Source organism: Suncus etruscus, chromosome 5, assembly GCF_024139225.1.
Source record: "Suncus etruscus isolate mSunEtr1 chromosome 5, mSunEtr1.pri.cur, whole genome shotgun sequence".
NCBI lineage: Eukaryota > Metazoa > Chordata > Mammalia > Eulipotyphla > Soricidae > Suncus > Suncus etruscus.
The window spans coordinates 143073960-143218138 of record NC_064852.1 but is presented as its reverse complement, the minus strand read 5'-3'; the positions used below and the strand labels follow the sequence as shown (position 1 = coordinate 143218138).

At 39.7% G+C, this 144179-nt stretch overlaps 3 protein-coding genes and 1 non-coding gene across 7 annotated transcripts in view; 3 read left to right on the top strand and 1 right to left on the bottom strand.

Moving 5' to 3' along the window:
- Positions 1–1058, top strand: part of PKHD1L1 (PKHD1 like 1) — a 187918-nt gene extending 186860 nt beyond the window's left edge. The window contains exon 77 of the mRNA XM_049772942.1: positions 760–1058. Coding sequence (XP_049628899.1) covers positions 760–1058 — 299 coding nt within the window. The remainder of the gene's footprint in view (positions 1–759) is intronic.
- A 15105-nt stretch (positions 1059–16163) lies between these two features.
- Positions 16164–37982, top strand: EBAG9 (estrogen receptor binding site associated antigen 9). The gene is made up of 7 exons (XM_049773933.1): positions 16164–16184; positions 23888–23985; positions 26304–26382; positions 28164–28322; positions 29848–29955; positions 31794–31885; positions 37455–37982. The coding sequence occupies exons 2-7, from the start codon at positions 23903–23905 to the stop codon at positions 37573–37575; spliced, it is 642 nt and encodes a 213-aa protein (XP_049629890.1). The 5' UTR covers positions 16164–16184; positions 23888–23902; the 3' UTR covers positions 37576–37982.
- A 14113-nt stretch (positions 37983–52095) lies between these two features.
- SYBU (syntabulin) lies at positions 52096–141778 on the bottom strand. Of its 4 annotated transcripts, none has more exons than XM_049773878.1 (8): positions 141634–141778; positions 136824–136943; positions 134725–134926; positions 106392–106589; positions 65100–65202; positions 56492–56695; positions 55000–55149; positions 52096–53946 (listed from the first exon to the last, which is right to left on the bottom strand). In XM_049773878.1, the coding sequence occupies exons 2-8, from the start codon at positions 136845–136847 to the stop codon at positions 52842–52844; spliced, it is 1986 nt and encodes a 661-aa protein (XP_049629835.1). In that variant the 5' UTR covers positions 136848–136943; positions 141634–141778; the 3' UTR covers positions 52096–52841. The 4 variants fall into 4 exon arrangements, with proteins under 4 accessions (XP_049629835.1, XP_049629832.1, XP_049629833.1 ...); XM_049773875.1 differs by lacking the exon at positions 141634–141778 and adding an exon at positions 137385–137501; XM_049773876.1 differs by lacking the exon at positions 141634–141778 and adding an exon at positions 137385–137501 and having other exon boundaries at positions 134725–134923.
- LOC126010178 (small nucleolar RNA SNORA51) lies at positions 112229–112360 on the top strand. The gene has a single exon (XR_007496306.1). It is a non-coding gene; the product is annotated as a small nucleolar RNA SNORA51 (small nucleolar RNA).
- Positions 141779–144179: the final 2401 nt, after the last annotated feature.

Genomic DNA, 144179 nt, shown 5'->3' with positions numbered 1-144179 from the left:
GTCCCACACACAAGGTGATCCCTAAACACAGAGCCAGGAATAAGTAAGCCCTGGGCAACTCTGGGTATGAGAAAGTTAAAGTGAAAGGAAAGGAAAGGAAAGGAAAGGAAAGGAAAGGAAAGGAAAGGAAAGGAAAGGAAAGGAAAGGAAAGGAAAGGAAAGGAAAGGAAAGGAAAGGAAAGGAAAGGAAAGGAAAGGAAAGGAAAGGAAAGGAAAGGAAAGGAAAGGAAAGGAAAGGAAAGGAAAAATGAAAGGAAAGGAAAGGAAAGGAAAGGAAAGGAAAGGAAAGGAAAGGAAAGAGGAAAGGAAAGGAAAGAGGAAAGGAAAGGAAAGGAAAGGAAAGAGGAAATGAAAGGAAAGGAAAGGAAAGAGGAAAGGAAAGGAAAGGAAAGAGGAAAGGAAAGGAAAGGAAAGGATAAAGGAAAGGAAAGGGGAAAGGAAAGGGGAAAAGAAAGGAAAGGAAAGGAAAGGAGGAAAGGGGAAAGGAAAGGAGGAAAGGGGAAAGGAAAGGGAAAAGGAAAGGAAAGGAAAGAAGGAAGGAAGGAATAAGAAAGTATGGAAGGAATGAAGAGAAGAAAATAAGGAAAAAAGAAAGGTAGAAAAGGAGGAGAGAGGGAAGAAGGAAGGAGGGAAGGAGAGAGGGAAGCGGAAGGGAGGAAGAATGGATGGAAGGAAAGAAGAATGGTTGGAAACAGGTGGATCTGAAGAGAAGCAAACTAAAATAAAGTTGAACACTGGGATTTTTTTTTTCTTCCCTAGGATCAAATTTGAAGATTGAATTCATACTGGAGAATGTTGCTCAAGCAGAGTCCAAGGCCTTCAGCCTTCCCACGCAGTCTGTCTCCATGGGTGGTGGCAGCGGCATTGGTGGTGGTAGTGGTGGCAGTAGTGGCAGCAGCAGTAGCAAAGCATCAACTGTGGGCCCAGCTTCCCAGATGATAATGCTGGTAATGAGCTGTCTTCTAGGAAGAGCATTGCTCCTAGAAATAATTATGGCGGCAGTCATGATCTTGAACATAATTCTAGGTAAGCACAGTTCATTTGTTGAATACCATTAGTTTAATATCACGTCTCTCTCCACTAAACTCATGAGGGTGATGAATATTGTATAATATTCCTGGTAAATACTTATGGAGTAAAACCTGAGCACACAATTATTATGCATGACACCACAGGGACACAAAGACAGTTTTAGCTTTTGCAGAAAGAACCTCAAGTTCATAGATAAGAAAAGCCATTTTTTTGAGGCAAAATCATTCACATTCCGTGGTGACATGAGAATGGGATGAGGAAGGAAGGAACCCAAGGATGACTACATGGCAAAAGATGACAACTATGGGGCCCGGAGAGATAGCACAGCGGTGTTTGCCTTGCAAGCAGCCGATCCAGGACCAAAGGTGGTTGGTTCGAATCCCGGTGTCCCATATGGTCCCCCGTGCCTGCCAGGAGCTATTTCTGAGCAGACAGCCAGGAATAACCTCTGAGCATCGCCAGGTGTGGCCCAAACACCAAAAAAAAAAAAAAAAAAAAGAAAAGATGACAACTATGCAAGCACGGGCTGTGAGTTCAATCCTCAGCACCCCCCATGCTCACTCAACACAGGTGCTCTGTGCTGTAACCAAGTGTGAAAATCATGCACACAGTCAGGTAGGTGCAGGGCCAGGAGAGACAGCTGTAGAAGTCACATGTGTGAGTACCAGGGTGACCTCCAGCCAGTCCAGCAGTCACAAATTTGGCGAGTGTAAACTCAGCAAGTTAATGTGCAAAATACGACATTGTCAGACTGTCATACCTAGGAGTCAGAGAGATAGTACCATGGGTAGGACCTTTGCTTTGCATGCAGCTGTCTCATGTTGGAATTATGCCACCTAGTTTGGTCCCCTGAGTCCACCAGCATGATCCTTGAAGACAGTGCCCTGAGTAAGCCCTGAACACTGGCATGTGTGGCCAAAAATTAGTACCATACCCAGCAAACCCCAAGGAGTGTGTAAGGAACCAACTATATGTGTGAACCCCAGCGAATATCACAACTGATCACGTGTAACCACCAGTAATCACAATAGAAACAAAGGGAAGGGGAGAGATAGCGTGGAGGTAAGGCATTTGCCTTGCACGTAGAAGGACGGTGGTTTGAATCCTGGCATCTCATATGGTCCCCGAGCCTGCCAGGAGTGATTTCTGAGCGTAGAGCCAGGAGTAACCCCTGAGCACTGCTGGGTGTGACCCAAAGATCAAAAAAAAAAGAAAGAAAGAAAGAAAGAAAGAAAGAAAGAAAGAAAGAAAGAAAGAAAGAAAGAAAGAAAGAAAGAAAGAAAGAAAGAAAGAAAGAAAGAAAGAAAGAAAGAAAGAAAGAAAGAAAGAAAGAAAGAAAGAAAGAAAGAAAGAAAGAAAGAAAGAAAGAAAAAAGGGAAAAAGGAATGAAGAAAAAAAAAAGAATATGGGCAGTGAGAAGCTCAGGGAAGATCAGGATTCTTTGGACAACACAGGCTGAAACTCTCGCATGCGTAGGTGTGCAGTTGCTGAAAATAAAAATCAAACCACTTTTTCCACACTTGGAAAGGAGTCCAAGAGCTATGGCTCTAGCCTCTTCTGGGCCACATGCCATGGCCAGAACCAATCACCATGAAACAGAGCCACTATCTTTGAATTCTTCTGCACTGGGTCACCTGGAGTAGGGTTCTGAGAAAGAGGAGAATCAAGTGCCTAGGGGCAGTACTGACAGATGGTCTGAAAGACAGTGAGTGACTATTAGGGAGATTAATAAGAAAACTTTTTTTCTAGGAAGATGGCAGTTGCTGTCAGACCATCAGCAGCCTTTTACAGATGGGGCCATAAAAAATGAATAACCTATGGGAATGGGGGACATGGGGCCAGTATAGGGAGAAGAGGTTCTGAACAAAAGAAAGGGAGAGGGGAGCAAAGTCTTTGTCCATGCCACATGCTTAGTGAGGAATTCATCTTCCTGTGCCAATTGTGCTTCTCTGCCTGATCCCGACCCCCCCTCCTACCCTCTCAGTTTGTGCCAGTGTCTTTTTTCTAATACCTCAGGCTGGTCCCTACTTCAAGCTATCCATCCCTTGAGTTGCCCTGATGCACCAGTGTCTATCCATGATGCCTCATGTCTGCCCTTCTTCTAAAGTCCAGCCACTCCTTGCTCTCACTTGTAACTTGACTTGACCATTTACCGTCACCTCTTGCAATTTCTGCTCTTAAAAGTTTCTTTCTGGTTCCTTTTCAACCAGCCCTCCCTATTTTTGACCTTTATTTTTCCAGAAGATCATGGAGTGCCATGGTCCTCTCAAACCCTAGGGGACACCTTGCTACATGCAATTTATTATTGACCCCACAGTCTTGAATACTAAGTCTTATCAAATCTTAAAAGATTTTGCTATAAATAGCAAAGATTCTTCTTATTTTCTTTTGTTTCCTCCTCAAGGTAACTTATTCTACTCCATAAATCTATGTTTTGATTCCAGATCCTGCCCCCAAATGAAGTCACTTCCACCATGCTTCCCTTCTTCCTTCCCACTTTGCTACATTTTATTCTCCTTGGGTTCAATTGTACTTTGCTTATACTATTCTTACAGCAATCCCCATTGCGTATTTGTGTTAAACTTAGACACATACTCATCTGTATCTTCCTCCTTAAAATGTGGGCACTTAATCTAGTAATAAAGATATTACAATGATCCTTTCCTCTGACTTAAAGCATATTACTGGCTATGATTTAATAATTCCTATTGGTGAATTTTGAGTTTCCTTGTGAAATACATTGTAAGTTTCTATTTACTTTTATACAGCTTAGTGCTGATAACTGGAAGGCTTTCAAGATGCAGATTTTTTATAGTTTTTTATCTATTTTTATATAATTTTATAGTTTATTTTTTAAGTTTTGGGGGTCATAATCATCTATGCTTAGAGGTTACTCCTGACTCTTTGCACAGGGGTCATTCCTAGACGTGCTCAGATGATGATACATAGTACCAATGATTAAACTGGGGTCAGCCATTTAAAAAGCAAACACTTTAACTCCTGTACAATCTTTAAAAATCTTTTTCAAGTCATTGATAAAGTACATCATTCCCAATAAAATTTAGGATTTTTCTAAATTAAAAAATAATAATAGTTTCTCTTTTTTCTGTCATTCTTCAAGTAGGATCAGATATAATATAAGCATCATTGTTTTATTTGGGGGACACACCAGCAGTGCTCAGGGCCTACTCCAGGATCTGTGCTCAGAAATCATTGCTCGTAGGAGTTGGGAGACCATATGGGGTATTGAGGAACAAACCCAGGTTGGCTATGTTCAATGCAAGCACTATTTATACTGCACTTTATCTCTGGCCCAGTATATTTTTTTCTCATAATTTTCTTTTACTTTATTTGTGGGAACATGGTTATGATAATGTTAGTGTTCATCCTTTCCATGTAAAATTTTACTGCTCTTCCACATTCACCCAAGGGTCAAAGACCCTCATCACTGCCCTTCTACTTCTTCTATTCTTTCATTAAATTGTTTACAATAGGGGCAGAGTGGTGGCACAGAGCAGTAAGGCATCTGCATTGCCGGCACTAGCCTAGGACAGACACGGTACGATCCTCCAGCATCCCATATGGTCCCCCAAGCCAGAAGCAATTTCTGAACGCATAGCCAGGAGTATCCCCTGAGAGTCACCGGATGTGGCCACTCCCCCAATAAACAAAAAATATTGTTTACAATAGTATTAATATTGAAATTGTTTTTCATACTTGCAGTGTAGCTACACAACAGTGTTAAGATCACTCCATCACTATCCCAAGGTCGCCCAACCCCAAAAGGCAAAATTTAAATTAAATAATACCATGTATAATTATCAATATTCTTTCTCCATAGCTTCAAAAATGAATGCTTTTTAATACCAAAATTGGCACACTTTTTTGTTTATCCAGCATGCTCAGATGTTGGTTATACCTGGATTTGCACTTAGAAACTCTGCTTGGCAGATTTGAAGGACCATATGGGAAGCCAGAGATCAATCCCTGTCAGCCACGTGTAAGGCAGGAACCCTACCTGCTGTGCTATCACTCTGGCCCCAAAATTGGTAACTCTAAAATACTACTTTTTAATATTTTTGAAATACTACTTTTGCTTTTTATCTAGACCATGAGCTATTAAAAATTAAAATTAATAAAGTTTAACCTAAGTAATGTGATATAAAAATTTGATTTTACTATTACATAACATATATATATATATTTGCATTGTTTTCACTTTTCAGGAAGAAACTACCTAGAATTGCTCCAAAGACCAGGCTAAAACAACAACTAATAGATTACTATACAAGAAATGTACATTACCTATTTTGTTGCACAAGAAAAGGATCTCTAGCATTTTCAAAAAGGATACCAAGTATATTTTATAGCGGGTAAAATGGACTCAGTAATCATTTTTAAGTACAAGAGATCAATTTTATTCAGAATAAAGTTAACTGATTCTTTACATATTTGTGTGTCCTTACTTCACTGAATTCAACAATACTTTCAGAACATTCATTTGAATATCAACATAACATCTCCAAGTTGCTATACCAACAAATCCTATCATCCTTTTAAGAATAAAAGAGTTTTTCGAAGTTTGACTTTAACCTCTTTGTTTCTGGTGGGGTGGAAGGGTTAATAGACAATGCTGCAGGCTTACTCCTGGCTCTATACTCAAAGAATCACTCTTAGTAGTGCTCAACTGACTATGTGATGCCAGGAATACAACCCAGGCCGAACACATGCAAGACAGGCACGTTACTCATTTACTGATCTTCCAGTACCTTAATCTCTCTAGATCAGACTGGAAAGCATTTTGATTTCTTTAATTAATTGAGGGACATAATTTTCTCAATTCAGTTATGAAGCTTTGATTTCCAATTATCTGAATCATTTTTGCTTTTAAGGTTTTTGAAGAAAGGGCATTGTAATAGACATTTTTGTTTTCAGACATTGCTGTTTTTCAGATCTGTAGTAATCTTGGAACCTTAAATTTTTGCCCCTGAGAAACTCTCCTAAGAAATCTCTCTGGAACAGACTTTTTGCACAAGTCCCAACTCCTTTTACCTGTCCTTTCTTCCCAGTCAAAACATTACTATCCTGAGACCTCCTAGCAAAACTTAATCTTCAAAGAACTGCCACTCAAAAAATCCTTCTGTTGGGGCCAGAGTGATAGTAAAGTGGGTAGAGCATTTGCCTTGCACTATCTGTCCTGGGTTCAATCCCTGGCATCTCATATGGTCACCAGAGCCTGCCAGGAGTGATTCCTGAGCACAGATCCAGGAGTAACCCCTGAGCACTGCTGGGTTGTAGACCCAAAACAAACAAACAAAAATGTCCTTCTCTAACCTTTTTCTGGTACTTCCACTGATATTATGTCCTTGCCAATATTTCCAGTATCTGGTTAAAAACCATATCCTTACAACATACAGAAGCAATCTCTATCTAGAAGAAGCTTTGCAGCAGCAGAGAAGGTGCTGCCCCATATCACATTCTTCAACCAATAAAGTATGAAGAAGCATCTACTAGCATGCTGGTCATCTGGCTAGATGCCAGACGAAAAAGCCAAGCGAATACCTGCTTTCAAGAAACTTGCTATCAGGTGGTGTTTCTTCATTAGGCCACCATGCCTCCTCAGGAGTGGTCATCTCAGATAATCCTGCATTTTATTTATTTCTCAGTGCTCTTCTTATTTGGAAGGTGCCTCTCATCTATTTCCTTCCTCATAGAATCATAGAATGGCCATCTAGTATCAATGATGTGTGTTCTCTCTTTCATTCACTCTCTCTTACTCTCTCTCTCATGCCATACTGTATCAAAGTCACCTTTTTTCTTCTTTTATCTCTTTTCTTACTAATATTTTCCCCCAGCTTTTCTCCTTCTCCTTCTCCTCCTCCTCCTCCTCCTCCTCCTCCTCCTCCTCCTCCTCCTCCTCCTCCTCCTCCTCCTTCTTCTTCTTCTTCTTCTTCTTCTTCTTCTTCTTCTTCTTCTTCTTCTTCTTCTTCTTCTTCTTCTTCTTCTTTCTTCTTTATCTTCTTCTTTTCTTCTATTTCCTGAGATTTTCTTTCTACTATTATCTTCCCAGGTAAACTCTTGAAGGAAAAATAGCATCTTTCCCCAGAGTCTTCTCATTAGAGTCTGGTAAATGAAAGGCTCAAGGGTTTTCTTTACTGTAAGGAAATCCAAATTTATGCAAAAATACTTAGATTTACTACTGATAAATGTTAATCACTTTTCTGGCTAGTAAGATTAACAGTGCCCTAGGGTGATTATAGCAAGAGATGGAATGCAGAACTATGTAAGGCTTCTCTGAATTCTCTTAGCTGTTCCAAATGCTTCCTAAATATCACTTGCTGGCAGGCTAACTTTTCTGAGGACCAACTATGTACTATGAATATGGTTACACTGTCTTTGGGAAGCAAGACCTCCATATTAAGCATTTAATTTGGAAATTTTTCTGAGTGAAAAATAAAACTTTTTGTAGAATGAGAGGTTTTGGTTAATTTTGGTTGACTCTGTTGGGATTTTGCATTCCCCAATTTTACTATCTTGAAATAACTAAATCTTCTAATGTTGTGAAAGATACTTAAATGTACTAGCTCTTATTGCCACATCAAGGGAAACACTTAAATTAGGCCCCAGGGAATAGTAAATTTGTGTCCCTATGGTTTTTAACATACAAAATCATGCTGACATATCTAATTAGAGAACAAGTGGTTGAGACAGACTGTGGCAAAAGGGAAGGGCTGTTGGTTAGCTTGTACAAGTGTGCCACTTTATCTGGAGTGCACGTGTATGTGTGCAAAACAGAAATCTTCTTGTATTATTATAACATAGATTTATTTTTGTTTTGTTTTTATTATATCCCACCATTCTCTTCTTGACTTTAGAATTTTATTTGAAATTTTGCTATGTATCTTATGGGAGATAAGATCTTTCTTTGGTATTTATGCTTTTAGTGTTTTTATTTTATTTTATTTTACTTTTTTTTTTCTTTTTGGACCACACCCGGTGATGTTCAGGGGTTACTCTTGGCTATGTGCTCAGAAATCTCTCCTGGCTTCGGGGTGGGAGGCCATATGGGACATGGGGGAATGGAACCGTGATCCATCCTAGGTTAGTACTGCAAGGCAAACGCCCTACCACTTGTGCCACCGCTCTGGCCCCTTTTAGTGTTTGGCTTTTTCTAGTCTGATTACAAAGTGCCTTGATTTTTCAATTTGGGTTGTATGGTCCAGGTCACTTTGCATTTCTTAAATCTGGGAGCATTCATTCCTCAACTCTGAGACATTTTCAGTCATAATTTTATTTACTAGTCATTATTCTTTGATCTTATCTTCTTATTAGATACTATGATGATTTGTGTAATGCTTCTCTCAAACTTATCCTGTAAACCTCTGCTGTGCTATTTATTTTCAGACATTTTCCATTATCTGTTAATTTCTAGATATTTTGTTCATTTTATCTTGTATTTTACTGATTTTCCCCTCAGCTGCTGTTACTCTGCTATTGAGGTCTTCTGCTGAATTATTTCACCACCACACTTTAGTTCTGTTCCTTCTTTATGGTAGTTTCTCATTTCTGCTATGATATATTCTTGTGTTTTATTGAATATAATTTCCTAGACCTCGTTAAACATCTTCATAGTATCACCATAGACATTTTTCGGAGGTAACAACTGATTGGAATGAGTAGAGCCTTCTGGATTATGTTCATCAAGAGAGCTTGAGGTTCTACACAACTTCCCCATTGTGTCTGCTGTGCTCTAAGGGTGAATCTTTGTGACTTGGCCTCATGGTAACTATCTGAGGGATTCAATTGATTGTTGCCCTTTGACTTCTCTTCAGTCTTCTTCCAGTGAGTCTTCTCTACTCTGGTTTGATTTTGTTGTTCAGTGTGGAATAAAATGATATTTTCTAAGCCACCTTGATGACTTCAGTTTATGAGCCTATTTCTTACTACCACTTCTACCTTTGTGATTTTCTTCAGGAAAGGCTAACAGAAGGCAGTACTAATAACACACAGTCCCTTGGGTAGACAGGGCTGTGCACTACAGTCTGTGGGCTCACAGCAGGGGTAATAAGTGTGTGCAATGTGATGTGTAAGGAATAGAGATGTTTCATGACAGCAGAGATAGCCACACATTATTTTTTTTTTATTTTAGGGCACAACCAGTGGTGGGTGCAGTTTTGTGTGAGATTTGGGCCCTGAGACATAATGGGTGTTGATGGGGAGGGAACTGGGTAGAATCTCTGACTTGGTCCAATGGAGACCCCCACTGGGTCAGTTAGAAGCAGAAACCCAGTGTGTCTTTATTTTTAAGTTTCAACTCATGTGCAAGTTAAGTCAATAATAAATTATATTATGTTATTGATCATATAAATCTTAATATAAATCATAAAAATATCAATACTAATCCTTAGACATAATGGCATTTGTGTGCCAGAACTGATTAAGTCTACTTAACTCATAATATAACTAGATAATATATAGCTCTAGTAATCCTGTGAACATTAACCAAAAGAGAGTATTAATACTTGCTGGATTAATAATTGATTATTGTAATAAAAGTATTAATAATTGCTGGAACTTACCTCTGCAGCAGAACAACAAAGTTCACATATTCCTTTTATTGGAATATATTTCTAGTGAAAGATGTAGTTATATTTCTTCCTTCCTTCCTAGGTCTCTTCTGGAGACATGTAGTTAATCCTAAATTGTTAATAAGCTTATGCCTTCCTGCATCAGTAATAATAATCCTATCTATTTAAGATATGCTATTAAGGGCTCGGAGAGATAGCATAGCGGCGTTTGCCTTGGAAGCAGCCAATCCAGGACCAAAGGTGGTTGGTTCGGATCCCGAACCATATGGTCCCCCGTGCCTGCCAGGAGCTATTTCTGAGCAGACAGCCAGGAGTAACCCCTGACACCGCCGGGTGTGGCCCAAAAACCAGAAAAAAAAAAGATATGCTATTAAATTATTATGGAAAATATTTAAATGCTTCGTGGAATGTTAATTTTCTTTTTTGATAAAATTAAGTTAAAGGGCTGCCCTGGACATTTTTTCTTTAACAATTGAATAAACTATTCAATGCTGATTGTGGATGATCTTCCAGAATATTAAAATGTATTCTTTTGAAAGCATGTAAAATTATCACAAATAGAAGGTCAGTAAAACAATCACTGAAATTATAATCAAATAATACTTTCTTTTCAAATGTATCTCTTTCTCACCCATAAGTTTATCTTTGCTTTGCTTAATCAAAAAATGTTACCTCATGATCAGTATTCAACCAGAACAGCTGCTCATTAATAAAAAGCCATTAAAGTCCAAGTCAGAATAGCAGATGCTCGAAGCAAAAAACATCCTTTTAGTGAAGTCAGGGAATTGGGTTGGGGGAATCTGAAAGGACTAGTCTGTGTTTATAAAGCTGGGTCTATCTCCTGGTTAGAGATGATTGGTTGGTTGACAATATTTAGATCTGTCTGGAAAACTCAGAACAATAAAAAACATACAACTTTGAACTGAAAGTTAATGTGAATATTGAAAATTAACAAGATGAATAATTAAGCTAGAAAATTGGGAATTGGCAAAGGCACAGCTCAAAAACTTCAATGTGAGCAGAATTTAAAATCACACTTTCTCTGGGGTAGACTCCACTTACAGTGTTCATCACCATATCACTTATTAGTCTAGACTTGAAAATTATTATTGTTTTAAGAATGCTTCATGCACAATCTAACCCTGAAGCCTTTCTTCAGCAAAGTTTACCCTCACCAACGATGATTTACCTAGGAACTGGAAAACCTTTCTCCTCATTTGTTGGCCTCATGCTCTTTAAGCACTGAGACCCATTCCCATTGGGTCAGTTGGTCAACTAAAACCTATAGATCAATCTTCAATGTTTGTCTACATGTGTGTGTGTGTGTGTGTGTGTGTGTATGGTGAGTATGTATGTCGGGACACCTCTATGTCTGTCTAGTCTGTTTTGTATGTAATGCCTATCTGTTTATATATGATCCCTGTTACATATAACCTAACCCTTCCTTATCTTCCTCCCCTGCTTAACACTTTATAAATCCTTTTCTATCTGTTATTTCTCACCCTGATCTGTTATTTCTCCCTATTTAACCCTCTTTGTCTTCAGTTCTTAACTCCCCAGGAAGTAGAAAATTCCCCCTCACCCCCACCTGCCGTTCCAATTTGTTGCCAGCTGGCTCCCAAAGCAAAAGGACACCCTCCCAACCCACCTTATCCTCAGCCTGGTAAGAAGTTGCTGCCTCTGCTGTTGCTGATTCACTCTCTGCAGCCCCTTTTCTCCCACCTGCTTTCACTGTGGACTGTTGCTCGCTACCAGATTTGGCTCTTGAGAGACCCTCAGCTTGAGGACATTACCTGATTCCTGACTTCTATGAACCATTTTTCAGACTCCATAAGACCATGGCGCAGGTTGAAACTATGCTCTGGATTTTATTAACTCCCCCAAATATTTCAAAAAACTTAAAGGGGATATATATACTTACTTTGTATATATTTTTTAGATTTATTTCCTTAATAGGTTTACTTCTCAGTGTGTATTTTCTTATGTAGAGGTAGCTTTCTCCATCTCTTTCTTGGTTTTAATTAATTGAGGGACCTAATTTTCTCTATTCAATTATGAAGCTTTGATTTCCAATTCTTTTTTTTTTTTTCTTGGACTTGCTTAGTAGAAAATTCTAGTAGATAAGTTTCTCTTGGGTTCTGAGTTCACATTAGGTTATAGGGATTGTTTAGTTTATTATTTTTACCCCTATGTGCACCCAGTAGTATCATGAGGCATTGTTTCTTTTTGCATAGGCACATTAAAATGGGAAAATCTTACGTATAGAAAAAAAGGGATTAGGAACTCATAAATGTTATAGTATAGGGGCACCTTTCTCCCCTTCACTGAACATTTGTCATAGTGACTTGACTTAGGCCTTAGTCCAGGGGTGGCAAACAAGTTTGACACAAAGAGCCAAAATTTGAAACTGTGAGAGTCAGAGAGCCACACCATGCAGCGACCTGCCAAAACAGACAAACACTCACACAAAAGCATCTAATTTTAACGATCATATATTAAACACATATTGCATTTTGCCATTTTGAGTGAGGGTCAAAATCCTGCAGTGATGGTGAGGGTGTGCTGCGTCCTCCACACTCAGAACTAACGGCCAGATGTGACCCAACATGTGACACACGGGTCCCCTGCTCGCTGGCCCGTGCAGTTGTTTCTGAGGGATGGGAGACGGGACTCCGCGCTCGGAGATCTCTCCTCAGAGGTCCCTCCTCAGAAGCAGCAGAACAAAATCCAAACTTGGCAAAGAGCCACAGGATACAAAATAATGATAAGAGGCAAAGAGCCGCATTCATTTTGGCCGGGAGCCGCATGCGGCTTGAAAGCCGCGTGTTCGCCATCCGTGCCTTAGTTTATCGAACATCAACCAATCGCCCAACCCCAAACCTTGGATCCCATTCTTGGAAACATCACATTTTTCTGCATTAGCACCATAAATCAAACCTCCACTTGGGGAGGCCCTAAGGCCACCTTGTTGTAGGATGAGCCCAGACAACTAGGAAACAGCAGCAACTTGCTATCAGGGCAGGTTTCCTGCCTCACCACCTAACAGTGAGATGAAATCAGAAAATACTCTGTGACACCTCGGCTTCAACATAGAATCTGTGCAAAAACTAAGATCTCTACAGAAGCCTGACTGTGACAACTGTGATTGGGTACAACTTTTCCTGGAACCACATAGAAAGATTTGGGGGTTAGACAATTAGCATGCCTGGAGCTTGTCATTGTTCTTATGACAGGATGTGTCACGGTTAGGGACACCCTGTTTTATAGGTCAAGAGTTTATCTTTTTAATTTCTAGAATGTTTGCTGCTCCTATGGGAGGAAGGAAAGGAAGGAAGGAAGGAAGGAAGGAAGGAAGGAAGGAAGGAAGGAAGGAAGGAAGGAAGGAAGGAAGGAAGGAAGGAAGGAAGGAAAAGAAAGAAAAAGAAAGAAGAAAGAGAAAGAAAAGAAAGAAACTGCTATCCCCCTTTATTAAATTTTATTTTTATCTTCTATAGGGGCTCCTGTTTTTGCCATCAAACCTTGGGGCATGAATTACTTGTTTTTACCTCATATTTCTGCTTTTTTTTTTTTATAAAAATGAGAAGAAGAAAAGAAAATTGGGGGCCAGGGGTCAAGTGGTCTCAGATGGAAATAAAAAAAAAAAAAAGGACAAATGGGGCCAGAGTGGTGGCTCAAGTGGTAGGGTGTTTGCCTTGTGCTATCCTAGAACAGACCTCGGTTTCATTCCCTGGCATCCCATTTGGTCCCCCAAGCCAGGAGCGGTTTCTGAGCACATAGCCAGGAGTCATCCCTGAGGCCCCCAAAGGAAACAAAACAAACAAAATAAAACAAAACAACAACAAAAAAGGGGGCATAATTAAATACCCAAGCCAAAGTCAACAACAATAGAATCAAGATACCCAAACTATTACAATCTAAACTTAAAATGGCAGGCCTAGGGGCTAGGGTGGTGGTACAGGATGCATGTTGGGACGTTTGGTGGAGGGAAGTCTATACTGGTGGTAGAAATGACCCTAATTCACTGTCACTGTATGCCTGAAATCCAAATACGAAGGGCTTTGTAAATCAAAATGGTTTCAATAAAAAGTTTTAAAAACCCATAGTTTCTCAAGCAAGATCCCAATTACTATCAGCTGTGATTACCCATATAAGTTACTACTTAATAACAAAGATGATTTTAAAATATTATTTGAAAGTCATTTAAACTAAATCCTTCATTTTCACTTGAAGTAGGAGAGGCAATGTGAAAACTGCACTGAGGAAAATAAAGGAGATTCTAGAAACCTTGAGATGCCCAGATCAAACAGGGGGTAGAAAAGAACAAAGAATTCCCCAATATTCAGTCCTTCTCTTTCAGAGCTCCCAAGAAACTTTCCAATCCAAGTTGAGGAAGTTTGGCAAAACACCAAAAAAACAATGAGTTTTGCACAGAAACCTGCAAGCACTCCTTAATGGAGTGTCCCTCGTTCCTTTCCTCTGGGTGTGCAACATCTTTCCCTGGTGTGCTTCATTCTGGCCTTGCCTGGGCTCTCTTTCAAGGAGGCAAATGCTCATTTGGGGACTTTCTGTTCCCCACATCCATCCCCATCTGTGCCTGCCTCTTTGTCACATTCTTTTTTAGCACCCCCTTTCTCAGTCAAAACCACCGTCTTCTGAAATTATGTTCAGCAGAGTAAAAACAAGATTCTGAAGTGGATGAAGATGGGCAGGGATGTCTTCTTCCAGAATATAATGTTTTCAAAGATCTCTGAAAGTGGGAGTGGTAAGAACAAGCTCCCAGCAATTGTCCTTTTGGTCCAGTTTTGTGTGTGGGTCGGGGGAGGGAACAGTAAATACTAATAAGTATTTACTCATTAGCTGCTTCTACTAAAGAGCAATTTTGCTTGGGGTATGAAAAGCTTAAGAAGGCAATAATAATTAAAAAAGACAATATCATACGGTGATAATGTGATGTAAAGAAAGCTATATGCCTCTCAGGAAAAGCCTTTGAAAACTATCAGAAGAATGAAGGCCATTTTGCGTAACTGGCTTTTTGGCACCGCAAAGCCTTTGGAAACATCAAATTAATATAATTTAGGCACTGGAATAGAGGAAGACGTTTAAAAGACACTGGAGAATTTAGCAGATTTAGGACAGTGCAGTTGTTGGAGGTTTATCAGTAAAGTAACAGTAGCAGTGGAGGGAAGGATGCTTGCCATATCAGCCCTGAGAACTTTCTTGATTTTTATACATTCTATGACTAATGCAGTATGATTACCATCATACTAATGACAAGGAAGCTGAGGTAGCTGTAGATTTTTCTAAAAGGGAGATAGATGGAGTGGAAGGAGGTAGAAAATGAAAAAAAAACACAGTCTGGGGAACAATTCGCATGAATTTTTTTCAGCCTTGGTTTAACCAATCACGTCAATGTTCCTCTGCATCAGGCACTTTATAAAGGGCAATGGGCAAGCAGGTCTTTTGAGGGTGCTCCTCGTCCAAAAGAGCACATATTTAAGAAAAAAAAAATTAAAGTGCCAAACATTAAAAAAAAAAAACAGATTTCACAGATTTCGTAGGTTAAAAGAACACCTTAACTTGGGAGAAGGGTTAGTCATGGCAACATCCAAGCAGCAATGCAAGGGCACGATTAAGAACCACGTTTCAACTTCTCCTTTAAAGAAAATTCTATCAAGAATAACTTGGAAGAGGCTGTTGGGAATTAAATCCAGCATTGAGCAGCTCTAAAATATTAGAATGACTAGATTCTAAGGAGATGGGGGAGACTGATGGAGGGAAGGTTGCAATCGTGAAGGGATTGCAACTACAAACACCTTTGTAATCATGGTGCTTAAAGATAAAATAGAAAAAATGAATAAATACATAAAAATCAATGAGGTGTATTTTTATTTTATTCCCAGTGCAGACACTCAGTTCCTCCAGTCTCATCTGCTAGGGAGGATTTCGAGGGTGCAAAGGAAAGGGCCACGGTTGGAGCAAGCGGGTCTGTGCCAGGAGCGCAGGAACCCGAAACCTGCCCAAACACTCGCTAGGGACCCAACAGAGAGCACATTGCCAGCACTAGTCACAAAATAGCCCCAACCAGTCATAGTCACAAAATAGCCCCAACCAGTCAGTCACTTTCAACCAGCGAAGCCTGACGCTCGAGGCTCCGCCCCTCGTCTCTGATTGGTCCTTCAGCCCCACCACGTGGCGCGAAGCCTCTCTCCAATTCGTCCACTCGACATCCAAAGGGCGGGGGGCGGAAGTGAGGGCCCGGAGACAGCGGAGAGCCGCCTTCGGGGCGTGAGTGAGTGAGTGAGTGAGTGACTAGGGCGGGGCCGGGGGCGGGGCTTCCCGAGGAGCGCGTGGGCGGGCCAGAGCGGCTGCGCGGCGGCCTCGGCGGCGGCGGCGGCGGCGGCGGCGCGCGCGCCCCGCTCGGAATGAACGAGACTGGGACTGAGCTGGGCGCGTGCGCGTGCGCGAGGTCGAGGACGCGTCCGGCAGCGCGCGTGCGCGTGCGCGTGCGCGCGGCTCGCGGCAGCTCGGAGCCTCCGCCGGGCGGGCGGGGCGGGGGAGGGGCAGGTGAGTGTTGGGCTCGCGCGCGCCCGCCCGCGAGGGGGGCTTCTTCCTCTACCTCCTTCCCGACTCCCCGGCCTGGGGTTGGGGGGCGCCGTGGGGGGCGGCTCCCGTTCGCGGCCCGTCTTCAGCCCTTCTCTGCGCCCCGCGCTTCCCGCTCTCCCACCTTCCTTTTTTTTTTTTTCTTTCCTGTCCAGCCCCTCCCCCTGCTTCCATCTGCACTCCGCGACCTCTCGACTAACTGCTTCCGGGTCAAGGTGCCCCCGCGGGGGCGGGGCGGGGCGGGGCGGCGCCGGGAGGGAGCGGGCCCGGGACGTGCAACCTGCGCCGTACGGTGTCCACGCGTGCAATTGACGCCCGGCTGGAAGCGGGCGCGGGGACTTCTCCATTCCCCTGTCCCTACTTGCACCCTTCCAGCCCACATCACCCTGGAAGTTGGCCCAGTCTGCATTCCCCGCCTGCCTCCCCCAAATCTCCAATCCCACCCCGCCCAACCTCGAACCCTGGGCCAGCCTGAAATGTCTGAATCGCTTTGCAATGAATTGCTTTGCACCCCTCGTCGCCCTGTTCTCTCTGCGCGTGGCTTCGGGTTGTGTAATCAGAAAATGCACTTACTGGGGAGGTGGTGGTTGCTCTATCTGTAGAGTGGGTATGTTTTCTTTTTTCTTTTTTAATTTTACACCCTCCCTTCTCCCCAGCAATTACAGCTTTTATTTATTTATTTATTTTTTTAATTTTGTTATCCATTCTTTGCTTGCTTGCTTTTAAGTTAGGAAACTTTGCTTTGGAGTCCCACCAAACTCTTAAGGAAGACGGCTCGGTATTGGCCCCGTGTTTTGACAGCCGAATATGGGAGATGAATGAGGCTTTGCATTCTGGTTCCCAGGTGCCAACTTCTGTTTTCGCCTTTTATTCTTCTTCCAAATTTTCTCTCCTCTTGAACTTTTTGCCATTTCAGATTTCTAGTGATGTCAGGTCAGTTAGTTGCCTTCTTCTGGACTCTTGTATTTCTTTCGTCTTAATTCACAGATGCACACATTTGGGGGGATACTATGCATGATGCTCAATCATAAGTTTTTTTTTCCAATCTTGGTATTAAAAATTCTCAGAAATAACTATTTGACAAGTACCCTACCTGGTAACTTGAAAACTGTCTTGTGTGTATACCAACCTAGATCTTGACTTGTTTGAAGGAATTGTGCGTGCTCTAGTGACATTTCTAAAAGGAGCTCACCAGCAGTCTTCATGGAAGCACAAGGAGGAAAGATACTTTTAATCTTTCCTTTACCTGTCGTGTTCTTCATAGAAACTATAATTCCCGGGCCAGCGAGGTGGCGCTTGAGGTAAGGTGTCTGCCTTGCAAGCGCTAGCCAAGGAAGGACTGAGGTTCGATCCGCCGGCGTCCCATATGGTCCCCCCAAGCCAGGGGCAATTTCTGAGCGCTTAGCCAGGAGTAACCCCTGAGTATCAAACGGGTGTGGCCCAAAAAACCAAAACCAAAACCAAAAAAAAAGAAACTATAATTCCCTTTCACATGAAACAGCTGAGCTGTCTTTTCTATTGCTTTTCTAAAACCCTTAAAGTTAGGTTTCTTTGTGGTTTTGAGTCTTGTTCTGTATCCCAGGTTACCTTTTTGGGGGGGTGTTTGGGTTACACCTGGGGATGCTCAGGGGTTACTCCTGGCTCTGTGCTCTGAAATCGTCCCTGGCAGGCACGGGGGGACCATATGGGATGCCAGGATTCGAACAGCTATCTGTCCTGTGTTGTTTGTCTGCAAGGCAAATGCACGCTGTGCTATCGCTTCTGTTAGAAATTAGATTATACTAGTATATCTTGATTTGAGAAAGCATTTTGGGGCACCTATGTTACAAATTAGCCTAAAATGAATACTTATTGATAAGAGAGTTGATTTAGAAGACTTAAAAAAATCTCACTAAAGTGACCATGTATAAAATGAGTTTCTTCAGTGATCGGTAGTATTCTGCCTTTGGGATCAATCTCATTAAACTCAATGAATATGGTTTTTTTTTCACCTATAGCTTTTTTATGCAATGGGAGTAGTAAAATTCACCTGTGTCCTCTGGATAGAACTTATTGTCCAAAACTGTTTCGAACACAATGAATATTCAGTAATGCTGATTTTCCTTCCTTCAACTAATAGTTGCCTACCTTGTACTTTTGTTGCCTAAGGCCTAACTGATGGGGATGTACACTGGTGTACTGGTGGGAATTTACCTCCTTTCATTTTGCATAGCTTCTATACCAGCCTGTGATAAATGACCAATGAAGGGTTTTCTAAATCTTGGTAAAGTTGTTCCTTGGTAACATCTACAAATCAGGTGTTAAAAAAAAAAAGAAAGAAAGAAAATGTGTGAGTATTTATTATTGAATTTGAACTTTAAGACAGATCAGGGCCAGAGAGATAGCACAATGATAGGATATTTGCCTTGCATTCAGCCAATCCAGGACAGATGGTGGTTCAAATCCTGGCATCCCGTATGGTCCCCGTGCCTGCCAGGAGCAATTTCTGAGCACAGAGCCTTGTGTCGCCTTGTGTGATCCAAAAACCAAAACAAACAAAAAGATATCAAATATATATATCCCTGCTTGAAAATCACTGAAATCACTGTAACTGATGAAATCAAAGGTGTTGCTTGGTAGTTAATTGGATTGCCTTGTATTTCAGTGCAACAGGTTAGAAGCTTTATTTTGGCTGTTAAAAATATCATCAGTAGTAAGGAGTGTTTGGGACTATAGAGAAAGTATAATGCCTTAGTCCTTTGTTTTGTACATACCCTGGTTTCCATCTCCAGTACCCCATAGATTCCTCTAAGCCCTGCCAGGAGTGATCCCTGAGAGCAGAGAGTCCCAAGTAAACCATGAACACCCCTAGATGTGACCCAAAACAAACCAAAAAATAGTTACTAGCAATGTTTACTGTTAGTGTCGATTCTAGGCTTGTGAATTTAATAGATCTACGTTTGAATCCAAGTCGTTGCATGTGGAAGTTGGGAAACATGTTTAATATGAACCTCGGTATTGTAATGAGAATAATAGTATTCATAAGATTCTATGGGCATACTTCTTCCCAAAATATCAATTCCGAAAATATTTATATAATGCTATATTATTTACGTAATGCTTTGCACATAGTGCTATACCATGTGAAAATATAGTCACTTTATTAATCACAAAAGCGAATCGTTCACAGAATGAACATGTTCATAATTACTAGGGAAAGAATTTTATTCTGTAAATCATTGTTTTTCTTTGAGGAAAAAACGTTGCACTTGATTTTGGTTTGAAACTATTAGATTTGACAGATTCGGTGACATTCCATGATATACAATAATATGGGACGTGACAGGTGATGACCATTCTTATCAAGGCTGCATATTTGACTTATTCTCAGTTATTTATGCAAATATAGCCTAAAGTGTACCCAACTCTTCTTAGCCTTCAGTGTTAAATGTCTTACTTCCAAAATAACTCGATGGTCTGCCGTTGCACTTCTGTGTTTTCTCTGCCTGAGTGCTACTACGTGTCTTAAGTCCCAGCCTTTTCTTTTTATTTGTTTTTAATGGTAATTTGAGCTAAATTCTCACATGGTGACGTTTGCTTCTTTTTGACAAATATGCATTAAATGAAAGATAAAATGAAGGAGTTAACCATCGTAATTCTGGTCTTCCCAAAATGAAGTCACCAGAACCTTGCCCTGTGATCCTCATCACTTTTGAGCTGGGAGAGGTGGTGAACTCCTGTAAAATAGCCAAGAAGAAGGGATGCGGAAGAAGAAAATTAGTGGAAAAGCCCTTTTCTGATCACATGAATCTCAGTGGATAAGTTAGCTGTAAATTATATTGTTTTAAATCTGGAAATAATCACTAACTGCTGATGTCAGAAATATTTTTTTGAACAGTGAAGTTCTTGATGCTTTCCTGGCTCGCTCGCTCGCTCTCTCTCTCTCTCTCTCTCTCTCTCTCTCTCTCTCTCTCTTGCTCTCTCTCTCTCTCTCTCGCTCTCGCTCTTGCTCGCTCTCTCTCTCTCTCTCTCTCTCTCTCTCTCTCTCTCTCTCTCTCTCTCTCTCTCTCTCTCGCTCTCGCTCTCCTCAGTAGAGTCTTTATATGTTCCATCCTCAGTTAGTAGGCTTTCTACAAGCATTCCTCAGATGAACAAAAGTACCCCAGGGTTGCTCAGGCAGCCCTTTGGACTCTATTGTTGTACCATAAATGTTCACTTGCCCTTTCTACTCCAAGAAAGAGAAAGGCTGACTGTTTTCCCCTCTGTAAGAGACTGACTGGATAGAACATTTAGGTATCACAGTACTCTATTATCTTACTAGGGTTTTTGCTTTTATTTGTTTATTATTATTGTTTTGGGGAGAATTATTGAACCCTGTCAATATTCAGGGGCTCTTCCCACCATCGTGCTCAACAGAATCATCCTGTGCTGGCAATCAAACCTAGGCCCACTCGTGTTCAGTTCCTAGCACCACAAAAGGGCTTCCAAATCTGCGAGGCGTCACGTGATCCCTGAAAACAGAGTCAGGAGTCAACCCTTTGCACTGCCCCCAAAACCAGTATATAAGAAAATAACGTTGTCTTTAAGCTCTCAAAGTTTCAATTTCTTTCTGCAATTGTTGTTGTAGTGGGGGCCACAGCTGTTGGTTCTGGTTGCTCAAACCACTCCTCTTTGTTTGTTCTCTGGGATCCATGCTGTTCTGAAAAACAAAAGTTTCAGAAGTGGAGGGTGTCCTTTTCTTGAGCTACATCCCTGGGCCCACAGTAATATTTGTTACAATTTTCAATACATAATAATTTTGTTTTGTTTTTGTTTTTTGGGGCCACACTCGGTGATGCTCAGGTGTTATTCCTGGCTATGCACTCAGTAAAAGCTCCTGGCTTGGGGGGCCATATGGGACGCCCGGGGATCGGGATCGAACCGTGGTCAGTCCTAGGTCAGCCGTGTGCAAGGCAAATACCCTACCACTGCGCAACCGCTCCAGCCCCAGTACATAATAATTTTGTTTTGTTTTGTTTTGTTTTGTTTTTTGGGTCACATAGGCAGCGCTCGGGTTACTCCTGGCTCCACGCTCAAAAATATCTCCTGGCAGGTTCAGGGGACCATATGGGATGCCGGGATTTGAAGCACTGACCTTCTGCATGCAAGGCAAATATGCCTTATCTCCATGCTTTCTCTCTGGCCCAGTACATAATAATTTGATCCGATATTTTTCTTAAGAAATTTTGGGCTGGAGCAATATAGAACTTGCAGAGGGGCAGGATGTGTGCTTGCAAGCAGTCAATTGGGACAGACCGAAGTTTGGTTCCCAGCATTCCTCCCATATGGGCCCACGAGCCTGCCAGGAGTGATTTCTGAGCACAGAGCCAGGAGTAAACTGTGGCAGCTGCCAGGTATGGCCCCCAAACAAAAACAAAACAAACAAAATTTGTGATTTAATTTTTTTAGTTTCTTTTTTCTTTCTTTTTTTTTTTTTTACTATTGCAAAATCAGTTATTTGTAAATTCCAGTAAGTTTTCTGCACTGCTGCATGTCGTTTTACTTCCTTTTTGTACTTATTTGCACTACCCACAATCTTCTCTGCAATGTTAGGTGAAGTGTGTAAAGCAGATATAACTCGTATGTACCGTAATCGTAAGGCGGAAATACGCAGTTTGAAACTGTAAATCTTATGGTACTGTAGGGTGTTCATAGATACCCTTGGTCAGTTTGAGAAAATTTCCCTTTTTTAAATTTTCTTTTAAATCAGGAATCTGTTTGGGGCTTCCCCCCACCCCCCCCCCCCAGTAATATGCGTTTTCTCTCTTCTGAAAAGAAAGGGATTTTCTTTTGTTAATATGGTATATTGCACTTGATTGGCAAGTGTAGAACTAATTAATCCCAGCATTTTTGGTATTATAGCTGCTGTTGATCGATTATAACCTGCTGTTGATTTCCATTTACTCATTTTATTGAGGAGTTTTATATCTATGTTGGTAAGATACTGTTTCAGAATTTTGTTTTGTTTTTTCTTTTTGGGTTAGATTTGTATTATTGTAATTCTGAAGTCTTGGATTAAAGATGGGAAACAGTCTGTTCTCTTCAGTTTTCTGGTAGTTTGTGGCAAATTGCTATTAACTTCTTTGTATGACAGAATTCATCAGCAAAATCATTTGGATACAGAAATTTTTAGGTTTTCTTTTTTATTTAATATGATTCAGTCTTTTTTAAAATTCTTTTCATTTGTCAAATACAAGAATAAAAAATATTTTCCCAATGTAAATATTTGCAGACTGTTATGTTATTTTTATTACGATAATATCATAAATCTGTTATTAGGGACATAATATGCTTTAGGTTATATACTTTTTTTTGGGAGGCACACCCAGCAGTGCTCAGGGGTTACTCCTGGTTCTGCGCTCAGAAATCACTCCTGGCAGGCTGAGGGACTATATGGAATGCTGGGGATAACACCTGGGTCGGCCACATGCATGGCAAATGCCCTACCTGCTGTGCTAACAATCTGGCCCCAGATTATATACTTTTCAAGAATACTCCTTAAGATAATTCACAACTAATATTATGTAAGTTTAAATCTAGCATTTATATTAGACTTTTTTTTTAATCTTTTCCCATCCCTATTTGTTCTTATTTACCTTTTGTTTTTCACCTCCTTCACCAAACAGAGGTTGCCTTAACCCTTGATAGCACCAGGCACTAAGCTCAGGAATTAAGTTTCTGCCACATCTTTTGGGCCTTCTCTCAGTGGGGATCCTGAACACCAAGCTAGTCAGGATTGGCTCAGTTCTTGCTGGTGTCAGGGTGATTTTCAGCTCATTGTCTTGTACTTCTTAGAAGACCTGGAACCATGAAGCCATCTTTTAACTTCCTCACCATTAATTACTCCTATTTTTTTTCTGCTGCTATTTCTATTTTTTTTCTTTCTCACTTGACTTCTGAGCTTTACCTGAATCTTGCCCTTCAGAGAACATGATTTCATTGATTTACAGAAAATAGGCCCAAGTGTCATATTTTTTCTTTAAGGGATCTCTAGATTTGTGAACCACTGAACTAGATCATCTCTGTGGTTATTTCCAAGTTATTTGTTACATGACTTGGGCAAGTTATTTGCTTTCTCGACTCCATTTCCATGCCTATAAAATGAGCCTAATAAAATGCACATGAAAGTTTAAAAATCCTTTAATACTTTTATTATGTTTTTATGGCTCAAATTTTAAGAAGTATAAAAGAATTAGTATAATTTTCCTTTTGGTAGCCTGGTAGGTTAACTCAGGGTGGATTCCCAAGACCACATCTGACCCTTACGCACCACTAACAGTGATCCCTTAACCCAGAGCTGGGAATAACCCCTGAACACTAGCATTGCCAGATTTACCCCTCCCTCCAGAAAGCTGTAATATATTGTAAATTATAAATGGGCTATAAGAAAATGTTGAATTACACTTGCACTTAGAAACTACTCAGAATACTTGAAAGGGGTTTTTCCTTTATTAGAAACTCTTATCAGAGCCACATGTCTTCGATTATAAATGTGATTTTAATCTTCCAATGTACTGTGACATTTGTTTCTAAGGAAAATAAATATCAGATTATTTATAGCAAATACCAGTACTTTAGATTTATTTTATAGTTTGGAGTCTGGCTATACAATCAACGTAACACATTTGTTTTTTGTGCATTTTCCATAGGTTTTCATTCCTACCATGGCTATCTCACAGTTTCGGTTATTTAAAGTTTGTACCTGCCTAGCAACAGTGTTCTCATTCCTAAGGAGGTTAATATGCAGGTAAATACATTTTATATTGAAACTGAACTTTATTTTCTTACTGATTTTGGATTTTTTTCATAATCGGGTGTGGGGGGAAAACCAGGACAGAATACCTGAGCTGCAGTATTCATTAATCTATAATATTTTATGTTGTTTTTCTATGCCAGATCTAGGAGTAGGAGTGCATTTATTTTTAGTGTTTATGTCTTCCACTAAAGCAGTAATCATAATACTACTTCAGGTGTAAGCATACCAAGTTTTATTTTTGTGATCATCAGAACTTTTAAGTATGTCATTGTTTCATTGTACATCCTACACTATGTAGAAGATTAAAAGAAAAAAACTTTTTTTTTTTTTTTTGTCTTTGGGTGATATAGTACTCAGGGCTTACTTCCGGCTCAGGTATCACTCCTGGAAGGTTTGGAGGAACAAACCTGGCTTAGTTGTGTGCCTGGCGAGTGCCCTACCGGATGTACTATCATTCTGGCCCATGAATGTTATTTTTAGTAAATGCTTTAATAGACCATTCAGCTAATACATGTTTCCCCCCTCTCCCCTTAAATATTGTTTCAGAATGTGCAGGTAGTACAGGGCAGGTAAGTCATTCTTCTTTTATAGCTTATGCCGTCACTTGAATCCTCTGGTACCACCACCCCAAACCATAGCTCCTGAACTATGTGTTTAAGCTTCTCACAGCTTCAAGTGAAATGTTTGTGGGTGCTATAAGACATTTAAAAATTTTCACAGTGACCGTGTTCATCATCTGTTGAACAAATATATTGCACAAACTGCTTGCTTAGAATAGTCAGATTTTTAGTATCAAATTCTGCGGGATTACTTTTGAGGATGTTCTCTCTGTTAAGATATCTGTACATTTGGTGACTCAGCTTTGCAAAACTAGCATTTGAGGTTATAGTCAAAAACAAGTACTGCAGCCTATTGCTGTGGAACAGAAAATAAAGGTTATGGTATCTGCTCTGGTTCTCTGAGAAGCCCAGCAAAGTCCAACAGACATGCTTATTTCCATTAGGAAAGTAATTAATTGTGTGTCTGTTCAGTAATGAAACTAAAACTCTTTGTCTTGACTTTTTCCCCCCATTTTTTAAAAATATAAGGTGGCCCCAGTGATGCACAGGGACCTCAGGACTGAATCAGGGCCTGGAGTGTATGTACAGCTCCACTTGAGCTTTCTCCTCAGCTCCCACATATGATTTTTTTTGTTAGATAGCTGCTATCAGCAGTTCAATCATGTATAAATTTTAAATTATTCAGATCTAACTATGTAATGAGTGGGTCTATTAGGTATTTCTTTTGCTTAAGGGTACTATGAAAAGGAACTGATACACTCAAAAAAGAAAGGTAGTGGAAAGGAGGACATGGAAGGCAGGCAGTTCTGTATTGAAGTGGACATGATTTTAAGTTGTGCATGATTCTGCTCACTGCCTACTGGCCAGGTTTTGTCATATGACCACTTAATTACAAGGGACGGTAGGAAATGTAGGATCTCTATGGCGAGTTTATAGATATCAAAAGGGTGAGGATTAAATGGTATTGAATATGCATATTTTTAAGTTGAATAGTTTAGGGAGATAGCTCAAAGGTGTGAAGTTCATGCTTTACATGAATGAGGCCTTGAGTTTGGTGCCCCACACTCTATTGACCCTGGAACTACTTCAGTTGAATTATCCCTGCTGGCCTCTGAACACTGCTGGAGAGTCATTACCCCCACCCCACAAAGGACCAGGGTGATGAAGTGGTAGTGAGATGAAATAGTGAACTAGAGATCATCACTGGACAAAGACATGCATGTGTGATAGCACTGTAACCCTAAAACACATAAGCATTGATACTTTTGTAAATCAGTTTGGACTCAATAAAAAAATTTCAATGAAAGGAATAGGAAATTTAAGTTATTGTTAAAACCTCCCCAGAGCAGGAAAGGATTTGTGAAGTAGGTAAAATAGTGAACTGAATACTTTACTCATCAGAGCATGAGGAGGAATGACTAGAAATTATTTAGGGCAAGGCAGGTAAAAATGGAGACTATTGTCCACAAAAGAATTGGCGTTAACACCATGATAATTTGTGGTGTTTCCTCTTTGCATCTGGAATTTATGGACCTTCTGTTAAACTTAGATAACTTTTAGAATAAGAAATTATATTTGATTCATAAAAGTTGGGGAGGGCCCTCTCACAAAAAGTTGTGGTGTGAAGGGTTGGGAGAACCTCTCAGCCTGGCAGTGTGGTACTACTGAACACAGTGCTGCTGGGCCATCACCACTCTGATGATGCCTTGGTTTTTGTTATAGAAATAAGTGATTTGATTTTTGTTTTAGATCTGGGAGAGGACGAAAATTAAGTGGCGATCAAATAACTTTACCAACTACAGTTGATTATTCATCAGTTCCTAAACAGGTAATTTGGGGGAAAGGAAAGGAGTTTGGGTCATGCCTGGTGGAGCTCAGGGCTTGCTGGCTATACTTGGGGATCACTCCTGGTGGTGATTGGAGACCATATGCTGTGCTGGCTATTAAATTGGGTTCAGCCATGCATGCAAGGCATTAACCTTAACCCCTGTATTATCTCTAGTTCCATTAAACAAGTATCTAAATATATATATATATATATATATATACATATATTTACATATATATTAAATTAAATCACTATGGGATACAGATTTTAAAAGTTGTTAAAAAGAGTTAAAAAGTGCTAATAGTTGAGTTTCAGCCCTACAGTGTTTCAACACCTATCCTGACTGAAAAAAACTATTATTATGATGCCTTGAGACAATAAAATTGTTACGTTTTATTGTTATTATTATCATTGTATTTTGATGCTAATTTTTTAACTGGTTCTTCATTTTTTTTATTGTATCTTGTTTTTTCCCCCCATTGGTCTCAAAAATATGTAGTTTTTATTAGGATATTTTAATAAATAATAAAATAATAAATAAATTTTTAAAATTTCACATAATTCCAACATCCGTATCATCTTTTTTTTTTTGGTTTTTGGGCCACACCCAGTGGTGCTCAGGGGTTCCTCCTGGCTCTATGCTCAGAATTCACTCCGGGCAGGCACGGGGGACCGTATGGGACCCCAGGGGCTGTCTGTCCTATGCTAGCACTTGCAAGGCAGACACCTTACCTCTAGCGCCACCTTCCCGGCCCCGTACATCTGTATCATCTTGCAGTTGAAGTGTTTACTTTGTTTTTGTTTTGGAGTCTCATCTAATGATGCTCACTGGTAGTGCTGAGGAGACTTATGGGGGTTTCCGGGGATCAAACCCAGGTTCGATCCTTATCTGCTGTAATCTGCTGTACTATTGCTCTGGCACATGTATGCTTACTTTTACTAGCTCATTTCATAGGAGTTATAAATTCTTTTTTTTTTTTTTTTTTGGTTATGGGCCACACCCAGCAGCGCTCAGGGGTTCCTCCTGACTCTATGCTCAGAATTCACTCCTGGCAGGCATGGAGGACCATATGGGACACCGGGATTTGAACCACCGACCTTCTACCTGTGAGGCAAATGCCCTGCCTCTGTGCTATCTCCCCGGCCCCAGGAGTTATAAATTCTTTATTTTCTCCTTCTTGTTGTTTCTTTTTTCCTTGCTCTTATTTATTTGTTTGTTTTGGAGACATACCTGGTTTTGCTCAATTCTTATTTATGGCTCTGTTCAGGGAATCACTCCTGATGGAGCTCAGTGAACTATAAGGGGTTCCAAATGGAAACTCAGTCCGTTCTGCAAGCAAGCACCCTACCTGCTGTACTATAATTTCTGACGGGATTGTTTATTCTTTGATGAATAATTTTGGGTTGCTTAATGAGAATTATGTTTTAAAACTATTATTTAAATCTGATGAATAATATTGTTTGTTTTATAAGGCATTTATCCCTGGTTCGTCTTAGGTATCCCAAGTTTTAGTCTTTTTGTGGACTGTTACCTGTCAGTTAAATTTTCAGTATTTTCTTATCTTGATTTTTGTTTTTTGGTAGATAGAATATACTATCAGTCTGAAGATAAAGGTAATTTTTATCACTGATTTTTGATCTATGATAAAAAATGGTTCTTATTGATCAAAAGTTGGAAAACCAGTGCCTTAATAGAGAAACATAAAATTATAATAACAGATTAATAAGATGTAAATTAGGTTGCCCCTTTGTGGTTGACAGTTATTGGCTCATTAAATTAGACAGATGTGGAAGAATGGACTTCCTGGGATGAGGAAGCGCCCACAAGCGTGAAGATTGAAGGAGGGAATGGGAACGTGGCAGGCCAGCAGAATGCTTTGGAACAACTGGAACCTGACTACTTTAAAGACATGACTCCAACGATAAGGAAAACTCAGAAAGTACGTTAAAGATATGTGCTTTTGAGATGTGGGAGGAAGAGGTTGGGACCCTATGACAGTGGTGTAGGGAAGTAGACCCTTGAATGGAGCACTGTGTGATGAAACCCTATTATTAGCGGGTTTGTAAATCCCAGTGCTTCAGTTTTAAAACACCAAAAAGGTTTGTGCTTTGAAGATTAAACTGTTCAATGGCTTTTCAGATTTTATATTTCTAGTTTGACAATATAGTTACTCTTTGTTAGAAAACCTATTTCAGTTGGTTTCCGCTTTCAAATGGAATATTGATGATCACTTAAAAATGCAGGGAAATAATGAAAAAAGAAGACAGTATCTTTTTGTCAAAACAGTGTGTAGATATTATACAATTTTTGTCGTCTTTAAAATCAGAGACTACAGAGAGCTTAAAAGGGTAAGCAACTGACTGGTTTCTGCTCCAATCAGTTAAGCTTCTCATAATTACCCACTCACAATTTTTCCATTTGGGCTTCCTCTAATGTTTTTCATTAGATCTCTATGTAAGTATGCCTTTATCAATGTGTTGACTAGTCATAGACATTGTCCATAAATTTCATATTACTTAAATGAGGATTTAATTTTGTTTCATTTTTATCTTTCTCCCTACTCCAAATTTTATACGTTACTGTTTCCAAAAAAGAAAAAGAAAAGCAAACCTACTTAAAATTCCATTTCTTGTTCAATCAAGCATAATCTCATAAATGTACTTTATTAAATGCGAACATTATTAACTCATGTTTCTTTGATAGGATTTTCTATCGCTCAATCAATTCTGGTATATATATAAAAATTATTATAGCTAAAGTAATGTGTTTATGGTAGCATTGACATTTCTATGTTTATTTGATAGTTTGAGGGTCATTAACATTTACATTTCATAATCATAATTGTGGGGGTTAAGTTATGTAGATATCTCTTGAAAAGCAATAAGACTTACATTATGCAAAGAGCTTACAAATGAGTTAGTAGTAAGTTTTTAGTTCTTTTCTAATTCTTCTGTGAAAGTATATTGTTTCTCTCAATGGGAACCCTTAATTTGAATGAAAGCTATAAAATGGGGGATGTGACTCAGTGGTAGAGAACATATCTTTAGAGACCTTGGGATTGATTCACAGCACAGGGTAGGGGCAAAAGTCTATAATAGTGCTAACCTGAAAGGTTGATGCATTCATAGTTAGCCACCATCTACATGCTTGAGAACCGGTTATGCTTTTGGCAGAATATAATATATCTTAATATGATGACTAAAACTACCTAATTATATTTTAGGGAGGAGAGGAAATAAGAGAATAATGTAAGAGAAATGCAAGTTTTCTCAATATGGAACTGATTTGTGTGACAGTTGCCTCAGAGTTTACTTTTATAGATTATTTTAGTTTCTAGATTATTCATTTTAAGAGGATAAAGGTAGAATATATTAAGTTATTTCATAATACTTTGATTAGTCAATTATATTGCATTTTTATAGTGATAGGTAAAATAGTCCTCTTAATTCTATTTCATCTTTCAGATCATTATTAAGAAGAGAGAGCCATTAAATTTTGGTATCCCGGATGGTAGCACAGGTTTCTCTAGTAGATTAGCAGCTACACAAGATATGCCTTTTCTTCATCAGTCTGTAAGTATGCTGATAATTTCTAGGGAGGGGTTTATTTCTCTTCCATTAAAGAAAAAAAAATTTAAATAAATGTTTCCAAAGTCAGAAATTTAGTACTTGTATTTCTGTTGGCCTTCCAAGCATTTTGTTATTTGAGCTTATAATACTTGTAGTTTGCCAGTCCTCTTTGCTAGTGAAGTATGTCAGGTGGATTAAAATCCACCTAAAATCAGATTATCATTGCAGAAATAAAATTTAGATGAGAATATTACTTCAAAATAAGATCTCTGGGGTCAGGAGAGATATTATAGTGGGTAGCAAACTTCCTTGCACAAGGACAACCTAGGTTTAATCCCCAGCATTCAACATGGCCCCCCAAATCTACCAGGCGTGTTCTCAGAGTACAGAACCAAGAGTAAACCTAGAGCACCCTTCATAATGACCCCAAAACAAAAGCAAGCAAACAGAAAGCTTTGATTAGCTTTTTCATTAAAACGGTAACTTTAACCTTAAAGGAGGCTTTTTTAAAAATAAAAGAGTGAGTTATGTTGTTTCCCTCTTAAATTGTATTCACATGAAATTGTAATTTGAACTTTTCTTGGAGCTAGTACTGGGGTTAGGGCATTTAAGTCTTGTGCCTGACCTGGTTCAATCTCTAGAACCAGATGATCCTCAAGGCATTAGTGGGTGTAGCCATGGGGACCCCTGAGCAATAGCAGTATAAACAACTCTGATGGTCCTAGACCAGGGGTCTCAAACTCAATTTACCTGCAGGCTACAGGAGGCAAAGTCGGGGTGATCCTTGAGTGCAAAGTCAGTAGTAAGCCTTGAACATTGGGGGGTGTGACCCAAACAACTAAAACAAAACAAAACAAAAAAAGATTCCTCTAGGGCAGGGCCACAAAATGCTGTAAAGAGGGCCGTTTGCAGCCTCGAGTTTGAAACCCCTGTTAGACCCTGTAGTTCCCAATAGGACTTATATTTGGTTGGCCAGGAATTGTTAGGAGTAGCCCTTGAGCCTTTTGCGCAGTGGGGGGGCCTTCCCTCCAAAAATATCATACAGTGTGATTTGATTTAAAAATTGATTTAAATCTAATACTTTTAAGGACAGAAATAGTAAGTTTAAGTGTTGAATGATATACTGATATGGCATATCATTTATGTATCATGATGTATATCAGTAATACTTTATTTGCTATTTTTGTCCTTAAAATAGACATTATATTTGAATCAAATTATATCACAATATGATGATGTACTTTGGGTTTTTACCCTATCTAAATCATTTCTCATACCTGAAGAGTAAGAATATATGATTAATTAACTATAATAGTGATCTGTTACTCAGTAACAACCCAACACTTGAGTTCTTTATAATGTAACTGCTGACTTTCCCAGAACAAGCATTCCTTGAGAGAATAGGAGGGGGAGGGAGAGGGAACGTATGCAGGTTTGAAACGACAAGTGTATTTAGAACTTGGTCTCATTAATGACAGTGACATCAGCCCACAGGCAAAGCAAATGGAGTTAAATATAATTCCTTTGGAAGGAAATAGTGTCAGAGAACTTCCGGCCCTTTTTAACCACCGCATCTGCTTGTCTTACTTGTTTAAAATGCACAGGTGCTTCTGAGAAATAGAAAAGGAATATCTTTTACAACATAAAGTAGAATGAAAGCTGGACTTGCCCAGCACCTGTAGAACCCTCAGTTCCAGATAAACCTGGTGCCAAGTCATTTGGGCCTTAGATACAATGACACAAGGCAAAGAAGACAGAGGGACACATTTTTGAAGCTATTCTTCTTGACAGTTAAGTAATGCTCTTTACTTTTGTAATTTTGATTTTTGCTTTTGTTATAGCCTGAATTAGGTGACTTAGATACCTGGCAGGAAAATACCAATGCATGGGAAGAAGAAGAAGATGCAGCCTGGCAAGCAGAAGAAGTTTTGAGGTATTTGCCTGATATTTGCTTTGCAACTTTAGTAGCAGAATAAAACTTGCTCACTTTGCCTTTACGTTAATAAAGCTTATTCTGCCAAATATTTTTTCTCTTCATTTTATTTTTAAATTTTTGTATTTTGGGGTGGGGGGTTGGGTCACACCTGGCAGCGCTCAGAGTTTACTTCTGACTCTGTGCTCAGAAATCGCTCCTAACAGGCTTGGGGGAACCATATGGAATGCAGGGAATCGAACCGGGGTCTGTCCAGGCTTGGCTTTGTGCAAGGCATATACCCTGCCGCTGTTCTATTGCTCTGACTCCATCTCTTCATTTTTAACTCCTTTGAGGTTGAATGAAATCTTGCACTATTATGCGTAATTTATTTGACTAAAACTCTTGCAGGATTTTTTTTAAGTTGGGGAAATTATTTTTTATTTGTAATACTATAATAGCTTACAGGCATAAATCTTTTTTGTATCTATGATGATTCAAACATATTTTAGTATAAAATGTAAAGTTATATATCAAAACTGCTGTCGCCATGCAAATGATGAAATCTTGTTATTTTGAGAGCTTGATGTAGACATTTTTTGTCTAGTTCTGAGTACCTTTGAAAGATGTTCACTGAAGTCAGAGTGATTAATAACATAGTAGAATTTTAGGTGTACAACTTTCTAATTGAATGCCTATGATCATCACAAATATCTAATTTCCATTCACTTCTTCTTTTACTGGTCTTGTCTAATCCCCAACTCACATCATCTAGTATCCTTTAGAATATTTCCTGATTTTGTTTTCTTTTGTTTTGCTTATTTGGCTTCTTTATCTTATATACATCATACATTATATGATATATTTTATATACTATTATATGTTTTATATAATACATATTTATGTAATATATATGTTATATAAATGTTCATATACAAGGAAAATCATAGAATATTTCTTTCTCTTATTTCTCTGACTTACGTCCTCACATGATACCCCCTGTTAACTTCCATGTTGTTGTAAATGTCCGTTTTCCATCATTTTCCCTGTAGCTGAGTAGCATTAAACCACCTCATATTTATTTGCTCACTGAGAGTTACTAAATTGTTTCAGCAACTTTACTGTCTGTCTCTTTACTCACATAGTACTATTGATTATTTTGGGTGGGGGACCCATACCCGGTGATGTTCAGGGGTTACTCCTGGCTATGTTCTCAGAAATTGCTCCTGGCTAGGGGAACCATATGGGACACCTGGGATCGAACCAAGGTTTGTCCTGAGTCAACTGCGTTGCAAGGCAAACTCCCTATTACTGTGCTATCGCTCTGGCCTCTACTCACAGTACTGTTGAAAATACAGCTACAGTGAACCTGGGGTGCATTTATCTGTTTGTGATAATGTTTACATATTACTCAACTAGTTTGTACTCAACTAATATGACTACTATTAGCATAGCTGGATAATATGGAATTTCTATTTTAAATACTTTGCGTTATGCCCTTGCTGTTTTCCATTAATAACTGTGCTAAAGTGTATTTCAACTCAGAATATAGGAGGTTTTTTTGTTTTTGTTTTTGTTTTTTTTTTGGTTTTTGGGCCACACCCGGCAGTGCTCAGGGATTACTCCTGGCTGTCTGCTCAGAAATAGCTCCTGGCAGACACGGGGGACCATATGGGACACCGGGATTCGAACCAACCACCTTTGGTCCTGGATCGGCTGCTTGCAAGGCAAACGCCGCTGTGCTGTCTCTCTGGGCCCGAGGGTTTTTTTTTGTTTGTTTGTTTGTTTTTATCCACGTCCTTATCAACATGTATTGCCTATCTGGTTGGGGTGACAGTGAGGGAATCAAACCCTGAGAACCTCAGTTATAAAGTGTAAAGTGCCCTAGGCCGACTTCTTGTTTTTAATAATGGTTATTCTACAATGTGAGAAATCTCACTAAATTCAAATCCAAGAATTTTAAGCATTACAGCATCAAAAAATAATAGTTCCGTTATTGACAACCAAGCTTCACCATATTGCATTGTAAGCAATATTTTTATACTTCATTCCTTATGATATACTTATCTATATAAAAATATACATAATACATAATAAGGCATCATTACATATGCCTCTAAGTGAGAAATTATACCTGTGGACTGGAGATATGGTCTAGGCATTATGGCACTTACATTGCACATAGCCACTTTGCCAATCCTTGTCTGAGCCCCACACCACGCATGGTCCCTCAAGTACTGCCAGGAGTGGTTCCTTAGAACAGACCCTAAAACCCTAAATAACTAAGTCTAAATCCTGAGCATCATCTGCTAGACATGACCCAAAAACAAACAAAATTTTTGTTTTCTATGATAATGCGTCTGCGATAGCACCCAGTACTGTACTGTCTCTGTCTTTCTCTGTCTCTGTCTCTCTCTCTGTCTCTCTGTCTCTGTCTCTGTCTGTCTCTCTCTCTCTCTCTCCCTCTCTCCTCCTCTCCCCCCCCTTTGTTTTTGCCAACTACATCTTACCAAGAAATAAATTTTATTTTAGGACAGTCTGACTTATCATTGATTTAAAACGCATTTATTAAAATTACTTTTGCTTTTAAATATAGCAAAACCTGGCAGCGTTGTTGTTGTTTTGACTTTTGAGCCATAGCCAGCTTAGTGCGCAGGAGTTGCCTCCAGTGGCTCCTAGAGACCCAAGTAGTACTAACCTATGGTTTCTAAAGCAAAACATTTTCACTAACCCCTAGAAGAAAATTAATACTCTCTAATGACAATCTTCATGAAAAAACGAATAATGGGGTTTGCGCTTTCCTTTCCCCTTTTTATCAAAAATTTACAATGCCCTAAATAGCCAGCAGAGGGTGCAGTTAAATAAGTGTCAGTAGCAGTTGACCTTTGGTCTTGTTTCCAGCATTTTTAAAACCAGGAAGAAATCACATTTTAAAATTTGAGAGTCAAGATGTCAGGAAATTTGTGAGTTTTGAGCAGCTTGTTTTATTTTATCATTACTCAGTTGAAGTAATTTTTGTCTCTGGTCAAACCCACATTTTTACACAGGTAAAAATTTACTTCAAAGCTAGCCACATCCTTGACCCTTAAATATTTTAAAATTTGTAACTGGAAACTTTTGTTGCATAAGAATTAAAAAAGGTAAGTCATCGTGGGGCCGGGCGGTGGCGCTAAAGGTAAGATGCCTGCCTTGCCTGCACTAGCCTTGGACGGACCGCGGTTCGATCCCCGGTTTCCCATATGGTCCCCCAAGCCAGGAGCAACTTCTGAGCACATAGCCAGGAGTAACCCCTGAGCATTACCGGGTGTGGCCCAAAAACCAAAAAAAAAAAATAAAAATAAAAAAAATAAAAAAAAAAGAATTAAAAAAGGTAAGTCATCGTGTCATTGTGTTTTTCTCTAGTTTAAATTTTAGGTGGAGAATTCTGGTTGTTTTAAAACCTTTGGGGAATTCTAGAGATTATTTTTGTCACCAATCAATTACATTCATAAAGGGAAGGGGTTGCTCATGTTAAATCTGCTAAATTATGAGCCACCATACAATAGGTGATATATATATATATATATATATATATGTGTGTGTGTGTGAATATATATATATTCATAAATATCCTAACATTGGTTGTACAAAAATACTTTTGTGGCTTTTTTCACTCTGGAGAAGCCTGTATTCTCTGTTGCTCACTATCCTCTTACCCTTAGCTAAACAAAGACCAAAAAAATAATGATAATAATAATAATAACAACAATAAGCCCCAAACTGCATGTTTCACACAACAGCTTAGGAGAGAGCCCAATTGGTAACAGATGTATTTTGTGCTACAGTTTTCACTAATAGCTAAAGAGAACTAAAGTCTTCTTCATTTGATATTAGTGCTCCCAGAATACTAACAATGTTTCAGTCTGTCCACACTATTCCAGCCTACTTTCCAGTGCCTCTGTAAGAGACTGATTAGTATTATTAAGGAAAAGGTTCTGGTTCAGTAGTGCTTTCAGGAAGGTATCTAGACAGGGAAAATAGAATTTGTCTGCAGAATTTGTCTTTGTTTGTTTTAGTTTTGTTTTGTTCTTTTGGCGGGGCCACACCCATTTGACTCTCAGGGGTTACTCCTGGCTCTGCACTCAGAAATCACTCCTGGCTTGGGGGACCATTTAGGACACCGGGGGATCAAACCACCGTCTGTCCTAGGCTAGTGCTTGCAAGGCAGACGCCATACCTCTAGTGCCACCACTTTGGCCCCTGTCTGCAGCCATTTCTTCATTGCCTTTTGTGAAAGGAACATTCATTGTTGAAATACCTTCCTCAATTCTTTAACATTCTTTTCCTCTCTTTTGCTTCTGGCATCTTGACTCCATTTTTCTTTGTACAGAAATAGCACTTTTACTTGAAAGGGAGAGAGTTACTATAGTCAATTTCTATAATTCTGCCTTCAAACTTTTGTTAAAGGGTAAAGGTCGAAATACTTCTTAAAGTCTCATCATGAAACAAAAAAAGTTGGTTGTTCATAATTCCACCTACACCCATTTATAAGTATGAGTAAGAATTTTCTCTAATCTGCGTGTTTGTATAATCCATACTGGATTGTTTTGTATGATTTGCATAATTTAGTGTTGCCAACCCCACACACCTGTGAGCCTCTGCTTTCTTCCTCTGCCCTGTGTACTACCTGACTTACTCTCCACATCCCAAGCCTTGAGCTCTAGGACTAACTTCTGTTTCCTTCACTTATCCTCTTTCATACCACTCCTCACAAAATTACCACAATAAAGGGAGAAGCATTTAATGATTCTAGGTCAGAGAAGTTAAGAAAGGCAGGATATGTAAGAGGTCCTATATGTAAGTAGGAAATACCATTCTTTTCCTTCACCTCATACAACTGGTCAGATGTCAATCCATTGAATTGTTTTTAGCTTCTACTTGGAATAGGTTTCCCCTTTTTGCGGGGGAGGATGGAGAAGAAGGAATTATGTTCCGTGCAAATCTAATATCCACATCCTCTAAATGGTTTTTTCAGTTGTTATAATGACAGGAGATTTTGCATCTTTAGTAGCAGGCTTTTGTGAACCATAGGAAAAAAGGTACGGTCCAAGAGAAGTATTGCTCTAGTGAAAAATAGTGTGGAAAAAAAAATCAGGAAATTTAGGTTCATTCCTACACTTACTATGCCTTCTGAATTTGACAAATTACTTAGCCTTTATACTTTGCTTTGCATTTTTCCTTTGCCTTTTTTTTGTTTTTGTTTTTGGTTACTTCAAGCTCTGCATTCAGGGATCACTCCAGGTGGGGTTCCAGGGACCTTGTGGGATGACTGGGATCAAACCCAGGTCTGCTTTGTGCAAGGCAAGCACCCTTCCCACTGTATTATGACTCCAACTCTGTTTTTCTTTCTTTTTTTGTTTTTAAAGGTAAAAGCTTGTTTGTTTTGCAAGTGATACATTGAAATACTGCTTTTTGAAAATCCGTGACATATTCAAAGCATTGAGATGAATAATGGAGGCTTTTCAGTAGATAATAAAGACACTGCTGTTTCTGCATTTATTTTCTTTCTTGGATATTTTCTAATAGTATGTGTATGAATGTTTCTCTTTAGGCAACAGAAGATGGCAGACCGAGAAAAGAGAGCAGCAGAACAACAAAGGAAGAAAATGGAAAAGGAAGCACAGCGGCTAATGAAGAAAGAACAAAACAAAATTGGGGTGAAACTTTCATAACAAATGTTCTTCAAATGTCATAGTGCCAGTAGGAGAAATATGAGCTCCAGCCCCAAGAAATATTTGTATGGATTTCAGAGTATTTTCAGAATACAAACATCCTGCTTGGTTTTAATGCACTTCATCAGGCCATCAGACCCTCTGATTCTCTCAAAATACCTTGAACTCAGTGATTGAGACTTGATAGTACAAAAAAAGACAGTCGAGACAATATTTTCTTTAATGTGTTTCAACCTTAAGACATTGTTAGCTATAGAGAAATTATTACAGATGTAATATGCCAGTACCTCATCCAGCTAGTGTTTCTAGCCAAATGGGTGTAAATAATTTATGTTGGGAAAGAACTCTGCTGTCTATAATGCTTTCCTCCAATGTGCATAATGAGAAAATAAACAATTTTAAATATTTATTTGTTTTCATGATTAACTGACTTGACTCAAACTGCAGGACTTTAATTTCTTTAGTCTTTGTCAGAAACCAGTGTTGGCCTATAGTTCCTCAAATTTGAACTGGTGTTTATGTTAGTTATAGCATTGGGGAGCTTGATAATTTTGGTGTCAAGAAAGGCATTAAAGGCAATAATTTTATTTATCAGACATTTTATACATCACTATTTTCTTTTAGCTGTTATAATACCTATTTATTTGTAATATATTGTATGTATAAACATTGGAAATCAACTGAAATGACAATGAAAAATTTTTACATTTATAATTTGTGTTTTAAAAGATCTATTTTTTCCTTTTGTTGTATATTTTTAAATATTATGGTATCAATAAGTACCTCAGTTCTTCTTAGTTCCAAAACTGCCATTAATTTATGAAAGAATGGCTTTAGTTCTACATCTCAAATCTTATACAGGATTTCTTTTTTTCTTTATTTTGAGGGGGGGGGTCACACCTGGTGTCGCTCAGGGGTTACTCCTAGGTATTCACTGAGAAATAGCTCCTGGATCGGGGGACCATATGGGACACCTGGGATTGAACCCAGGCCCGTCCTGGGTCAGCCACGTGCAAAGCAAATGCCCTACTGCTGTGCTATTGCTCTAGCCCTAAATCTTATACATGATTTCTATATGAATATATGTTGGGCATAATTCAGGTTACCTCTTTGGTTAAGACATTAAATATAATTTAAGTGTCATTAAACTATATAAAGCAAGATAGAAGTACTGGTAATGATTTTATTTTTGAGTGTTGTCTAGCTCCAAGATGATTTTCAGGATATATATATATATATATATATATATATATATTATAGGGGGAAATGTAGACGTGGTCACTTAAAATCCAACCAATATTTTCCACTTTTAAAATACATAGAATCAGATTTTCTATGGGCTTTAGAATTTAAAATGTGTTACTTTCTTAAAAAATTGTTGCCCAAAATGAACATTTTGTGGGTTTTTTACATGTCATTCTCTACAGATAAATTATTATAAATTATTACTCAGACATTTGAATTAGAGCTATTTTACAGTGGAATCCCAGGCTAATTAGTAAGAGTTCTTTTAGTCCTAAATAGAAGTTTCCTAACTAAATATGACTATAGAGTCAGTTGAAATTTAATTTTGGTAAAAAGCTTATTTTTATATCTGTAAGTCACACTTTCAGATATCATATTTTAGAAAGTTTTGTCAATAAACTTCCAATTGAGTAGTAGATTCATTTTTAATTACTGTACTGTTTATTTTTACTGCTATTTTAGTACTGTTTAGTTATGGAAATGCTAGCTGATCTCTCTAAATTTGGGGTTTATAAAGGATACTCTACTTAGTACAATAAATTTTATTGCTTTTCTCCGATAGTTGACAATTCCTGATGTCTGCTTTGGTCATAATATTTATGTGTGAAATTTTGGATTTTTTTTCTCTTCTTTAGCAATAAAGACTGGTTAGACATTACAATTTGTATAATTAATTAAGAAGAAAGATTTTTCTTGTGGAGAAAATATATAATCCTATGTGTTACATTTTTTAAAAATGTGATATATTGGGGCTAGGGCAATAGTATAGCAGGTACTATTTGGCACTGATCTACCAGGACCCAGGTTCAATCCCTAGCACCCTATATGGTCCCATGAGCCTACCAGGAGTGTTTTTTGAGTGTAGAGCCAGGAATAAGTTCAGGAATAATTAGCACTAACTGGTGTAGTCCCCCAAAACCCAATAACAACAACTTCCATATATATTAAATTGGGTATAATTGGTATATTGTGTCCAAAGAAGTAATATATTTCAATACAGCCTGGTAAAGAAATTGATCCTTTAGCTATGGGATGAAAGTTTTATTTTGGGAGGGGGCCCACACCTGGTGATGCTCAGGGGTTACTCCTGGCTATGTGCTTAGAAATCGCTCCTGGCTTGGGAGGGGACAATATGGGATGCCAGGGTATCAAACTGCGGTCCATCCTAGGTTAGCACATGCAAGACAAACGCCTTACTGTTTGCGCCATCGCTCCAGCCCTGAAAGTTTTATTAATTTTAACGAATAGTTTTAAGTGCAGAGAGCACTGTGGACTGGAGCCTATGTACATTTTTCATGCCAGATCCTCAAGCACCAAGCCAGAAGTAGCCCCTGATCTCTACCAGGTATGAAGACTAAAGTAAGACATACTTATTTGCCATATTTGCCGGCGTATAAGACGACCCTTCAACCCATGAAAAACTTCCTAAAAGTGTTAAAAGTAAGTTACTTCTTAAAAGTAAGAGGGGTGCGGATCACTCATCCCTGAAGCTGGAACAAGTTTCAGCACGCCATATACTAGCATATAATATGACTCCCGACTTTTAGGAAGATTTTCATGGGTTGAAGGGTCGTCTTATACGCCAGCTAATATGGTAATAATTTAAAAAAATGATCAGATTACAAATATGAGGTTACCAGAAGAGAAGGTGGGGGAAGAAATTTCCTGGGGTGAAGGGGTCCATTGGACTGGTAGAACAATAGTCCAATATTAGAAGGGTGGGTATCTTTTATGTACTACACTACACATGGAGGAGAGGTGTGAAATTGCCATCCTAAAGTGTGTAGTCAGGAAAAGCAATGTTATTAAAGTGCAAAAGATGAAAATATTTTCAATAGAAAATACCTAGCATAGTAAGTCTTCTAACACTATCATCAATAAGTTCTTAGAAATTCACGTTGAGGAAAAGACATTAAGAAAACCCATTTTACCAAAGGGCGTTGACTGATAAAAGATAAACTAACTTAATTTCCCCACATCCCATGACATATTTCTGGTCAAAAAAACACGATCAGGTTTCTAATTTTTTTTTTTTTTTTTTTTTTTGCTTTTTGGGCCACACCTGGTGACGCTTAAAGGTTACTCCTGGCTATGGCTATGCTCTCAGAAATTACTTCCTGGCTTGGGAGACCATATGGCATGCTGGGGGATCAAACTGCCTTCTGTGCTAGGTCAGCTGCGTGCAAAGCAAACACCCTACCATTTGTGCCACCGCTCCAGCCCAAATGATCAGATTTCTAAATAAAGATCTCAAACGCTTCCAGTATACCACTAGTCCATTCATTTTCCATTCACATTTCAGGGCTTTGGGTAGTCAGAGCCTATGCTAAAACTTATAGTAACTCAGCATAGAGGATGCCCTTCCACAGCTCGGTTCTTTACATAATTCCCCCATTTCACTGACTAGGACACTGAGATTAATGAGGCTGACCTGGAGCCTTTTGGGGTGGAGGAAACAGGAATACTTGGAGAAAACCCATGTACATAGACATGAAGACATGTAAACTCCTTACAGAGAATGGTCCAAGTCAGGAATCCCTATTTATTCCTCACCAGCACCATAATGAAATGACATTGAATGAGAAGGTGTCCCTTGAGGAATTTTATACATCAGAGACATTAAAGTGAATTTTTTACTTAAATTATAGAACAAAAAAGTGAAGTTTTTGGAATGGTGGTAAGAGTGGGGTCAGGTCCAGATCTGTCATTTGGAACCTATTCTTTCCCTGTGGTGATTCCAACATCAATTGTGAGTCACTGTACTCTGTCATACCAGTGAAAACTGGTCCTTTGTGTACTATCTTCTATATGCTAACTCCTAGCTCATTGTATTAATACTTTGGGAAATCCAAAAAAAAAAAACAAAAACAAAACTCTGCTAACCTAAACAAATGGGAGTTTATTGGGGTGAATTTCAAACCCTTCCTCACATAAGTTGGCTGTGCTTTTGCCTAAACTATACAAAGGTTCTCTCATTCCAGGTTGGTGTCTGGAACTCTGGAGAGATAAGGGATATTATAAACTCCTGTTAGGTAGGCCTCTCCTGTGAATGTGACAAAAGGCAAAAATTCAGAGCTTTGCCTCTTAGAGGTGCCACTTTTTATCTGACCCCCACCTCTACTTCCGGGGATAATTTCACTCTCATTTCATCTTCCCTGAAAATGTCATTTCTGGTCAACGCAAATTTGAATGGCTTTGAAAATTAACTTTCTGCTATACCAGACCTATAATGGACTGGAAGATGAAAGCTATTATCAACTACAGTATAGCTTTAATTTGCTGCTGCTGTAAGGCCCTTCTTCCCCTTTCTTGCAATGAAAATAGCTCAGTGTTCCCGACAGTTTGCCAGGCTCTTTCTCCAGTAAACAATAGGTGCTGGCATTTTAAATTGACCTTTCCTTTCTCTGAACCAGCACATTTGTTCTGGCTTGTTGCTTGCTGAGAGAAAATGAAAATCTTAGCCAGACTCAAGAATTTTTTCTATCTCTCATCAAAGGCAGTGCCCGAAAGAGTTTTAAAAGTGATTGCCTCCATGCTATCTTATGCCAGCAAGGGATAACAAACACTGTGTACTTGAAACTTAAATAAAGCAACTCAAATATTTATTTTAATATACTTTGGGAAGAGGTGTAAGGGGAAAATTTAGGAATGGGGTGCTCAGAGATCACTCCAGGTTATGCATCTGGGACCATGTGCTGCTGGAAATCAATACTGGCCCTGCAACATGCAAAGTGTGTATGCCATCTCTTTGTCTTTTGTTTTATTTGTGAGAATTTAAATTGTAGTAGTAGGTTTATAAGAATAAATATTCTTATGTACATTCTGTTTTACTAGCCACTGTAAAAGTTTTTTAAAAAGTCAATTTCAGACACTGGGCTGAAGCAATGGTATAGTGGGTTAATAGTGAAGCAGTAGTGAAGCCTGACACATGGCCAACTTTGGTTTGAACCCCAGCAGCACATATGGTCCCCCCAAAAAACACTCTATGAGTGATCTCTGAGCACAAAGCCAGGAGAAAACCCTGAGCATTGTTGTTTGTGGCCTCAAAGCCACAATATATATATATACAACTGATATTATTTAGGAAATCAACAAGTTTGGCTGTTGCTTTATATGTTAAGAGTTTTAAAAATACTAATATTTAAGCTGTATATGTAGGCTAAATGCAGAAATGGATACGGCAACATAATGAGTCAAAATGGACCTAAAAATTAGAACTACAGTGCTTTAGGTCTACTTGCCACCAACTCAAGTATATTCCTTGAATTTCCTGTTCATGGAGCTGATTTTTTTCCTGTGCCAGTTTGGCAGAGTTTGCAACAGGAAGCTTTCTGGGTACAGCTCTACTCTGCCTGTGCATGAAAATTGTGGCCCTTGACTTCAGCAGATTAATGTGCCATCAAGAAAATTGGCCTTATTTTTCAAATGTGTTAATATAAATATAAACATTTCATTTTTTATTAAAGTATTTAAGCACAATGATTACAAATATGTTTATAGTTGGGTTTATCATAAAAAAGTACATCCCCCTTCACCAGTGCAACCTTCCCACCATTGATGCCCCCATTCACCCTTCTTCCTCATTTCCCTGCCTGTCTTCAAGACAGGCATTCTATTTCTCTCACTCACTACCATTGTCATGATAGTTGTCAGTGTAGTTATTTCTCTAACTGCACTCACCACTATGGAAAGCTTCATATCATGGGTTGGTTCTTCCAGCTTTCATCTCTATTGTCTCTGGGTATTATTACCATACTGTCTTTTATTTTTCTTAAATTCCACAGAGAATGAACCTATTCTGTTCTATCTCTCCCTCTGACTGATTTCATTCAGCATAATAGTTTCCATGTTCATCCATGTGTAGGAAAATTTCATGACTTCATTTTTCCTGATGTCTGCATAGTATTCCATTGTGTATAAGTACCTCAGTTTCTTTAGCCACTCATCTGTTGTTGGGCATCTGGGTTGTTTCCAGATTCTGGCTATTGTAAATAGAGCTTCTATGAATATTAATGTGCAGAGGTCATTCTTGTATTGTGATAAACATTTCATTTTATTTAGATTAAATATCTGATTCAAGTAAGCTGAAAATTCATCACTAGTGTCCACAATTTCCCACCCTCCACCCTAGTCTGCTTCCATGCAAGCACAGATTTACTTTATATCGTTTGTTGCAATAGGAAGGCAAATGGAATTATTAAAATAGATCAATAAGAGTTAATTAGAGATAATGTATTTCCATGGTATTACTAAATCAGTGTAAATGAACTTATAGGGCTATGGTTGGTGTTAGTTGATCCTTCTGTTTTACTGTTTAGACTCATTGACTGGTAAATTACTAGGTGACTTTCTCATCAAGTTTTCTGTGACCCTACACAGATGATATTAATATAAAAATCTGGGGTATCATGTGACCTCTTACAGCCCCAAGGTCCATGATTTATAGATTTGAAACAAATATGGGGGCTTGGAAGTCTGATAAGAATAAGTTGCAGAGAGAGATGGGCCATTTCTTTTTTTTTTATTATTTAAGTTATTTTCTTTATTTAAGCACCATGATTGTAGTTGGGTTTCAATCATAAAAAGAACAACCCCCCCTTAACTAGTGCAACCTTCCCACCACCAATGCCCCCAAAGCCCTCCCCCACCCCCCACCTGTATTCAAGACAGGCATTCTACTTCTCTCATGATAGTTCGTGTAGTCATCTCTCTAACTAAAATCACCACTCTGTGGTGAGCTTCATATTGAGAGCCAGTCCTTCCAGCCCTCATCTCTGTTCTGTACGAGGGTGGAGGATATGACATTGAGCTGTTGTGGTTCATGTAGAAAGGAGAATCTGCTCCCACCATTCTCAGAATTCCACAGAAGTATCAGCTCAAACCAGACTACCTGGGAAGTATTGATGTCCATTATTTTCTTTTGGAGGTTTTGTAATTATAACCATCATGTAATTATAACCATCAGGAAAACAGGCTTAGCACTCTTCATGCAAAATGCTAATCACTGACAGTAATTGTCCACAGTTCATGTGGAAATTCTCCAAATACAGAGAAGAGCAAAGTCTATAACTCAATGAAATAAACGAGTAAGCATAAAACCAAAAACCTCAATGAGTTTAAGGTACAAGGAAGGAGTTTAGAAGCCATGAAGATCTGGGAGCAAGAAATCTAGATGTTGTTCTTCATAACTTCTTTAATATCATCTTGATGGATGGACTCATTGTTGGCTTGATTCACTTGCATTTGTCTGGGTCCCAATGGTATCAGTTCTGAATTGTGGAAAAAAGTGGGGACAGAATTGCACAACAAATCACCTGTTCCTAGCACATTGGTACTGGTAAGGGGAATGGGGCTGAGCTCAGTAAAGAGTTCATCAGTTTCCAAGAAAAGTGTGTCTTTCATTAAGTTCAGGCAAAAGATGTGCTGTAAATGCCAAGTCCAAGGCGCCCTAGTTCCAAGAAATCTTTTTAACATTGTGATTGTGGGAGTTAGTCATACCATAGCTGGTCTTCCAGTGATTTAAAAATAATTACCTGCTATAAAACCTGTCTTACAATATTTGGATCTTTCTTCTTTTTGTTCCCTTCTCCCCTTCACTCCCTCGCTCCTTCCCTCCATTCATTCTTTCCCCCTTTCCTCTCAGATTGAGAATTGCTTGACAATCAAAGCATATTACTTTGAATTATCATTATTTTCCTCGGCCACAGATTCATTGTGAAAAGTTAGCCTGGTAAGAATAGGAACTATGGCATTTTGTAAAATTGCTCCCTGAGCCAAATTGGAAGTCAGAAACTTCCTCCAAGTCCCAAAGCGAAAATTTTGAAAAACATTCAACACACTCAACCATTACTTGAGGTGGAATGATGAAAAATCCTAATCACGGACTTCCTTTTTCTCCTGCCACAAATGTCAGAACCACTAGGCATCTGAGAGTGTAGCATTTTTTTCAACATTTTTCTAACCTATCTGAACAATTCAACTTGGAAAGGTCAGTATAACCCTTCAGGAATAATCATTTCTTATATATTGAATTTCTGCATACATAACTGTAAGACATGTTTAATATTTGCTTGCATGGAGTGCAATTGAAAATGGAATGGTTGTTCTTTTTCCATTTTGCTGCCTACTTTTTCACCACAGGCACACAAAGTACTAAGAGCTACTGCCAGCATTTTTACATATGGGATCACATGTCCTGTCCACAAAATTAGCCAATTCCTTGGGCTTCCAATAGGCAAGTAAGGCTCCATCTTTTATATACTGTAAGGGACTCATTTGTGAGACTTTGTTATGAGTAAAAGCAATAATTTTCCATGGGCTGTACATACTCAAACCCTCAAAGAATGAGAGGAGAGAGTGTCAAGCTAAAGACGGAGAATGGAAATAAAAAGAAAACAATGGCTTCAAGACTGCCTGTTTGTTTCTGAGAAGATGAGATATGCAAAGTCCAATATCAAATCAATTAAATTTTCTAGAATCTTTTACTTATAAAGAAAAAAGAATAAAGAGCATCAATACAATGAAGTAGTCTACCCATAATTAGCTGCCTCTAAGTATATATGTGGTTCCTGGAGATCCTTTCTCACCAGAGCCCATGCATTCCATACATCTTGAACTGATAATAAACAAAAACAAAAGCAAAAACCAGTGTGTGGTTATATTTGCTTCTGTAGCAACAAGTGGATCTCCAAAATGAGCTACTATGTTTTTTCTTAAAGTGAAAATGCTGTGGTTTATCAACAACTAAAATAAACACACAGATGAATCAAAGGAAAATAAAAAGCATTGAGCTATTGGTCTGTTTTATACTACAGGAAGGGGTCTGAGTCAACTCATTATTTTGAGGATACTTCTAATTATTCTCCAGAAATAGTTTGCTTTTCATTTTGGTCATAGCTCTCTTGGGGCCTTGTGTACTGCGTCAGAGTTCATGTGTATGGAAAAAATGATCTTTGAGATCACCTTTTTCCACACATGTATCATGCTACACATCCAACCCCTTCTCTTTACAAGGGCTTTCCTCATCCAAATAACCCTTTCTCTGAGTTTATTCACTAAAAGCACACTCACACTCCCTATCTACTGTCAACAATGAAAATTAAAACATTCAATTTCAGATCCCTTTGTAACTAATACACTATCCCATTCACAGTAACATTTACAAGTAATTGCTCACATGCATTTTTCTTTTTTTTGTTACATTTTTAGTATACTTTTTATTTATTTAAACATCTTGATTACAAATATGATTGTGATTAGGTTTCAGTCATGTAAAGAACACCCCCCTTCACCAGTGCAACATTCCCACCACCAATGTCCCAAATCTTCTCCTCCCCACCCCACCCCACCCCCACCTGTACTCCAGACAGGCTTTCCAGTTCCCTCATTCATTCACAGGATTATGATAGTTCTCTGTGTAGTTATTTCTATAACTGCACTCACCACTCTTTGTGGTGAGCTTCATGAAGTGAGCTGGAAGTTCCAGCCCTCCCCTCATTGTCTCTGAGGATTATTGCAATGATGACTTTTATTTTTCTTAAAACCCATAGATGAGTGAGACTATTCTGCGTCTCTCTCTCTACCTCAGACTTATTTCATTCATCATAATAGACACCATGTACATCATGTGTAGGAAAATTTCATGACTTCATCTCTCCTGACGGCTGCATAATATTCCATTGTGTATATGTACCACTGTTTCTTTAGCCATTCGTCTGTTGAAGGGCATCTTGATTGTTTCCAGAGCCTGGCTATTGTGAATAGTGCTGCAATAAACATAGGTGTGAGGAAGGGGTTTTTGTATTGTATTCTTATGTTCCTAGGGTATATTCCTAGGAGTGGTATAGCTGGATCGTATGGGAGCTCAATTTCCAGTTTTTGGAGGAATCTCCATATTGCTTTCCATAGAGGTTGGACTAGACAGCATTCCCACCAACAGTGGATAAGAGTTCCGTTCTCTCCACATCCCCGCAAACACTGATTCTTCTCATTCTTTGTGATGTGTGCCAGTCTGTGTGGTGTGAGATGGTATCTCATCATTGTTTTGATTTTCATCTCCCTGATGATCAGTGATGAGAAGCATTTTTTCATGTGCCTTTTGGCCATTTCTATTTCTTTTTTATCAAAGTGTGTGTTCATTTCTTCTCCCCATTTTTTGATGGGATTAGATTTTTTTTTTGTAAAGTTCTGTCAGTGCCCTGTATATCTTGGATATTAGCCCTTTATCTGATGGGTATTGGGTGAATAGTTTCTCCCACATGGTAGGTGGCTCTTGTATCCTGGGCACTATTTCTTTTGAGGTGCAGAAGCTTCTCAACTTAATGTATTCCCATTTGTTGATCTCTGCTTCCACTTGTTTGGAAAGTGCAGTTTCCTCCTTGAAGATGGCTTTAGTCTCAATGTCATGGAGTGTTTTACCTACGTGATGTTCTATATACCTTATGGTATCAGATCTGATATCAAGGTCTTTAATCCATTTGGATTTTACCTTCGTACATGATGTTAACTGGGGGTCTATGTTCACTTTTTTTTGCAAATGGCTAACCAGTTTTACCAGCACCACTTGTTGAAGAGGTTTTCCCTGCTCCACTTAGGATTTCTTGCTCCCTTGTCAAAAATTAGGTGATTGTATGTCTGGAGAACATTGTCTGAGAACTCAAGCCTATTCCACTGATCTGAGGGTCTGTCTTTATTCCAATACCATGCTGTTTTGATAACTATTGCTTTGTAGTACAGTTTAAAGTTGGGAAAAGTAATGCCTCCCATACACCTTTTCCTTAGGAGTGCTTTAGCTATTCGAGGGTGTTTATTGTTCTAGATGAACTTCATAAGTGTTTGATCCACTTCTTTGAAGAATGTCATGGGTATCTTTAGAGGGATCGCATTAAATCTGTACAATGCTTTGGGGAGTATTGCCATTTTAATGATGTTAATCCTGCCAATCCATGAGCAGGGTATGTGCTTCCATTTCTGTGTGTCCTCTCTTATTTCTTGGAGCAGGGCTTTATAGTTTTCTTTGTATAGGTCCTTCACGTCTTTGGCCAAGTTGACTCCAAGATACTTGAGTTTGTGTGGCACTAATGTGAATGGGATTGCCTTCTTAACGTCCATCTCTTCCCTATCATTATTGGTGTATAAAAAGGCCATTGATTTCTGTGTGTTAATTTTGTAGCCTGCCACCTTGCTGTTTGAGTCTATTGTTTCTAGAAGCTTTTTGGTGGAGTCTTTAGGGCTTTCTAAGTAGAGTATCATGTCATCTGCAAACAGTGAGAGCTTGACTTCTTCCTTTCCTATCTTGCTTCCCTTGATATCTTTTTCTTGCCTGATCGCTATAGCAAGCACTTCCAGTACTATGTTGAAGAGGAGTGGTGAGAGCGGACAGCCTTTAGAATTTAGAGGAAAGGCTTTTAGTTTTTCTCCATTGAGGATATTTTCCATTGGCTTGTGGTAGGTGGCTTTGACTAGATTGAGAAAGGTTCCTTCCATGCCCATCTTGCTGAGAGTTTTAATCAAGAATGGGAGTTGGACCTTATCAAACGCTTTCTCTGCATCCATTGATATGATCATGTGATTTTTATTTTTCTTGTTGTTGATGTGTGTATTATGTTGATAGATTTACGGATGTTAAACCATCCTTGCATTTCTGGGATGAAATCTACTTGGTCGTAGTGTATGATCTTCTTGATGATGCATTGGATCCTATTTGCCAGGATTTTGTTGAAGATCTTTGCATCAGCATTCATCAGGGATATTGGTCTGAAATTTTCTTTTTTGGCAGCATTTCTGTCTGGTTTTGGTATCAAGACATGCCTTTTTCTTTTCTCTCTTCCATCCTCTCTCCAACTCAACCTAATCTGGCTTTAATTCCTTTTTTACAAAGAAAATGACTGTGACAGTAAGCCACTCTTGTGGTTAAAATCAGTACTGTTCTTATATTACTTAGTCTCTTGTTTGAATCTTAAACACAGTAAGTTTCTCTACTCTTGAATTTTCTTAAGTTGTTCTCTTAATTTTTCCAATACTAAAGTCATTGGCCTTCTTCATGCTCTTCCTGTCTAATTTTATCTACCTCATGGGTTCAACACTTAAGTTACTGCTAAAGAACCCTAATTTAGTAATAAGTTCTGACAGCTCCCATGATTTCCATGTTCATATATGCAAAGATTGACTTAACGTCCTACATAGACATCCCACATAGATATTCAATAGCTCAAATTTATTTCCCCAAACTTTTCTTTCTTATACTCTTTCCATTCTCGGTAGAAAGCATAACAACATGGGCTATAGTAATAGTGTAGTGGATCGGGCACTTGCCTTGCATGAAGCCAATAGGGGTTGGTTCCCAGGCACATTTGATCCTCCAAGCCCCACCAGGTGTGAGCCCTCTAAACAGAGCCATTAGTAAGCCATGAACATCACCAGATGTAGCTTATCCTCACCATCCAACCAGAAAGAAAGAAAAAATAAATCACAATAGACCCAAGAACTTTAGTAAAAAACCAAGAATTTAAATTTTTTATTGTTTTTTTTTCCCCCCAGGGTCATCTTTTGAGTGTGATGCTGGAGACTGAATAGAGGTTCAACTCTGAATTATCTTCCCAACCTTAGCAACTTTTTAGCTCTTCCTTCACTATCTTCACACACTGGTTCTTTTTTTGTGAACTGCACTGGTATTTCTTCAGAGATGTTTTCATTACTCTCCCTCATGACTCAATCCAAGAATTTTGTTTTATTCGTTTGAAACCTTATAAACATCAAAACATATTTGCTAAACATATCTAAAACTCAACTATGAATGACTTTGTCAATTATGGTGCTTTACTACAATTAAAAAAATTACTTCCTTACGGGCCAGAGCAATAGTAGGGCACTTGCCTTGCATGTGTCCGATCCAGATTCAATCCCATATGGTCTCCTGACCCTGCCAGGAATAACTCTAAGCAACACTGGGTGTGGCCCAAGAACAAAAACAAACAAAAAAGACTTGTTTGGGCTGGAGTAAAAGTAGTTTGGGTAGGGTATTTACCTTGCAAACTGACAACCAAAGTTTGATCCCTAGCACTTCATATGGTCCCTTGAGCCTATCAGGAGTGATCCTTGATCATAGAGCCAGGAGTAAGGGACTAAGCCCTAGGCATTGTCATTTGTTCATTCTTTGGCATACTGAGTATCTTTCAAAGGCAGGTAAGAACTCTCCCTAGGGTAGAAACTGTGTGTCTTCATCACTATTGATGCCAACCAAGTGATGGTCCTAGCTTAGCATATACAATACTGAATGGCAGGATAAATGAATTCATTAATACTTTGAGAATTCCTAGTATGTGCCATCTTTTCTAAGCTCTTGATTTATATCAGTGAACAAATGGTACCTTAATTCAGTTCCTTAATCTCAGAGAGCTGATATTTTAATGGAGATGGACAATATCCAGGACACATGAATGAAAATAAAGTACATTTCAAGGTGAGAGGTGCTGGAAGGAGCCTAGAGATGAGAATGAATTTGGAATATTCTCCAAACTCTTTGGCAGAATGAAAATGTATTGTTTTGCCAACACTTGACATTGTGGCACCATCAAGAGATGCGCTATGGCTCTTTGGAGCTCAACTCCCTCATCTGTAAAATAGAGATAATTACTACATAAGATTGGGGAGCAAAAATTGAAGGAATTTAAGTAAAATATTATCACGTCTCTTCAAACCTACCCACCCTAGTATGCCAATGTAAGGAAGATATATGATATGAGCAAAATCTCCCTCTTTGTACCACTGAAATGCTTGAAAATAAAAAGTGTTACTTACCTGAAAGCACTCAATATATCCTTACTATATAAATACAGAAAATTACATAAGTGTAATTTCAGAGCAAATTATCTACCTTGATCCAAAACTTTTTGAAAAGTTAGAGGAGGAAATCTTCAATTTTTTTTTTTTTTTTTTTTTTTTGGTTTTTGGGCCACACCCTGTGACGCTCAGGGGTTACTCCTGGCTATGCGCTCAGAAGTTGCTCCTGGCTTCTTGGGGGACCATATGGGACGCCGGGGGATCGAACCGCGGTCCATCCTAGGCTAGCGCAGGCAAGGCAAGCACCTTACCTCCAGCGCCACTGCCCGGCCCCGGAAATCTTCAATTTTCATTGATACTTTTTCTTCTTTCATATTCTAGATTTCATTTTTTTGTAGACTTCTCTTGATAAAGGTGAAAAGATCAATTACTATCCATTTTGTTTTCCTTATTAGCTATCAAACAAACCACAAAGATCATTTATTTAATAGGAGGAAAAACATTTATTAAAATGGAAACACTAATCTTTCTTCTCATCATGCTGTGTGGTTACAAACAGTTTCCAATAAAACACTCTATGTAATAAGCAAAAAAAATAAGTTAATACATTGTAAACGTACAATCTCATCAAGGAACTGATTTAGAACAAAGGAGACTTTGGAGCTATGTTGAGTAAAAACTGCAAACACTCAAACCTTATCAAACCCAAGGAAGAGACTAAAAGTGCTATTCAAAGAGTTTTTTTTAACCAACCCATTTCACAAGTACATCTGAATTTTTGGTTACTGTCCCTGCTATGCACAAGACCATTGGGATGCTGGAACGATTTACACATTGGAAAACGGCACGAAGCAGAAAGCGAAACGGAAAAGCATGCCAGCCTAACAAGCTGTCGTGAAAAGTGCAAACTGCATTTTTCTTCCTGAACCACGAGGGAGAAGAACAGGTACTTTAGACACCACAGCAGGGTCCTATGCATGCTTTCTGGACCACACATCAGGACATGTCTCCATGGCCTCGAAGATACCTCTGCTTCAAAACAGTTAAGCAGGCTTCAACTAAACATAGTGCAAATCCAACACCGAGTTGCAGAAATGACAGAACAGAAAGAAACTGCCAAAGAGAGTAGAGGTGGGAGATTGGGAGAAGGTCAGGGGAAGGATGGCTGGGGTTTACTGTTTCTCCACCTAGCACCAAAGTCATACGGGGACCAATTGGCACAAGGTAGCAATCACTATTCTTTAGGTTTTGACGTGAAAGGCAGTGCGTCGGAGAGAATGCAAAGCCAGGACACAGCAGCCCCGGAGCAAGGCTCCTATGTTGTAGACGGGATCTATGCCCCCCCTCTGAGTACTAAGGGCCCACAGAACGGTGGGGACAACAGGGGCAGCCACTGCCAGCAGATCAACCAGGAAGCTGCTGCTCCAGTACTGCCTCCCCACAACCCCCAGAGAAGAAGAAGGGGGCACTGGGCTGTTGTCCTCCAGCCTTCCTTGGTCCGGGCCTGCAAAATCCAGCTCCTTTATGAGATGTTTTTCATGACCGTCCAGATCCAGCTCAGAGTGGCAAGGGGTCTCCATAGGAGACAAGAGCATATCTGAGTTTGAAGTTTTCTGGGTTAAATTCAGCAGGAGTGCAGAGATGGGGTGAAGGGTGTTGGCAGGGAAGTCAACCCCAGAATCTCCAGGGGTAGCTGAGTGAGAAGGCCTAGGGCCCTGGAGTTTGAGCATATGCTGGATGAAGTCTGAGATGGCCTGGCCATAGGGCACCACATCAGTCTGCACTGCTTGGTCCACCCCTAGTGGGCCTTGCTGCTGCTCTCTCACTCCAGGAAGGCTCTCCAGATGTTTGGCCGCAGGGTCAGAGTGAAGAAAGTCCATGTCACAGGCTTCCCTCATGCCCTCAAACAAATCTGTGCCTTCAGCCAAGCCATCTTCCAGCAGTTGCTGCTCACTATTCACTTCCTCTATAACAGTCTCTTCCAAGGTTGGCCCATCTACCCTCTTGCCAAAGGGGGTACTCAGGGCTGAGTTGCTCTCCAGAGAATCACAGGGAAAGTCGAGACACAGTTCATCCCTCAAGGAGCCATTGTGTGCCATCTCCATGCTCTGCAGGAGAGATTCCAATTTCTTGTTTTGGATGTTAATGTCAATAAAATATTTCTGGATGCCTTTGTCATTGTCGGCCAAGCTACTCCTCATAGACTCAATGACCTGCTTGAGCTGTTTAATCTCTTTCCTGGCTTCCTTGAGGGCCAACTGGGCCTCTACCCGGTGGCATTCTTCCTCGATCCAGTCTTCTCTCATCCTGGCCAGCTGAGACTTTAGCTCCACAATCTCAGATTCCCTAGAACAAGAAGATATGTGTAAAAGGTCCTCTAAGAATTGTAACACTTATTAAAGAGCCCAGACTTGACACTAGAAACGAAGAGGTTAATAATAATTACCTACTCCATTCAGAAGATCTAAACATTGCTCCTATAGTAAGGAGAATCCAGTTACTATGATTTCTTTTTTTGGTTTGTTTTGGCCCACAACTTGAAGTGCCAGGAATTGAACCCAGGTAGTCTATGTGGTAGATAAGCACCATGACCTCTGTATACATTCTCTCTCTTTCTGGCCCCTTTGTTTTTCTTTCTTTTGAGGAATTGTGTTAAGTACTTTATAAGCATTTTCCTCAATTCAATGTTTAGTATTTATTTTACCAAAGTTTGTTGTCTTCCTCTATCACCCTACTTTATATAAATCTTCTCCCGGATTTCTCAAAACACAAACCAAAAACTTTCAGAAAATCAGGCCTGATTTTACCCTGGGTTTGCAGAATTCTGGTTGCTGTCAATCCCAAAATGTTCCTGATGGAAAATCATCAGGCAGTAAAATCTGACCTGCCCAAGAAATCAAAGGGCTTTCCTTTCTGTGATAAGATCTCTCCAACAAGGGACATTTTTCTCCTCCCTTCCCATCTTAACACATGGCCAAGAATAATGAAGAGTTTCCTTCAGCACCAAAATAGCCTGTCGGAATTACAATGCACGCCACCATTCTCTCAAGGACCAAGAGCTGGATAGAGTCCATGTAGTGAATGACTCTGTGGGTTGTATAGGATTGTTCCTGCCACACAGAAATAATCAGACACACACCCAACTCTTCAGGTCTGTATGGACACACCCAGAAAACAAGCTGAGATCCCTCCAACAGGGTCTCCCAAACTCCTAAAATAGTCACAGAGGATTATGAAATGACTTTTTCAAGAAACTGAATTAAGGCATCTGACAATGAAATAAAACCCTTTCTCTTCTTTTTTTCTACTCTTCCACAATATCAGTTTGTGTTTCATTTTCTGTACCAAGCAACTGAGGTTAAAACCAGGGTACAGCATAAGGAAGGGGCAGGGCATCACCTCTCATGGAGACGGCGCTCAGATTCCTTCAGCTTGGTCTTGAGGTGTCTTACAGTCACCTCCTTCTGCTGCAGAGGAGTCAAATACTGCTCAGGACTTGGGGGCTTGACCCCATGATTTTCACCACAGGATAGGTATCTTCCTGACCGCCTGAAAAAAAATCCAAGTATTGGATTATTATTCTTTCTACTAAAGAAAGTGAAGGCTCAGCTCACAGCTTGAGAAGGAAAGGTTGCTAGGTATTGGGCTTTTTGATGAGAGACAGACAGACAGAGACAAGAGACAGAGAAAGAGAGAAATATATAGAAACAAAGACAGAGAGACAGATAAAGAGGATAGAAAAGAAAGATTCAATTTTAGGGGGAAGGAGAGAGAGAAAGAGAGAGTGAGTTTGTACATACAGTGGTACAGAGTGGAGGAATTTTCTATGGCTTAGAAATGATCTCATATAAAATAATGCATAATTGTCTGCAGGCTGCCTGTTGGTCCCCAGTAACATGCTGTTTACTGTCACATGGTAAAGGACAATGAGTGGGGGGGTAAGAGGAAAGGGAGCGAGATGACCTAACTTTTTACACAATGTGCCCAGCTTAGAGAGAGTCAGATTGTCAAGGGTTGAATTCCAATTGTTCCAAGAGCGAGCCCTGGAAGGAGGGCTGCAGAGCCAAGTCAGCCTCACTGAGGAGCAAGGCTACTCAAGTCTTTCTAGCACAATGTTTTTTTAGAAAAGTGATACCACGAGTTCCACAAAATTTCCCCAGCTAGAACCGTGGTTCTTCTCAGGCCTAGATGAGTGGGCTAGTGAGTCAGAATAATGGAGGCAGGAGGAAAGGGGCTGACATCTTCTCCCCTAAATCTGTACCTCGTGAGCCTACATTCCATCCAAGATGCCAAGTCAGGTCCCAACCTTTCAGGCCCTACAGTACATGTGGGCATCCAATTTCTTCTTTCTTTCCATCAACTCTACCCCAAACACTGAGGAATTCTTTGCTTGGCCTTTTGATCTCATTGTAATGTCACCTTCTCAGAGATCCTCTAGATTCTCCAGGACTCATTTACCTACCCTCTACCTCTGCTCTCAAAGAAACAGGCACTTGCAGAAACATCTTTATGTGCTCTGTCATTGAATGAGTTTCATATCCCCTCTGGGTCCTAAGCATGGGGATCGTTTTTGTTTGCAGTTCAATTCCAGGCCCTTTATGAGGTACCTTGTGATATTCAATTAACATTTGGTGACTGAAAGAACAAATGAGCACACCTGAGATCTCTACCATTGAGCCAACTCCCTCCCTTCCATGTTTGTTTGCTTTTATTAAAATTTCCTTTTGTGCTTTTATTTTCCCTTGGTGTGGGAGAGGAGCAGTGTCAGGGCTTGAGCTCAATATCTCAAATGCAAATGCTCTAACAGTCTAACACTCAGCTCCATCACCTGTCCTATTTTTTGGTTTTGAGAGTTCAAGTAGAGAGTTAGATGGAAGACAAGGGCACTCACCGCATCACAGGGCTGCAGTCACTTCCTTTGTAGGAACCAGAGTTGCTGCTACTGGGGGAAGAAGGCGCATAATTGGGGTGCAGGTTGAGAGGGTTCAGCTGATTCCTGCAGAACACAGACAGCAAGTCCTTCTCCCGTGGGGATGGGGGGCTGTTCCCCGGCTTGTGTGATGACACTCCATTACTCCGCCCATGGGGACCACGGCTAGAGAAATGCAAGGGAAATGTTCAAACTCCTCAGGGTGACTGATGTTACTGCTTTCTTCCTTCTCAGAACTAGTTACCACTAAGGAAACCTAATGTATAGAGTCCAGGGGCATTAAATAGTTATTAGGACAAAATATCCTAAATAGTGCCTGTGACTCTTTCTCCTTGTGCTGTGAGCATAGCCACTCTCTCCATCTGCTCTTCTCCCAAATATTTTCCAACCATCAAGCTTGTTTTGGATGAAGCATCACTGCCTGCTACAGCCCACGTGAAGAAAAATACTGATCTGGTCTAGGTTCATGTTGAGGCTCTTTTAGAAGATGTGGGCTTGCTTCAGATATGCTTGTTTCAGCATGAAAAATATTTGGGTTTGGTTCACTTTAGGGTAAGAAAATCAGGGTGGTTTATTTGATGAAAGGGGAAGAAGAGGGTTGTCCAGAAAAGATGACCAAAAAAAAAAAAAAAAAGCACAGATAAAGGGAATCCACATAAATGTCTCATTTTAATCACCCAATCCTCCTATCCCTTTCTTTCTATTACCCATGACTTAACATGACCTGTATCACTTAACTACTAGATTCTTGTCAACACTCTCTTTGTTGCTCTCTACCTCTTATTCTATTATTTTGCCACTCTCACTACAATTAATGGTCATCAATTAAAGGGTCACCAATTAATTTCATTGGATTCTCTAAAGCTACTTAATGCCTTTCCTCAAGCTCCAGAAGAAAGGCCAGACCCTTTAATCCTGAGTCTAATGCCACCATGCTTCCAATTTACAGCCTGGCCCTCCCCCCCTTTTCTCTGTATTCCAGAATTCCTAACAGCTTACAGCTTCCGAATGATCCATTCTCTCAAACATGATTTGTGTTCAAACTTACTTTCTCTGCCTACAATGCTCGCTCCTCTTGCTAAATTTCCAAATTGCTTTCTATGCAAACTGAATCGCCATGTCACCCCTCTCCTTCCCTAGTACAACTTCCCTGGTACAACTAATTGTTGCTCCTTAGTGCTCCCTGGTACTAATTGCAAAATTCTCTCCTGGATCTTGTCACTGGATCACAGTTACATGTTGGTTTGCCTTCCCCATGCAATATGAGCATCCTGGAGTTGGTTCTGTCCTCCAATCATTCCTACTCATTCCTAGTATATTACTAAAAGTGTCCTAAACGTGTAGTCAGTGAATCAACTCAGTGTGAGTACTGGCAAAGTTATTGACAAAGAACTTAAACAAGTAAGTTACTTAACAGAGAGGAAATATATAATAATATTTGCTGGCTTCCTCACAAAATTAATGTGGGAAAATAAAATCAAATAGTGTCTGCGCATTCAGTATGAGGTGTGTGTGTGTGGTATCAGGAATCACATGTCTCTCACTTTCTTGAAAGCACTTTGCCACTGAGCCATATCCCTGACCCTGTTTAATAAGCTGTAAGGGCAATTCAACTATAGAGTATAATAATTACAGGGTAAACTTGTTTAGACTTCCCTGTGAATCTAGTCCAGAAATTTGACACTCCCGAAATAAAATAAGCAAACAGCTTGAGACTGTTGAAATTACTTAAATAGTATAACAGTTCTGTGTCAGAAGTATGTCCTGTTGACATTTTAAGAAAACGGAGAACAAGGTACCTTTCATGGGGCAGTGCTTCTTTTTGACTATTTTAGTAAATAGCTATATCCAACCATGTGGATATTTAAATGTATATGACCACATTCTTGATTAACATCAAATACAATTTCAACAAGCTGTCAACTCAATAACTCAGACATAAGGGAACATCACCAAATTCATTAGTAAAGGAGTTCTTTCCTCTGGAAATCATTCCCATAGACTCTGTTTCCTCTTTAAGAGGGACACTTTATATGGAACAGATGGGCTAATGGCTTTCAGACAAACCATCAGCAGCTCTGGGATAGGGTGGAGTTTGGACTGGCAGAAAGCCATGTACTGTGGCTGGGGTTTTCTTTTCCACGCTGACTTCCTAAGTCTGGCACCAATGGACCTGACTATTTTTTCGTGCAAATGGGAGAAATAGCCACCACAAGTTAGGAAAGAAAGCAAAGAGCTAATCCCTGCTTTTGATCTGGGTTCTCTACCTGAATTAACTTCTTCTAAGGACCTTACATCACCTTTAACTGCTGCAGATGAGGGTGAGCATAGCACAAACTTCTTATTGTCAGGATATTAAGTAGAGAGAGCGTTCACCCTTCCCACACCATTTGCGTTATAATACCAGTTGAATAGATCACTGAAATTTATGTCTCTAAATTCAACCAAAAAGTATCTACTTTTAACCACATGGAGTACAAGTTTCTCCAACCATTGGAAAATGGCGTGTTCTAATGAAACTTTTTTCTAAGTAGAAGGGGTATAAAATTTATGTGCCATAACTGGATCTTCCCAGTCTCCCAAAATAGCCTATCACATCAAATGAAGGGTGTGTATGTGTTCTGTTCATGACTGAAACCCAACTACAATCATGCTTGTAATCATCGCGCTTAAATAAAGATTTTATTAAAAAAATGAAGTTATATAAAAGAGAAAATAATACACCCAGACATAGCAAGGATAGAAGTATATAGCCTATATAGACTAGTGGTTGGGGAGGAGTTGAAGAGTGCTATTCTTGTTGTCTGGGGTGCCTATGGTATCCATGAGGTCTGCTATAAAAATAAGAGCCTCAAAATTTCTCATGTTTGCCTTTCATTTTAGGAGCAAAAATCATGTCCGATTTTTCTTTCACCAAGTGAAAACAGGTACAGCAAGTCCTCAAATAACATTAGTTTGTTCAACATTATTATGTTATCAAGCTGAAAAAAAAAAACAAGCTCTGCAGATGGCAAAGTAGATGACATTAATTGGGAGCTTGGATTCATGATATATTGTTCCCTTTTCCCCCAAGAATCTCTCCATGACATAAGTGAAGAATAACAATACTAATTAAGCAGAGGGCAGAACTCAAACTTTCAAAAAGTGAGGACTCTTTACTTTTGATGGGAATAGAATATTGGTTAGTCTCTTTGGAAAATGACGTGCAATTTTTTCCAAAAATTACAAATAGAACTACCACATGGTCACCATTTTCAATTCTAAGCATCTATGCAAAGAATACTAAAAAGTTCTAATTTATGAAGATAGATATGTACCCATGTTTATCAAGGCAATAAATATACAGAATTGCCAGGTTCTATGACCCACCCAAGGGCCCTACAATACATGAGTGAATAAAGATAATATAAAAAATACACACAAATACTCGGCTATAAGAATTGATGATACCTCATTTTTCTTTTGCTAAGACATTAATGAAATGGAGAGTATGAGGCTAAACAAAGTCAGTCAGAAAGGGAAAGGCAAATATTGGATGAGCTCATTCATGCATGGTATATAAAGAAACAAAACGAAGAGCTTGGGCCGGAGAGATAGCACAGTGGTGTTTGCCTTGCAAGCAGCTGATCCAGGACCAAAGGTGGTTGGTTCAAATCCTGGTGTCCCATATGGTCCCCCGTGCCTGCCAGGAGCTATTTCTGAGCAGATAGCCAGGAGTAATCCCTGAGCAACACTGGGTTTGGCCCCAAAACAAAAACAAAACAAACAAACAGAAAACAAACAAAAAAAAAAGCGGAGAGCTTGTCTTGCATGCAGCTGACCCAGGATGGACCTGGGTTCAATTTCCGGTGTTCATATGGTTCCCCGAGCCAGAAGGAAGGAAGGAAGGATGGAAGGAAGGAAGGGAAGGAAGGAAGGAAGGAAGAAAGGAAGGAAGGAAGGAAGGAAGAAAGGAAGGAAGGAAGGAAGGAAGGAAGGAAGGAAGGAAGGAAGGAAGGAAGGAAGGAAGGAAGGAAGGGGAAGGAAGGAAGGAAGGAAGGAAGAAAGGAATGAAGGAAGGAAGAAAGAAAGAAAGAAAGAAAGAAGAAAGAAAGAAAGAAAGAAAGAGAAAGAAAGAAAGAAAGAAAGAAAGAAAGAAAGAAAGAAAGAAAGAAAGACAGAAAGAAAGAAACAAAGACAGAAAGAAAGAAAGAAAGAAAGAAAGAAAGAAAGACAGAAAGACAAGAGACAAAGCAAGCAAGCAAGGAAATAGGCATCACCTTATGAAAACAAAACTTCAGACTTTGAGGACAGAACTGAGGTTACGGGGCCGGGTAGGTGGCGCTGGAGGTAAGGTGCCTGCCTTGCAAGCGCTAGCCAAGGAAGGACCACAGTTCGATCCCCGGCGTCCCATATGGTCCCCCCAAGCACTCCTGAGCACATAGCCAGGAGTAACCCCTGAGCATCAAATGGGTGTGGCCCAAAAACCAAAAAAAAAAAAAAAAAAAAAAAAAGAACTGAGGTTACAAAGTGGGTAAAGAGGACTGTGGTGGAGAAGGATATGAACACCCTGATAGTAGACATAGTGTGGACACAATTGTGCTCCTGTATCATCAATATTTATACTCTTATAATCCAACAATAAAATTTAAAAAGCAAAAGAAGGTAGAGGAGATATCTCAAAGGGCAGGTACATGCTTTGCATGTGGGAGCAGGGTTTGATATTTGATATCACATTGTCTACTCTCTGCCAGAAAAGTCATGAATAACTTCCCAAGCAAGTGCCTGCAGGAACTTGAGGGCACCTGTAGGAGGAAAAGGAATGACCCACCACATTGAGCAAAAAAACCAAAGAATACCTGTATATTGTTTTGATCTTGAAACAGGTATATCAAGTACTGCCTAAGCAGGTGGATTTTACGTGGATAATTATTTTGTGTAATAATACATGAACCATTGTGTCATGCATGGTTAGTGACACATACCTGAATTGAAAGAGGCTTTAACAAGAATTCATCTGCTATATAGAAGAAAGTAAGAAAATGTTATAGAATCAAACTATTCTAAAGTGTTATCAAGACAACACACATCCTTCAGAAAATAAATGTCAGGCCATTTTCAATAGAAAATTCTTTAAAAGGAAGTTGCCTGCATAAAAATATTGTCTTAGACATGAGGGCTAGGAGAGCCAATCCATGGTAGGAAGCTTGGCACAAATAAAGGGGGAGTACAGTTAGGGTAAAGTGCACTATGACAATGATAGTTGGAAATGATTACTCTGGACAAGAAATGGATGATCAAGGGAGGGGAAATGATATGCAGGATAGCCTTCAGCAAACAATATTGCAAACCACATTGTCTAAAAGGGAAAGAAAGGGAGAGAGAGACAGAGGACAGAGAAAGAGACAGAAGAAAAATGTCTGCCCTCGAGGCAGGCAGTGGGGATAGTGGAAGGGAAACTGGGGGCATTGGTGACTGGAAATGTGCACTGCTGAAATAATGTACATTGTATGACTGAAACTCAATCATGAACAACTTTATAACTGGGAAAAAAAACAACTATATTATGAAAAATTTTGTAACCACAGTTTTTAAATAATTGAAAAAAAAAGCTTGTCTTTGTTTATATGTTTAATTTAGTTCAACTATGAAGGTAGTTTGTGAAATTATGTATGTATGTAGATTATGTATGTAGATTATGGTGGTGAAAAGAGCATTTTGTGAGGAGAAGATGATTTCACATTGGTCATGGTTCTGAAGAGGCAATACAACTTTCTGAGCTTAAACTGGGTCTGATGGATAAAAAGGAATAGTCCACAAAGAGGAGAATTCTATTAAGCCCTCCTATATCCCTGAACCCCGAAAATGATTAAGCAAGAACAAAAAAGACAGGAAGAAGGAAACGTCAAAGGGGCTCCAGGAAGTTTCTAGAGCCCTTTACTTCAGATAACTCTGCTGTTATCTGCCCATAATTGCCCTCATGTCACCATTATCAAAAAACCAAGGGTCAATGATACTGACTAAATCAAATCTCAAAATTTAAATGTTAGTTGAAGTCCCATACCCCAAGAACCTGGGCTGGTTTTGGAAAGCAGCTTTAAAAAGTAATATTTAAATTTAAATGAAGCCCTGAGTCTAGCCCTAATCCAATTTACTTAGTGACAATGATAGATGAAGAAATGGGGAGACAATTAGGCATTGAGAAAGAGCTGGGGAAAAAAAAAAAAAAGAAACAAAATGGCTGCCTACAGATTAAGAAGTCGGCCCTCAGGAAGAAACCAACCCTGGTAACACCTTGACTTTGGGCTTCTCCTAAATTAGGATCTCTAGAATTGTTGAAACCATCCAGATTATAATATTTCATTATGGCTGCCCTCACCATACCCATTATCACCAGCATTACCTTCAGGATTATTATTACTATCTTCCCCCCTACCTCTACTACTTTATCCCGGACTTAAGCAACCATTTATTGACCTTATAAGTTCTGAGCACTGTATTAAGCAATTACATATTTATTCCTTGAACTCAGCAGGTTGAAATTATCAACTCATTTTCCAGAATAGGAAACTGGCAAATGAATGTCCAGGTCATGAGGCTGATAATGAAGGCTTGTGGGCGGCACAGTGATGATGTGGAGACTAGGTATTTTTCTTGGATACAACTGACTCCCACTGCATATGTCCCAAGAGTGCCATGAGTAGCACTAGGAGTGGTCCCTAGGAGCACAGTCCCTGAGCACTGGCTGGCTTTAAGATTTAATATGCCAATTATTAATAAATCAAATAAATCCAGGATCCTAGACCAGAACATTTTCCACTACTCAAGATTATTTAAACTATCATGGATTTTAAGTATAAACATGTTTCTTTAAGATATTTATAAAAATTTTGCTATTTCTATGCACCAATTCTTTTTCCTTTTTTTTTTGTTTGTTTTTTGTTGTTGTTGTTCCATACTGAAGCTACAGGTACGTGCAATTTCTTCAACAGGTTTAGAAAAAATCATTTTCTCTCAAAGCAAGTCGCATCTGATTTATATGTTTACATTCGTGGTGTTGATTTTAGAATCACTTTATTCCCCAAATAGGTGGTATTTGGAGATAAAGTAATAGTGGGTTTTTATTTTTTCACCATGGACATCACTTTTGTTACAGTATGGCTACAATTTTCTTTTCATTATGAACCTGTGTCTCAGCACCTCTTATAAACAAGAGCAAAGCCTCCATTCCATCTTCTCCCCAGAAAATTGAAAAATACTTGCTCACTGACTCTTGGACAGATAAACTCTTAGAAACTCAACAGTTTTTCTCCAGGATAAGATCTTACAAATCACATTGTCCAATTAATTCCCTTTTTATAAATGTGGACACTGTCTTAGTCAGTGACTTGCTCAAAGCCCAAAAAGTGAATCCTTTTCTTTTGGCCTGTGGCTTAGGCCACGCTCTTATTTGGTCCCTGTACAGAGTAGTATGTCACTGAGGTCTCTTGGGAAAACCAATCCACCTGAAATATATCATCCAGCTCATCACCGAAAATGTATTTTTCCTGTATGTTTAAATATCCTATTATTTGTCTATAGATGATTCTTCCCTTCTAGGCCAAATCGAATTTCCATGGAGTATGACTAGCCACCTACCCTGCTACATCAAGAAACTTTCATTGGATGTACACATAAGTCTCTGGCAGAAACACAGAATCTTAAGGCTGGTACCCTTTTTCACCTAGGTAGAAGATAGCTTCCTCCTACCCCACCAGCCTCTCTCCTCTAGTGTGCTTTGTTCTTTAATTTTTGTGGTGCTGGTAATCAAACCCACATGTCTGACCATTGATCTACACCCCCAGCTCTTGTCCTCAATCCAAACAGCATCGATGGTAGACTTTGATAAGATGCTTAGGATGCTTTAAGTACAATCTCACATTTTTCCTGAGTTAAGGAATTCCACCATTATAATAAGCCCCAGGAGAGGAGTATGAGGAGAGCCCTATTTGACAGCCAAGGAAACCGAGGCACTGAGAAGTTAACGCATGTGCTCCTGAGTCCACATGCTTAGATGTGCTACTTCGATGCCATCACAGTGAGGACCACACACACCTCTGGGCTTTCTATTTGCTTCACCCCTTTCCTGAAGGATGATGCTGGAAGTGATCTGGGGTTCAACTAGGCTCTCTCTCTCTCTCTCTCTCTCTCTCTCTCCCCCCCTCCCTCCCCCCCCCCCCCCACCCCCCCCCCCCCCCCCCCCCCCCCCCCCCCCCCCCCCCCCCCCCCCCCCCCCCCCCCCCCCCCCCCCCCCCCCCCCCCCCCCCCCCCCCCCCCCCTCCGGAGCTACTCCTAACTCTGTGCTTAAGCGTTCAACCATGCAGCAGTGGTTGGGACCAAAACAGTGCCAGGGATTGAACTGGGGTTGGTGAATGCCCTGCTCTTCCCTTCCCATTTGAAAGCTGAAAATAAACACTCCTCCAACAAAGACCAAATCTATTAAACAATATTTAAAGATGAATAAAAGTAAGTTCAGTGATTCTGCAGAAACATAGCACAGGTGAGTTACTGTGAAAAGCATCTTAATATTCAGGCCAAAGACAGAACCTACTTGCGTGTAAAAGACGATCGCTTGCTGCCCGCTGCAGACATATGGACCTCCGGAGCAGAAATGCTGCCAGTGCTGCTGGAGGAGCTGAAATCTGCTTCACTACCTGTAAAACAGCAGGGGAGAGAGAGAAGTGTGAGAAAAGCAAGCAGTGCTGAGCATACACTGCCCTGTTCCCTGCCCCCCAGGCTCCTGGGCTCCCTGGCAAGATAACAAGGGGCAAGATGCCAGTGCTCGAAGCTCACCATGTTTGCCCCCAAGCAGACGGAGACAAGGACTTGGTTTCATAAACAGCAGTTGGTGGTTTCCTGAAGGTGGTGTTTTCCCACACACCATCCACACTGACCCAGGGGTTGAGATTTGGAGAGGTGTGTGTGTGTGTGTGTGTGTGTGTGTGTGTGTGTGTGTGTGTGTGGTGCATCCCCCCACCACTGGGTCAGCTGCTCCTTCCACAACACCAGAGTCATGTTTTGCTCCCCCAAATTCTCAGGAGTCTGAAATGCATGGTCGGTCCCATGCATTTTTCTCCAAAAGAGTTTTTATCTTTATGCTTAGAGAGGGAGTAGTGGAGCCACAGTTGAAACTGCCACTTTAGGGCTGGGGATAATGAACCCGGTTTTTTAGGAGGGAGGCTGGACGGAGGATAGGCTGGACTCAGGGGAAGGGCGGGTCCCCATACCCACTGATTACTGACTGCTTTGAGGGCAGAACAGAACCTTAACCAAAGAGCAGGAAAATTGGACTTTTCCAAACAGAATGAAAAAAGTTGATGGAGATAGGCAAAGGCACAGTGAAGGATTCAAAGTTTGAAATGCTCCGTTTGGAAGGCAATGCTTTCTCGTGCCCCCAAACCCCTCAGTTTACAAAGATCATAGTACACTTGAGAGTAGAGAATGGGATTGGGTGTAGTGTTGGAACCAAGCTGTGTGGCAGGGTCATGAGCCCAAGTTTATAAATAACAACATAAGAAACCCACATAGCTCTGAAATAGTTCTAATGGAAATATTCCATGGATTGCCTGGGGGAAGTGAAAGGGGAACAGAAAACAAAAACAAAAAACAAGAAAAAACAAGTGAGAAAGAAAAAATAATAAATAATAATTATGTATATTTAATTAATATTTTTATTTAAACACCATGATTACAAACACATGTCTGTAGTTGGGTTTCAGTTATTAAAAAAAAGACATCCCTTCTTCACCAGTGCAATCCACATCTGAGAGATGATTTTTATTTGCCTCCTCAACTTCTCCAATACAATTTGTGATTCTTTGGATCTTAAATCCAGTTTACATTTCTGACTTGAAGATGCCTCTGTCCCATTCCCCAATTTTCTAAGAAGTGGTAAAAGATATATCAGAAAAAAGTTACTAAGAGCTGAATCAGCTTCAGGCATTGCAGGGCTGTTTCCTATTTTTCAACTAGGAAAGGTCTTAAGAGAGAAATTAATCTCACTATTTGCTATTGAGAAAACCCAAATCTATGTTACGAAATCCTACCTAGAGGGAGGTCACTGTGTCCTAAGAAAGGTAGCTGCAGAGTGGGTTAAAAGGAGTTCTCCAGTAAATAATATACAAACCTCTCCTGAATAGCAAAGATGCTTCAGACTGGCCCACTGGTCAACAATTTCCTCAGTTAAGGGGCTAATTTTGTTTATTTGTTTTTGGTTTTGGCTCACACTCAGTAGTCCTCAGGTCTTATTGCTAGCTCTGGGATCAGGGATCACTGCTGGCTGGCTTAGAAGATACATGGGGTTCTTGGTATTGAACCCAGGTCAGCTGCATGCAAAGCAAGAACTCTACCCATTTATTCTCTGGTCACCAGCTTTAATTAATTTTACTAGAAAGAGCATGGCGTAGTAACAGCAAGGCAGAGACAAAACATCCTCTCTAGCTTCTAGGACTTCTCAGGAAGTTCAACATCTTCTGGGAAATGATCAAGAAATGACTTCTCAGCATAGAACATATAAGAGAATCCCACTCTCCAGAGAATTCTGGAACCACGAGAATGGTAGCCAAGCAGAACTAAAATAGCCTATTCCTTCTGGTGTTTAGTAAGTAAGGCCCAGGCTAACCAGTAGTATTTTGCAATTTCAAGGGCTGAGTGTTCGTAGCATTATCCAGAAACACTTTAGTCCTGACAATTTAATTCACTCAGGTTTCTCTGTTAATCAGTTATGATGGCTCTTCTGCAATAAATATAGATGAATAAAAAGAATTAAATCCAGGCCATAGAGATAGTATGGAGTGCTTGCCTTGAATGTGGCTGATTTAGACTTGATCTTTAGCACAACATATGGTCCCCTGAGCATGCCAGGAATCACTCCTGAGCAGAGACAGGAATAGTCTCAGCATTGCAAAGTCTGATTCCAAAAGGGAGTGGGATGAAATCTGTGCTCACTGATGGAGGGAGGGAGGGAAGCAGTCACTGGTGATGGATGAAGTCGGGATCACTGTATGTCTGAAACCCTAATGTAACTTTGTAAATCATGGTGTGCAAATTAAAAAGAGAATATCCTGTGGCTGGTAGACATCTGGTTTAAGACACTATTTTATAATATAAAATTATTATTCAGAAACATTTATTTGATGTTTTTTCTTGGCAATGCCAGGAATTGAACCCAGGAGCTCACAGGAATAAGACAAGTGCTCCACTGCTGGGTCACTTTTCTGTCCCACGGAAATACCAATTTTCATGCCTTAAAAGTTACTCCCACACCCTATGTCCACTCTCCACTCCCTCCCCATCACGAATCCTATCCATTGTAATTTAATTGCTAAGAATGAAATTCTAGAACAGAGAAAGACAGTCATTTCTTGGAGCCTTTGATCGTAGTTGTTCTGTGCTCTGAACTGAAGGGCCAGCTTTGTTCTCCCCTTTATTACTATTGGAACTTAATATATCAACTCAATCCATGTGCAGGCCTGAAGGCCACTTTTCTTCTAAACTCTTTTAACTTATCTTCTGCATATCAGCATGATTAGAAGACTCGGAATACCTAGCAGCTACTTTTAGGACTATCTGAGTAATATGATAATGACAAAGGCTAGCAAATGGTTTTCAACTACTATAGTTTATGATTAAAAAATAAAAAACAGCTACAGTTTGGTACAACATTCACTATACTTTTCTGGGGAGGAGAGAAAGTTTGGCCAAAGTATTCAAGGCCCCTGCAGTGCTCAAGAGATCACTTCTTGCAGGGTTCAAAGGAATAGATGGGGTTCCAGGGATTAAACCCAAGTCAGCCAAGTGTAAGCTAAGCACCTTACCCACTGTACTATTTCTCTGGCCCTCACTATACTCCTCTTAATGCACAATAGAAAACTTAATATTACTATCTCACCTGATAAATTATCGAGTTTTCCTAAGCAGAATAATTAAGAGAAAATTTTGAGATAGAAATGCACCCCTCACCTTAATGGCTGGCAATAAAGAGATAAGAAAAGAGAGGCAATTTTTACTTGTTTTCTTTTAAATACTATGTAAAACGAAGGTGTTATGATATCTGCTTTAGTTCAGTGCTCTTTGGATTACTAAAAACATACAAAAAGAGTGCCTAATATTTTTGATAGGAATGTAAGTTGGGGGAGCCTCTATAGAAAATGATAAGGCTTTTCAAAAGCTAAAGAAAAGAAAGAAAATTCCCTATGATCCAACAAGACCACTCCTAGACAGTTATCTAAGGGATATGAAGTCACATATTTAGATAGGTATTGGTATCCTTGGTTTAATAATAGCACTCACAGTAGCTAAAATATGGAATTAATCTAAATTCTCAATAAAAAAAAGACTAGAAAAGTTAGCCATGGTATAAAATCTCAATGGAGTACTAGTCTTCTGATATAAAAAATGAACTTGTTTGATTTGGAACAAAATGGATAGATATTGAGGTGTCTATACGTAAAATAAGTAAGCATATTGAAGACCACTACCAGATGGTTTTCTTTCATATAGAATACAAATGACTAAAAAAGAACAATTTTATCAAAAAAAGCCAAAATCAAATCCTGGAAGAAGTAAAAGTTATGGTGCTGACTTCAGAGAATAAGAGGGGATAAAGTAATGAGTAGAGGGGGTCCTTCACATGTGGGATAGAACTGTGGGTGTGTAACAACTACATATATATACATTGGTTGAATGCAGGGCAAATGTGTATATATATATATATACATATATATACATATACATATATATACATATATATACATACACACACAGGCTAAATCCCCTGAAATTCCATAATATTATAGTTGATAAAAACAAAAGTGGTAATCAGATTTGTATCCAAAGAAAATAAAACTAATTTTGCTGATTAAAAAATAATTTAAAAGGACTGGAGAGATTGTACACATTATGCCATTTGCCCTGCATTCAACCTATGCTAGTTTATCCCCACCCCTGAAATAGTCCCTTGAGGACCACCCTTGAGGAGTGATCCCTGAGCACAGTCAGAAGCAAAACCTCACTAAAAGCATAGGACATAAGTCAGACATTGAAAATTCAAACCCCATCTCTGCTTCTTGATAACTAGATTCAATGAGTATCTTATGACATTTACTTCAACAGTTATACTTCATTTTAAAATGTTAAACTCATATCATAAGGAAATGAATATATATATGTGATTATAGGTATTATATAGGCATATTTGACAGATATTTGTGGGCCAGAGCAACAAACAGTGGGTAAGATATTTGCCTTGCGTGTGACAGGGCCAGGTTTTATCCTCAAAACCACATATGGACCCTGGAGCCTACTAAAAGTGATCCCTAAGCAAAGAGCTTGGAATAGGCCCTTAGTACCTCCAGAGGTGAAACAAAAACCAAGAAAACAAAATAGATATTAGTAAAAAGTTATCTGATGTATTGTAATCTTTCAAGAGATGTTAGTTGTTATTCTTTTTCTGCAGAGACTAAAAGGTAACATATGTCATACTATACATTTTCTTGGTACAAAATTTAGAATATAGCATTTGTCTATAAGGAAAAATGTCATCTAGAATTCTTGCATCAAAAAACAAACTACCCCAAACTACATTTACTGTTTTGTTTATGCTTTTTGTGGCCACATCCCATGGTGCTCAGGGGCTACACCAAGCTTACTGGAAAGTACTGCTGCCAGTGGTGCTCAAGGTTAGGGAGACCATGCAGTATCAGGGACCATACTCTGGCCTCCTGTATGCAATGCAAATGCTCCAGACCTTTGAGCTATCCCCAGACTCACAGTTAACCCTTTGACATCGAATTATTCAGCACTGACACTATTACTGACATAATAATACTAAATTATTATTTAAGTCAACTCTTCTTTCATAATGTGACTACTTTGTATCTACATTTCCTTAGAACAGTGAGTCTTCTTTAGCTTCTTTTATGCACAAACCATTCTAATTGGGAGGAGAGCATATTTGGCAGTGCTCAGGGGTTACTCCTGGTTCTGTGCTCAGAAATTACTCCTTATAGTGCTTAGGGTACCATATGCAATGCCACGGATTAAACCTGGGTCTGGGTTGGGAATCAAATTGGGTTATTTCAAGGCAAAGGCCCTGCCTGCTGTGCTATCGCTTTGGCCTCAATCTTATAATACTATTGTATTTCTTATGACATTACAAAACCTATAATGTAGGTGTGTTCATTATTATTTTTTTCAGAGAAAGAAGAAAGCATGTGTAATTTATAAGGAGACACAACTTACAATGGAGTCAAGATCGAAAACCCAGGTGATCTGATCCTAGTGTATAAGGTCTAACTGCCAACGTGTGTCTTTGTGCAGATGAAGTTATACTCTGGTTTGCTTATATTCTGAAAATTAATTTCTAAAGCTAGAATTTTGAAGTCAAAAGATGTGGTCAATTTGAAGATTTTTTTTTTTTTTTTTTTTTAGTTTTTGGGCCACACCCGGTAACGCTCAGGGGTTACTCCTGGCTATGTGCTCAGAAGTTGCTCCTGGCTTGGGGGACCATATGGGATGCCGGGGGATCGAACCTCGGTCCGTCCAAGGTTAGCGCAGGCAAGGCAGGCACCTTACCTCCAGCGCCACCGCCCGGCCCCAATTTGAAGATTTTTAACACAATTCCAAAGACATGTTTTTGGGGTGCCATTAGTCTAAAGTCTTTGCTTTTTTTTTTTTTTTATTTTGGTCAAGGATGTTATTACCCCATTTGCCTGTGTGTAAAATTCCAACTGGTAAATCATGGCCATTAGAGAGACTGCTTTGACAGAGTCTGGGAAACAATAGTTGATTGTGGTACAGTAGTAGTTGAGGAGCTAAAGAGAATTTTATAACATGCACGTCACACCATTCTCATCAATATTGTTTTCATTTCTTGCTAGTGTCTTTTCCAGCTGCTGGACTGAATGGGGGACATGAATTTGATGACCTTTAAGAGACCAGGGAATGGCAAATCATGGTGATCTATCACCCTGCAAAAGAAGGCATCTTCCAGCTCTGTTCTCTGGTTTCGAGAAGCTTGGGCAATTTTGTGTTGTGGTATTGCTGAGTCCTCTTGCAGGAGGTTACCGTGATTCAATATGTTAGGCTACTAAGAATTCTATGCATAGGAAGCTAATGCAGAGACTTTGAGAAGGAAAAAATGAGGACAGAAGAGCAAAAACTAGAAATGACTTATTAAAAAAAAAAGCACACACAACAACAACAAAACCTTGCTTGCAATCTGGTCTCTTAGGACATTATTATATTTTTGCTTTCAAGGTACCATGGAATCGTCATCCATCAGAACATCACAGGCCTCCAAGAACAGAGCAACCCTGCAATCTACTAAGCTGTCTGAAGCCATCCTAAACCACCTCTTGATCCTTTGTCACCACAAAGCTATCAAATTAATTCAGGCTGGCCACCTAGATTGCCCCCTCAAACAGAAGCAGCAAATTAAGAGAAAAATAAAAACCCAGAAACTAACTATAAACAGTCCCTTACCTCTGTAACCGCCTCTGCTACCTGCCCCTCTGAACTCCCTCCACACCAATCCCAGATATGTAGATCACCAATCCCAGATATGTATTTCAATATTTCTAGGGAGAAGAAAACAACTATTTTTATGGCAGCCAGGCAGAAGAATTGCCGGAGCAGCTGGAGCCAGGGACACATTCATTACAGAAGACACTGGGAAAAGCAGTTTCCCTAGTCAGTTGTGTAGGACTGAATTAGCTGCAGAGCTTTGAGTCAATATATTCAAGAAATGCTTTCTTGCCTAACGAGTATTTTCTGTCAATTTATAAAACTATTCCCTAAGTTCCCTACAAATAAATGCTTACTTCAGAAAGGGGATTTTTAATCAAAAGATCAGTAAAATGATGAAATAGAGAGTATTTTTTTTATTTGCATTTCAGAACAGAAGCCTTCCTAAAATTTACAAACCACTGTTATTTATGTATTTATCTAAGAAAAGTTGTATTTTCATCCTGAGTGTTTTTAATGGATGGAAGTTAGTACACATTAAGTCAAAACCTGTTAAAGGTTTGGGGAAAGACACTCTGAGCAAGGTTTTAGAAAAAAGTGTGAATTATTGCAAACTGTTTTAAAAAATAAACTGTGCTACTAGAAATTTCTCCTGCAAAAAAAAAAAATCTAAAAGATGACTTGATAGCCCACCAATAAATACTAGTTAAATAATATTCTACAGCGAGCTTAAAGAACATTCCAAAACTAAAAAAGGAGTGACATGAACTTGTATGGGTGAAAGCAAAAGATCTAAAGTTCCTGTTCCTAGATTTAAAAAGAACCACTAGATGTAACCATGGAGCCACTTTTGCTTTTCATACAGGAGCCCAGATTTTATCCTGATAACTGCATGCCCCCTTAACACTAAGCTGCAAGTAGTACCCCATCATTGCGAGTAATGGCCCAAAAGTCAACCACTCTCTAAGCCCACAAAAAAATGAACAAAACAGATGAAATTTGGTACGTAGTGTGGCTGGTCCATTGTGAGAATTTCAATAAAACTTTAAATGGCATATATCCTTATGGATGGAACATTTAAAAGAATAGCAGATCTTGGGGCTGGAATGAGAGTACAGCAGGTAGGCACTGCCTTTGCATAGGACTGATCCAAGCTTAATCACCAGTATCCCTGAGTCCCCCAGGAGTGATTTCTGAGCACATAGCTAGAAGTAAGCCCTGGGTCACCTGGTGTGACCCTCAAACAAACAAAAAGAAATAAAAAATCTTCCTTAATGGTTTATTCAATAAATGTATCAGTAAGGTTAGAATTGTCATTTCATGTCTGCCCTAACCATTTTTTTCAGACCATGTACTATAAAAAAAATCAGGGAGCAGTGAGATTATAGTTTTCTTTGGAAAAAAAAAACTGTTTTGAAAAGAAAATTATTTTTTGTTTATTTTGCGTCACACCCGGTGATGTTCAGGGGCTACTCCTGGCTATGCACACAGAAATTGCTCCTGGATTGGGGGACCACATGGGATGCCGGAGGATCGAACTGCGGTCTGTCCTAGGCTAGTGCAGGCAAGGCAGATCTCTTACCGCTGTGCCACCGCTCCAGCCCCAAGAACATAAATTTCTTAATAAAAATAAGCATGCCTTCTTGTAGAATTGATATCAGAAAAAGGGTTCTAATCACCTGCCTTTGAGTCATGGCTCCTTTTCTAAATTTCTCTGCAGCCTTGAAATGCAGTATTAAGCACACCCCCAATGTCTTTATCATTGTTTCTCAGCGATAACTGACAAGAGAATGTCCATGGGAGTGAGGTTTCAATTCATTTTGAGCTAATCTTTCTGTTAGCTCATAAAATTTCTGGATACTATGAGCAGCATAAGGACTTAAGAGCAAAAAGAGCACACTTATTTCAGTCACCAGTGGGAAATAAATTTTCTCACTGAAACTACATATTTCTATAATCATGATTTTCAAAAACTTCACTGGCCACTTGGCCACGTTTTAGTGTAGAGTACATTTCTAATTTTGCAGTGTGTGTGTGTGTGTGTGTGTGTGAGAGAGAGAGATAGAGAGAGAGAGACAGAGAGAGAGACAGAGAGAGAGACAGAGAAAGACAGAGAGACAGCACACACACACATAAAATAATAGAATAAATCCAAAGATTCATGCTCCCCATGAGTTCCTGGAGTTGTACTACTGGAGTTTCTACAAGGGAAGGCAGAAATCTGCCCAGGATTACAACAGTGCAAGTCTTAGCAGAGATCAGTCTTCTAGACCAGATAATTTTGAAATTCTAAAAAATGAAAGGGAGGGAGAGAACATGGGTAAGGAGATCTAATAGCATCTACAAAGCCAAGAAATCTCCACTCCACTCTTTTTGGCCACTGGCCATAAACCTGTGGCTATAAAGAGTGGTGAAAAGAAATAAATGTATAAAGGAGGAGAAGGAGGAGGTTCTGGAGAAAGAGGAGGAAGAGGAGAAGCAAGAGGAGGAGGAGAATATTTTTGACAAGGACAAATGTTTATTGTTTATTGATTTGTTGCAAAAGTTTAGGTTATTCTCCCATACTTCACTCTGGTGAAAATTAAGACAATTCATTGGCCAACCTTAGGAGACCATGGGAAAGGCAAGTGGGGAGAGCTTTGCTTTGGGAATGAGCACCCAGTCTCCTTGTGCCTGATTCCTTCATTAATCATCTATATAAGTGGTCCTATCAAATATAAGAATGACTAAGTGGCGAATTCTAGACAAGAAAATGATCATTACCATCAGAGGTCAATCAGCTAAACAAATATTTCTGGTTTCCTCCAGCACACCACTGCCATGTACTACTCAGCACCAACAGAAGGAGGCATTAGGTTGCAAATTCACACACCAAGTGTTCCAGTCAAAGGTGCTATCTAGAAAGCTTGACTCCACTGCTTGAGTCCATAAGCTCTCTGCTTATGTGCTCTTGGCCAACAGTTTTTTAGCCTCTCCTAGATGGAATTTTCTTAAGTACATATGTCTATCACACATATATGTGCACACTGACTTATTTCTTATCTAACAAAAATTCCCCCAGCACCTACCATGTGTCAGTAGTGCTTGAGTCTCAGTCCTCTTAACAACACTGTAAATAGGATCCAGGTTAAGTTGTGGAAAGTATGGGACATGCTCATAAATATTGATCTTATGTTTATTATTGTGATGCATGGATTCTTTTTTTGTTTGTTTGTTTTTTTGGGCCACACCCGGCGTTGCTCAGGGGTTACTCCTAGCTGTCTGCTCAGAAATAGCTCCTGGCAGGCACAGGGGACCATGTGGGACACCGGGATTCGAACCAACCACCTTTGGTCCTGGATTGGCTGCTTGCAAGGCAAACGCCGCTGTGCTATCTCTCCGGGCCCAATGCATGGATTCATAATCTTACTTGCTGAAGGGGCGAGTTGCATATGGTTCCAGGGCAACAGAAAGTGCTGTATTGAGGGGAGCTGAAAGACCAGAGAACCTGGCTCTTATCCCAGGTCCTGTCAAAGAGTCAACGCCTTCTTAGGGAGAAGTAGGGGAGTGAACAGCAGCTAAGGCAGAGAGGCAACCAAGGAGCAAAGTTCATTCCCAGGCAAAGAACACTGAGAAGACGACAAGGCTCTCTCAAAACATGTTTGTGAGCTACTTCCATTTGCAGAGGCAAGTACTGGTGCATTCTGAGCCATTCTAAACTGAGCCATTCCAACAAAAGCCCTGCACAAAGTTTCTCTGGGAGAAATACTTGACCTACAATTCACAGCACTCTCAAACCTGTTTTATTTCTTTTTCTAAGAGACACACTTTGTGGCACTTGGTGGAGGGGCGAGATTGACTCAGAGATTTACAATTGACTAAGCATGGAAGTGCTCTACCAAATAAGCTGTTCCCCAGACTTAATCCCTTTTTATAAAGGAGGAACAAGAACCAGCCTGATATTTCAGCAGATAGGGTACTTGCCTTGCATGTAGCTGATCTGCATTCAATTTCTGACATCCCATATGATTTCCCAGGACCCACCAAGAATGGTTCCTAGAGTCAGAAGTAAACCTTTGGTATATTTATTTTGCTGAGCGTGGCCACCAACTCTCCTAAATAAGTTAATCAGCCTAATAAAAAAGGAGATTCCAGAGAGACAGTTCAAAGGGTTACAGCTTGGTCCCTGAGCACCACCAGAGGCAGCCTCTGAATAAGATGCCAGGAGTAGGTCTCAGCTCATGCCAATTGTGGCTCAAAATCAAACACAATGAAGGAGGACTGATCATTTTGAGTGTGTGGCAGCAATACCCCCTAATCCAGTATGCTCTGCATTGGGGCCAACCATCAGCCATGACCTGCCTGACAGGGATCATTGGATTCCAGACTTGGTGACATAGGTAGGCAACATCTCCCCTCCCCCCCAGTCAATGCTGGTTACTTTAAGTAGGTGGGTTCAGGGCCCACCTTCATCCCCTCCCATGAATAGGCCATCCTCTTATCCCAAGGAGTCATCCTGCAGGCTGGGGAAACCCAATGGAAAATCTGCCCTGAAGAATTTTCCAGACATGTACATACTAGCCCCTTTCTTTATTCTTTACTTGGAAAATTTACTGAGCTCAATTTCTACTCTCTTTAAAAAGCAGCAAAACTACTTGTTGGTCAACATTCTGATTCTATTTCAGAAGAAGAGTTTATCTCGTGTTCACCAAAATGGGGTGTCTTTCTTCTGTGTCTAGCAACCTCTATCAGAAAAAAGCAGCACTTGATGTGACGATCATGGGTTTGGTACAAGGGTAACATTGCGGTGGATAAGGGAATTAATGGAAGGAAGGTGAGAGAGAGACACAAATGGAGACAAAGATAGCTCTAAGTGATATGGAGATCCCTTCACAAACTGGAAATTGAGCTTCCATACGATCCAGCCGTACCACTCCTAGGAATATACCTGAGGAACACAAAAATACAATACAAAAATCCCTTCCTTACACCTATATTCATTGCAGCGCTATTTACAATAGCCAGATTCTGGAAACAACCAAGATGCCTTTCAACAGATGAGTGGCTAAAGAAACTGTGGTACATATACACAATGGAATACTATGCAGCCGTCAGTAGAGATGAAGTCATGACATTTTCCTATACATGGATGTACATGGAATCTATTATGCTGAGTGAAGTAAGTCAGAGGGAGAGAGAAAGATGCAGAATGGTTTCACTCATCTATGGGTTTTAAGAAAAATGAAAGACATTTTTAACAGTATCTCAGAGACAAGAGAGATGAGGGCTGGTAGGTGCAGCTCATGACATGAAGCTCATTACATAGAGTGATGAGTGCAGTTGGAGAGATGACTACACTGAAAACTATCATAACAATGTGAATGAATGGGGAAAGTAGAAAGCCTGTCTCGAGTACAGGTGTTGGGGGGGGGGTGGAGGAAGATCTGGGAAATTGGTGATGGGAATGTTGCACTGGTGAAGGGGGTTGTTCTTTACATGACTGTAATCATACAGCTATAATCATATTTGTAATCATGGTGTTTAAATAAAGATAATTATAAAAAAATAAGACCGAGAGGTCAGAGTTGATAGTTTACCACAAAAAATCTACTGATGAGTAATAGTTAACACCACCTTATTTATCACAAAAATGTCTCACGATGTTTTTGTGTATCATATTTAATTCCATATTGTTCATCAGAATTCATATAATGAGTAAATGGTTTAGCATATTTTTTGTTGGACTGTCCTGATTTAAATAAGATTGGCTTGTGTTTAAATGAGAAAAAAAAAAAAAAAGAAAGTAATAGGGCAGAGCATCAACTGATGTTTGTGACCCAACCCAGTGTTTGCAAAGGCAGCATTTATGAAACCAGAATTCGGTGTGGAAAATCAACACCCACCTGATATTTCCTTATTGTCTCTGTAACCCATGCAATATCTCCCTCCTCTTTGATTTGTGGTTCTTTTTATTTAACTCTGAAACACTGAACTCAGAGCTCATGTATGCCAGGCATAAGCTTGGCTATGGACACAGTGTCACATAAACAGAATTGTGTCAGATAGTGTCAGATACACAGAATTGGATTCAACAAGTCTGGCTTTTTGGCTCATGGGTCTTGACAAGATTCTGTTTCCTTTCTGACAAGTTTGAACGTGTGTTGATGTCATTTACCTATGTTTAAAATATATAATAAGCAAATCACCACAAAAGTCAGACCACCAGCTTTAGTTTCACCAGCACCCCTCAACATTTCTCTCTGACCCCTACTTCCTTATTCTTGCCTTTACAAAGATTAATCAGATTAATATGTATTTCTAAAAATAAATGCTTTATTTCCCATATTCTTTATTTTAAATCCTTCTCCCTCTTTTTGGTCTTTAAGTCACACCTGGCAGTGCTCACTGGACCATATGGGATGCCGGGAATTGAATCCATGTTTGCCACATGCAAAGCAAATGCCCTACAGTTGTGCTATAGCTCTGGCCCCTGTCTTAATTTAAAAATAAGCTCGTTAGCCTAAGATGCATAATATTTTGGAGTAATTTTCACTTAAAATGGCATTGCTAACTGGCTGTCTCAAAATGGTTGCCAGACATTCAAATGTCTCCATAATATCAGGTGGTCTGATTTATACCATAGTGTATTTCTTTTTTTTTTCTTTTTCTTTTTTTTTGGGGGGGGGGGGAAACACATCTGGTGGCATTCAGAAGTTACTCCTGGCAGGCTCAGGGAACCATATGGGATGTTGGGATCAAACCATGGTTGGTTGCATACAAGGCAAACACCTTACCCACTCACTGTGCTATCACTCTGGCCCCTATAGCATAGTTTTTGATACTCCTAAAGATAAGAACATGAATTGGATTTATTCAAGCTCATCTACTCATATTTTCTATCCTGATACACATTTATTTGCATGTTCAGAGGCATATGTCATTCTAAGGGGAAAAATTCAGAGGGTCTCCACTTGGACATAATATGCCAACTCTGTACACCAACCGTGTTCAGTTGTCTATGCACATCTTTCACTCTTGCTAATATGGAGAACCAAGAGATCAAAGGGAATGAGGAATCCTTTCTCTCCTCTGTCATAATTTAAGGGTCCAATGGGCATAAGTTGATGCTTTGTTCAAGGATTAGACTGACCCTCAGTAGCTTGAAAAGATGAAGAATTATCTAATGTTCTCTTGGTTGGTCATTAATTCACTCCAGGAATACTTTTTTCCCTCTGAGGTCCTTTTCCGAATAGAAGCTGACCCAGAGGAACTGTGTTATATAGACCCACATGGCATGACAGGAGACAGACTCCTTGTAAGCGTGTGGTTACTGCAGTCTTGTATTTAGTTAATTAATTTCCTACTTCTAAGGCACAACACTGGGCTAGAGTCAGTGAGGACAGACATGCTGGCACTGTTTTTGCTAGTTTGTGGGTAACATCTGAGAGTGTTCAGGGTCTCCTTACTAACAGTTCCGTGCTCAGAAGTCACCCCCTGTGTAGTGTACAAGGGATTAAGTAGTGCTGTGATAGAACATGAAATACCTTTTGGCAATGCATATACACAGACCTTCAAGTTCCTCTTTTTCCAATATATTTGAAAAACAAAACCTTTCCTGCCAGAGTGTTTCTCAGAAACCAACTCCCTGTTTTAAAGAGGTTACATCTGAAGTCAATATTTCAGTCTTTTGGGGATGAAGTGGTGGCACAAGTGGTAGGGTGTTTTCCTTGAATGTGCTAACCTAGAACAGACTGCGGTTCGATTCCCCAGCACCCCATATGGTCCCCAAGCCAGGAGCAATTTCTGAGTGCACAGCAGGAGTAACCCCTGTCACCAGGTGTGGCCCAAAAAGCAAAAAAAAAAAAAAAAATTTAGTCTTTCTAGTTTCATCTAAGTATCTATAGTTACAGCTGAAAATGTGTTGTTTCTGATATCTTTGTAAGCTAAATAGTGAAAGTGGGTGGAGCATGCCAGGTGATTGGGGAATAACCAATTCTCACTCCTCAGTGACTGGTTTCAAGAAGGTGGTACCCATTAGCAGCATCAGGGACTCTTGGAAAGGTGAGAGACCTACATCCGCCTTTCGGATGTTCAGAGCAGGTAACTCCTAGGCAAGGATAGGGCCTAGAAATCTGCTTGTTAGAACTCAGGTATCTTGTATCTGAACACTCACATTTGAGAGCCACTCTCTAAATCCCCCAAGACTAAGATCTCTCACTGAGAAGCTTCTTGAACGTCTGTCTGAGACAGAGCAGTAGTATGCTTCACTGCCGCTTAAAATGGACTTATACACAGAGCATATATTGAGCAAATTGCTCTGACATATTTCACATTCAAATGATTCAATTTCTTCATGAACTTGGCACCAGACTTTGTGTTACTAACCAGATTTCTCATAACCAATGAGTCAATTTAACAACTGCCGTTAAAATTCAGATCTAGGTTTTGAGTTCCAATATCTGATTTTCCTTTCAATGACAGTGTAACCTCAAGTGACCCCCTAAGGCTTAAGCTCTGTATGCTTCAGTTTACTCTCTCAATAAAAGAATCAGAAGAGCAACTAGCACAGGGATCCCCAGATTGAATCAAATGAGGAAAGGTCATCAGTGCATCCTGATAATTCACCAGAAAATAAAAGGTTGACTTTACCAGGTTTTGGCCTAATATTTTATCTAACACTGGTTTCTCTAAAAATAGATGCATACAATGTCAGGAAACTTCAGGGGTAGGGTCTCCTTGTACTTAGGCCAAAGTTTTTCCTTTCCATGACCCCCATACTTTGGTGGGCCCATGCAAATGATAATTGCCACACTAACATTGTTTTTACAGTGCTCCTTTGACTCCAAACCTTTATGAAACCACTAGTAAAAATATCTGGAACTGCAAAAAAAAAAAAAAAAAAAAGGTTTACATTAGTGTTAACATATATGCTTTTAGATGCACTAGCATTCTGAGGGATAAAGAAGGGCGATAAGGGATATATGCTTGGGAAAAGGGATGAAGGGATGATAACTCTGCTGGTGGAAAGGCCCTCATTTATTGTCACTGTGTACCTTAAATATCACTGTGTAAGATTTGCCGTTATATATTCTAATAAATGTTTGCCATTTAAAAAGAAAAAAAAAGAAAAATGAAGAAAAAAGAAAAAATATCTCAAAAAAATAGATGCATACAGACATCATGAATGCAAAAAACTTTCAAAATGAAGGTGAACTACTGGATGTATGACAAGACTTTTGGACAAAGGATCAGCTTACTACAGAGTCCCTTACTCTTCTTAGGAACAGCTAGAAAGTTATTCTCTTCATGCATTGCTCAGTGAGCTTTAAAAGCACTTTCTCTCAATTATCACATCAAGTCTGCTATGACAGATACAACTTTTTCCCAGTTTAGATAAAGGGAAGAAGCAGGTAATTTGTTCAAAGCTCCCTCGAGCAAAGCTGAAGATGGGCCTCAAGTCAGGCATTTTGGCCTGACAATCAACACAATAATAAATGCATTGAAATATGTCTTAAACACTGTGATGTATTAAATGTAGAAATGCAAGGGGTTTCACATTTGTGTCTCCCCCACAACAAGACTTTGCTTTCTTACTGATTTTTGGGGATGTGTTTACACCTGATGGTGCCATGGGCCATTCCTAGTTCTGTTCTCAGGAGTGATACTTGGCAATGTTTGAGGGACAGTATGTGGTGGTAGGGCTCTGAACTGGAGTTGGGGGGATTCTAGTCACTTTTTAACTCCTAGACTCTCTCTTTTCAGCTTTTGCTTGTTTGTTCTTGTAAAGGGCATGTTGAAACCATGGGGGCATTTATAGACATCTACAGCAGGGGTTTTATACCACTTGGCATTCCTTTCTGAGAGTAAACTGTTAGTGACAAATGATCAGACTAGCAAGAAAACTGCTTTTTCAGTAAAGCAACATTGGGACTGAGATACTCACCTATGTGTAACAAAGAAAAACAGTATCAAATCTTCATTGCTGGGGGTTCTAGAGAAAATACATTTGGCAAGGTGCTTGCTTTGCATATGGCCAACCTGGGTTCAATCCCCAGCACCCTATGTGGTCTTCTGAGTGCCTCCAGGTGTGATCACTGAGCACAGCACCAGGATTAAACTCTGGGCATAACTGCTATAACCACCAAAACAAACAAAAAGTTAAAAACCCTTGTTACTATTGAGAATACATTTAAAAGATATAAAAGAACTTTTGCCATTTAAAATCACCTCATAGATGGAGGCAGGAGGGGACATGGTGGCATCTGAAGACCATCTGCCACTCTAGGTTTCTGATGCTTCCTCTGTGTGCTGAATGAGATGATTTAAATTGCTGTTCTGTTTTGCATTCCTTTGTTAGGGGAGGCTTAGGTGACACCCGGTTAAGGGCTTATTATCAACTCTGTGCTCAGGGATGAATCACTTCCGGTAGTGCTTAGTAGTGCTATTTCTCTGGCCTCTGGGTGAGATTTCTTCATCTCTCTCTCTCTCTCTCTCTCTCTCTCTCTCTCTCTCTCTCTCTCTCTCTCTCTCTCTCTCTCTCTTGTTCTTACAGCCCAGATAATCTTTTCAACAAACTAGTATCGGAAGGCCACTGTAATAAGCAGTACCACTTGCTTTCAAAATCTAGCTATAGTAGCCATCTGCTTCAACTGCTTAGTAACTTCTGTGATGTATTGGCTTGTCCTGCATAAGGTGTCACCCTTGGTCATTATTCCATGGATTTATCGACACAGTCACATTCTGGAATGAGGATACTATGTGGCTTATCCTATGGGCCCAGAGTTAACTATCTTCCACATTAACCCAGAGCATCATCTCATTAGATTACTTTTATGTTGATACCCTTGAATGGTATCTTCTAGTTAGCATGACCAAGTCCAAAGTCTGGAGTGTGATATTCAAGACCTTCAAAATCTCTTTGAGTCTTCACTTCAGCATCTGGGCACTGGAGAATACTCATCATTCCTTGAAGGTGGCATAATGTTCTAACCTCTTTGCCCCTGTGACTGCCCATCTAGAATACCTAATGTCTTCATGTTTATGATTAATCCTGCAGAGGAAAATTCAATGTATTTATAATCTCATCTCATCCAAAATTCAATCAGCATTTATCACATGCATTGCAAGTGTCAGCTCCTTAGAGACTTGTTCCTCATTGGATCAGACAGTGTACTCATACATTGTTGAACAGAGCCTTAAGCACCAAGGAGGGCTGCTGCCTTGAAATATTTCTGTCACAAAGAATCATATACTCTTTCTTTTACAATTTTAATTTTTTATTATAATATAATTTACCAAACTATTCATAATACAAGTTGTCTTAGGCCTTAAATGTTCAAACACTCATAATTCCTCCATTGGGTATGCCCAGCTTCCTACCCACAACCCTAGCCTCCCCCATTGAAGGAACAAGAAAATTTACTTCCTATTGTTTGTTATAACACAAAGACAAATGGAATTATTAAAACTTAGGGGTAAATTTAAAATAATTGTTATATTTCTCCGTGGTGTTACTAACGTCAGTGTCTAAGGACTTACTAGACTGTGGTTGGTGCTAGTGGAACCTTCTATGTTACTGTTTAGGCTCACTAAGATTGGTGGTCTTCTATGTAATTTTTCCATCAGATTTCCTGTGGGCTGATATTGGGCTAATACTACTATGACATTTTGATGCCTCCATTCCTGATATTTCAGCAATGGCTCCTGGAAAGGGCCTCTATCTTGTTAACTTTCTTTCCCTTATTATCACTGTTGGATCATGTTGACAAAGATTACTTATAATTTGGATTAAAAGTACCTCCCTTTCATACAACCAACTCTCTTTAAAACTTCAGTTTTCTGTGTCATGCTAGGGGAATAAATCAGAAGGAGGACAAATACCAGATGACCACATTCCTATGGGGCTAAATAAAGAAACAAAGCAATGGGGGAGTGGAAACAAGTCCTTAAACTCTTAAGAAAAGTATTAAGATTACCAATAGACATGGAGAGAAAGCTATAAGGGTTCAAAGGAATGTGGCCAGAGGCCAGTGACACTCTGAGGAGGAAACATTATGGTGGCATTTTATACTTAAAGCATAAGTATTTACATTCTCATAAACCAATGTTATCTAAAAAACTCTTTTTTAATCCTTAAATTTAATATGCAAAAACAGTGCAGTAGTGGACTAGAGTGATTTTCCTTGCACACAGCCATCATAAGTTCATTCCTCAGCATCCCAGAGTGTCTCTGAGTCTGCCAAGAGTAATCCCTACGCACAAAGCCAGGAGTAAACACCTAACACTTCTAGGAGTACATCCCCCCATACCTCTTCAAAACAAAACAAAACAAAACAAAACTAAGCAGGCAGGAAGACCTGTCTTGTTTATCACTACATCTCCAAGCACCTGCCTGGTACGGAGCAAACTCCACAAAGTAGTTAGTGCATGAGGAAATAAAAAGATCCTGAAGAACTAATGATCACAGTTAAGAATATGGAAATAGCTCTTCTTAATTTCTAAGAACTCAAAGTTAATAGGTTGAAATTGGACGAAATTTATACAGTATCTCTAAACAGAGAAAGCAAATAATTCTGAGAAATTTTCAATGGTTAAGTGTGGTGCTGATTTCCAGTCTAGTAATACTGCAGAAAAATAACAGAAGTACAGGCATCAACATTCACTGTGCACCAGAGAAATACAATTCCTACTTCCTTTGCTGAAGAAACAAGGATTGCTTGGTATCATATAAATCATCTAATTGGAATCAGGACACACTGAATGAAAACACAGGATAGTCTTATAAACTATGTAAGACTGCATGTGCTACTGCTTCACAGCACAGTGTAGTGTCCAAGGAATGTTGACTAATAAACAGATTGGCTAAGGACCTCTTAGGGAATCTCTGGCAAGGTGCCACCTGGCTGTGTCCTTGCCCTTATTCTATTTAACATGCTTTATTAATGACATGAAACAAAACATGGATAGAATAGGGTTGCTGGGTGATGACTGAGAATGCAGGCCCCTAGGATGCCAACATCAGATACTAATGTTGCTAGGCACTATGTATAGAAAGGTTACTGTCAAGAATTCTCCATCTATTTCTATCTTTCTTCCTCCCAAACTCACACAGTGTATGAATGAGGAAACTAAGATTTTGAGAACATGGTGTTGAGGTTATCTCTGAGATAACTTCCTCAGCAGAGGAGCCTCATCTGAATCTACATTGCTTGGGACCCAAAGACCAGAATGCACAAAAAATCTCATATCTAGAATACAAGAGATCAATATCCAATTCAGTCCATTTAAGAACTGCATTCAGTCTCATACTTTAAGTTACTGAACTGGGGTTGGGAAGAGAGGGAACTTGGAGAACTATCTCCAGTGTTCAAAGTTCTTATCAGGAGTAGTTAAACCATCCTCATACCAGAGTATGAGGTGGGGCGCACAGGAAAGACAGAGGAGGAAAAAGTTCTCTCAGACTGGTTGAAAGAAGGACTGTGTCAAAGAAGAGAAGTTCCTTAAGCACTTGGAAGAAAAGAAATGAGAATTGGGGATATGGAAGGGAAAAGACCATGATAAGTAGAGGAAGGAAAAGACTAGGCATATCTAGAATATTCTAATCCTGGTCTAGCTGGGGATAAAGAGCTTTGATGAGAAAAAGCTGCTTAAAAGCGTTAGTTGTAGTCAAGAGAATTGAAGAAAGTGAAAGCTGTACTAAGGATATTAGCTCTGAAGGCAAGAGGTGGTAACATAAAGTGAGTTGTATAGGAAAAATTAATAGTTGTGATAGCTGGAGGAGGGAGTGGCAGCAGGAAGGCAAGAGAAGACTAAGCCATAAGCTAAGGAGAATATTTCTCACTCTGAAGACCCCTTTCCACCTTGCTCTTAGGATCACCAAATGAACTAGGTTAAAAATATTTTACAGTTCCAGGTGACCAAAAAGTATTTGAAATGGGAAAAGCATAAATTAAAGTTACACATTAAAAAACAATAGTTGGATTCAGTATTCATTGGGCTCAGTATAAACATTGCCTGCAAAAGCCCTGGGATCGATTCCTACCCAGCACCATGAGGTCTAAAGAATATTAAGTGAAAAGTAGTCCCTGAGCACTGCTCTTAATGACTTAGAAATAAACAAACAAACAAAAACCAAATAAAAAGTCAAAACCAATGTCATCACGTTTTGCTGCACATGTGATTACTGGGCTACTGTTCCTTTAAAAAGAGCAAATGAATGGATAGCTGTATGTTTTTCATACAATCAAAGAACAGGGGGGAAAAAGAAGAAATTAATTTCAACCAAATGAAGGGTGGGTGAGAAAAATCTTTCATATTGCCTGAGGACAATGTGGAAAATTGAATAACCCAATCTGAATGGATAGAGATGCTCCCAGATCAAGGCTAGATTTACCATCATACAATCTCTAAAGCAAATATTTTTTTATTTGCAGGCACAAATGTCAATAATAGAAAACAAATTAGCTGGCGTAGGTTCTGACTGTGCCTGGCACCTACACAAAGAGTTAGGACAAAAGTAAATGGAGACATGGAAGGCCACGGGAGGTTTGTTTTAATCTGGGGATGTGTGTTAGGCATTGCACTGGGGGTCAGGAGGGTAATGATTTCAGGTGGAAATGTTTGCAGGGAAAAGTCTGGCAACAACATAGAGAGAATTCTGGATCAAGGCACGAACTGAGAGAAAAACAGGTGTAAGGCAGGTGAACCCACTCCCACACTTCCAGCCCGAGACACCTGTCCAAGGACTATAGAGCCTGGCACTACCTAGAGCTGGGCCCTTGCCTGGAAGGTTGAGCTCCAATGATGGATTCTAGAGTCTCAGTGCTCTGCACACAGCTGAGTCTTCCAGGGCCAGCTCCAGAGCATCAGATCTTAAGTCGTTCATCAATTGAAAATGATTTATGCTCTCGAGCTTCTGGGTAAAAAGAATTTCAGCTGCCCCTCTCCAACTTCACCCCTTTCCAAAAGTCTCTGCTGATGCTACAGTGGCTTTCTAGCAATTAAAAGGAATAAAGCTCATTGACCATTAGACCATGCTCTGTCTCCAAACTGAGTTCTGACTTTCAAGGACTGATTTAATGGCACTTTTAAAAATATTATCTTTATTTAAGCATCATGATTACAAATATGTTTGTAGTAAGGTATCAGTTATAGAAAAGAACCCCCCCTTCACCAGTGCAACATTCCAACCACCAATGCTCCCTATCTACCTCCTCCCCCACCCCTTGCATGTATTTGAGATAGGCATTCTATTTCTCTCACTCATTACTCATTACCATTGTCATGATAGTGTTTAGTGTAGTTATTTCTCTAACTGAATTCACCACTCTTTGTGGTAAGCTTCACATTGTGGGTTGGTCCTTCCAACCCTCATCTCTATTATCACTGGGTATTATTGCCGGTGGAAATGCCATCTAGTCCATCATTTATGGAAAACAATCTGGAGATGCCTCAAAAAACTGGAAATTGAGCTCCCATATAATCCAGCAATACTATTCTTAGGGGTATACCCTAAGAACACAAAAACACAATGCAAAAAATGCCTTCTGCACATCTATATTCATTATAGCACTATTTACAATCACTAGAATCTGGGAACAATCCAGATACCCTTCAATGGATGGATGGTTAAAGAAATTGTGGTATATATACACAATGGAATACTATTCAGAGAGAAGTCATAAAATTGTCCTATACATGGATGGACATTAAAACTATTATACTGAGTGAAAGAGGGAGAGAGACACAGAATAGTCTCACTAACCTGTGGAATTTAAGAAAAATCAATAGAACTTTTCCCCAAGATTGCTTGAGACATCTGGCCAGATGTGCCCAGGCCAACCTATTGCTTGCCCAGATATTCTGCCACCACCCCATCTAAGTTAACTGAAATTTCAGTTACTTGCTGTTCTCTTTCTTTTCTATTCCACAATAATTAAATAGCCAGTGTGGGGTCAAAAAAGGCAATGAAGATCACTACAGAAATATGATGGCTACTCTCTACCCATGTCTCTTTTGGATATTAAAGGTTGATTGATGCAAAAAGAAAAGTTTTTAGGGCAGAAAATTAAAACAAAAGTGTAAGTTTTGAAACAGTCTCCAACAATAAAAGAGTGTATTTGTGACTATTTTATGCAACTCTCTTCCTCAGCACCACAAAAAAAAACAAAAACAAAAAAAAAAACTGAAGAGGTGCAAAGGAACATATCAGAGCCAGAAAGTAGAGGGGTTATAGCTCTTTCATGATACTGATCACCTCCCCCCCCTCCACCCATTCACAAATAGGGCCAATCCACAGTACCACAAATAGTCCCCAACCACCTTTCGGAGTAGCAATTGATTCAAAATAAAAAATAATACAATGATTAAGAGAAGCAGTGGAAAAGATCAGTTATAGAATACCTGCCTCATATGAGGTTCATCCCCAGCACAACAAGATCCAACCACCATACAAAGAAAATAACCAAGAGATAAAAAAGATAAAACAAAGGCCACTGGAGCAATCATATAACAATTAGTATTCTGTGTATCATCTTGAATGTGGTTGACCTGGGTTTGATCCCTGGTACTACATATGAACCCTGACCCCTGCCAGGAGTGATTCCTGAGCACAAAACAGGAGTACATTCTGAGCACAGATAAATGTAACTCCCTAAAATCATATAAAACCAAAAGATACAGGAATGGAAGAAAGAATATGTCCTATGTCTTAGAGAAGCTGATATCCAAGCAGAAGAAATAATCATCTCACAACTTGTAAAACCTAACAAGGTCATCAAAACCTAAACATAAAATAATATCTCTAGGAAAATACATTTCAATTTACAGGAATTGTTATACAGTTGACTCCATGATTATGAGCTTAAAATATTGTTTTTAATTCCTTTCTTGGTACGACTACAGCATTGCCCCCAGTGTCAACATTTCTAAGAGTCACCTCTCTGCACACACATGGCATTATACTACCACAGAATACATCCAAGAGGTTCACAGAGCTTCTGTTGAATGGCCTCTCCAGTGTCTGGTGAATATTTTTTAAAAAAGGAAGAATTGGTGGAAACACCCAGGAAGTTATCATTATTCAATTCAAATAGATTGTGGCTGAGAAAGATGAGAATGCTAAGTTGAAGAATTAGTTCCAAAGGAAGAATGGTCTAGCTTTTTGTATGCTTCTGAGAAAGAATTCTTCACTTACAACCTCAACAAGAGGGAGAAGTGATCCAGCAACTTCAGATTCGGCACAGACAGTTTCTGGCATTCAACAAAGGTCAGGCCCACAGTGTCAGCAGAAATCAGATCTTGGCACAGGCTGGTAGATCCTGTCTATCTCAACCACCGGAGGAAGTCCAGAAAGATTCAGAAAAATCTAGATTCCTGAATAACACTGCCGACCCACAGGATTATGGAGTGCCCTTCCCTCTAAGACAGTCACAAATGCTGGAGAGAGGACACAACAGAAAGAACTACTGAGACCTCAAGATCTTCCTTTGATGTCAACAAAGGGTTATGACCCACACAACTCATGACATAGCACCTTGCATTATCAAAACCTGTGTGTTTCTGGATGACTAGTGACAGTGGAATGGAAATGGGCCATTATTTGGTTCTAGACTAACAGAGGATCTTTAAAAAAAAGTCTTTATGTGAATGAAGATTATTCAGAACTTAATTTTTGCCTTGAAACATTTTAGTAGAAGGAAAGACTATGTGCAAGATCCTGCATCTGAAATCAATGAATTCATTGACATACTTTGATCCCTACTTTCCAACCTCCATAATCTCAATTTTTTAAATTTTATACTTAATATTTTTATTTAAGCACCATGATTACAAACATGTTTGTAATTGGGTTTCAGTTATAAAAAAGAATACCTCCCTTCACCAGTGCAACATTCCCACCACCAATGTCCCCCTCCCCAGAGACACCTCATTTTAAACTATATCCTACAAGCAATGTTCTCTACTGTTCCTATCTAGGGGAACCATAATATTACTTTCCTTCAAATTCTTTGCAAGTCAAACGGACAGAGGAAGACAATATACCATATATTGGTATAAGGAACAGAAGCATAAGAAAATGATATGGAAATAAAGATAGAGCAGTAAAATATAAACTAGGTCAACTTTACATGTGCTTGAAAATCAGCACCAGCAGGATCCTCACATATGGCATTGGTTTTTCTTTTTTCCTGGCTCAATCACATAGGATTAGTGCAAAAGGAAAAAAAGTCCCAGCATGCTGCCTATTTTTTTTTTAAAGCTTTATCAATCTTTTCCCATCTCCTCCTCTCCTTGCATTCCCCAAACTTTCAACTTAATGAAATGCTCTCTTTCTTCAAAGCATGTCATTTTCTGCACTCTGAATAAAATCCTTTCAGGAAAGGAAAAAAAAGAGCTAAAATACAAGCCTAGAAAAAAATGGACCAGCTCCTCTACCAAGCTCCAAAAGAAAATAATGGCCACTGACTCTTCCCAGATAATCTGGTCTGATCTGATACCTCCATGAAATTCTAAGGGCAGATTCACCTTTCTGCTTGAAGTCACCACCAACACCCTCAGAAACCCAAATGAAATGGCCCAGCTTCACAATTTAACTTTACCAAACTACTCAGGTACCATATTTGTTTCAGATCAATAGATCCTGGATTGCAAGACCCCAAGTGGCTGATTGAAAGCTCAACATTTCCTAAATACGTCAGCCTAGTAGTATCATAGGAAATCTGATGGGAAAGTAAAATAGGAATCTACCAAGCTCAGTGAGCCTAAACAATAACATAGAAGGATCAACTAGCACCAACCATTAAATCATTAACCAGTAAATTATTAGATACTGTCGTTAGTAACACCATGGACAGATATAACAATTATTTCAAATGGACACTTAATGATCTAAGTTTTGGTAATACCATTTGCCTTTGTTGCAACAAATAATAGGAAGTAAATTTGTTTGTGATTGCAAGGAGGATAGGCTCAGGTAGAGGGTGGAAAAATGGGGATACCAGTGAAAGGAAGGCCATATTGGTGGTGGGATTAGTGTTTGAATATTTATTTTCTAGAGTGAATGTATTATGAACAACTTGGTAAATCATGGTGTTATAATAATTTTTCCTAATTCAGCACATATAAAAATACATGGAAGAAAATCAGAGATCACCCCCTTAAAAATATAAACCTAGATTAACTGATTTATTTAGCACTGGTTGGAGTTTGAATCAAGGGCCTCACATTCACAAATCAAGTGCTCTACCATGGAGTCACATCCCCAGCCCATTATTTTTACTTTAAATTATAAACATATTCAATTTTTCTATGGTCTAACTCCTATTACCTTATATTTTTATTGTGATATCCCACATTATATTCATTGTGGTAGTGGTCATAAAACTAATTGGTGAATATTTTATAATCTATATTTAGAGATCCCAATTACCAGACAAAAAGAGTCACACAATTTTGGAAAAAATGAGAACATCTTACATCTTGTCAGCTACATTTTTAATATACACAGAAATTCCTATGTAATTATGATTCCGCAATTGCTATTAGAATGCCAACCCTATAGTTAGATTCTTAGTAAGTATTGGATAGGAAATTTGATAGGTCTAGTAGAACCAAACCAAAAGCTTTATTTAGCTTCAAGAACTACAGTCTTCTTTGACAACTAGGCATTGTAAAATGATGGTGACAGTGCCTACAACAAACATAATACAATAGCAACTAATACATTTGCAGGCTTTGTACCCCTGGCTATATCAGTGACTATTCAAAGTAACCTCATATGTCCTCGGTACCAATATCATTTTCACTTTACAAATGAGGAAGAGTTTCAGAGATGATTTAGCTATTTTAAGGTTAAAGTAAAAACCTAGGTTATGCTTGTTTTCACATGTGGTCAAAAATATAATCACAGAAACATTGAGAAAAGAGGATTTCAGCTATACTGATGTGACAAAAAAAATTGGGGGGAAAGTAATTTGATGTTGTTTCTGAAACTCTAATCTACGAAGTTCATCATACACCCTTATAGGTGAACTACTCCATCCATGAATCAAAATTATAAAGTAATTATACGATGACCTAAATGATGTAATATATCATGACAAATGACCTCAGTGGCATTCAAAGCCAGAGGAATCAACAACAGTGATTCATATTCTCAGAGGAAGATGGTTTTTCCATCAATTGGGACCTTTAGAAGTCAACCATGACTAACAGTTGGAAAAAGTATAGCTCACTGACTGTCCCTTGCTTGAATAGTCAGAAGTGCAGAAAATAAAGAGAATATACAATCCATCATTGCTCTCTATATGACATGATTAGAAATAAATCTCTTTTAAACCAGTAGAGTTCATGTTTTATCATTGGTTTAAAGCCATTAATACCATCTATCTACTATGTGAGTCTAAAAATTCTTAATTGTATATAATTTTAACACTATTCAACTAGGGCTTAGTCACCTTATGCAAAGTCTTTGTTTTGGTTCTACTAATTAATTTGAACACCACAGGCATTAGTCATTTGCCCAGCAGATGAAACTTGCTTTAAGATAATTCACATGTTTTACAACATCACAAGCCCAGCCCTTATGCTCTTGAATATACAGGAGAGAGGAAGTATTAGATCAACTCAATAAATAATAATAATAATAACAAGAACAATAATAATAAGACTTCCTCACTCAATTCTATAGAATGAAGAGATTCTGGATTTCAATGGATTGCCAATTGAGAGAAGTCTTAAGTGTTCAGAGAGAAAGTACCCTATATTTTTTTGGGGTGAACCAGAGGATCAGAGAGGATCACAGAAGCGGGCTCTCTAGATAATGCATACATCACGTCTTGGCCTCCACAGAGGCTCACTGCAAACTATGTGCCATGCCAATTAGCATTAATTGTGGCTGTGTTCTTCTACTCCCATTGCACACCACCAGGTACTGCCAACTTCATATTTATTCAACAGCGGCATGTAACACTCAGAGCTTAGAGAGTTAATAATGCTCGGAGTTATTCTAATACAGGAGCATCTGTGGCCCATTTTTTTTCGTCCTGGCTTCAAACTGCATGAACAAGCTTACAAGTGACAAGTGTAATATGTTTGTGTGTGCATATGTGTTTTAAGTTTGGTGGTAGACTTTGTATTCAGACTCTGTAAGGTGGTGTTTTGAGGATTTATTTTTAGACTGCCCTGTTCGCCTTCCACCATCAAATTTACACACACACACACATACACACACACACACACACATACACACACACACACACACACACACACACACGGAGCACAGCCTCTGTGATCCCATATAATTATTTACTTAATGAGACTAATATTACTTACTTAGAAGGAAAGCTCCATAGACTTTCATGGCAAACACGGCTCTGCAAACAGCCTCCCACCATAGGCTGGGGTATGCTGTATGCAGAAACAGTGTGTAGCACTCATCTCTGGTGGAGTCTCTGAGTGGGGTAGCCATGGAGACGGAGCCTGCTACAAGAGCAGAGCAAAGAAGTTACTCTGCCGGGCACCATAGCAACAGGAGGCAGAGGGATGGCCAACCTATCAGGGGAAAGCACAGAAGCTGCTCCCTGGTGACTGCAGCATTTCAAATCGAGCCATCGCCCTTATGAATGGACACAAAGCGTTTAGAGACAGACCAAATGGTCCAAGAGCAGCAAGTGCCTTCACAACAGTCCCAGCTAATCCTGGAATGATCCTGGAACAAACCCCCTTCATCTTTCTCAATGATTCTCTCCTAATAGGTAAGACAGAAATGGCATTCAAATTTCACACTTTCCTAAATGTAATAATGGTTTGCATTGAGGAAAATGCTTGATAGAACTCCAAGGAGCGTAGTTATTTATGTATGCAAGGCATTTCACAGTGGGGCCAGGAAAGAGGACAGAGAGTGACTACCTTTGTTCACAAGAAAAAATGCAATGAAGGGCTCTTGAGGACAACTGTGGGCATATTCCAGCTGAGTCTGCTGAGAGTAACCTCATTCATTTATTTAAATCTCCACAATGTCTTGCATTATATCAGTCATTCTGAGGAGGTCTCTGCCATACAGCAGCACCAGCTGAAGCAAAAAGAAGTTGGTGCATAGTCATTCAAATGCCTCAAAGGTGTGCTGTGGGTAAGCTTTCCTCGTTCTTCAGCTCACAACAATGACGTAAGTGAAAATCAACATCAACCATCATTAATTGAGTACAGACTACATAGCAGCAATCGATACCCTGTCGGGACCAACATAGCTTCTGACAAACATCAACACTGATTTTTGCAGATATGGGTTGCCCAGCATTTATCATGATGCATATACTCAGCTAGATCCTAACCCAATTTATTACTTTCAAAAGCAACCAGAGAAAGCTAAGCAATAATTAATCTCCTACAGCATAGCCAAAGATGAAAAGAAAAGATATTCTTTCACTATTCAAGGTACCACACTTTCTTTTTTCTCCAATTTCCCTGCTCTACACATGACCTAGGCCACCCTATTCAATATCTAAATATAAAGTGGCATATTCCTCCCTCGACAACTACATCTCAGAAAAGAAGAAATCACCTCCATTAGAGTCTTTATAAAGCCCAATAGACTCATCACTTATTATGGAACTTTTTCTCTCTCATAATTATCTTCTTTGAACCCAAATGCAATTTGAAAAAGACACGTGAGCTTCAATTGACCTTCATCAGTACTAGAAAGGATCAGCAGATAAGAATTATTTAAGATGAAGCGGTTCAGCACTGCCAGGAATGAATCTTGAATGAATAGCTGGGAGTAATCCTAAGATTACTGGGTGTGGTCCCCAAACAGCAACATAAAGTCCAGCCTTTATGGAAAACAATCTGGAGATTCCTCAAAAAGCTGAAAATTGTGATCCCATATGATCCAACTATGCCACTCCTAGGGATATACCCTAGGAACACAGAAACATGATACAAAAATGCCTTCTGCACACCTATATTCATTGCAGCACTATTTACAATAGCCAGAATTTGGAAACAACCAAGATACTCAACATTAGATGAGTGGCTAAAGAAACTATAGTACATATACACAATGGAATACTATACAGACATAAGGAAAAATGAAGTCATGAAATTTTCCTATACATGGATGGACATGAAAACTTTTATGCTGAGTGAAATGAGTCAGAGGGAGAGAGATAGATACAGAATAGTCTCAATCATCTGTGGGATTTGAGAAAAATAAAAGACATTATTGTAATAATTCCCAGAAACAACAGAAATGAGGACTGGAAGGACAGGCCCACGATACGAAGCTTACCACAAAGAGTGGTGTGTTCCGTTAGAGAAATAACTACATGACAACTATCATGACAATGGTAGTGAGAGAGAAATAGAATGCCTGTCTCAAATACAGGCGGAGGGTTGGGAGGAAGGAGATGGGGAGCATTGGTGGTGGGAAGGTTGCACTGGTGAAGGGGTGTTCTTTTTTTTATAACTGAAACCCAACTACAAATATGTTTATAATCACGGTGCTTAAATAAAAATATTATTTAAAAATAGTAAAAAAAATAGCAACCATTAAAATTTAAGAAGAAAATAAATTGGTTAAGGAATTCAAGGACAAATTTTGTGATTATTTCTATGGTCTGACTTTATGAGTCATCTCCCTTCCTCAATTTTTTGTTGTAGTTTGTTTTTTTGGGGTCACACTCTGCAGCACTCAGGGGTTACTCCTGGCTCTACACTCAGAAATCGCTCCTTGCAGGCTCGAGGGACCACATGGGATGCCGGGATTTGAACCATCATCCTTCTGCATGCAAGGCAAACGCCTTACCTCCATGCTATCTCTTCAGCCCCCATTCCTTCATTTTTAATAGGAGTCACACCCAGCAAGGCCTGGCTCTCACCTGGCCACTGAGGTCTCACACATGTGAGCACATATTTTATTATATGACCTACCCTCCTGGTCAAGTGGTTCAGCTTTGCCAGCCTTCAAAGCATCACTGTGTGTGTGTTGGGGGGTGAAGATCAAACCCAGGGTATATTCTAAGGCAAGTTCTTTAATGATCACTTTGAGTAACAACAATGCCAAGGGATTAGTTGAAGTGAATGTGAAGCCCAGAGTCTTTTCTAACTGCACTTAGGAACTTGGGACAATGGCATAGAGAGGCAGAGATCTCTAGAGAAAGAGAAAAGCCAGCTGTCCCCAGGTTAGAGCAGATGTGACAACTTGTACTGTGTTCTCTCAGACCAGCCTTGTTCTCTCCTTCTTCCATAATAGTAGGTGTCCATTTGACTAACCTGTCTCAGGAGAGAATTGGAAATGGTATCTGTCACTTCTGTGTCCTGACTTTAAAACCATCAGATGAATGGTTCTGGTCCCTAGCAGCTTCCTAACTAGACTATGAATCAGCCTTGCTCACCCAAAGCACCTTATTTATTTGCTGTTTTGTCAAAAACAAATTTCTGGTTTTAGCTTCTGTATTTTAAAGTCTCTTTTTATAGCATCTGAAACCCTAACTTCCATTCTTTGTAGATGTGAAAAAAATGGCAAAACTGCCTATGCCAAACTCATTATATATAAAGAGGAATTTTTTTTATAAAGAGTCAGGAAATATGGCTGAAAGTGCTGGGTCAAACCTTTGCATTCTGGGAGCCCCAACTGAATCCCCAATATCACAAGGTTTCCAGAGCACTGTTATTCCTCAAGTATCATAGTTAGCAACAGCCCCAAAGCACCATTGATTATGACCCCAAATCAAAGCAAACCCCCCAAGAATGTATCTTTAGGAATGAAAAATATTGAATACAATTATTAACTATAAATCTTTAAAGTTTCTTAGTATGATATATAAAGAAATATGTATTATTGAACAAATGGAAATATATTAGTAATTTTTAATTCACATTTCTAATTGTTTACACAAGTTAGAAAACAATATTTTTAAAACTTTATCTATATAAAAGGCTACCTTATATTCTGTCATATGCACTATTTCGACTTATTATCCTATTTCAATGGGAGAAAAATATGAATTTGTCATATCTGCCTCTGATAATTTTTCATCTCTGATAATCCGGACTGTTCTTCCACTACTTCTAATACCAGAGGCCTCAACTTCCCTTCCTCTTCTGCTTGAGTTATCATGCTGCCTCCCTGGGAAAAAATCTTGGTTAAATCTTCAGTTCAGATAAATGGCCCAGCTACTGACATGCCCCAGACACAAGAATGTCTCTAGCATGACCTTGTTTACTTTGGACTAATCTTGTTTGTATGTCTGTATATCCCCCTGTTAAAAAGGCAACCTGGGACAGAGTGATAATAGGGCACTTGCCTTGCACAGTGCCAATTCAGGTTTGATCCCTAGCACTCCAGAGGCCTCCCCCAAACTCTGCCAGGCATAATTCCTGACCATAGAGCTAGGATTAAATCCTGACCATGGGTAGGTGTGGCTCTCAACCCAAATAAATAACTAAGGCAGGCCTAACAACAATGAGCATCTTATCTAATTTTTGTTTGTTTCAGTGCTGTGATCTAGAACAATGATGTCAACATTGTAGAGTAACTCCTATATAAATATTTGTTCAAAGGAATGAATAAAGGAGAACAAGTCAATGTATATCCAGGATCCGTATTTAGAATTAGTAGAAGGAAACTTCTTGTCTGTGGTATGTAATAGTTCCATTCTCTGTCCACCTTTAGTTGTTGTGATGACTACATCCAGGTTGCTGGGGACTTCCAGGGTCAAACCTGCCAGTGCTATTGGATATGCAAGGCATGAGTTCAACCATGTGAACCAGATTCTTGGCCCTTCTTTCCCTTTCTACACTGACACAGTCATCATCTTCCTGCAATGCTATAAACATTCTTGACCTTCCATATTGGAACACAAGCCAATCTCATAAAGTATTAACTTACTTAATCACAACCTTAATGCCATAACTTGCTGCTACCTGTGAGCTGCAACTGGTCTAGGTGATGCAAGACTAAGTGAGTGAAATATTCAAATGAGCATACCTTGTTGTCAGCACCTAAGTGGGTCATAATTTTACAGCATAAGCCACTTAACCCCTAATATCTCTGAAGAGACAGAGGTCAAGGCATTACCCCCCTAGCTTCCTTTCACTTGGGAGGTCTGGTGTGTCTTAAAAGTACATAGCACTTTTACATAAAACTTTGAAACTCTCTCTCTCTCTCTCTCTCTCTCTCTCTCTCTCTCTCTCTCTCTCTCTCTCTCTCTCTCTCCCCCCCCCCTTCCTCCTGAAAATTGACATACATTTCTTGCTTCTCCAAAGTAAAAATTGGGACATTGGTGGGGGAATGTTGCACCGGTGAAGGGGGGGGGGTGTTCTTTACATGACTAAAGCCCAACTAGAATCATATTTGTAATAAAGGTGTTTAAATAAAGATATTAATAAAAAAATGATTTCAAGAGTTCACAAGGACACTGTGAGACACTCCAAGTTCAATGTTGGAATCTAGGCTTATACCCAGTGGTGCTCAGGCCTCTATGCAATACTAAAACATGAGGTCCCACATATGTTCCTCACCCCTGGGCTGTCTCTTAATTCCTGTGTCAAAGTTTTTTGCCATATGCTGATTAAGGATATTAACCATTCCTTAAACATTGCAAGTACAGTCTCTTCCATTTGTGAGAGGTAGGTCCTACCTACCTATATCTGTGCCTGTATCTGTAGGATTTACAAATCTAGGCTCATAAATTCAGCTTTTTTTTTCCTTTATGTTGGCAGTCAAGAAAGTTATTTCCCTGTATGTTGTCTATTGGAGTATTGAGAGACCTTGAAGGATCCCTTCTCAGCACATTAGAGCACTTAGTATGCAATTGGCGGGCCTCCAAGTCAGTGGTTAGAATATTATACATGCAATAAACCCCAGTACATCTGGGATGTGGAAGGTAGTTACCTTTGGGAAGATGAGGACTATAATTCACTAATTCATGGGCAAAAATCATTAAGGGACCATTTGGCACCATCCCATTAATTGGGCTGAACATCCAAAGCACAGATGGGAGAAAGTAATGATTGCCAACCCTGGCATGAAAATAAACACTCAGTCCATGATTCACAGGGAAGCTGTATTTCACCTTCCTGATCTCTGCTGGGGACACGTGAGAGACCACAACATACCAGCACACATTATTCCATGCAGTATCCTGAGGAAGCCACATTTGAGAGAAAGCACATTTCTTTCCAGTTTTTAAACAAACCCTCCAGGTTAAGTTGACAAAGTCTAATGGTCTTCATCTGCCAAAAGGAATCACAATATGTGGAGAACTGCATAAAATATCTTGACAAGTAGAGGAAGGACTAGTTCATGATTAAGTGGAAAACACTGAAGGCTCTAACATTCCTTTGACGTTCACAGTCTCCTGGTTTATTTCACTGTTTTACAGCCACACAGCCTTATATTTTCAACTCTGTCTTTCATTGAAGTTACATTATGGTACAATGGTTTTGTTATCTCCAATCACAGCAACTTCTCCATATGTATTCTTTCAGCTAAATTATTTAAGTTAATAAGAAGCTTCAGGGGCTCTGCGCAGATGAAAGACAAATAATTCCTGTCTTTATTAACATTTCTTTCTCATTTGTCAACACTCTCCAACTGCAATTTAAATAACTGCTTTCAAGGCAGACCTCATAACCAATGCAATGCTAAGAGTTAGGAGCAAAGGCCAGGAAGATTTTTCTAAGAGCTGGAACACATGACTGGGATGACCCAGGTCCTGAGTTCAATTCCTTGCACTGCAAACCTCTCAAGCAAAACTGCTCAAGTACCACTGGTGGTTTCCAACCTCCCTGGTCCTGATCATATAACCCGAGCCAAGGTTTGAACCAGCACAACCTGGCCTATACAACTTGCCTAAATATCACTGGGAATTGCCTCCAGCTCCCTGAACACTGCTTGAGAAAACATTAAATTTGGAAGGCGATTATCTTTTGAGACCACATTAAGTTAGGAGAAAGACTATCCTGCTTCAAATCCACTTACAAACTGTGTGACCTTGGAGGAGCTACTTAACGTCTCTGTGCTTTAAGTTTCCCACCTGAAATCATATGAGTTTACGGTCCCTTCCTTGCTCTGATTTTAGGGTTAAATGTGTAATATGTTGGGGTTTTGCCTGGGATAATAAACCCTGTACTAGGCTAGAAGGAGAGCTCAACAGGCTGGATCTCATGCCTTGTATGCAGGAAATGGGTTCACTCCCAATATCTTATATGGTCCTCCGAGTATCACAGAGTAGTTACTGAGTACCTTGTCGTAGTTCAGAGCAAGACTAAGTGTAAACCAACACTAAACAAGTTCATATTAGCTTGAAATTTAAAACATCTCGTTTGAGAGTGTCAGCCAATGTCCTTATTCTGTCCTTCCAGTTGTATTCAAAAGAATTTCAGTGCCTGAAATAAAGGGCAAGCCTAGGTTTTTGGCTGTTCTGGGATGCTGGTAGACTTTTGCCTGAAACAGTAAGTTATTTTAAAAAATATTGCTGTGCAAGGAGGCAGAAAGTTTCCATATAACAAAACTGTCGTTCAGCACTAGCATCTTAAACTTTTCCATTCCACAAAACTATTTCTAAAATGTTTATAAAATTTTTCTGCCCTCAGACACCTCGTCTTCTGCCAACTCAACCAGCACAATGACTCAATCTGTTTTGCAAACCTTCATTACTGCCCTAGGCACTACCAAGTACTGAAATGTGTCAGAGACACTCTGCTTCTTAGTGCTCCTTATTCTCTCACTCCTCCAGCTTTGCTCCTGTCCAGATGTTCATTCTTGCCCCAGACACTGTCTTGTCTGGAGCAAACACTTCTCCTGTATGAAGTGAAAGGGGACAATAAAACAAGCTAAAAATTGTTTCAAACACAAATTTGGTGTGAAACTTTGAAAGACTGTTTCAATAAAGGAAGCGTGTGAAATTAGCCACGACTACTTTAAGGGTTGTTGCCTACTTTAAGGGTTGAGAAAAGCCTGCCTTAACATTCACTGAGGGGTTAGTTGTCAGATACAGCAGGTGGGGGTCTTGACATTGGATTCTATTTCTATTTACTCTTCACAATGACCCATTTCACAGATGCCAACTACTGTGCTTCATAAAATTCACAAGTCATTGAGAAACACAGAGTTATTAAATGGAACTTTATAGATTTGAACCCTTGGAATCTGGTGGCTATTGTGTCACCCATGACAGCCCTCCTCCCCCACCTCCACTTTTTTCTGCCATTACCAAATAGGATAAATTGGGAAACCTAGAAAGAAGCTCAGACATTTCAACTCTCCTCTAGTTCAAGAAGTTCAAATCTTTTACAGACTCAGTTGCCAGTAGGTAAGTTGTTTTTCTGCTGTTTTCATGTCACAAAACTCGCTCTGAAGCCAAAGAAATGCCTGTGGTAAGTGCAAAAAACCTGTAGGTTCTATGCTGCTCTGTAGGGGCCTTAGGGAACCAGGGCTGATTCATCACTAAGCTAGAGGTATCTTCAGAGGTTCCTAGCAAATGACTCTGAAGGAGGGAAATCACCTTTTTCAAGGAGCCAATACTCTGTTATTATTGTGAGGTTACTATAGTTCATTTGGCTGGCTCTCTAGTTTCAATTGCCTGACTGGTGTCTGATAACAAGGGAATACTAACTTAGTAGAAAGGATATAGTGACATCTTTCAAATGCAGATTTCAACATTTCACTTTCTAAATGTGCATTTTTTTTTGAAACTAGTAACCATGGGCAAGTGTTCCTCCCTGCCTCCTTGTTTCACTGGTTAGGGAAAAGGTTTGATTTCCTTAAAATTTTCTGTTTGTTTAAATTGTGGCATTGTTTCCCAGCTCCCCAAAAAGAAAGGATTTAGTACTTCTATTTATACAAACAATGATACTGGGTCTTTTTTTTTTTTTTTTTTTTTTTTTTGGTTTCCATTTTCTTTCTTTCTTGTAAATCAAGCCTTTTGCAAAGCTCAGAATTTTCACATGAAGTTCTTGAGCTGTAATCCAATTTAGTTTTTTTCTCTTCAGGGTGGAAAAAAAATCTCATTAGGAAAACTGACTGCACACAAAACAAGAGGAGAAGCCTTTAGGCTGAAGGATTAAAAAATAAAATAAATTCCAACTGGGGTTGGAGGGATTTCGCACGGGCTGAATGCATGGTTGCAGTAAGAGATAGGGGTACATTATGAGCTCTGTTGGGCATGATCCCTAAGCATCTAGAGCAGGGGTCCTCAAACTTTTTAAACAGGGGGCCAGTTCACTATCCCTCAGACCACTGGAGGGTCTGACTATAGTAAAAACAAAACTTATGAACGAATTCTTATGCACACTGCATATATCTTATTTTGCAATGAAGAAACAAAACAGATACAAATACAATATGTGGGCCTCGGGCCATAGTTTAAGGACCACTGATCTAGAGGATATAGCTATAGCATAAATAGCTATCTATAAGTAGTCACTGAGCATTACCAGATGATGAAAATGATGATGATATATACAATAGTGACAACAACAATAAAAATCTAATTGGATTTTGAACCTGTATTAGCACATACATTTATGGCACAGTATTCTGACAAGTTATAAGAAGTAACGATGTTGACTTTGATGTCATCTTTTTGCCCCATTTTCCTCATGTGTCTTGCATACTATACAAATTCCCCACCTTGAAAAATAGGGTCTCCTTTCTCATGTAAACATTTCTTGGGTTTGTACAAATCTGGTGAATTCTGATACAATCTGATACAATTCTGGTGAACCAGTCCTGAATGTTGGCTGAAATGATGGACATGAAAAGTTGAAATGGAAACCAAGCTTGAATTATACATATATATGATCAACAGAGCTGTGACTGAGGAGGCAGGGAGGAGGGAGAGAAAAAGAACTTTGGAGAATAGTGAAGAGAAGGCCAGGAATATCCTGATGGGTCAGGATATGGCAGCACTGCAAGTATAAACCAATAAGGGGAAAATTTGTCAACTATGGGCCCGGAGAGATAGCACAGCGGCGTTTGCCTTGCAAGCAGCCGATCCAGGACCTAAGGTGGTTGGTTCGAATCCCGGTGTCCCATATGGTCCCCCGTGCCTGCCAGGAGCTATTTCTGAGCAGACAGCCAGGAGTAACTCCTGAGCACCGCCGGGTGTGGCCCCAAACAAACAAACAAACAAACAAACAAACAAAAATTGTCAAATATGAGAACTCAACATAAATCACTGATATGGGGAAGGTGGGGTGAGGGAGACAAAAAGAAAAGGTGAAAACAAAGTCAAGATGCAACCAGACAGTAGGGTGCATACTCTGCTTCTTTGGTGGGAACTTGGAATTAAAACTGTACAGGCATTAAACAAGAAAAACCAAAATGACAAAAGCCTCACTGTTCATTGCTTCCAAGAAGCTCCAGAACTGCCTGGCTGGGGACTGAGAGAGAAGGAAAGACATCTTTCCTGCTGTGTGGGTCTCTCTATTTTGCTGGAAAAGGGAAGCCTGGCTCCACACACCTTCCTATGCCCTTCTAGACATCCTGTGACTTCTGCTTCAGAAACTTGGGAAAGGGAATTTTAATACTTTCATTCTAAGGTGAACCAGCATTTTCCAGAATCTAGAACAACAGATCTAAAATTAAATAGGCTCCCGTTATTCCCTGTTATACAGAGCTTCCAAATATCTTCAGGAGCACTAATTACTTGCTATTTTAATGCATTGATATTGGCAAAGGAGCTTCATTTCAAACAAGTAGGGCGTGCATTGAGAGCAAAGACTAGTTGGCGCTGAAGAGGGATGGTTACTTGGGCGTGGAGGAGGCAGCATGCTTCAGTTGGGGAGCAGTTTCATCTTGTCTAACAAATGACCTCTTTATAGTTTATACGTTTTTGGAGTCAGCCAGGGGTCTCCCTTCCAGGATTTCCTCTTCATATTTATGAGGCTGACAGAGATACTACATTGAAAGTTCAGAGGACTATAGGTCATGCTGCAGATTTTTCTCAATACAAAGAGAATTACACAGAATTAGGGTCCATTCCAACCTTTTCAGTGACGTCAGAGGAATTTCAGACAACCAACAAATTAATTTTAGATAGCCCTTCTATGTTGGTTAAATGCAAAGAAAGTGCAAAAAAATAAAATCAGACCAACGCAAATGAATAAAAGATCATAATGCCTAGGCAGTAAGGATGCTTATGAGCACCAATAAGAAACAACTGATAAAAGAGGTGTTTTAAGCATTCCTTCTGGGCGAAGTTTACTGAACTAAGTAAATTCTGAATAAGGAGCTTCAGGAAACATCAGAAACTGTCCTTGCTATTTTATGCATATGATCTACGGCTTTAATAATCTCAAAGGACTTGAATAAAAAAATAAAACAGGAAATGCAGCCATCTTTCTTTTATTTTGAGGGGGCATTTTTTTCTTGAAGAACTAACATGTTAAGCAGCTTTTAGCCAGATAAATGATTGCCTTCTTCAGGATTAGGAATGTGCTCAATGTGAGTTCTGTGTGTATACACATTTAAAATTTTATGGCTGACATATGATTGCTCCTATATAATTGTTGGAAAAAAATGATAATTGTACATTGTGACTGTGTGTGTGCTGAAGATTACACAGGCACGCATATGCTCTGCCACTGAGCCATATTCCCAGTCCAGTAATGATACATTAACTCCCATTTAAGCTTGCTTATTTTTTCTGCATTCCTGTCTTCTGCCTTAAGAGTTTCCTTGGATCCCACCTCTGCAATATTTAATTATTTTTGAAGAGACAAGAGTGAGGGTATAACAAAGACAAAATAATTTCAGCTAGCATCCAAATTTTTAATTTTCTTCAACCTGTATTTTCTTTGGGATCTAAGAAACTGACATTCTTTCCTGCACCACTTAATCTCAAATATAAAGCCAGCCTTTGTGATGAGATGACAATATTGCAGTACTCACCACTGCATATCATTCTTTTTCTTATAATATTCCCAAACAGAAAAACTATTATTAAACTCATCAGGTCAGACATGCATCCGGAACTATTAAAAGCAATAGGAGTTTGCTTTCATGTTTTAATTTTTTGCTCTTGCTTTCTCTTTGGTTGACAGAAAGCAAGATGAAGAATAATCCATTAAGATTCCTATCAATTATTTAAGAGGAAGAAAGTAAAGAGAGATGAAAGAGGAGATAGGACCAATCCATGGCTCTATAGCTACAAAGCTGATTAAGCTCTTTGTACAATGACATCATCAGCAAACAAAAATGAGAAGTCAGTGTAAGAAATAAGGACTTTCAAAAGCCTTGAACCTATCATTTTAGGCTCAGAAATCTGTATAAAATAGTTATGAATGTTAGGGTAAATAAAAGGTTTCCTCAATGCCAATGCTAATGTTCTCCTGTTTCATAATTATACCTGTAATTTTACCAAAGTTGTATTTGTTCATATACGATCTTTATTTCTGTTTCACAATACTTCATATCTTGCAAAATTATGAAAAGTGATCTTTCCCAATGTTCATGGCACCTAAACCAATGCCACTTCAGACCAGAGTTAACAAAATATAAGTACTTTTATGATTATTGAAAACATGTCTATGTAACATCATATTCATATTTGTTTTAAAGAAAAATTTAAAACTAGGTTGACTAGATTGTTATAAATTTAGATCAAGATCATCTCCTTGATTTTTATTTTTTCATAATTTGTAGGTACTTCAGTGGTACCATGTACAATTTCTTGGAATAGCTTCTGATAGAATTATACAGTTTAATGTCTGTTAGACAATCTAGCCTACATCGCCTCAGCTCTGCTTTTTAGAGATGTTTGTATACTGGATGAATATAACACTATGCTTAATGACTAACCACTAATCCTGAAAATATCCTACAATCTACTCAAACTCCTTAAGTAAAATATATTGTTGAGTGTTGAAGTCTTTATGTTCTACACCTCAATCTTCATGTGTTTCATTTCAAATGCAAAATCCTGTATTTTTTAAGTACTGCATTAACATGTTGTTCCTCTATCTGTTTTGATTTGATTTTTTAAATATATAAATCTTTACTTAAGCACCTTGATTACACATTTGTAGTTGGGTTTCAGTCATAAACAGAATACCCCCCTTCACCAGTGCAACATTCCCATCACCAATGCCCCCCCCCCAGGCTGAGTGAAATAAGTCAGAGGGAGAGAGATAGACACAGAATAGTATCACTTACCTATGGGTTTTAAGAAAAATTAAAGACATTACTGTAATAAGGCCCAGAGATAATAATTAAGGGCTGGAAGAGCCAGAAGGACTGGCTCACAATTTGAAGCTCACCGCAAAGAGTGATGAATGCTGTTAGAGAACTAAGTACACTAGCAACTAGCAGGACAATGTTAAAGAATGAGAAAAGTAGAATGTCTGTTACCAAAATTCTGTAGTTTTGATAAAGCCATAAAAAACGTTCACTCACCTGGTTTTATAAGGCCTGACTTTGATTCCTTCTTATGTCGAGTTGACTGAAGGCCTCCCTCACTAGCCATTCCAATTGTGCATTTCTTTCTGATAAAATCAGCATCATTTCCAGGGCAAAATCCAACAGGGATGTTTCCAGAATCCGGGGGTGTCTTTACAGGAGACACCGACTGGCTACTTGGACAACCCGTGTCATCTGTAAGACAGGAAGCAGTTGCATTTAAGAAGATGGATATTAATTGACTCGATGGTGGTAAATTCACTTCACAATCCGTGTGGATCCATCTATTGACTCAAGTCTTACCCTTAGAGGAGTAAGGTTTAAATGTGTAAATGGAACCATTTCTCAATGAAACTAAAAGGATAAAGACCAAGATGCTGCATAAATGTGTTCTGTTTACTTTCCAGATTAACTCCATTGAATACTCTCTTTTCATATCCCATTACTTTTAGACAGTTATCTTGATAAAGAGAATATCAACTGTTAATCAGTAACAAATTAGATGACAACTAAATTTATACTATTTTGAAACTTATATTTTATGAATAACAGAACTAAAATAATTTATTATTTTAAATTATATCACTATGCTGAATAAAGACAATAAAAGTATAATAACTAGTTATCAGTATAAAACAGAACTGCCTTTGCTTCATTTTAGGGCCTTTATTCATTTTCAAATAGCACTGTTGAGAGGACCAAGTACATTGAGAGAAGTGAATGGTTTGTTCATTTTGATATGCTTTTCAAATTGAGCAGGCGGAATCATATGTGCAGAACCCTACTGGATCATTTATGGAAATTTTTAGTGCACTATTTATGCCTGCTGTCACTGCTTCTGCATGACATATTCTCTGTTCTTCCTGAACTCCTGAAGACTCTTTGACCCCGAGTTAAAGACTGATGAGAGCCTTCACAGTTAACATTGTTCATATTTTTCATCACTTGTTTTTATCTACCTTTCTCTTACATTTGCATGTCCTAAATTTCAACTTGGAGAAATTCAAGCTCTTCTATAAAGGTGCAAAGCTGATAATTACTCAGACAAGATTCCAGCATTTTTGCAAGGCTCAACAGGTCTGCACATTGCCTCAGTAGAGCCTTGTTCTTGATTCCAATCCCAAAGTAAATAAACCCTAATAAATGGAGGACAATCATCCAAAACCACCTATTGACCTTACGAGTATTTGCTTAAAATGAGTTTCATAAACGACTTCTTCTAGAAGATATAAAATAAATAATTGAAATCTATACTTCATACTCTACCTAGCCATGCCCAATCCTTTATATTTTGAAAATTATTAGACCCAATGAGATCAGATACAAGAATTTCAGGCATAAGAGAATTTGCACCTAGCATGTGTGAGGTCCAGGCTTCAATCTCCAGCGCTGCTAAATTAAAGAATTTTCAATATTGAGAAGCCATCAAAATTGTACTTAAATAGAAAGTAAATGAAAGTTTGATTTTATGACCAAAGTTATGAAGTTGAACATAAGACATAATGAACATATGAACATAAGAAATAATGAATGTTCTTATGAACATAAGAAATAATGTTTTCATCATTGTCAGTTCTTTGGAAAGATAAAATAAGATAAACCTTGTTTTACCCAAAACAAAGATAATCCCTGGTTTTCTTGTATCTATTTGTTTACAACTTAGTTTTTCCCCAAAATACAGATTTTCTTACATATAAATCTGGTCAGGACTGGCTCAGGACAGCTTGAGCTATACTAACTCTGTCCTACTCCCCAACCTGGGGGTGGTCTCTGTACTCAATAAAAATTTACAATTCTGGCAGGCACTGTCTCTCAACATGAGGTAGAAGATTGACAGACTACATGTGTTTCACCCTCATACTGGTCTGGATTATTTCATGTGGTGACCCTCCTTCAGACCCACTCACCCGGAGCTGGAAATATGGTGCATTGGGTCATTTTTATACATCATGAGCTTAATACTAATAATTTCAAGATTATGTGTTAACATAGAATTAGAAATATGGCTAACAATTTGGAATTGAAGGTTTCTGCTTGATTTTTTTTGCATTTGGGTTATTCCTAGCTGTGCTCAGAGAGCTTATTCCTGGCAGAGTTCTGGGGTTTATATGCTTGTATAGGGTGCCAGGGATCAAACCCATGGTTCTATTCCTCCACGCCTAAAAACAGAAAGCTCTTTAGGCAGTACATTAGAGAAGGCAGAGACAATTTCACCTGGAGATGTGTTTCCCTTCTCTTTAATATTTATAAACAGTATCTTCAGAATGCAGGGAAATGAAAAGATTAATACCCAAATAAGTCTTTAACTTATTTTCTTCATACAGCCTTTCAACCAATACAAAAATTAGTCACCACCCTATATCTCTATGTATGTCTGTATTTCATAATGAGAGGGAAACTACCGTAATATAAGCAGTGATCACTGGCTAAACAATATCAGGTTGAATAAATAGTACAGGAGTTAAGGCACTTCTTTTGCAGGCAGCCAATCCAAGTGGGCACACTGTAACATCCCCAAGCACTGCCAGGAGTGATTCCTGAGCACAGAATCAGGAGTAATATTGAGTACTTTCAGGTGTAGTATTAAACCAATTCCAAGCAAAACAACCCAATAATCCAAAAACTGTATGCATCAATTAAGCCTTGCACGAACCAGCTCCTAATGAAGTGCATAAAAAAGGCCACATCGGGTATATGTACCAAAATATATCATTTCTATAAGGGATCCATAGTCAAGAATATCTGTGAATTGTGAGAAAAAATTGGGACATTTGTTTATTTTGCCTCCTGGGACCTGAAGCAACAAGAGTTTAGTTGAGAAAACAATGGAGCCTTTCATGTTCCTACCACATTAGGCACATTTCAAAGAATGCAGTAAAGCCCAAGCAAAGGCAACTGAGCCGAATGTACCTGAAGTTCCCTTGGATATCCTATGGGGTTTTCCTACATTGTATACAAATATTGTGGGGCCACTCTCCCTAACTTTACACTTTCCCTTTTAACCTTCATGATCACATTTGAAAACTGACCACTGTTTAGAAAGTAATACTCTTTTTAAAAGATGTATTATAATTTTCATAGAAACCTCATAAACTTTGGGGGGAGAAAGGTCCTTCCAAGTGTTCAGGAGTTTCAGAGATCCCACTTGTAATTCAGTCAACTGGGCCAGTAATTCAATTCAAAGGCCTGAGGATGGGATACTTCTTGGATTATTCCGGGATTACCTGAACCACGGACACACCTGGACAGTGCTGTAGGTCCCTGGGGTCACATGTGGCATTGCTAAAGATCTCTACTGTTGCATCTAGGGCTGCTTAGGTAACCATGAGATCCAGAAACTAAACCAAGTTAAATGAATGTTGGATATGCACCCTAATAATTGCTGTATTCCTAGCCCCAATAGGATATTCCAACAATATATATATGATATATATATATATGTATATGTATATATATTCCAACAGTAAAGTCAGGCTGATTTATTTGTGTCTAATCTATGTACCTCAATCTATGTACCTTAATCTATGTACCTCAATACCTTGTCACTGATGACAAGTGATTTAAAAAATCAAATCCACTTAAATTCTGCTTTGACAGTAGATCTTGTTCTCTAGAATTATATGTTAATATAAATAAATTATCAATGGAAACAATTTCTAAAGTCACTATGAATTAACTCTCTGGAAGGGAATGGCAAAAATTTTGGTGTTTCACATTTCTTGAAAGTTTGAGGAGAGCAAGTACAATGCAGGATGGGTTTGGTATATTAATAATTAATTCATGAGAATAAGGTAAACTTGGGGCCGGGTAGGTGGCGCTGGAGGTAAGGTGTCTGCCTTGCAAGCGCTAGCCAAGGAAGGACCGCGGTTCGATCCCCCGGCGTCCCATATGGTCCCCCCCAAGCCAGGGGCGATTTCTGAGCACATAGCCAGGAGTAACCCCTGAGCGTCAAACGGGTGTGGCCCAAAAACCAAAAAAAAAAAAAAAAAAAAAAAAAAAAAAAGAGAATAAGGTAAACTTTGTCCATCCCCTTCAGAAAAAGTATGGTGAAGATGATTAGTCTAGTAAAAAGGGCAATTTTTAATTTTAAAACATACAGAAATACACACATATACACATCCATCCATCCTCTACTTATAACTTAAAATCTATTACACATAATAACTATCACTTCATTAAAAACATACATATAAAATTGAATGATGGGCCAGAAAGATAACTTAATGGACCAAGCACATGCTTTGTTTGCAATCCCCAACACCACATGGTCCCTTAAGGATTGTCAGAGGCAATTGCCAAACCAGAAGTAGGACAAACTTTGCTTGGAGTGGCCTCACAAAACAAAAAAAAAAAATCCAATAGATGAACAAAAGAAATATTGAACAATGTCCCATGCTCCACTCAATGTTCGAAAAAAAAAAAAAGAGTAGTGTGTGTGTGTGTGTGTGTGTGTGTGTGTGTGTGTGTATATATATATATATACACACACATACTATTTTCCAATTGCAGACTAGAAAAATAAATTATTAAGCCCCATAAAATATGAGACAAATAAAATATAAATGCTAATACTATTCATAACTAAACTACAATAAAAATCAAAAATTTAAATCATAAATATAGAAACCTTTTGATTCCAAAGTTCTGCCTCTGGAATTCCAGAGCACATTTGATTCTGAAGATTGAAATTGCAAATATAGATATCCTTTGACTAAGCTATTTTATTCTGAAATTTTTCCTGAAGATCTAATTTAGGTTTCTAAGATAGAAAACAGGTTGAATGGATTCAAAAGACAGAAGAGACATTCAGTCTATATCTTTCTGTGTTGTGAATCACATCAATATGTTACTCACTAAAAACATAATAAGTCAATATAACTTTAAAATGCAAGAAAAATGGGAAAAATAGGTATTGATTACAATGTAGACCTGAGGATAAATAACTATTCTTCAATCTATCTTTATATTACATATATATATTTCGATTTTACATTATAAGTTCTCTGAGAATAAGGACTGGTTTTAATAACAGTACAATGACTCTACTTACAATTCTGGAAAAGGTGAGCATAAATTATTTAAAATAACTTGAATTTTATTTGTATTGGGAGCCATATTGACAAATGTTCAGGGACTATAATGGTTTCCAGAGGTATGCATGGGGACCTTCAGTTTTGGGGATTAAAACTGAGTTATATGCATGAAAAGTATGTGCTCAGCCCTTCTAATTACTTTTCTAGCACTGAATTTTATTTTAAATACACAAGATACCTGATAAATTAATGGTCATCTTCTTTATGGGTTGCTAACTTTTAAGTTAATTTTAATTTGCAATGCAGAAGAGATCAAAGAGAAAAAAATAGAGGCATAAAATTTTCCTAGAATATACTAGCAAAACAAACAAACAAACAAACCCAAAAAGAAACAAAAACAAAAAATGAAAAACAAAACAAAACAAAACAAAACCAAAAACCATAAAACCAACCAGGAATCTGACATATTTCTAAACCACTGGTTTTCATTCAATATTATTTACTTTCATGCTTGCCTTCATTTCGTTGATTTTTCAAAATATTTAATAGAAAATTTCATTAGTCCGCTGCTAACAACTTTTCCTATAACTTGTTAGGCTAGAAAGAAATTTTAAAAGACTAATATGAGTCAATTTAAAGGGTCTTTCATGGTCAAAGTTGGAATAATCTGAAAATCAAAGAATAAGTACAATGACTTGTAACTATTATATATGTTTTAAAAATAAATTGGTGATGGGAATGTTGTACTGGTGAAGTGTTTTTTTTTTTATATATACATGAAAAAAAGAAAAGAAAAGATAAGGCCTCCCAATGCTTACCACAGGCTGTGCTCTTTACACTGACTGTAGAGAAAGAGGAGGTACAGTAAATGCACCCCATATACACCTCAGTCCAGGCCCTTTGTTGATTTTTTTTGTGAATAGGGGGACAAAAGAAATAATTTGGGGGTTGGGGATTGAGGACTCTGGTGGTGGAGTACATACATGTATAAGACCCTGGATTTGAACCCTGACATCATATGATTCCTTGAACACCACTTGCCCAAGAACCAATGGATCTGGTCCCAATTACAATAAAAATAAATTATTTTAAAAAAGGGAAGTCACAGTCAAATCTGTTCCTCCACCACCACAACAATAAACCTAATCAACCAAAACAAAACAAAACAAAACAAAACTAAAGAATGTTTTTAGTCAACTCTGTCTTAACTCACTAAAATTCAATGGCAGTGACCCAGGAATTAATTCTTTATACTGAAATTAAGCAATGAAAAGAAAAGAATTAGCATTGTGTCCTCTTTATAAAAAATAGTCCCTATATTTCAGTTTAAATCATTCCCTCATTGATATTGAAAGTTTCTTCCAACAAAGCAGTCTGGTTAAGAAAGTACGAGGAATAACAAGTAGAAAATCACTATTTTGCCAGTTCTTAAGAAATAACTGATTTGTGCAAAAAACACAATGGATAGTAGTACCCTTAGACAAAAAAGCTGGTAAGAAGTTCGTAGAGAAGGGATCAGACCTCATTCAACTGTGCCCACAGAATATTGTTAGCATTACTAACAGTGAAAAAAACAGGCACTATGTTCCTTAGGAATCCTGGAGAGAAACAGAACTCCTTATAAAATATTTTTCTCACACACATATAGACACACACACACACACACACAGACACACACACACACACACACACACACACACACACACACACACACACACACACGCCTCACGCACACCCTCGGGTCTAATCTGGCTTCAAAGCTAATACCCACCTTACAAAACAAACGGAGAACAGGATAATAAGTCAAACCGGAGGCTGGCAAACTTCAGTCTGCTGGCCAAATCCTATTCTCTGTCTGCTTTTGTAAATAAAATGTTACTGGAACACAGCCAAACCCAGGCCTTTGCATATTGTCTACTGTAGCTTTCAGGGTAGAATGGCAGAGTTAAATCATCAGGATGGAGATCATCTGGCAAGCAAGGTTAAAAATATTCACTGATTCTTTAGAAAAAATGTTTGACAGCCTGTGGGTAAAATAAAAAAAAGCAACCCAACCTTTTGTTGATAATTGAGGTTATCTTCAAAGGCCAAGAAATTTTTTTTTCAAAGGCAAAGAAATTTTGTAAACTGTATTTGTAATGAAAACAACACTGGGATGAAGCAGGAGGAGGTCAGTTTTCAAAAAAATAAGAAATGTATGAAGGCATAAGGAGGTAGATTTCTGGCATGATGTCTGCTGATCTACTTTAAAAATACTTCAGAAAAATAAAGGAAGGGGAGATACAGAAAATCAGAGAGAAATCTTGCTCCTTTTAATCTGGGTAAAGAGGACACAAACAGATTCTTTTCTGATTTGAGCATAGTTGATAAGATTCAAAAGTAGTTCATTTCTCAAGAACAAATCCCTCTCAATGAACATTTGAAAATGTATGCAGTAATATCGTTTAAGGAAATCATTTTCCTGAGGCGGAAGTATAGTGGGTAAGGCATTTCCCTTGCATCCAGTAGACCTGTGTTCAATCCTGGCATTCCAAAAGATCCCCCAAGAACTGACAAAAATAATTTTCTGAGCGCAGTCAGGAGTAAGCCCTGAGCACTGCTAGATATGGCCCCAAAATAAAAAAGCAAACTAACAAAAAGATTCTTCTTGGGGCTGGTGACAAGTACATGGCTTAATAAAATGCATGTTTTACATGAGGGTGACCGTGGTTCGATTTCCAGCACAACAGGGTCCACCAAATTCACCAGCAATAACTCTGAGTACTTTGGAGTGTGGTCCAAAACCCTACTCCCCTGAGTGAGTATTTCCTAGTAATGTAATAAGAAATGGCCAAAGGGAACAGAAGCTGAGAACTGGCCCAAAGAACTGAGCTTAACAAGGGAGAGGTTCATGGTACACCAATGGAGAGAAGATGATATTCTAAGAGAGAGTGTGTTTCTGATACACTTTGTGTGCATGAAACTCTATCATAAAAGTACTGGAAATCAGAGTTCCTCCATAAAAAACGAGGGAAAAATCAGTTTCTTCTTGAAAAGTTATAGATTGTTTTCAATTATTTCACTGTCATCAAAATGCCTTTAGTTATACACTATACATATAAATCACTGGTATTTTTTTATCATAATTCTGAAGTGTAATTACTAAACCTTCTAAGAAGCTTGAATCAACTTATATTTCTATTATGATTATGTAAGACTATCCTGCTTATTTAATTCTTTCTTGCATGGAATACCATTTTTTTGCACTTTTTACAGCAATAGGGCATTTGCCTTGCACGCAGTTGACCCAGATGGATGGTGTTTTGAATCTCAGCATCTCATATGGTCCTGCGTACCTGCCGGGAGCAATTTCTGAGTGCAGAGCCAGGAGTAAGATCTCTGCCGAGTATGACCCAAACAGAAAAAAAAAGGGGGGGGGGAGAAAATATATTTCCACTGTTGTATTTCGCATGTATTTAATTATCAATAGGGGCTTAATGTCTTTCATATGTTCACTGCGTTTCTTTATTCCACAAATTGTTTGGGCTCTTTTCAAATTTTTCTATTGTGTTCAGAATTCCTATTGAACCATCGGAAACCATTTGTTTTCTTTCAGCCTTTTAATAGTTTCTTGACATTCAGGCCTTTTTTCTATATTTGACTGTTAAGTCTCTTGGCATTTTCCTTTGTGATTTTCCCTCAACATGTTATTTTTATTACTTTATATTTTAGACCACACCCAGCATTTTTCAGGGCTTATTCCTGGCACTGTGCTCAGGGAGCAGTCCTGGTAGTGCTGGATGAGTATATATAATTGGCTATCATCCTTGTTGGCTACCTACAAATGAAGTGCCTTACCCACTGCACAATCTCTCCACCTTCATCCCCCAAGTTTAATTCTTAGAAAGTCTTTCTTTACTTAAAGTTCAACTAAATATTTAAATATATATATTTTTTTGGGGGGGGGCACACCCGGCTTTGCTCAGGGGTTACTCCTGGCTGTCTGCTCAGAAATAGCTCCTGGCAGGCACGGGGGACCATATGGGACACCGGGATTCGAACCAACCACCTTTGGTCCTGGATCGGCTGCTTGCAAGGTAAACGCCGCTGTGCTATCTCTCCGGGCCCTTAACTATATTTTCTTCTGTTTCTGTGCCTCCACTTTTCACTTAAATTAAATCCTTTTGAATTCATTTAAAAATGTACTGTGTGACTAGATACAAAATGTATTATTATTTTCTAGATTGGTAATCTACACATACTACTTTCCTATGCTATTCTTAGAAATTTTAAAAGTAGGGGCTGGAACGGTGGCACAGCAGTAGGGCATTTGCCTTGCAAGTGCTAACCTAGGATGAACCACGGTTCAATATCACAACATCCCATATGGTCCTCCAAGCCAGGAGCAATTTCTGAGTGCATAGCCAGGAGTAACCCCTGAGCGTCACCGGGTGTTGTCCAAAAAGCCAAAAAAGGAAAAAAAAATAAAGACATCTTAAAAGTAGTGACTATTTTATATAAGTGAAGATATATGGCAAAGTATAGATAGAAATATACTGATGGATATACATTTTCAAAATTATAAACTTATTTAAAGTGTATGCATTTGTACATATGTTCTTATTTTTAATTCATATGCCTAATAACCAATATCATCAAATCCATGTGATCACAATTGGATGACCAAAACGCAACTTTAACTTTCTTGCATCAATTGCATAAAAAGAAAACCCCCCACTAAGTTATAAAATCTAGGTTATAAAAAAAAAGCCTACTAGGTTATATAAAACCATTAAGTTATAAAAATAAATTAAGCTTTTATCATCCATAAAAATTTTCTTCGAAGTACAATAAACCTGTCTTAAAAACTTTGGTTAATTTATGAATTTAGGTCTCAGAGCTCATTTGTTTTAGTTGTTGGTTTTTTTCCCAAAATGTTAAAACTAAGTAATTCCAGAAGACATAATTAAAAATAACATTGGGAGGAGCAAAACATGGTTATGTGCCATAATATCTGAAACCATTTGGTTATGGTTTGATGCTCTTCAATGGTCGATTACATAATTTGGAGAAGAAATCATTGCTCTTTTACAAAAACATTGCTTAAAGCAATTTGAAAATCAGGTTGACTCTCATGAATGACAACAAAGCCTAGATTACTAGCTCATTCATTCAGTAAATTTTTATTAAGAGAATCAACTAGGTACCAGATATGGCTATTTGTAGTGTTATTCTTTGTTTGTTTGTTTGTTTTTGTTTTTAGTTTTTGGGTCTCACCCGGCAGTGCTCATGGGTTATTCCTGGCTCTGCATTCAGAAATTGCTCCTGGCAGACACAGGGGACCATATCAGATGCCAGGATTCGAACTACCATCTATACTGGATTGGCTGCATGCAAGGCCAACACCTACTGCTGTGCTATCTCTGTGCTATCTCTCCAGCCCATATGGTGTTATTCTTTATACTCTCTCTTTCTCTTTCTCTCTCTCTTTCTCTCTCTCTCTCTATCTATCTGTCTATCTATCTATAAATCAGCATTTTTATAACTATAATAAAATATCACCCCTTAAGACTAGATATCTGAATTCTGTGAACTAATCAAAGATTACTGAAATGCACAGACAGAATATAGGGAAGGAGATTAGAAGACAATACATACATTGGCTAATCATATGATTAGGCATGTGTCAAGTCAGGTTTCACCTCTGGCAGTAAATAGTCCATGAACATTGCTGGGTCTGGCCCTGGAGACCCTTTAGTATTACTAACATGGTTCAGGTCATCAATCAGAGGACTGAAGCAGCACCATCCTCTTAGACCCTCTCACCCACTAGCCCAATTGGCTGACAATCACCAGTGGTACTCCCAGGTCTAGAGCACCATTTTGAAATGCCCTCACCCCTAGGGAAATAGAATATAGAGAATGCAAGAAAAATAATGTATATTAAGCAGCAATATGTGACAAACATAATAGTTTTTATCATATAATTTAATTATAACTTATTTTAGTTGAGAAGATTGAGACTCAAAGAAACCACTTTGAGTTTTATTACTTTTATTATTTTATATTTTGAACTACACTCAACATTCCTAAGAATTTACTCCTGGCTCCGTGGTCAGGGGGAAATTTTATGATTTGGGAAGGCAGGAGAGACATTACAGCAAGTTAAGTGCTTGCTTTCCATATGGATGATCTTGGTTTGATCCCTGGCACTGCCTAGAATTCCTCCAAGCCCTGTTGAAAGTGATCTGTGAGCATAAAGCCCTAGAACCAGCTGAGTGTAGCCCAACACCTACCCCATGGAAAATAAAAGAGAGAGAGAAAACTATTTTATGGCCAAATTATTACTGAGCAACTGGCTCAGGATTCAAACTGGGGACCATCTAACTCTAAATCCCTGTATTCTCACAGCCACATACTAGCTGTTTTCTAAATTTTCTCGTTTTCAAGAGGAAACGGCAGTAATTTTGGGAATACTCAAATTAAACACAGACAGAAGAAAGCCAGCTTATACTAGGCAGACCACAGACATGAGAGACAAGAAACTCTTTCGAGTGAGTTGTTTCAAGTTTTCCAGTAATCTTGCTTCAATACAAGTAACCAAAGAAACTCGCCTTTAAGACTAGTTTGCATTCTTGGATTTTAATAATAAGATCTCAACTTCCATTCTTTCACTTAATTTTAGTGTCTGTCTGGAGTGAGAAGTCACAAGTCAGGAGTGAGAAATCACAAGTCTACAAGGCTATAAACAAACTATGCTTCAGTATTGTACAGGCAACTTTATCTAATATCTCAACTGTCCCTCCTTTTATCCATCTATCCATCTATCCATCCATCCATTCATCCATCCATACATCTTTTCTTTCTACAAGTGAGTACTGATTACCTAATTTGTATATTAGGTAGTCTTCTAGATATTATGAATATAGTGATCAAGATCTTTTACCCTCGAACAGTTCACATTCTAGCTTTTGAGAGGCATATTAAAAATAAAAATACACAGGCAGAATATTTTGATGTTTCAAAAGCTAATTGCTTATCTAGGTTAACTACATAGGTGGTGGGAAGAAACTTTGTTTGAAAGTCAAGGAAGGAAATAATAAGAGATAATAAAATTAGAAGTCATGGAAATGGACATAAACATAGAGTGTGCTGATAAAACTGAAAGGTGGCCAGAAAGGTGGCTATGAAGAAAAGGACTAAGGATGAGGGTTTTTTTTGTTGTTGTTCTGTCTGCTTGTTTCTGATTTAGGATTGAACTAAGAACCTCAGTGAAATAACTTGCATTAATGAATCAATAAATTAATTTTGTCTTGCTAGGGACAACACCTGGAACTTCACACATGTAAGTCAAGCTACACACCCAGATGTTCTTGTGCTTTATTGCTGAGCTATAATACCCAGCTTCCTAGGAGGATGAGAATGAAGGATTTGCAGGGGTCTCAAACTCAATTTACCTGCGGGCCGCAGGAGACAAAGTCGGGGTGATCCTTCATTGCAAAGTCAGTAGTAAGCCTTGAACATTGGGGAATGTGACCCAAACAACTAAAATAAAACAAAACAAAAAAAGATTCCTCTAGGGCAGGGCTACAAAATGTTGCACGGAGGGCCGTTTGCAGCCTGAGGGCCGCGAGCTTGAGATCCCTGGATTATAGAAACTTGAATACTACAGAATTTTAGGGCAAGAACATGTAATTTAGAGCAATGGAAGCCAAGTATGCATTAAGCACAATTTTGTTTATGACAGATTATTTTGACGCTAAAGAAGTTTATTTGTAATGAGTGCCCGAGTATAAGACAAATTCTAAGCACTTAGCACATTTCTGAAACAGCTTAAACTTCTTTGAGATAGGCACTAATGTTCTCTGCAGGGAGAATAGAAAACAAGCTCTAGTATTAAACCCATGCTCAAAATTGCAGTCAGCTCACGGCAAAGCCATGGTAGAAAATCAAAGGGGTTAAGTCCAGAGCTTCCTTAACAGTCATGCAAAGGGCCTCTTCTGGAATGAAAGGACAAGAGCAAATTACCCCATGAAAATGTTTTTGTCATGCTAGAAATCAGACATGATTGAGTTTTGTACAGTGAAAGTGTGACAATTGAGAAAAGTAATGCATTTGGGATGGCTTGGAAAAATAATTAAAAGCATTCATTGATGATAATGAAAAATAGGAAGAGATCAAGGGGTGTTTTGAGGGGTGTTTTTGCTGAAGCCAGTAGGCAAGTGGTGATTATTTTTGCATTGGAAAAATTGGGTTATTATAATCATATAAGGGTAAAAAGAAGAGTTTGGGGTTGGGAAATCTTAAAAATATGGTACAAATTAATCGACAATGAAGACAGGAGGTGAAGGGTTGAATAGGCAAAATCTGCTTCAGGAAGCAGGTGAAGATGTAACTTTACCCTACAGGTGAGGTATTTAGAGCTGTGAAACAAGGGGAGGAAGAGAAGCAAATGGAAAGAGCACAATCACTATGGAAACCAGGAAGAAAGGGAAAGCCACAAAGGTGGCACAAGGACTGGTAATAAGCGGAACCCTCAGAATGGTGGGTTCCAAGAAGCTATGGAATAAAATTTTTCCTGATGGGCTTATTTAGTGGGGCTGAGTGCTGCCGAAGGCAGAAGAGCGGATAGCTGATTTGCCAGTAAGATCATTCAAAATGCAGGGCTAGAGCAGATTATGGAACCAGGATTCTGGACAAGTTCTGCTGAAAAGCAGAGACATCAATGGTAACTGCTAGAAGTGAAGAAATAAGAGGTAGTGTATTTACTTGAAAGCTATCAAAGTAATTCCAGCAGAGGCCCAGGAACTGACAGCTATATATTTAAAATAAAAACCAACAGTGGCGCTGGGAGGGGTGATGGGTGAGAGCTATTTCATGAACAAGTGGGCCTGGTTTCTTAGAGACAAAATAATCATTTCCCATGTAAACATTCCCAAGGATTTCTGGGCTATTTTGGTGTCTTGCAAGATCCTGGAAGAGTCATTCTGGTACAAACCTTGGTAATAAGAGTGTGGAGGTGACATGAGGCCTATCTCCGAATCAGAGCCTGAAATTGCTTTTCTACAGGGACTGAGTTGCTTCATTTTGGGGGCAGATGACGTGGAAATGATTTGGAGTGAATAATACTTGATTCAAGTTATCAATGTAGTGTCACTGGCAAATACCTTTAGGATTTTGGGGGAAGGAACAGTTGTGGATGTTTGACAATCAGAACAAGAAGACAGGTGAGTCTGGGGAAAATCAGACTGGTAAACTCTTCTGCTTTCCAGAATAAACAGGAGGTTAGGGAGATGGCACAGCAATGAGGGCATATGCCCTTCTATAAGCACTGCAGGGTGAGGTCCTGGAAGTACCCTCTTTTCTCCAACCACCCAACATGGCCAGGGTGCCTCTGGTGATCCCTGGCCCTATAGGGCTTAAGCAGCCCTGCACTCTCAGACTCCAGCATTAAAATGCCAGTCAAGATGGTCAACTTTGGGAGCCCCTCCCTAAATTAAGCATGCCCATTTTTTTTTCTTTCCTGAGTCATATCCATTTATTTGCAGTTTCTAAGAAGTGCCTTTTAAAGGCTTGATTATTTTTATTAATACTACTATTATTATTAAAAAATCTAGAAGCTTTTGTCTTTTATTTATTTGTTTGCTTGCTTTAGTTTTAGGTATTGTGTTGGGACACACCCAGTTATGCTCAATTTGCTCCTAGTTCTGTGCTCAGGAATCACTCCTGGTGGTATTTGGGCTACCATATATAACACAGGGCATTAAGATGGGGTCAGCTGTATACAAGCAAGTGCCTAAATCACTGTACTAGCTCTGGTCTTTCAGTTATTATTATTATTTTTTTTTAGGGGGCATGCCTGGCTGTTCTCAGGGCTTATTCCTAGTTTTGTACTCAGGGATCACTTCTGGCATTGCTTGAGGGGACCAAATGGAAATCAATGAGTTGAACCCAGATTGGCTGCATGCAAGACAAGAACCCTACCAGCTATATTATCAGCTCACTGACCCTCTCACTTATTATTGTTTGAGGGGTCATTAGGAAAGTAGAGTGGAGGCTCTGGATTCAATCTCTGACATAACAAAAAGGAAAAAAAAAAGGAAAATTGGTAACCACTCTAAGGGCATTTGAGTTCATGCCAACTCTCTTCTAGATATGCAAATTTCTCTTCTTTACTTCTATTTTTACCCATTTTAAGAATTTAGAGGTGAAGATGGTAGTGAAGGTGAAGAAAAGGACAAAAATTGAGAGCACATTAAAGAAAAAGTAGCTTACTTATAATTTATGTGATTACTATTTGTAAAAATTATTATTTTGGCTAATAATATCTACATGTAGCGAAACAAATCATTAGGAGGGAGAGGAAGAGAACACTGCCTTTTAATGGTTGCCTCAAATTTGTGGGGCGGGTGTGGCAAGAGAGAACAAGAGAGAGCCAGCAGAGGAGGGTGCCTGGAGCTCTGGGGAAAGTGAGAGAGAGTGGAGCAAGATGCATCTGGCTGAATGCTGTGTATTAGGCCTGGCCAGGGGGCCCAAGCCCAGGACCCCAGACCCCCAGGTTCTCCCCTGGTTTCTTCCTGAGCCCACCATTCTAACCTCCAGGCTTCTCCTCCTTTTATTTCCCATCAGTTGACTATCAACTGTAACTGTACAGAGGGTGGGTCCTAGTCCATTGACAGTTAACGGAGAGGGGGGGCATCATCACCCTGTCAAGATACATTATACAGTAACACTATAAATATGGGTTTTCTCCATTAAAACAGAAACATGGAAAGAAGAGATGGTGCATCAATGATCCAATTTCAATGATGTCCATAAGAAAAAGTTCTTAGTCTAGAGAAATGGATCGAAAAACTGCTCGAAGAGCATGATTTGCATACAGGAGGCCTAAATTGGATCCCTAGCACCACACTCACTGTACACATGGTCAAGCCTGTTGTCATCTCTGGTACAGCCCATGGTTCTATAAGCAGTGCAAGCAGTGATCTCTGAACCAAACCACAGCCAGGTGTGACCCAATCCTGGTCAGCCTAGTCAACAAATACAGGCCACATGTTGTGGGAGAAAAAAATTGAAGAGTCAGCAAACCTGGACCTTGAATAACACTGTTCTAGAACCTTGCCCCTATCATCACACCCAGACTTCTTTTCCTTTCCACCCTCACCTGGTCTTGAATAGTTCTAACTCCAGTCTTGGGAAGAGTCATCACTTCCAAACTCCTTTCAACCTCTTTCTGTTTCTTCCATTCTTGTCTGCCTGAGCAAAAGCAATGACTGAGCGGAGCTGGAAAAGAGACTATGAGCACCACTGAAACTGTGATCCCCAAATCAAAATAGTTAAAATACATAAAATAAAGTTCTCCTTTTCTTTTTTTAGTATTTTTTTTTTTTGCCACATCCAGTGATGCTCAGGAGTTACTTCTGGCTATGCACTCAGAAATTGCTCCTGGCTTGGGGGATCATGTGCGATGCCCGGGGATCGAACCAAGGTCCATCCTAGGTCAGCCACGAACAAGGCAAACACCCTAGCACTATGCCACTGCTCTGGCCCCATAAAGTTCTCCTTTTAAAAGCCTTACAGAGGGAATGTTCCTCACAAAATGAATGGCTAATGCAAAGTCAGCTCTGGGAGCTGGAGAGAGCATAGCAAATCAAATGCTTGCTTTAAGTGCAACCATCCCGGGTTCAATCCCCAGCACTCTAAATGCTACTCCAAACACTGCCAGGAATGATCCTTGAGTTCAGATGGTTGTGACCCACAAACAAAATAAAAGTTGGCTCTGGGCAACAAGAAAAAAACTGCCATTAGCAAGGTAAAAGGGACTTCTACAGCACAGAACACTTAGTTCTTGAAGGCTGGACTCTTGGCAGTATGTCTATACCTCAGTTAGTTGTTCAGAGAGCATCTTGCCCTGGCCAGTGCTCCATAAATATTGACTGAACAAACAGACACAATGGCTCATAGGTCAAAGAGTGCATGATCTTGCTTAGGCAACAAGCAAAGAAAAGAAACAAGATCATATCCACTCTAACGTGTTTAAAAAGCTGTATTAGTTTTGAATTTATGTGTATAAATATTAATATGTATATGAACATTACAAAAAATTCAACTACTTGAGTGGCTCGGATTATGGAGAGCAGTTTCAGGGTTTGGCGGCGGTTCTAAAGCATTCTGAGAACCAGGTTGGTCTCCTAGGACTCCTCTCATCAAGGGCATCCACACAAAAGAGGGAATAAGGACTTTTGCCAGCAGGGTGAAAATCTGCTCTGGGAACAGAGGGCCTGGACCAAGTCATCAAGGCAGAAGACAGCTGAGTAGAGCACCAGGGGAAACCTAAGCAATTCCAGTGCCCAGGAACCAGCAAAATAGCATTAAGAGCACAGGCTCTGTCAGCTGTTCTGTGGCCCAGAAGGGAACAGGGTCTCCTCTGGCTCAGCAGGAAGAGACAAGGGCTGTCTCAGAGTAAAAAGCTCTAGAGAGTGGCTGGTGCCAAGCTGTAGTCTGGGAAACATGGTGAGCTGCCTTTGTGCTAAATAGCTCAATACTGTCTTGACTATAAATGGCACAGCTCTCTGAGCCTTCTGACTTGCATGACTGGAAGAAATGATTCCAGAAGACTATTCTTCACTGCTCCCCAAATCTGCCTGTGTTGGCAGCAGTCACCAGCTCTATTGGTGCCTTCAGGCCTGACCCCAGGGAAATTCTTCTTCACTATGGATGGTGGAGATGGTGGTACATGGGGGACGAGCAGATATTTGCAAAAGATACATATTCCTGGCCTCAAGGTCCAAGTCCCTGAGAATGCGAAACCCTTTGTAGCTTTCTTAGCTAGAGCCTGGTGTCATAATGGGAAGATGGTTCTGCTTCCTGGTGTTCAGGAAGTGAGCTCTTCACAAAGAAATGCTTCCTTCTTCTAGTAAATGATCTGATGGGATAGTAAATACATTCTACTTAAGATATTTCTGTAGCTACTGGCTCTGCAGTACTCCATGGACTTCACTCAAAGAAATACTCAGTCATTCCCATTCTAATGAGGCTGCTACCAAGTTCCTGAGTAAGGTGCAATGTGGGGAACTCTCTTGGTTCTTACTTCTTTGGGGGTGACAATTTCTGGAGCAGTTAGGGGCCTAAGGAGACACTGAAAATCAAGACCATGAAGGCAAAAGAGATAGTATGGGGGATAAGGCACTTGCCATATACCTGGTCAACCGTGGTTTCATCCCTGGCATCACTTATGGTCCCCTGAGCACTACCAGAAAGTTATCTCTGAACCAGAGCTCAGCCAGATGTGATCCAATCCTGCTCAACCACTAACCCTGCACCCTAATTACAGGCTATACAGCACGAAAAATATTCAAGGATCATCGAACCTAGATTTTGAAGTTCTCTATTCTAGAAATTTCTACCCCTATCTTCACACCCAACCTTTCTTTTCTTTCCACACTCAGCCAGTTTTGTGGGGTCTTAACTCCTGACAGAACAGAGTTATCACTTCTCAATTCATGTCAACCTTTATTTCTCTGTTTCCTTCATTCTTGTGTGTTTATTCTCATATCTTCACCAAATGCCTGCCATCTGATAATTCCCTTATCTTTGTTCTAAACTGCCAACACTTGTTTTCATCTTATTTCCTTGTTCTTATCTCGGTTCATGTTTTTTTGTTTGTTTGTGTGTCTCCTCTCAGTCACATCTCAGTCTCATGCAATTTGGGTTCCATTACCACATTTCTGGAAAATTTCTGTGTAAGAGGACTGATGATCTGGTGTGTGGTCATCAGCCTACCAGGGATTCCATTTTCTTTTCTTTTCTTTTTCTTTTTCTTTTTTTTTTTTTTTTTTTTTTTTGGTTTTTGGGCCACACCCAGCTTTGCTCAGGGATTACTCCTGGCTGTCTGCTCAGAAATAGCTCCTGGCAGGCACGGGGGACCGTATGGGACACCGGGATTCGAACCAACCACCTTTGGTCCTGGATCAGCTGCTTGCAAGGCAAACGCCACTGTGCTATCTCTCTGGGCCCATGGGATTCCATTTTCTGCCTCTTTAAGCTTTATGAAAGTTTGGTGCTTCCTGACCTTAACCTTAACCTGTGTCACTTGAAACTCTCTGCTCTTCCTGAATCTCCCTCATTCTTTGGAATAGGAGACTCTGGCTCTACTTATCTCCACTTCCCTTTCAAAACACTAGTCCTCAGGTACCTTGGCTTGCATTTTTGTTTACTCTAACTTTCTTCCCAACTGCAAGCCTCAGGCCTCTCTTCTGCCACCATTCTGCCACACTCTCCTCTTGGGGAAATATTATCAAGTCCCTAGACTCTAGGTGCTTATGCTGCCTTCTTTCCAAAGCCTCAGATCTCATTTTTATCCTAAAGTTAACAAAGGTTAATCCAAACTTATTAACCTGACTCGTTAGTCTCCCCAATTTTGGGACTCTGTTCATCTGGCAGAAATGATGACACAACTCCTTCTTTCCCATTTGCTGACAAAGGCCAAAGGTCATGTTACAATGACCCCCCCCTCCCCCATATATGATTGGTCTTTGACTTACATAGCTACTCTGGCCTTCAAAACTAACAGAATCCTCATCCATTCCTACCTCCAAAATCCACTGTCCAACATATAGCCAGAAAAAATAATTCATATTAAATGACTGCTCACCACACTTTCTAGCTGAATCTTTTCATAAAGTGTCTATGAAGTCTTTAGGATTAGCAGATTCAGCTGTTGCTAATACCTATTTCATACAGAGTTCAAATAGGAAGCTGGAATTTTAACCTTGAGTTCCATTTAAGTGAGGTGCACAGACCAAATCTAGGGTGTCCTCAATTATCATTTGTCTAGTTGCTTTCACTCTACCATACTGATCAAACTCCTGTAAGGATCTTTGAGCTCCTGGATCAAGTTCTTAGTGTGGCAGACAAAGCTTTTCCTGATCTGGCCCTGCTCACCTTTCTAATCTCACTTCATGCTTTTAACACAGGGCTAGGGATGCCAAGTCCAGGCTCATGTTTATCCAGTCTACCACACTAATCCGTATCATTTTTTTGAATCCTTAGGTTTATGAAATGTGAGAAGCAATTTAGGTAATAAATGGAACAACACATTCAAACGACAGGAAAAAAGGATGTATGGCATGGGCAGGGCTAAATGAACTGGTAGAGAGATACAAATAGGTGAATAAAGGTAGTTGTGTCAGAATCACATTCAAAGCCATGCTATTCTAGACATTTTGGTGCCAGGGTTAATGTAGGATTCTAGGTGACTTTTCCAATGCCCATGTTTTATTCAAAATTTTTGTAGCCTTAGCACTTTGAAAATGCTTACTGGATATTTTTAGAGGCTGGCAAAATAGCTGAATGTCATGTTACTCTTGGGTCAGTCTTCTTTTGTTTTCTTTCTCTTTTTCAGTTTCTCCATAGGGATCTAGATTACACATATAATAAAACCAGTATTCCTACTTCTAGTAGACCCCCAACTTATCCTAATGCAAGAGAAAGAAAACACAAAGGAGTAAAATATGGTTCTGAAATAAGCAGACAGGTCCAGAGACCTTAGACAATGAGTTTGGGGAAGCCATAAAACCAATATATCACGTAAAATACAAGTATGCAGCAAGAACCAAGGCTCTGATTCAAGAGATTCTGAATGTACACACCAGAGTCCAAAGTTCTCTCTTCCTCAACACACCATGGATGGCTATATCCACACAAACACCTTTCCTAAGGCAGTTTGGAAAAGATCTATGGAATCACTACTCCATTCTGAAATCCTCTCCCCAGCCCTGAGCATTCCATTTTGGGCTTCTCTGTATCTCAGCTAGGGTTGATATTGCACTTTATACTTATTTTTATACTTGTTTTACTTCTCTTCTCCTAATTCCTTCATTCTCTCAGAATTTTCTTCACTATTTCAGAACTTAGCTTCTAAAATTCATTTCTGTGAAACAGGTAAATGAATGAGCCTAAAGCATTGATTGGGGTCTAGGTGAGGCATGACTTTTCCCTTTCCCGTCAAGAACAGAGCATCCCCAAAACCTCAGAATCAGCATGGCTTCCTGAAATTCAGGTGGTGAGGTGACTCACACCTCCAGTAGATGCAGTGGGTGTTTGTGCCAGGCCAGCATCATTGCAGTGACCATTCAAAGAAAGTGTTCTGCAGTCTTCGACCAGTCTTGAATTCTCATATAGTTACTTCCCTGAGAACACCATGTCCCTACATTTGATGGGCAGAAGAGATCTCTACCACAAAGAGGGTCCCCTTGGGCCCGGAGAGATAGCACTGCGGCGTTTGCCTTGCAAGCAGCCGATCCAGGATCAAAGGTGGTTGGTTTGAATCCCGGTGTCCCATATGGTCCCCGTGCCTGCCAGGAGCTATTTCTGAGCAGACAGCCAGGAGTAACCCCTGAGCACCGCCGGGTGTGGCCCAGAAACCAAAAAAAAAAAGGGAGGGTCCCCTTCTGTCCTCACAGGGCCAGTTAGGGGAGAGGGCAGGGAGGAGAGCAGGAGAGAAACTGGGGACAGTGGTGACAAAAACTGTACACTGTGAAGGGTGTTGTAAATTGTATGATGGAAACTCAATCATGAACAACTTTGTAACTGTGGAAAAAGGCATCAACTGTATAATAACCATCATGTATTTACAGTGCTTAAATAAAATAAATAAAAGACTAGAAAACCAAAGAGAAGATTATATAACAAGAAAAAAGGAGAAATGTTTTCTCCTTTCTTTTTCTACCACCTGAACATAAATTAAAGCCCTTCTAAAAATAGAAAGAGCATTACTTCTAAGCTGAATAATATGGAAGTGGCACACATAGAGAAGTTATCATTTCTAGGAAATGGGGAGAATAGTTGTGGGAATTATTTTCTGTCTGTTTTGGGGTCTGCACCCAGTGGTGCTAAGGAGTTACTCCTGTTTCTGTGCTTAGGAATGACTTGGTGGACTCAGGGGACCATATTGGATACCAGGAATAGAACATGGATCAGCAGTGTGCAAGGCAAGCATTCTATCTTCCATACCACTGCTTTGGACCCCAAAATCATGTTTTCTTTGCCTCATGGATATAAATGTTTACACAACTTAGCTGACTCCACTTCTACTATCTTTGGTTCTTGTTAATCTAGAGATGAATGTCACTTTGGCCTTATCTGTGGATCCCTTCTATGAAATTCCAGAACATCGAGACTAAAGAGCAGTGAGATCAACACTTTAGTCAGCACCAAAGTCCTCTGGGAGTCAGTGAATTCCTGGGTGTGAAGGAGCTAAGCAATCTGTACAAGTTTTCCTGAGGATGCTCCTACATCCTGTAGACAATGTCATATGCTGCTGTCCAGAAACAATGCCATAAAATTGAGTATTTTCCAACATCAAAACTTCTCACATTTACTAACATGCTTTCAGTCATGGTACATTCCCCCCTGATTATTTTCACAGACCTAAGACTTTGTTTTTGATTTTTGTTTCTGGTTTTAATTTTTTTTGGTTTTAATTATTAAGTGACAAAAATTACTTCTGTCCTCTTAATTGTAATTACCACATCCTCCAAGAAATATGGCCTCTGTTGTTCATTTGTATCTGTTTCATTAGTTGCTTATTCCTGCAGCTGAGACAGTAAAGCCCTTGGAATAAATATTCCATAACTATACAGAGTTCTATGCTCATTAAAATGATACTAAAGTCTTAGGGGCCTTTTTTCCCCCTTCACAGCAGGTTGGCATTCATTCAATTATCATGCAGTTTGGTCTTGCAGCTCACTTTAAGCACTTCATCTCAATTCTGATTGTGTTCAAAGGCTTACTCTATCCAGATGCCAAGTTTTCAAAACTGGACAGAAGTAGGGCAGAATATTATGCTTGCTTAAAATCAGGTGCACCAGACTGTAAATTGCTTTAACTATTCTTCCCACAAGCAGTAACTATCATTATCTTTAGATCATATATACTTAAAGAAGGCAATCTTCCCTGCCAGCCATGACAAAAACCTAAATAATTTCTGCAACCCCCTCACTCAAGACTAAACTGCAAAGGATATCAGCTTAAATTTAATTGGTTCACCTGGTACTTTTTTTTTTTCATTCATGAGGTCATAGACTTGCCTACATGACTATGATGTACCCAATTAGAAATAGGTAACTCAGAGAAATCACTGGTCTACTGTAAAGTGACCAGTGTTCTTTGATATTCATAATTTGTTCTATCAGTCACTTTTACAAGGAAATACATGGAAAATTAGCTTAAAGCCAAACAATACATCTATCTCTTCTATGGGGTAATTGTTGCTTCAACTAAGCTAAGAGGAATGCACAGCATGTTAACCATGATGGTTACTGATGGTTGAGATGGTTTATGTACAGGTCATCAGCTTTTCTTATAATGACTGGAGTTATGATCAGGTGTCAAACAATTCAGTCAATAAAGGAGGAAAAATATGGACAGAGGTCTAGATTCAATAGGCTATGCTCAGAAAACATATAACATATCAGAATCTTTGGGGTGTGTTTTATTATTTATTAATTTTTTAATTTCTGTGGCTATAGTAAGATACAGAAAAGGAAAGGAGAGGGGAAGTACAGTAAAGTTTTATCTGACATCTGTATTTTTTTTTTTTTTTTTTTGGTTTTTTTGGGTCACACCAGGCAGTGCTCAGGGGTTATTCCTGGCTCCAGGCTCAGAAATTGCTCCTGGCAGGCACGGGGGACCATATGGGACGCCGGGATTCCAACCGATGACCTCCTGCATGAAAGGCAAACGCTTTACCTCCATGCTATCTCTCCGGCCCCTGACATCTGTATTTTTAAAAAAGCTGATTAAAAAGGACCTGAAAACCGGTGCTTCATTTCTATTATTAACTATGTTCCTTCATGTTGTCTTTGCAAGAATGTATTAGTTAAAGTTTCCTAATAATGAACCATGTTTTTATGTTGCCAGGCACAGAAAAATAGGGGCTGGTCTCCAAACAACAAACGTAAGTGGGGATAGTAAAGGTCATAGTGACCAAGGTGAAGATGAACTGCAAAGCATACACTTTTTAAAAAAGAAGAAAGTGCAAAAAGACATGTGCTCAGGAAATGCACAAAGCGCTGGCACATCTTCAAAGAAATTCTGCTAATAAGAAGCTATTAAAGAAGAACTCTTCGGGGACACACCCCAAATGAATTGCAAAAGGTCACACAGGGTCCTGAAATGAGATAGATGTAACATGCAAATTAACATAGGGAAGATCAAGTCATTAAATGTTCCTTGTCAAGGTTCCCAGTGAAAGAGAAAGGAAAAGGCAGAAAGGAGGAGAAATTAGGCAAAATCAGATGGACTTTGAAACAGAGTTCAGCAAGTAGGATGCTTGCCTTACTACATTGTAGCTCATCTGGGTTCAATCCCTGGTACCTCATATTGTCCCCCAAATCCTGCCAGAAGTGATCCCTGAGCTCATAGCCAGGAGTGAGCCCCGAGCACAGGGGGATATGGCCCCACAACAAAACAAAACAAACAAAACAAACAAAAAATTAAAGTCAGTTCCCATTGAAAAAAGTTCCTGGTCTCTTAATTTTATAGATGAGTAAAATTAAAAGAACATAAAGGCGGAGATAAAAAAAATCTATTGATAACAGAATTATCATGTATTATGCCAGAGAATAACTACCATTTACCAGCATGACTTTTTGTTACTACAATTAGAAAATGTAGTACCTTGAAACAAAGGCTACTAATTAATGTTAATTTATTCATTTATTCATTTATTGTTATGCCAGGAATTAAACCCAGGACCCAACACAAGCCAGGAAGATGCTAGACAGCAAAGTCATAGCTTGGATCCAAAATTTTTTACATCTAATAAAGTCAAGTTTATAAACACTCACTAATTATCCTTTAAAAAATAAAATATTTTAGAACATGTAACTCTCTATAAACAATACCTTTGATGTTATTGGGGGAAACTCACTTAGTTTGTGGTTTTGAAAATGTGATCTTCAAATTAAATTGTGTGTATTTGCATCTTCCATGATAATTTCATGAGCAGATTGGAAGAGCTGACATAACTCTGCACCAACTCCCTACATCCCTTTCCCATTAAGAGAATGTTTATAAAGAACTAAAGTTCAGGGGCTGAAGCGATAGTGCAGTGGTAGGGCATTTGCCTTGCATGCTGCTGACCCAGGACAAACCTTGTTTCGATCCCCCACATCGCATATGATCCCTCAAGCCAGGAGTGATTTCTGAGTGCAAAGCCAGGAGTAACCCCTGAGTGTCACCAGGTGTAGCCTCAAAACAACAACAACAACAACAAAATAGAACTAAAGTTCGATGATCAATTATGAGGTTTGAAAATATGGCGGCAATAGACAGCTCTACATTATGTTGGTTTCATTCTAGCACAATGTGACATTTTAAAACATGTGTCTATCCATTGGTTTCTGACTTAATTAAGAATCCAACATATATTCTAGCCTCAGTGTTTAAAAGGAGCTGGATTAAAACCAGCTATTTCCCCCCTGCTGGCTGGACATGTTTTACATTCTCTCCCTCACTGCCTGCAGCTTTAATACTCCCCATAGTACCAAACCCATTTATTTCCCATCCACTGACTGACCTCCTAACACATCATTAACACGCCTCCAAAGCCTTGATCCTGTCAGTTTTAGTGGGCATAGCACTCAAAGCTATCTTGGGGCTTATCAGGGCTCTATAAGAAAGGAAAGCCAAGAAGAAAAAGGCATTAACCCAAACCTTGGGGAATAGCCAGCACAGGAAGAGGGGGCCCAGAAAGGGAGGGAAGCCTGTCTGAAGACCAGACACAAGGCTAAAGATTGAAAGGTTGGTTTATGGGTCATAATTAGATGCCTCTGCCACTCAATTCTCAGCTAGTTAATGGAAGAAGGATCAATATCTACTTTTGATTTTCATGTACAGCATGATGGACTTGGAGGGACATGGTCTCCTGGGAAGGAGGTCTGCTTCAGGACATGATGCTGGAGTGAAAAGTCATGGCCCAGATAACTCATTTTATTGGTTTGTCAAAGACAGTGTCTAATTCATATTTGGAATTTTGGTTTCCTTTCGTTTGACCCACTTTTCCTTTTTATCTGACATCACTACTTACCCTGGATGCAGTCACCAAAAAGAGAGAAAAGTGCCGAAAATATCTCATAAACATAGAATTGAGTCATGTAAACAAAGCTCTGTTGGTTGGAAATTAAAATCCCACAGGTTCACTTTGAGAGTTCCCTGAGCTCCAGAGTGAAGTCACCATGTAAATACCAGTAGGTTCTAGAACAGTGCAACTATATCAGTTCCCTTGCAAGACTAGCCAATAATCAGTGAGTTTCCATTTTAAATAAGATCCACAGAATTTAAATGCCATAAATCAGTTATAAAAACAATATACGGGCACAATGTGTCTTCAGAACCAAGCAAAAAAAATCTTGAGGGGAAAATGAGATTTTAATTTTTAAATATATTTACAGTATAATATTTCTAACATATAACACATATGATCTAAAATCAGTTTGTGAAAGTATGTAATAAATGCAAAGCTGAACTTCAAAGAACTCTGGAAAATGTTATTTACTAAATACTAAATGTTATTACTAAATATAATGGACTACTGGGTCTAATCAAATTAGGGCAATTAATCACAACATTTTCATTTGTTAAGGGATGCAAATGAGCTGATTTAACACCAAAGTGGTAGAGAAGGGCCCCAGGGTGGGTTGGAGGTATAACTGAAAACTTAGGGTGCTTTGTAGAATTAGGATGTAAGAGCAAATTCTTGGGTCTATGGCCTAGACCAGAAACAATGACATTCATTTGTTCTCATGGCAAATGAAACATGAGGTACCCAACTGTCAAGGGGTGTTAGAGCTTAGTGCTTTCTGGGCTCACCGTGCTGTATTCTTACTACCTATCCACACCCCCAAACCCAACCCCTGCTATAATGACTATCCATTGCTAACTCCTATTACTTATCACACATATATTTCTTTGACCTTCCAAAGAATTAGGGCACAGAGCACCAGATTCTTCTACCTATTGATAGAATCAGGGCCTCTGGCACAAATGATACTATATTATGACTGTGTTCTGACCCAAGATCCCAAGCCTTTTTGGGTTTCCAATAATCATAACATCTTGACTCACCTGTTCCCTTTTTCTATATGTCTTCAAATTACATTTTCCCTAAAGTAAGTTTCCCAAATTTTTCCTCTAATATGATAGTCACTTCTTTTAATTCTACCTGAATATCAAATATTCCTCAAAGAAGGTGAGGCCCTCTAAAGAAGGAATATAAATGTAGTTTAGGAGATTAAAAGAAGGGAGAAAGGTGACACCATTAAATAAGGGGGAGAAAGGGGCCAGAGAGAAAGCAGAGCAGTAGGGTATTTGCCTTGCAAGCAGTCGACCCAGGATGGATGGTGGTTCGAATTCCAGCATCCCATATGGTCCCCTGTGCCTGCCAGGAGCAATTTCTGAGCACAAAGCCAAAAGTAACCCATGAGCACAGCTGGGTGTGACCCAAAAGCAAAAATAGATAAATAAATAAATGGAGAAAGGTGGCACCTTCATGGACAAGAAAAGTGTGCTGCTACCAAAGGCACTCAAAAGTCTAGGAAAATGCCTTAAACTCAGGCCCAGAATTGATACCCAGAGTTGTACATAGTAGAACCATAATTTATTAAGCATTTCTAAAAGTCAGAAACTCTGCCAGGGTTCATGTAGATACAGAGTCTCATTTATCCTGAGAGACACTCACTAAGAGTGAGAAAGACAAAAAGGAGAAACAGACAGACAGACAGACAGACAGACATAAGGAAGATAAGCAATGCATGTCCAAGTACCACACAGCTCTCAGGTGAATGTGCAGCGCCTGTCTGAAGATTACAAATCCAAACCCTTGGCTTCTACATCGCAGCCAGGCCACCCTGTAGCCTTGACCTTATTCATTAAGCATTGTTTTATCCTCAGGGAACCCACAATCAGAAGTACAAATGTGGCTAGTATAAATGCAAGCTAACATGCTGTTGAAATATAAGGAAGGAACACAGTTTTTCAGCCACACACACCCCCAAAATCCCATGAAATTAAATTTACGTGGAAAATTATAAATGAGAGTAACATACCAAAAAAAAAATGGGTATAAAATTCCACTAAGTTGAACCACATGACATCACTGTATCTGCCAGCCAAGAGACTCCAAAAGGACAAACCTTTGTAAAACTCAGTGTACTAACAGAAGTCCAGGTGGCTTCTTACCTGGCTTCCTTTACAAACCCCCCACCCAGGAGGGGTCATGCACTTAGGCCAGTTTAGGGCTTTCAGAATTCCTGTACCTGAACAGAAGCTGTTGCTGCTTATGGTCCGAGCAGAGCGCCCAGAGCTGGAATTAAACTCTCTGCTTTCTTCCTCAGAGAAGGGAGACTCGGAGGTCGGGGACACTTTGTGTTGTTGTAGGGGCAGGTGAGGTCGAAGAATCAAGCGGGGAATTCGGCTTCTGGAAGTCTCCTTCTCCTGATGCTGTCCTCGCTGCTCCTTCTCAGAATTGCACAGTAAAAAGAAAAGAACACGAGTCTGGTTGTCCCCTCCACACCTCTGCCTGCTTCTTCTGGGCCCCGTTTCTAAGAAAGCACTTCTGGGAATGTGGAAGAGTCTCTGCACAGAGTAGTCTTTATCTCAGTTGCTAAAACATTGTCTCTGTGTCTGTGTCTGTGTCTCTGTCTCTGTCTCTCTCTCTCTCTCTCTCTTTCTCTCTCTCTCTCTCTCTCTCTCTCTCTCTCTCTCTCTCTCTCTCTCTCACACACACACACACACACACACACACACAGCAGGAAGGCTACTTCATGTAGGCACTGCTATTCCATCGCTAATCTAGCTTCCCACTTTAGCCTTCTCTATCCTATTCAAAGTCTTCAAAATGCTATTTCTCACAACACTCTCCAGCTCACTACTTCATTTCCTCTCGATTGGCCATTTTATACTCCCGAATTAGCCCTGCCAATCTCACCTCGATTTCCCCATTTTCCTTCCCAAGCAGACCCCTAAACACCTGAAACTTTTTCCTGCTAGATGGGGGAGCCTTATCTTTCCCATCCCTCTTCTTCCGGCCAGGATCTTAATTATTCATTAATATCCTGGTTTACAAGGCTTGTTGCCAACAGAAAAGCAAACAAAAATCCAATACCAGATAAGATGGCTTCACATCACGATTACCTTTTGTTTTCCTCCCTGGACACCCCATGAAGACATATTTCTCTCTCTTTAAAAACACAGCATTAGATACAGAGGACTGTGCCTTCCTTTTTTTTACACCTTTATACTTTTGAATTCCTATGTCATATTTTGGCATTCTTTCCCAACTGCTTTTTCAACCATTATCTCACTTGATCTTAATTCCATAAGCAATAAGTTAGACCCCAGAGAGGACACATACTTGTGTCCTTATTTACAACCGAGGAAAGAAGGCTTGAAGAGGTGAAGACACTTGGCCAGCACAGAGCACCATCTAGAAGCAGAACAGAACCAGGAGGAGTCTGGTGCCATTCGGGGTCACCAGAACCCTGCTTGCCTGCTTCCTTATGACACAGATTGGTAGAGCAAGCAGCACTTTGCCAGCATCTACCCAGGCGGCTTCCCCCAGTCTCTGCAATTCCAAATGCAAAAAAGACCTTGGCTGGGGCAACCAAGGAACAGGTTTCGAAACTCGACCTCTCACTCCAGCTCCCTTCCCAGGGCGGTTAACCAGAGAAGACGATGCCAAAGCCAGCCAAGCCTCCAGGCGAGGCTGCCTGGCCTGGGCACAGGGCTGGCAGGGGAAGCCATGGTCCTGGGGACTCCAGGATGGGGAGAGAGAATGGGTGTGTGTGTGTGGGGGGGTGCAGGCTGTCACCCCATTCCAATGACCAGGGCTGCTCCCAGCTAGGGGCTCTGTTCTGCACATTTCACCAGCAAGGTTTGCACACTGCAGACCCCCAACCCAAGCTACGTCACCCCAGTGCTTGATGACTATTTCCACACTTTCTTCTATCACACTGACACACAGACAGACAGACAGACACACACACACACACACACACACACACACACACACACACACACACACACACACACACACACACACACACACACACACACTACTTAGAACCAAACCCTCAACTCCCCTCCCTCCCCAAATTTCAGGGCATGAGGATGAACGCTCCAACTCCATCTTCAGCAGCCTCCCTGTCAAGTCAAGCTCCCCCCAATTTTTTGCACCATCACCCCCCACCCCCGAGAGCCCCCATCTCCCTAGTTTAGTCTTCATCATGCAAAGCACAAGCTGCTCTGCCACCCGGGGTACCCCGCTTCCCAACGCTCCTAGTCCAGATGTCACACACCTGGCCCGCGTCTTCCCCACCTTCCACCCCAGGGTCCCCCCTTCGCGTGTCCTCCTTACCTTGCCCTCGCGATGGGGCCCCATCGCGTCGCTGCCCGCCGGCTCGGGGCGCCGCCGCCGCCTCTGCTGCTGCTGCTGCGGCTGTTGCTGCTGCCGCCGTCCGGGAAGAGGAGGCACCACCTGCGGGCGCGGGAGCCCAGATGCCGCTGAGCCGGCGGGCGGGCGGACCGGGGGCGGAGGACGGGCCGGCAGAGGCCACTGCGGAGCCCGGCGCCACCTCCCGCGCCCCGCCCCGGCTCGTGGGGTGGTGCAACTGCCCGGGGCCTCTGCACCCCTCACCTGCCCGGGCTCAGGTCCGAGCCTCTCTCTTTCTGCACAGCTGGAACACCTGCAACCCACCAGCATTTTCCTGCAGCCCCGTGTCGGGGGGACCAGGTGTCCATCTGGAAGGGGTGCGTGGAAGGGTGGGAAAGGAACTCCCCCAAAGCAATGCATAGATATGCAAATAAATAAAATAAATAATTGCACAAAAAAGCCACCTCCAAGATGGAGACAGGGAAAGTTTGCCCCCCTCCCCGCCTGCGACCCTCCCTGCAGCCTCGGGCTCCGAAGTCCACCTACCATGCCCCGCAGGACTCTCGCCCCCGAGCGCTGGGGCCGGGTCTCCATGCAGAGGACCCCTCGCCACGTCAAGGCTGCTGCAAAAGCGCCAGCCGCGGCCTCCCCGGCTTCCCGCATCTATCTGAGCGGCTGCGGCTGGGCTGCGATGCTCCCCCCCGGGCGGGGCACTGCAGCAGGAGCGCCCGGAGTGGGGTGGGCAGGACCGCCCTCCACCAAACGCAGCCCAGACCTTCTGCAGGGTGGTTGAGCCAGGCAGCCGCCCCCCTCCCCAGCACCACTCCCCTGCGGGTTTTCTGGGCTCTGCCTGCAGAAGAAGGAGTGGCACATGGAAGTGGGAGGCCAGGTAGGGAGGCCCCGTGGGTGGTGAATTGCAGGGAGTCCAAATAAATAAATAAGTAAATAAATAAATAAAATCCAATTTTTTTTGTGTCTGATAAGGAGTGGTCCTGTTTCCAGCCCCGGATTGCCAAAATTGAGCCAGAGGAAACTTGGGTCTATTCCTCGAACCCCACTCTGGAGACCTTTAGGCCAGCAGACAAGGAGGTGACAGGCTGAGTTCAGACCACCCACCTGATTCAAAATCCCTGACAAGTGCTAGCCTTGTGTTCTTCTCTATCGCACACTTCTAAGCTAAGGCTTTGGGAAAAGCATAGAAAGTTCTATAGCTAGAACCATTGTGAAATCTTTCAGCTTTCCAGTTCCATTCTGGAGAGGGCCAGCAGCCCAATCAACAGTTTCCCTTCCCTCTCTCCTCTTCTCCTTTCTTCTACCTGCTACTCCCCATCTCTCCCTCTGCTCCCCTCCTTTTCTCTCCCTTCTCTCCCCCCTCTCCTCTTACCTACTCTTTTCTCCTCCCCTCTTCATCTCCCCTTTATTCCTTTCCTGCTCTCTTTTCTTCCCTCTCCTCAGCCCCCCTCTTCTCCTCTCCTCCCCTCCCCTTCTCACCTCCATCCACCTGTTACTGTCTTTTCCTGAATTTTCTTTAAGTCAATGTGGAAAATCCATGAGGTGGGCAAATAGACTTTTCTCCTTTCTACCCTGGCACCCATGTTCCCTGGGTCTTAGGGACCAGTTTTCAAATGGGCAGCTTGAAACTTCTGTAGTGGAGCTGACAGGGCTTCAAGGTCCACCTTGTATGGATTTTAGGAGTCCAGACACTCAGGCACTCACTAAGACACTCACCAGCAATCATGTGACGTGCCAGGCAGGAGTGAGGTGACACCCTCTGGGTCACCTCTTCTTACTCAATGGCTGAACTGTGCAATCCTTCCCAATCTCTTTCCTCAGCAACCTGAACTCACATAGGCAACTGTGACAATTCCACGCCTGTTAGCCAAAGAGTTTTTACACACATACAGCATGCTTGACCTCACTGGACTTCACATTTATCTTCTGAAAAATGGAGGAAGTGGCAATATTAGTTACCTCAGGCTAACTTTTGGGATTGAAGAAGGGAAACAAATTCGAATTCTCTAGGAAGGAAGAAGGCCACATACCCACCCAGCTGACTGAACAGATCTTGCCCCAAAAAGAATTCCTTTGTTCAGTATTTGCTGAGGTTTCTTACATGTCAGGGAGCAAAAGCATTTTGGGGAACATGTTTGTTCCAAAAATGTTAAAAAAGAAAAAATAAAGCTTAGGAGTATGTAGAATAGGGTCACAGTCCTGATTTATTCCTGGGTCACAGTCCTGATTTATTATTCTTGGTTTATTTAACTCATCTAGTGATGGGATTCCTCATGCAAAACTACATGTCTCAGCCATAATTTAGAGAATATTCTAAGTAGCAATGAGGATGGGAAGCCTGAAACACCTCCCCACACCCATATGGGAAGCCATTATACTTTTTGAAATTTGTTCTTGTACCATTTGACATACAAAGAACACTTTCCTGAGTCTTCAACTGTACAATATTTAGAAGGCCTGGAATCAGAAAATTAGTGAAATCGGTTTGCCTTCTTTCCAAAAGGCACCAAGATGTTCCACTGCACAGAATGTCAATACATTTTTAATCTGCTTAAGTCTTTTATGCAGGGAAGATGATACTCTTTGAGTTGTTTATTTGAATAGAAAGGGAAATTAATTTGTACTTTCTATCTCCACAACTGCCCCAGATATAGACTTCAGGAAAGTGATAATCTGTAATGATTCAGGTAGCTGTTATTTCCAAAATGATGAACGAAGGACATATGAATAGTCTGAAATACAAATGAATTCCTAAGGTCACAGGATGTTTCTAATCTCAACTGAGAAATAAAAAGTTACCCTGGAGGCCTCATGGCAGAAGCACCCTCTGCTGAGCATTTGAGGTTGGAGCCTCAAACTCATTCTTCACACTCTCATGACACACTAGAACCCAATCACTCCTAGAATGAATGTCTTGACTACTCATTTCTGTTCACTGCTAATTATTTTCATTGAGAGTGCTAATCATAAATAATCTTGGATTATTGCAAGGGGTGTCTTGCATTCTAATCTTCGAGTGTTTTGATTCTATTTTTTCCACTTTCTGAAAGGCCCTCAAATAAGTCATAGTCTTTATTAAAACTCAAGAATTTCTCTAAGGAATTCATGGTTTCCTCAAAGGAATATTCATATTCCTTCAGGTGGCCTTTTGTAATCCATTGGTATATTTTATCTGTTTTCTTATTCCTCTTCTTTCATTACTCTCTCCCCTTTTCAGGGCCCTTGACATTCTCCCTCTATTTAGGAGCCTTGAGACTGGAGAGTTGGCACTTCTCTGGGAGAATCAAGCTTTCTGTTGCATATAATTGCTTCCACATTATGATTCTTAGATCTAGAGTATTTCTCGCACCTCAAAGTATTCATCCTCCTCAAATCCTAAAGATTCATTAAGTTTCATTCAGCTTATTCCAGGACTCTCTTGAGCTCTCAAGAAGAGGCAGTTATTCCCTTTACATTTTTCTTAGACAACTGTATTTAATTGGTGCGTGAGATCTATCATGACTGTATAAGAATTCTCTGTTTGGGGACCAGAGCAGTAGTACACAGGTAGGGCAATTGTCTTGCATGCAGCAAATTTAGGTTTAATCCTGTGTATTCATATGGTCCCCTGGGCCTACCAAGAGTAACTCCTGAATGCACAGCCAAGATTAACCCCTGTGCACCACTGGGTGTGGCCCCAAACCAAGACCAACCAACCAAACAAAAAAAAATTCCCTGTTTTCTGGCTTTATTGGCCATAACTGACTCTGAGAACTAAATATGCAATTGTCAAAGGAATGAGTCAAATGAATGAATTCCATAATGCTGTAAGCAGCACATCCATGCAGGATTAACACCATAGATACAACTTCTATTTGTGCAGTGACTCGGATCTGCATGTGAATGTGATGATGGGGTATGTGCCTAAAAAAATCCAACACGTGTTTAGGGAAAGCTTTTACTGCAGAAGTGAAAGACTGGGCCCCCGCCTTGCTGTCACCATAGCAACCCTGCAGAGGGAAAGGCTGATGATTTCCTGTGCCTACATCTCTTAGCTCTGTACTTTTGGAACCCGAGACTGTTTTTCTGCTATTCCATCAGGCAAGTTTTACAAATGATAATGTCCATGCTGCCGTTAATTTCATTCAAGTTCTTCTCATGTCATTAAGAGAAATGTCTTATGAGGTAGATTGAATTATACCATCAATGTTCTATAATCTAATAGAGCATATTGCATTCATCTTTCATCTGCTGTAAAACATCATGCATCATTTTATGGTTATTCTAATGAAATACTTATTTTAGGGTCTGGCTTTGCCCATTTATGGTTTTTACCTGATGTCATGCCATGCCAGTTGTTTCTTTTTTCTGTTTTAAATCTTTAAATATTATAAATAAGATTCCTTCCCAGGCCTCAGAAGAAAAAGAGGAGACAAGGTCATGCAGCCTGGGAATCGGTTTAGAATATATTTATAGAACGATGCCACCAGATCAAGGTTGAATTGATTGGCTCCTTTGCTTGTGTGGGATTTGTCATCAGGTGCTTCCTAAGAAAACTCTATTTTCAAAGCTCTTGCAGGTAGATAGGAGCGTCGGGAAAACTCTCTGAGGTATATGTGGCTGACAGCCATGCAATGATAAAGGACAGGTTTAGGTTGAGGTGAGCCCCCCCCCACCCACACACTTCCCTAAGACTGCAAAGTTCACAGTCAAACACAACACACAAGCACTGTCACAGAGAAAAGGGCTGTACCACATATGGAGTCACACAGTAGCCTCCCACTCTACTGCTCAGGCTGCTCACCTGCTTTTGTCGGGGACCCAGGACTCAATCAGGACTGACAAAGCACCGTCTCCTAATCCTATCAGCAAGGCGAGCCAACGCTGCCTCTTTCTCACTGACCCTACGTTGGGTGATCTGCACAGCAACAAGAACAGCTGACGTGCTTAGCCACACGTCATGAAGAAAAGAAACTGCATTCAGGGCATCCTGGGAGGATTTTTTTGTGTGTGTGGAGGGGTGGAGACCCATATTTTCCTTCCCAGAGAGAGATCTGCCTGCTTTCCCGTAAGAGCATGTGTGAGTGACCGACCCTCCTCTTACCATATGTGTGTTCTTGTTACTATATGGCTAGGAGGTTTTGCTGTGGTGAAGCGCTAATGAGAGAATTTCAGTAAGATCACTTTCTGAGGACGGGGCACCCAGGGGATCCATGCAGGCAGAGAGAGGGGAGTGGGAGAAACCTCAGGCAAAGTGGACATGAACATAAAATAGGTTCTCAGTGAGCTCTCATTAGCAAATGAGTTTCCAGTCAGAGACCCCCCTCTCAGATGGGAGAATAGAATGAAGGCAGGCAAAGTCCAGGAGAAGAGGCTGTTTGGGGGGCTTTGGATGGTGAAGGATGCAAAGGATAGTCTTCTGTTGGCTTGATGGGGATTGGGGGAGATAGGCATGATGTAATCCTCCAAAAATACTTCTGCTGTTTTTGGCCTTTTGTTCATTTGTGAGATGAAGGGCAGATTTTGGCCAAAAGACCAGTATGAGTCTTGTTAAACAAGACTGAGACACAAGGTAGTGGGATAAATGTATAATTATTGTAACAATGGATTCAAGGGATGGATTAAGAGGCTCTGGGAAGGAGGCATGGACAGATTGCCATGTTGATCTGAGAAACTGAGTCTTAACATTTACCTAAGGAATGGTTTCAGATGACTTGAAGAGAAGGTGATGTGTCTGTCTTAGATCTAGAGAAAGAACGATGAAAGTTATATGGGAGGTAGGCAACAAAAGGCCTCCACCAGAGGCTATTTGAGGCCTGGAAGAAAAGCATCTTCCCTCTCCCAATGAGAAGGTGAGAATGAGAAGCCATGAGAAAAGGTTGAGAAGAAATGAGAAGAGGATGAGACGAGATGAGGAGAGAATAAGAAAGGATGAAAGGAGAGGACAGGTGAAAACTAATGGGACAGCCACTTGGAAAATGGGCTGAAAGTCTTGTAAAATTGCCAAAATGAGAGAAGCTACCCAAGGCTAGAGTTCCCACGGAATTTGTTTGGCATGCACATCTCTCAAGTTTTTGGAAACTGATTTACAATCTGGATATTCAAGCAACAGATTGGGGACCAGATAAAGAGAACTGCTCCACTCTAGTTCCTTATTTCAATGATTTCGGGAATTTTTACCTTCAAATTTTTAAAAGACATTTTTTAAATAAAATTTTACATTTTTGCTTTTATTTCTGTATACAAATGGGTGGTGATAGGCAGGGAAAAGAGGAGTTGGGATTATCCAATGGTCCTCAAACTATGGCCCACGGGCCACATACTGTATTTGTATCTGTTTTGTTTCTTCATTGCAAAATAAGATATATGCAGCGTGCATAAGAATTCCTTCATAAATTTTGTTTTTACTATAGTCAGACCCTCCAATGGTCTGAGGGACAGTGAACTGGCCCCCTGTTTAAAAAGTTTGAGGAAAGCTGAATTTTGTTGGAAAGGGCAGAGTGCCCCTAGAGGCCAAATACTATAACTGCAGGTACAGAGGCCCAGGGAAGACGGAAGTACCAGGCTACCCCAAAGCTGGTAGAAGGTTTGGGATTGAGTGGGTGTCTTGAAGTTCCAGGGTTGAAGTTAGTTAGGATTTCTGCTTTATTTCCGCCTGCCCGGCTATTTCTATGACCCTTTTTCCCATACTTCCCCCGAATTTTGTATTCTAATGAGTAAACATAGCTACTGCTGGTGAACTTTTAATGTACTGAAAAGAAATATTTAGGGGTCCAGGATTTTAGAATCTGACCTATGTTGTTTCACTGGTCCATGTGTCCCTTTTAGTTATTCCTAGAATTAATTCTTTAAAAATATATCTGTAATATATTCATTTTAAAGGGACATCATCACCAGTTTTGGAAGAATTCTTCCTCATAGTCTAATGTTCTGATATTATTTCTGTTGGAGTCTTTGTGTGGCTGCTTTCAAACAGGTATACTGAGAATTGAAAAATGGCACAGTAAAATAAGAATAAAATATTAAGTGGCGTATGACATTGTGAGCCCTCTAGATGCTACTACAATGTGGTTATTTCTGAATAATTCTCATGTGCCCATGGATTCGCTTCTGTTTGTCCTCTGCCTGGCCACTCATCCCAGATAAGAGGCTCTTTCTCAGTCCCTTTCACTGTTGTGGACAAACAAATGTGGCTGGCTGCAGGGTTTCTGGTCTGTGGCCACTGTAACATTTAAAAGCTCTAGGAAGTTCGGCTTGAGCTGAGAAGATGGTACAGGGGTTAAGACTATATATATGGTCTCCTGAGCTCTGCCAGAAGTGACCCTTTAAGCAATGCTGAATGTGAGAAAT

What these genes read in the sequence shown, in the direction of transcription:
- EBAG9 (XM_049773933.1), top strand. Translation starts at nt 23,903, where the DNA reads ATGGCTATCTCACAGTTTCGGTTATTTAAAGTTTGTACCTGCCTAGCA. An exon ending in ATTCATCAGTTCCTAAACAG is followed by an intron (nt 26,383 to 28,163) that starts GTAATTTGGGGG and finishes TCATTAAATTAG; the next exon opens with ACAGATGTGGAAGAATGGAC. An exon ending in CGATAAGGAAAACTCAGAAA is followed by an intron (nt 28,323 to 29,847) that starts GTACGTTAAAGA and finishes TTCATCTTTCAG; the next exon opens with ATCATTATTAAGAAGAGAGA.
- SYBU (XM_049773875.1), bottom strand. Translation starts at nt 137,501, where the DNA reads ATGCGGGAAGCCGGGGAGGCCGCGGCTGGCGCTTTTGCAGCAGCCTTG. An exon ending in CAGCAACAGCTTCTGTTCAG is followed by an intron (nt 106,590 to 134,724) that starts GTACAGGAATTC and finishes CCTGTCTTACAG; the next exon opens with ATGACACGGGTTGTCCAAGT. An exon ending in GACTGCAGCCCTGTGATGCG is followed by an intron (nt 55,150 to 56,491) that starts GTGAGTGCCCTT and finishes ATTTTTTTTCAG; the next exon opens with GCGGTCAGGAAGATACCTAT.